The sequence below is a fragment of the Heliconius melpomene genome, chromosome 13 (assembly GCF_056956725.1).
Source record: "Heliconius melpomene rosina isolate 202511_hmr_F chromosome 13, ASM5695672v1, whole genome shotgun sequence".
Taxonomy (NCBI): Eukaryota; Metazoa; Arthropoda; class Insecta; order Lepidoptera; family Nymphalidae; genus Heliconius; species Heliconius melpomene.
Window position 1 is genome coordinate 3,375,667 of NC_140401.1, and position 144,179 is coordinate 3,519,845.

The following is a 144,179-nucleotide window of genomic DNA, read 5'->3' on the forward strand; positions in this document are numbered from 1 at the left end:
GTCAAATCAGAAACGTCGCACACGTATGTGTGCGTCACACGAAATACAGGTATGGATAAAAATCGTGAAATGAAAAAAAAATCCTACGTCCAAACTGTTGAGGTACCTTGATTAATTTCTTAGGTGTGGGTTTGAAATATATTACCCTATATGCAGTTTCAATAAAAGAAGCGCTGCCTCTTCCACCCTGTATATTAAGAACACAAAATAAATAAATCAGCTTCACGCTGTATTCCACACACAGCAGGGTAGGCAGAGGGAACCTAGTGTTAAAACACTCCGTTGCCCACTTGTGGCAAAACTCAACGCCGCACTTTTGCCTCGGCACCAGAGCGCAGAAATGGAAATATAAACGTAAATAAATATTTCACTTCCTCGAGTGAGGACCGAATCCACAATCCACAATAGAGGCAAAGAACACAAAATTCGGCGGAAAGTGGGCAATGAAAGTGTATTAGCACTAGGTTCCCAAGTTCCCTTCGCTTGCCTTGCTGTATGTGGTACACAGCGTGTACCTTAGAAGACAAGGGATATTTACAATGAAATTTAAGCGCCATTTAAGGCAAAATAATAAATTAAATTAGGTAAATTGAATAACTCATAGAACAGTTTAAAATATTTTTTCCACACAGTCAAAAAAATATATATGTGGCAACTGGCATGTCTTCACTTATATCAAATTTCAGTTATGTCACTGTCATTTTAAAACGTCATTTTATTTATGCATTACGCATTGTTTTGCAACTCTATTTATATTTGTTATTTATAATCAATAATATTGTCTTACCTTATCACAATGGGTGAGGAAGATGAATACGCATGTGTTAATAAAGCTCAACTAAAAATTAAAGATAATTCTGGTATAAAAAAGAAAAAGAAGAAGAAGAAGGCTAACAAGGAAACAGAGAAAGTTATTGAAAATGAAGTGAAACAACAGTTAATGCAACAACCAAACCCGAATGCTAAGACGAAAGCTGAATTAGCATTCCAAAAAATGCAAGTGAAGATGGTAAGCTTAATTTTATTCATTTACTTCAGTTTAGGGCTTTCGAACGTGCCAATTAGGCACGGTAATGTCTATTTGTTATTTTAACTATTGTGTGGTTTATACTTAAGCAAATAATAATGAACTCTATAAAAGGCTAACAATATTCAGTTTCATTCATTCAACTATTTACGCTTAACAACATAAATTTTAATTCTATATTCTAGACTTAGCAATAATTTATTGTTAGTATTTAAAACTATGTAAGATCAGTGGGGTTATTAAAACAAGTGAATGAAATTGTATATTTGGTTAGTATGTTTAATAAATGTGGAAGGTATAAAAGGATGTGGAAAGGCATATTGTTGCTGGTAGTAACGAATGCTGGAAATGAAGAACAATATTCATAGATGATTTGGCCATGTTAAGAGGATGAGTGACGAAAGAAGGATATTGAGTGGTTAGGCAAGATTGGATCTCAGTTGAATGTAAAGAAAAAAATATTGAGGTGCTCAAGCACTGCCACATAAAAAGCATAAGAGGGCACATCTAAAAGGGTATGGAAGATGTTGACAACATCAGACATGGCAAATGTAGTACAGAGAATGTAGTATTCGGTGTATAGCTATTCTCTCCTACTACCTTTTACGACAATGTATGACACTAAATAATCAAATATTTTTCCGTTTAGGATTAGTTATAGTTAAATATTATTTGACTATAAACTGTTTTATATAAATTAATAATTATTCATAATTATTCATATTATTAATTATTCATACTTTATTTTACAGCAAAAACAAAGAATTCTTCAAAAAGCTGAAATGACTCACAAGCAAAGAGTAGAAAAGTTCAATCAACATCTGGACAGTTTGACAGAGCACTTTGATATACCAAAGGTGTCATGGACTAAATGAATTTTCTACAATTGTATTACAATTATTATTTTAGGTACTATGAATAATGGTATAAAAAAAAGAAAACACAAATTTAATTTCTTGGCTGTTTATTCAAAATAATAATACATATTTGTAATGTAAAGACATAGATGTTCCATGGACGGACTTGTTAAATGAAACGTTAAAATAAAAATAGAATATAAGTAAAAAGTTCTTTTTTTATTTTACCTAATTATACAAAATTATACTAATTAAGGCACTCAAACATTGTCTTTATTTTTGAGATTCTTATTATGGATAATCGCTTGAATGTTTTTCTTATACTAAATTATTACTATCATAAGTACTTTATTTATTAGTATAATTCTGTACCTGTTTATTTATTGCAAAGCTTATAGTTATAAAACATAATACTAAAAATGCTTTAAACTAGTTTGCTTGTAAATAATTGAGTAAAGCTTAAAAGTAAAATACAATTTTTTTTTTAATATATTTGTGATGTCAATCATTAATCTATATTCTCAGTAACATAAATGTCACTACATAATATCATTTGGATGGATTTTCGTAAAGTTTTGTGGAGCTGTGTCTACCCAAGAAGTCTCAAGCCCACCCCAAAATGTTTAGTAACAAAAAGATCATGACTGAAAATTTAAAAAAACTGAACACAAAAATATTTTAGACTAAATTGCATTTTCTTATTGCAAAGTTTGTTCAAGTTGACTCTACTTTAGTGCTATGCTACAAAATCATCATAATTTCATAATTATTTAAGAGGATTATCATCATATCACTAAACTGAACTGGACATGCCTACCTGAAAATATATTTAGATACGCCTACACATATAATAATTGAACCACACTGAACACTAGAACTGGTGTGAATATTTCTAAAGCACTGGCACTATTACTTCTCCAAAAGGAATAACTAAATGAGAAAACTTTAATATAATTCTCTTTAGTGGACCATGGGTCACTGCCATCATCAAAATGCATGGGGCATTGATCCCTTTCTCGTTCATATTCTTCCATTTCTACAGCAACTGCAGCACCTTCAGTGTAATTCCATGAAGTAACATCTTGTTTTAAATCACAATATGGACCTAGTGCTTGAGACATTAGAACTCTGAAAAGTAAAGATGGATTTTTTTATTGTACAATGCAAATAATATTCATATTACATTATTATATATATTATCTACACTTGAGATTGAGCAAAAGAGAATGCTATTAACATTTTTTGGTTTTTTAAATATTAATCGCACATGGAAAGTATGCCAACAGCAAAATATATACATACTACTTATCATATAAATATAATGAAAATAATAATAAAAAAAACAAGCTACCTGTTCAAATCAGCTCTTTGATATACCCAACATCTGTACTTTGAGAAGGGATCCAATTCATCATATGTAATTAAATAAGATTTGAGATTCTCTTTCCAATATCCAATACATTTCATTTTATAATCAGGATCACTGTAGATATCTACCGGCCGTCCCAAATAGTCTACTGTGAGACAATAATTTTCTTTGATTTGTATTGTTTTTTGATCTACATCACATACAGAGAAGTCACTTATATTTAATTTGCAATACAAATTTGGTCTTGGACTTAATGTAACTCCTCCTAATATTCTTGTTTCAAATTTGACATCTCCTTTTTGTGTGAAATTAAATTTGCCAGCAACAGGACATCGAATAGGGGAAGGATCCTTTTTCAAAAATATATCATAACGCCATTGTTGCTTATTTTTAAACTGCACCCAAGAGCATACTGTGTGGAAGTTGCTTTGAATCATTGCCAATCCTTTACGATATCTGAAAAAATTACATAAAAAGATTTTAGAGCTTCAGTCTATTTTGTAGTAAAAAATTTAATAATTACAAATTATTATTCAATATTTTATCCATTATGACAATTTTGAACTTATATATAAAAACATACATGAATAACTTGATAAACACATTATCCTTCTTTGCACTTCACATTAAACAATAGTGTAACTCTAGCAATTAAGAACAATGAATATTTCTGTTGTATATCAATGTATGAAGTAAAAACTTACCTTATGACATTATGATGTTGTGGAACGAAGTCAAAGCAAACATAATCTTTCTGACATCCGTCGACTGTGAGACGCGCCATCATAACACGACTGTCACGTTGTTCTCTGAAAAAATATTTCAATGTGTAAAAAGTGTCTCTAAAATTTTTCTAATAAAAAACACAGTCATTTGACTCTTTTTTTACTTTTTTTACTTGTCATTAAAAATACATATTAAGGAAAATTAAGAATTGTTCTATTCATAAAAAAGTATTGTGCCTTTTTTATTTTTTATAGCAGCATGAGATTTTATTTTATAATAATTTTAAAACTTATCTACATAATTATACTACTAGTATACAATAATGATATTTTTTTTCAGCTCATTTTATCTAACATTAAGACACTTTGTTCCCCATTTTCTGGCATGTGATATATGATACTTTATGACAAATAATTTAATAAAATAAGGATAAAACATCATAAGGAAATTTATGTTATTTACCTGCAAACATAAATAGTTCTTCTAAATCTACCCTCATCTGGATAGTATGTTTCAATTATATGTGTTTCATTAATAAAAACATCTGCATCAATATTGGCTGTATTAATCCAATCTCCAGAGAAGTTTTGTGGTAAGCGGCAACCAGGTTCCACAACTTCTGACTTAAAATAATTAATTAGTAATATATTTAATAACCAATCCCAGTTGTAAGATATAAGGCAAAATAATATTTACAATGTATATTAGTTTGCTATGTTTTTCAATATTTTATACTCAAGAAACTTAAATATGAACATTTTTTTATTGATAGACTTGTCAAAAAATTTACCATAATCTGAGTTTTGATGTCTTGCCTAATAAACACACCCTACATATATGAAAATAAACAAACATAACCACAATAAGTAAAGGTTCAATAGAATTGGTTTCTAAATTTTCTATAAATCTCTTAATCAACAGTCAATAATAATTTAGAAGAGGATCCAGCTCCAATGAAATAATTTTAAATACATTAAATAATTTTATATATACAAAGACAAGGCTCTGAAGTGTGAATTGAGCCTGCCTGAATGTTCCTAAATTTCCCATTACATAAATTAAAAAAAAACTTACTTTTACAGGATTAATTCTATATCTCTCTGGTGATTTTTCAACTGTTTTCAAAGTATGACACTCAGGAGTTATGGAGGCACCAATATAGAGGTCATCATCCCTATTTTTCAAGAAACAACGGTATTTTTCATCTTTACGGGACTCCTTTGTGTTTGCCACAGCAAAGAAATGATTTTTATCTACAAACCAATGTCCTGAAATAAAGATTTTTTTTTTATGAATTCATCATTTTAAATATTGATATTTATTATAAGCTGAATATCAGATTTAAATTTGCATATATTGCATAGTACACAATTTATACTTCATAAAACGGTTCGGTTTACAAAAATATAAAATAAGTAATGAATATACAACTGCCAGGGCATAATGGCACAGCATCTCACTGTAATAGTTGTGGTTTTAATTGAGTTTCACCACTCAAGACACAGTGAGTTGAAAATTTTAGCAGTGGCGAGCAGAGTGCCTTAACACTAAGGTACTCTCTATGTATGATGCTAAATATCACATATTGTGATAGTTTTTTTGCATTTCCTACTGTTATAAAAACCTGTGTATGTACAAAACTTACGAGAAATGTTAATTCCTTGAGGAAAATGTCTTAAAAGTTATTCTATATTTTATAGATATTTTCCTCAAGGAATTAACATTTCTCCTAAGTTTTGTACATAACAGGTTTTTATAACAGTAAAGTTATTCTATATTTTATAGATATTTTCCTCAAGGAATTAACATTTCTCGTATGTTTTGTACATAACAGGTTTTTATTTCCTTATTGCCATAAGCTTGCAATGAATTTGATCTATAAGAACAGAAAAACTTTTATATTGAAAAATAAAACATCATACCTAAACAACTATATTCAACCACTCCATCAAATGTGCCAGACATTCCGGGACATTTTCTATATGTTATATTAAACTTTTGATTTGTTATCAGAAACTGTGTGCCAGCTGTTTGACACGATCTTATTTGGGCATCAGGATGTTTACATTCACCTGTGAATCTAAAACGATTTTGATATGCAAACTGCCACACACCTTCAAGAGATGACCTACAGTTTACCTGTTAAAAACAAAAAAAGTTTAGTTAACCAAACCATTACAAACAAATAAACATTGAAGTATTAATAATGTTCACATTATACCTTATGGTGTATATAAAAGCATTTTCTTTCTTGATTAGAGGATTTCAATGCAATGCTTTGTTTAACACAACAGGAAAATGAATAAAGAAATAGTCTATAATAGTCAATAATAATATAATAATTAATTGTAGTATTAAACTTAAAAAAATATATTGACACTTACTGGAACAGAATTTTCAGAAAACAATGTAATCAAATACTGGTCATTTTTAAGGCCTCTGCATACTGTTTCAACTGTTGGTTCTTCACCTGGTTTAAGATTTATGCATGGAGTTTCAATTTTCTCCAACACATTTACAGTTCTCACAATTAATTTAACACAGTAATAGCAATCGGTATGCTTGAAAACCATTGTGTAATTCACATGGTAGTCTGCTTTGATATCCACACAAACACCTCTAAAATAAAAAAATAACATAAATAACTGAGATATTTTTTTTTCACTTGTTTATAGCTAAATTAAATATGAGCAGCAGAAAACTCACCTTTCGGTCATTTCACTGGCATTTATATCGGTTATTGTTTGTTTTCCTTTTTCGAAAGAAAACCAAGTGTTTCTTAAAACTATTGGAATTGAGCATTCTGCTGATGCTAACGATACTGTAAGATAAAGTAATAAAAAAATATATTGGGATATGGGCGTAACCAGTTTGATATTTAATACGATTTTCATTTTAATATAATCACCTGAACATAACGCTATTGTAAGTGCAGAAGATAAAATAATAAATGAAATATTAGCCATCTTTATTTCATAATATAAATATAGAAATAAAAAATAGAATTCTTAAAATCTTAAAAGCATCACTACACAAGTACACATCACAATAAGAACTTAAGAAGCTTTAACCAGGCCCGGTCGACTTCCTAAGGAGCTTGGGCGACATACCTAACTTGGGACCCGTGGTATTGCTATATTAATGTAAAACTACTAATTAGTAGTTTTTCTAAGAGTATTTTTTTAAGAATTTAATTTTAATTCACGATTAAATTACTTAATATTTAATAAATAACTTTCTTTATAATATTTCATGTAAGCAAGGCACCGTGATAAAATGTTTTTCGATATGAGAAACAGTTTATGTAACCGGTATTTTAAGTACAATAGTAGGATTATGTTTTGATATGGCAATGGTAGCATTAGCATTTGCAAATGGCGAACATACTACTGCGACTTAAACAAGCAACCTGTTTTTAGCATTTCTGTTGTATTTTATATTTAGATTTCTATTGTTCTGATGAAGTGAACATTCTTTGAGTAAATGTGTTCTGTGGCTTTAACACAAGGAACATATACTAGCTTTAACCGACAATTTTGACAGGTGACAATTATTGTTAGTTGAAATTGTATCTATAGGATGAAAATAATCAATTACAGAATGGCATGAAATCAAATAAGTCGTCTAATAAGAATTGATTTTAACGAAATATAATTACAATATTGACTTTCTGGTACCCGGCTTTTGGTACTTCATATACAATTAGATATATTATTTAATAAAGTGGAATCAACGACGTAGACATAATTATAATATTCTTTTTTCTTTTACAATTATTAATTTTTATTTTTATTTCTATGTTCAATATCCACATTAGAAATGTAGTAATGTATGTTAATGTTTTTATTTTAATCAATAAAGCATTAACTAGTTCATTAACTAATATTTTATATATTTATGATTATGATTAATATTAGAAAATCGTTTCATTTATACTATAGATTTTTAGCAAAAATGTTACATCATAAATTATGACGTTGAAACTTAAAATAATGTTATTAACGTGTGGCAACTCAGAGAATTGTGTATTGATCGGCTGAACCAATCGTTTTCACCCAAAATATTTTACTGCAGTCCCTTGTGTCGCTATTCGTTGCATCAATGGGTGGTAAGAAATTTAAAGCAATCCATTGATTGTACGCTCTACGCTGACATCACGTCAATCAACGTGAATCATTATTGTCAAAACATCAAATTATAAATAAAATTTACAATTATTATTTAAAATGTCTTCAATGGTAAGTATTTAAAAAATTACGTCGTACTTTATTGCTAGCTTTTAAATTCAATTGTATTATAATTAACAAAATTTCCATAACATTTCAATATCATTGCCAAAATATACATAATTTAATTAAGCAGGTTTCTTTTTTAATTAGTGCTCTTGATTTTTAAAACTTATTTTAATTTAAATTGTACTTTAAAGTTACATCACCCGTCTGTAGTGTGTTGTCATTAAAATATTAAAATTTTCATAAATATTTTTGTAAAAATATGTTAATTTATAGCGAATGAAAGCAGCAAAATGTCCCTCGGACGAATTGGCTATCACTAACTGCGCCCTTATCAACCCGGATGATTTTCCCAGCGATGTGAAGTAAGTATCTCTTACTAATTAACACATCTATATGTTATATTAGTACCCAAGACTATAGAATATAAATTATTTACAAAATAAATTTATAAATAAGAAATATTTTTTTAATTTATATATTCTGTATATTTATAGAATTTAATTACTATGCAAATAAAATTATATGTTTTTTTTCTAAATTAATATTTCAATAAATAATCAAACATGTATTTTTTAAAAGGTGTGTAAATATAAAATATATATTCATATTTGTTTTCTGGCATCACATTATATTATACTTCTGATTTTCTATATATTTTTGATATATTTGTTTCAGACATATTGAAGTGTCCACTGGACCTTCACAGCACTTTGTATTCAGCATCAGGTTTTATAGTGGTGTGGACAGAGGAACTGTTGGTTTCTCAGCACCTCAAAGAAAATGGGCTACATTGTCTATTGGACAGGTATTTTATATTTTTTTATATTATATAAACCAAGGATACTTAGTGCTAAAACATTTCATTACTCATTTTGAGTTCAATTTTTAATACCCTGAGTGGCAGAACTCAATACCTCACTTCATACCAAAGTGATATCACCTCACTTTGGTAAGAAGTAAGTAAGAAGAGAAAACGGAACGCCAAATGCTACGGTCTCTATATACCCAAGTGAGGTGATGAAAATAATTAATTCTACCAAGTGGTAGTCAAACTAATAACCAGTGCATTTATCACACTTAAAAATAATTAGAACTCTCTATAGTTTTTGTATAAGAGAATTAGTTTTAAATGTAAATAAAATAACAATATAATTATAAATAATATTATTTTTTATATATTTATTAATTTCAATTTTTTGTGCAATTAAAAGACAATAGATGTGAGGCCATTCAAGCCTCAGAGTGCAGAGTGCTTGTGCAGCGTTACACTGGAAGCTGACTTCATGCTCAAAAAAACGTAAGTATATCTATATTACTATATGTAATAAATGTAATGTGTAATGTAACTGGTTTCTAAATGAATAATTACCACAATTGTTTGGCTTTTACAGTAAGGTACTTTTAGGGGTTAAAACACTTATCTCATACCTATTGAGAATATTTTTATGAATTTTAAACTGAATTTTACAATCTGTATTCTCATTACAAAATATTAGTAAATTGTATAAAAAAAGTAAAAGTAAATTCTTTTAAGATGCTTTTATATACCATCCTGTGAATTGGTACCTACCGAAATAATTCTCCCCATAACTCCTCACTGTAAGGATAATAGGTTAAAAATTGAGGTATTGTGACTGGATGAAAAGAAATAGAATTATGGCAAAAATGATTCATTAGAAGCCAGTGCTAGAGTTCACAATAGATTTGTGTCAAAATAAAATTATATACAGGTTGGAAGCTTCTTTTCCGGGAGCAGCATACAAGATAAAATATTTTATACCCATACTAAAAAAGTTAATCAAGATTCTTCAACAGTTTAGACGTAGCATTATTATTTTTATTTCATGATTTTTATCCATACTGTATTACGTGCGACGCAGTTCATCATCGTGCTCAAAAGGCATACAAACAACAAAGCTGAACAAAGAACTACACTGACATAAAAATGTACTCGTCAATTTTTAATTAAATTAAAAATTAAATGTAGAACTAGAAATAAATTTTGAAATACAAAAAATAAGATATTATTATCTTATGACATTTTCAGACTTTTTTTTCTGATCTCGCCTGAGTAATTAAATGGAAAGGACTAAAGTTAATGTGACACATGACTCAGTCAATTCAGAAACGATTAATATAATACAAAATAGCCTTCGTCAATAAATATACTGTTCAACACAAAAAAAATGAATTCGAGTCTGTAGTAGTTTTGCCCTTGGGCTCAACATAGTATGTAATATGAGTTTATATGGTTATTGTGGTATTAAGTATTATAAAACTTCAGTCTTTAAGTATCCATAACCTCAGAGTTTTCAAGATGCTATCAAGATTATAACAGATCGAGCTTACAGATTTAAATAGTAAAATGTGAAATACCTATTTTCTAAAAAAAAATATCACAACATTGGAAAACGCCATCTTACATCTTTCCAAATTTTACTTTTATTATAGTTTTGCCTTTTATTTTTACTCGACTTTGTAAAGGATGTTATGAATTCGACTGTATTTTTTACATATCAATTATAATTTCTATACCTAATTCAATGAGTAATACCTATATAAACATATTATGACGTTTTCCATTATAATACTAATCGAAAAAAAAAGTAAGCAGAATTTAGTATTTAATTCTTAGGTATTTAGAAACGATATTTTAAATTGAAAAATTATATCAAACATTTATATTTTTTTAATTTAATAATTTATTACTTTGTTTTCTTAGGACCTCTATGGAACCCTATGACTCTGAACAAATGGCGCGGGACTTTCTGATTCAGTTTTCAAACCAAGTGTTTACTGTTGGACAACAACTTGCTTTCTCGTTCCAAGAGAAGAAAGTTTTATCTTTGTTTGTTAAAAACTTAGAAGGTATTTATGTATTTTATTGCTTCGAGATTATATAGAAATAATAATTATTATTGTTGATTTGATTGATTGCAGAAGTTGTCTTACTTTGACTTTTTACATAAATCAGCAGTGCAACCTTATGATTCCGCATGATGTCATGTATTAGTCATATCGTCTTTAATATCACGAATGAATACAATGCAATGAATCAAGGGGGTGCATGCTGCCCGCTGTTCCGCAAAACTATTTAAATATTTGTATTTAATACATATTAAATTAAATGGATTCGTCTGGGGGGCGGTTTTGTCCCGGGCACGAGTTAGGCTCGCTACTCCACTTGCTAAAATTTATCATTGGTTTTCTTCCAAGTAACAATATTCTGGTTATCGGTATGACCAACAGACGTGACATGATAGACGAGGCTTTACTCAGGCCCGGTAGATTGGAAGTGCAGATGTCATTTTCTGTCGAGATCTGCCCTAATAAAAGTATTTAAGTATCATTTGTGTTCGTCTTAAAAACAAGCATCCCTTTTTTGTAATAAGGCTGGCAAAATTGAAAAGGCTAGGTTTAATGCTATTGCATTAACGAAGTCATATGATTCTGTCATTGTAAAATTTTGTCACGATTAAAAATTTCTCATTTTCTTGTGACGGATTGGAATTAAATATATTCTTTACCCTCTATACCACCTAGTTAGCATTGATCAGGCCGAAAGTTATACAGAAGTAGTCAGATATGTGTATAGGAGGATTGGCTTTGAAGGGTATATGGCTTCCTGTAATCACTTTCCATACAAATCGATTTACCTCTAGTTGGTTCCAAGTATCTGTATATTATATTCTTAGACAACCCCCATAAACGGTCATTTCCGACCAGCATTGTGCTCGTTCTGCCGAATCTCGAATATTTTCGTTTCTATAGAAATGATTCCTCAAGTACTTAACGGTTTTCCGTCGTAAAAATATTATGTGTATAAAGAAACACAATGTCGAACATATAGAAATTGCTACAAGTATTTAGAAGAGGAATGGGTTCAAATCCCGTTACGTTAAGATTTTTAATGGTTTTCTTAAAATAATATTTGTCTTTTCTAACTGTAGAATAAAACTCTGTAAACATAAAACAATAATATCTTTTAATAATTATAACAGCGGTAGACGTACAAGCCTTAGCGGCGGGTTCGAACGCGGTGCCCCGACGCGTAAGAATGGGGAGACTATTACCGGATGCCTGCATACAATTTGATAAAGCTGAAAACTCTTCACTTAACCTCGTGGGGAAAGCTAAAGGGTAATTTGTTTTTTTTTACCATTGCACCTTTAAGGGTTAACCTTTATATCATATATTTTAGTTATATTAAAATTGTATCTTATCTTAATATATTTATGTTATCTTTTATTTAAAGAAAACAGCCGCGTCAGTCCATCATCAATCCCGACTGGGACTTCGGTAAAATGGGCATTGGTGGTCTGGACAAGGAGTTCAATGCCATTTTCAGACGTGCTTTCGCATCGCGTGTGTTTCCACCGGAAGTTGTGGAACAACTGGGTAAGAAGGATTTTGGAATGAATCTAGTACAGTATTGAAAGATAGATTGAAACGTGGCCGCCCGGAAGTTAAGCTTTTTGAACTTTTGCGTATTGTTCATTCAGGAAATCTGTGTAGCTATCGACAGATAGTCACGGGGCGGCCACGACTCATCAGCCGTACCGTATTCCTTGAGCTTATTTTTATTAAGTGTTTTTCAGCTTAAAAAGTCTTCCGCATCTAGGATGCTTAAAAATAACCTAGTATGATATTGTTGATATAATTTGATACAGAACAGAAAAAGCGGTACGTCTGGTAGCCACCGTCATATTGCATAAAATTTAACTTATATTCTCAATACCATGACGCAAGTATGTTTGCACACTATTTATTTATAAATATAATTTTAGGCTGCAAGCACGTCAAGGGTATCCTCCTGTTCGGCCCACCCGGTACTGGTAAAACTTTGATGGCCAGACAGATCGGCAAGATGTTAAATGCCAGAGAACCCAAAATTGTTAATGGTCCACAAATTCTGGACAAATATGTCGGTGAAAGTGAAGCAAATATTAGGAGATTGTTTGCTGATGCCGAAGAAGAAGAGAAACGGGTGAGTTAACGAGCGATATAGCTAAGTATAGTATTAACTAAGTATGTAAAAATATATCTGCTGAATAAAGCGGAGTGTTAACACTAGATTTTCTGTGCCTTTTCTGCTGTATACGTTATAGAGCTGTAAAAAATACATTTATATGAGAGATACGTGATGATTATTATAAATATTATATTTGCTGAGTGTTAATTTTGATGTTGAAGTAATTACAAAGCTTTCTTTACGATATTATTACGAAAAAGTCATATATATACATATATATATTTATTTAAATTACATAATTGCAATTTCTATTACCAATTATTTTAGTGTGGACCAAACAGCGGTCTTCATATAATTATTTTCGACGAGATCGATGCCATTTGCAAAGCAAGAGGCTCCGTTGGAGGAAATACAGGAGTACATGACACTGTTGTTAACCAACTGCTATCTAAAATCGATGGTAATTATTTTTACTTTATATGGTGTCGTGGCGGCCCTGAAGTTGGCCGTAGATGGCTTACTTTTGATTATTTTCTTGCATTGTTTTGAATTTAAAAAAATCTAACTATTTAAATATTTACAGGTGTCGATCAATTAAACAATATTCTGGTTATCGGTATGACCAACAGACGTGACATGATAGACGAGGCTTTACTCAGGCCCGGTAGATTGGAAGTGCAGATGGAAATTGGTCTGCCAGACGAAACTGGTAGGGTTCAAATCCTTAATATACATACTAAGAGAATGAAGGAATATAAGAAGATATCTGAGGATGTCGATAGTAAGGTAGGTTTATATATTTTTTTTTTGTTATAATGTTTGAAGTTAAAAATAAGTACTGAAAAATAACCATAATTGTATTCGTTTATATGAAGCTAGCATTAGACTAATCTCTAGCTGTACTGAAACTAATGCTACGTTTATATAGGTGTGAGTTTAAGTGATCAATATATACAGAAAAAAATACGTTGAAACTACTAACTCATTTAAATGACATTACACTTATATATAAAAGTTGCAGGGGAGGCTATGCCCATGGCTACGACTAGCCTCCTTGTGAAAATACATATATTTATTTTTTACACACGTCCATCAGCTTCATGCTGCATCCCGCAAACGGCAGGGTAGGCAGAGGGAACTTAGAGTTAAGACACTCCGTTCCCCACTTTCCGCTGATTTCTGGAGGCATTGCGTGTTGAGTGGCGGAACTCAACGCAGCGCTTTGCCTCTACACCAGAGCGAAGAAATGGAAATATAAATAAATATTTCATTTTCTCGAGTGGGGATCGAACCAACAACCAGTCGCTTCTAAAGTCACACACATTGTGCTCCTGCGCCACTATTCCAAAAATTATAGTTAATATCATATTATTGTATTCTATCCTACAGCTAATTTAACAATTTACATTCTAGGAGTTAGCGGTGCTCACAAAGAACTTTTCTGGTGCTGAACTGGAGGGCTTGGTGCGAGCGGCGCAATCCACAGCTATGAACCGTCTCATTAAAGCATCATCAAAGGTGGAAGTGGATCCCGAAGCCATGGAGAAACTAATGGTGGAACGAGGTGACTTCTTGCACGCTTTGGAAAACGATATTAAGCCGGTAAATATGTATATCTTTAGTAATTATTATAGTATAACGCACTATTTGTAGTGCACTAGATTAGTTCAATACATATAGGGTGTTTATGTTTATACTGTTTCAGCAGAGTGTAACTTTTTTATACATTTATGTTTTTCTATATCTATTCCACCACATGATGCACAAAATACGAGTCGCACAATCTACAGCCATGAAGACTTTCGACATGTTTTGGAAAATTATATAGAGGAGATAACTTTACTTATAATATTACAAAGGTGATGAATTACTTTGGTTGAATGCGGTTATCTTAGGAACATCCAATTTTAATTAAAAATTATTTTTTGTTTTGTTTTTAATCTATTTATTTATACCTTCCGTGATAAATGGACGGCCTATACGGCACTTCTCAGTCGAAATGCCTGCGGAACTGCGGCACTTCTTAGCCGGTGGTAGCTTTATGTTCATCAAAGTGCTTGTAAAAGTCTATTTCAATAAAGAATATTTGGAATTTGAATACATCAGGTTAGCTTTATCGATGTAATCCCCATAGCTTAATCCAGTACCTGCAGTAGGAGGGAACTCGGGCACTACAATGTATCATACATAGTTTTTAACAAGAATTATTTAAAATAAATAAAAAGAAATGGCTTCTAATAAAATTTATTCAACCAGGCCTTTGGTACGGCGGCCGAAGCGTTAGAGCATTTCCTTGCTCGCGGCGTCATTAACTGGGGCAATCCGGTCTCCTCTATATTTGAAGATGGACAACTGTATATACAACAGGCGAGAGCTACTGAAGCTAGTGGTAAGATAATATGTATATTCGTTATTAATACAATCAATGAGTTTGCCGTTATGACGCAAAGGCACAGTGTCTGACTGTAAACGTGATGTTTATCGGTTCCTTTCCCACTTGCGGGACTTAAGAACGGAGAACTTTCTGCGGCTAGAATGGAGTGTCTTAACAATAATGTTCCCTGTACTTATTCTGCTATATGGGGAAAACAGCGTGAAGCTAACAAAAAATAACAAATATATTTATTCCTCCAGGTCTAGTATCAGTGTTACTAGAAGGTCCACCCAACAGTGGCAAGACAGCGTTGGCAGCGCAACTTGCCAAACTATCGGACTTCCCATTCGTCAAAGTCTGTTCTCCAGAAGACATGGTCGGCTTTACTGAATCTGCTAAATGCTTGCAGATACGTAAGGTACGTTTGTGTTTTTTTTAAGGTTTTTTTGTCGTCCAAAGTCTGTTTTCCCGAGGACGTGGTCGGCTTTACCGAGCCCGCTAAATGCTTGCAAATATGGATAGTTTTGGATGTGTTTGATTTTTTTAAATTATTTTAGGATTTTTTTCTTGTGGTTTATATTGATTTTTTATGTATAAATTGTGGGTAGATGAGAGGTAAAAAATTTAAGTATGCCTATTAAACAACATATATATGTAACTTAACTTGATTGAATGAAATTGATGATATATCTCTAAATCTTGGATAGAACTTAATACATTATATATTATATACGACAAATTTTATCAATATTGAATAAACTTTTATCGCTGTCGTTCTATAAACAAATTAAACAATTCATTTATCAGTTATTTGATGTAATATGATTTTGCTTAATTTTTTAATGGAAACTGAATTGTGTGATGTATACAAAGTTATGATTGCTTGAAAACTAATCGCAATACGTGTTCCAAAATTAAAAGTATTTATTGAGTTTACCAATAATTGTTACACAACAGTAGACAAAATATACAATAGCACAAGCACTTAAGACAAAACTTAACTTAAGGCATTTATTCACAGTATTTCGACGATGCCTACCGTTCAAGCTTATCCTGTATCCTAGTCGACAATATTGAAAGACTTCTCGACTACGGTCCCATTGGGCCAAGATACTCTAACCTCACGTTGCAAGCATTACTTGTGCTGCTGAAGAAACAACCTCCAAAGGGAAGAAAGCTTCTTATATTATGTACCAGCAGCCGTAGGTGAGTTGAGAATTATTATTTATATTACGGTGAACTAATCGTGCCCGCCGTGACAGTTTTATATACTTATGTGCATTGGTCACTCATTGAAGAAAATATTCAAAAGTAAGAATAATCCTAAAATTAAATTTTCGCAGCCGTCTGGAGGTAACTTCAGAGCGGCTACTATTCTATTGACCGTGCCTTATTTATATATTGATATATGCCTTTGATTTCATTTTTACATATATATGTAGGTGCAACTTATAAACATATATAAAAATTGTAATATTTTATATTTTTTCAAATTTTAAGGGTTTATTCCACACTTTTAAAACATTTTAATAAATATATATAAAAATCTCGAGGCCGCCCTAGCGCAGGGTAGGACTGTAAACGCGATGGTTATGGATTGGATTTCCAAGCGCGGCACTGAGTTCCACCACTCAACACGCAATGACTCAGGAATTCGTCGGAAAATAAGGAACGGAAGTATCTTAATGGGAAACAGAGTACCTATAAGAGTGGTATTACCAGAAAAGTGCTTCAAAACTGCTTGTTTTCCATATGGAAGTCTTGTAATCGGCGTGTTCCACGTGTCCACGTAACCAAAGCGGAGCACATTCTGCATTTATGTAATGATAAATGCCTTTTTGTATTTTCCTCGTATTTATTTAGTATTTAAATCTATTTTACTCTACCAGGCAAGTGCTAGATGACATGGAGGTGCTGTCAGCGTTCACGGGCGTGCTGCACGTGCCCAACCTGTCCCAGCCCGAGCACGTGCTCGCCGTGCTCGAGGAGAGCAACGTGTTCAGTAAGCGCGACTTGGCGACTATACAGCGTGATATGCGCGGTGCCAAGTAAGTACAGGCTTTTTCTCGTACGAATAGGCTATATAGATATAAGTGTTTGAAATTACTAAAGTAAAGTAAAATTATTTTTTGTTTCTTTTGTAATTTCATTATTGGTTTATTTTACTCTTTAAATGTGTTATTTTTAGTTAAAAATATTTACTTTCAGTAAGAACTACTATTAAATTATAGAGTTATAACTGTAATTAATGATAGTGTTTGTTTTCTTTTTGTAGAATATTCATTGGCATCAAAAAACTTTTGGCACTTGTCGACATGGTGAAGCAAACAGACGAGGATTCAAGGGTATTCAAATTTCTCACGAAGCTACAAGAAGAGGGCGGCCTCGACCTTGGCACTTCTGTACAATAAGATTTATTGCAACCTTAGGGGTTACATGCGCATACCACATACACGCCCTCACACACACACACATACAAGATACTCAACCGACCCACAGAGAGCTCCCCCTGTGCCTCCGACTTGAGGAGCTACGAAATCGACTATGACGACATCAGCGAATGCACTGAACCACCAGATTCGAGCCTTAAAATTGTTAGAACAGCAAAAGGCAACGAAATATCACCAGTAAAAATGCCCCTCATGAGAATCAGAAGCGTCGAAATTGTTTTTGAAGACGAAATATCGACATATACGGACACTAATTTATTGGATAGAAGTATTGAACTTGTGTTGAACTCCGACAGCGACGACTCCACCAAATGCATAGATGACCTAGAACACCACCATGAAAATGACGATGTCACACTTAACGCTGAAGCCGATTTGTCTGATGATAATTCAGTTTCTGACACTGATGTCCCAAAATTCACAGAAAACATCCCAATATACGAAGAATCGATTGTAGTCGATGAGACTATATCGATTAATGTGTCCGATTGGTTCGATTCGGGGCGCTTCACCGAGGAGGCTTCGTCATCTCACATCGAGGTTCCCATCCTGTATTCAGATGCTGTGCTTTCCAATTCTTTCGATGCTGTCAATGTTGACGAATCGATTATCAGCGTGTTCGAGGCCGAAATCGATAGACAGAAGTTGTACGAGTACATCGATAGCGACGACAGCTCCGATCACACGGCCGTGTGTGAGGACACCGACTACATCACGTCACGTCACATCACCTTGCCCGATGTCAATGCGGAGGACACACTGTGCGACGCTAATGATCTACAGTACGATTCGTTTGTTGATATTGGTAAATTTTAACTCTTAAAGCTTATTGTTTATACTTATGGCGCTTGTTTTACTTTGATCTGTTGCCCTATGACTTACTGGATTTTTTTGTGTGTACATTCCACGTATGACGTTAGCTTATGAGAGTCTCACAAGCTAGTTAGGCCCCTTAAACCTTTTTTGACAGCTTCAGCTCGACGGGCTAAGTGGTATGCGATATCCCGTAACCATGTCACGGTAGTACACTGTATCTGTTACTATAGTGTCTATGTAAATATAATACTTTCATAGAGTAGATTAGATTTGAAAGAGTTCTACTCACTGTGACATGGTTACAGAAATCCCAGGGTTGTAAGTGTAGGCAATAGCTCAATTCTTTTGTATAGTATAATATAGTTTTGAGATCAATATTATTTATTTTTGTTATGTAAATGTGATACAGCTTGATGCTGTTTTATTTAATTAGGTATATTTAATTGTTATAATATATTGATAGACATAGCTTTTTAAGAGAAAATGTCAATAAGAAGTATTCACTTGTAGTATTATATAACTTGCAATAGTTGTTAGTAGAGGTAGGACCTTTACAATTACGGCTTGAATCTTCAATTCATTAAAGAGTACAATTAATAGTTGATAAATTAGCTTTTGATGTTGTTCTTAGAATTAAAAATTTTACCTTTAAAGCACTTGAGATGGAATGGGGTCACTATCAATTGCCAAATAAAAATTATTATAGCATTTAAATGATAGCTTCAACGTTCTTGTTGTTTGTTCACATCTATACAACTATATGACACTCTGAAATAAGTGATATATTCAATTAATATTTTTGGAAAGTGTTGAAATCTAGATCCATATATAAAATGTTAATATTAGTTGCTAGCCTGGTTGTTGTTTGTTAATTGTGTACTCGCATTATATGCATAGGACATTCCATTTTGCATTCATGCTATGTCAAACGCAATACATTTTATTAGATATCAAAATTAAATGTATTTCTCTATTTAAAAAAGTAATATGCTTGTAGCATTAAAGTAGATAAATTCAAATATTAAAAAGATAATCTACTTGTTTGTGAGTGTTAAAGATGAAATAAAAATACTAGTACTGGCTCATATATTTTGGAAGGAATTGACTATAGAGATGCCTAATATTCAATATATTAAAATGCTGTAAAATTTTTCTGTAATGATACATTATTAAATTGTTGGAAAATATCAATAAAAAATTATGGTTACCTCTCGTTCTCATTTATCCCCAACCCTTAACATTCCTTAAATAATTTTTGTTAGTAATTTTTTATTTTCATTTTTATATATATATATAAGTATAAAAATTTAATAGAATAAATCCCTTATTATCTGTAAAGGCAAGTGAAAAATAAAAATATAAATTATAATTATTTTATTTACCATACTGAAGAACTACTATTGGAGATCACAAAATAGTAGTTTTATAAAAAATTACATGTTTGTTTAAGTCAAAATAATTAAAGATCAGTTTATATAATAATATGGACACTGCATACATAAAAAAAAATATTTCGTCACTCATCGTTTTTAACTTAAAATAACCTTAAATTAATTAGCTGTTTCACAGGCATCCACCCAGTCATTATAAACATCTATGGGCTCAGATAAAACATTAGTAGTTGTCTGAAAGTCTTCTAAACAGACTCGACATTGTATCCGGGCTGTATTTCTTGCCCTATCCCTGTGAACAGGAAAAAATATGCTTGTAAAATTTTGTATATACTATAAATAATCAAAATACCACGAATACAAACATTTTAACTTCGCAAGACTTTTCATGATTGCAAAATGGGCAATTAAATTGTTGATCGAGTGGCTCAATAGCTTTTCTTTTTGGTGGAGGCTTTCGCTTTGATTTGCGGCGACCCATATCTATAAAAGAATCATTACATTAGTATACATAAGTGTATCAAATGAATAATATAATATCAGAATATACAGTCGAATATAAAAATTAAAGGAAATAAGTCTTATTAGCCTGAAATTATCATACCGGTCCTTTGTTTATTTTTCAAAAAGTCTAAATACGATACAAACGTAGCACTCCAAAGTCAATCAAAAAATGTCAATTTGACTGCTCTTATGTCAAATTGACAAAAAATATTCAAAAAATTAAAATAATTTCAGTTTCAGTGAATTCCTGCATAATATACGATACTTGACAAAGTAAATACAGTACTGTATGATACTATTAATAAAGTTTTTATCTATAAATTTATTTAAAAAAATGATAAATATATTTAAAATTTAAATGCATAATAGTAATTATAAAATAATTCATATCTGTGCATCCTGTCTTATTTTTGAGAAACCATTTTAGTGTTTAGCTTTACTATATTTTTATGTCTAATACTTATAAATTATAATTATTTATGCAAATCAGCATTATACTAAATATTAATTAGTATGTTATTATATTACCGTACTGTACTGATATGTTTATTTCTTCGCTTATTCAACTTTATATTATCTGTTTTATACTTCGTAATATATTAGTGTGCTATGAAATGTTTAATGTAACAAATGGCCGACAATAAATGGCGTTTACTACATTTGTCACAGCTATAACTCAAATTATAGTTTGTGCGTAATGAGATTAAGTGAAATATTTTTAATGAAATAAATCAAGAAACACTTATATTTATTAGTTCTAATCTTATTGAGTAGCTTTGCTAACCTCAAAATTGATTCAAAATGGAGCTCCCACAACCACCACAGGGTATTGTGAATTTACTTATATTTGAATTTTTAAACTCGTGCGTTTGTATTTCTAATTTTGATTTATTCCGTAGATCAAGACCTGCGCAACATAATTGACAAACTCGCGCAGTTCGTCGCTAGAAATGGTCCCGAATTCGAGAAGATGACCAAGACAAAACAAAAAAACAACCCCAAGTTCAGTTTTCTCTACGGTGGGGAGTATTTCAACTACTACCAGTACAAAGTGACGACAGAGCAAGCAAGTAAGCATATTGACGAATGGTGGAAATAGAGTAATCGCGGTCGCGCGATCGCTGCTTGCGTGTTATAACCGTTTCAAGTGACCCTCCGCTGTTTATAGTTCTAAAGCAATCGGCCGGTGGCCAGGCGGCACCCGCTCCCGGGGCTTATATGGCACAGAACAGGCAATATGTAATGCCCCAACAGGCCAATACTCCGTCGCAGTTGGGCCTGGCGGCGTCGATGGCGGCGGCGCCGGCGCTGCAGCAGTGGCTCGCGGCCAACTCCACGCCGCAGCCTCCACACACGGCCGACATCGACAACGTCAATGCCCAGATCAACATGCTTAAGGAACAAATCACACAATCGGAAAACAATCTCAATGCCCAGCATACGGTGAGTTTTGACTGAAGGTTTAAAACCTTAAAAATGGTACATAATATTAATAAACATAATAGTACAGCTCATATTTATATTTAATATAGGAAGTAGTCATAAAAATGTATCAAACATTTTAGTTTGTATATTATTTAAAGTGTCTTATAATTCAATTTCAGTTTGTATCTGTTAAGCAGGCAGGTAGTCTTCAATCCTAATTGCATGTTTCTGACAACACTTTTACCTTTTACACTTTATTAAATCTGCATGACAATGTTTTCTTTCAGTACAACTACATACAAATGGAATTGATTATTGATTCAAATTAAATACACAACACTTAAATTCTTCAAAATAAAACAAACATATTACATAATTTAGTTTATTGTCATACACCTCCTTTCCTAAGTTTAATACTTACATTTTATATTCAAATTAAAATAATTTAGAATGTATGTTATAGGTGTTAATACAACAACAACAAGTCAAAATCAATGAGCTGGTGAGCAAGGCACAAGTGGAAACCATACAAATAATGGCAGACGAAAACAACATAAATCTTACAGAACTTGATACCATCTTACAGCCAATCATTGACACTTGCACTAAAGACAGCATTTCTACAGGTATGAAACCTTTTAAATTATTGTTATTAGTCCTCCTATAAGAATTTAAAAAAAAACCTCTGCAGTCATGTAATATTTTTTTGCTCCACACTAATCTTGCATAGCAGAGTAGTAAGAAAGAATCTAGTGTTAAGATACTCCATTTCTTAGTATTTACTTTCTTAATTGATTAAACTTAATACCACAATATCTACCCGAGCAGTGTAATGTAATTAATAATATAATAATAATAAATATTTAATTATATGGAATTTCTTATAAAACTATTATTTTATACAGGCAAAGGTTGGATCTTACAACATGCTACTTCAAATGATGCTGGCAAGGTGATATCTCAGCACCTGCTAAGAAAAGTCACACAACCTGGTGCTGCGTTTACTCAAAAACTGCACATCATTTACCTTGTCAATGATGTTTTACATCACTGGTTAGTATATAACGTACCTTTTAGGATTTAAAAGCTTATGGCAAACAAAAAACTCAGTAGGTTTGCATTGAAAGGGCCAACTCAATAACTTATATATTGTTTGTTGTTTTGTCTATCATGCTTATTGCAAAATGAAGCTGAAAAAAATTTATTGGTCCTTTTAGAGCAGGCTCGAAAAAAATGGGTGCACCATGTGTTAATTTATTCACAAAGTCATCAGTTTTAAGTTTGTGTTAACATATAACTTCACAATGTGGTGTCTTCAAACTAGAATTCAATTGGTTTCCTATTGGTTTGTCTACATATATTTTTTTAATATTCTATTATATATATACATATCTGGATGTCAACTAATTATTATTGTTTGAATATAATATTTTATGAAAGTTTATGTAGTTTATTGTTGTGTATGCACCTCTGCAATCACTGCTGTTTCGGTGTCTATGATACGATTATTCCTAATTACAGTGCACGCAAAAACGCAGAAGATCTCAAGAAAAATTTGGAAAATGTGGTGGTTCCAATGTTTTGCAATGCCAGTATAGGTAACATATTTATAATAATGTCAAAGATTTAGGTCTCTTGTCCGTTTTCGCACTAAAGCATCTAGAACGTATGTGGTCTAACCTTCAGGTAACTTGCTTGAGTCTTTTTAATTTGTACGACAACAGTTTAATCGTTTTGCTGTTTCAGCCGTGACTGAGGAACAGGAGGCTAAGTTGAATAAGCTGCTGCGGCTTTGGGAGTCCAAGTCAAATTACTTTGACTCCACTGTCATAGAGAAAATGAAGACGCCCACCACTTCCTATCAGGAGTATCAGAACAATCTGATAGCACAGCATTCCAATGCCATCGCTCACTTGACACAACAAACTAAGGCTACATTCGAAAAGTATGTAGAATCACTTTTTTTGCAATCATATAGTTGTCAATTATTATCTTTATATATATTTTTTCAGTTATCAATCCCAGCATCAAGCATTCGTGGCACACACAATGCAACAAATACAGCAGATGAAAATGCAGAAACATGCGCTAGAAATACAAGGTGGCCACGAACACAACAATGACAGTCAACCACCCTTGCCAAATCCTTTTCAGGGCAATTTCAATGAACCAAATTATCCACATTATGATCAAAACTTCAATCCAAATCAACAATATGGCAGTGAAAGTGGTGACAACTTTGCCTCAAATAACAGTATGAGCGGTAACGAAAATAGTTATGACAGTCAGATGTTTGATCAAATAACTAATCAGAAAAAGCAAGAAATCGAAGAGCCTGACTTGTCCAATCTGCCCAATGTGAATTTCTCGCAGCCCCCGCCAGGTTTTAAGCCGAATACATCGTTAGCATTCCAAAATGGCCTCCCTGACCTCAGTAAGCCCCCGCCAGGCTTCGTTCCCTTCCCAGAGTTCAATAGTGAGGATCTATTGCCTTCAGTACCATACTTTGAATTGCCTGCTGGTTTAATGGTGCCTCTTATAATGGTGAGTTTTTTAAATTAATCCTACACATAAGGTATGGTAGGAAGAGGGAAACGTAATGTAAAGACATGGATTGTCTCCCAATCTCTGCCGAAATGCTTGAGACATTATGTGTACAGTTAAGGAAGTCAATGCCATGCTTAAATGGAAATTATGTTAGACATAAATTTTTACAAAATCTTTTCGTAAATGTAAGTTCGATAATCTTTGTAGTATGTTACATACAACCTGATTGATTCAATATATCTTGTGAGTCTCAGAGTGTCTCAACAGTTGTTCTCTCTGCCTACCCTGATATATTAAAAAAAAAAACAATTCATATACCTTCCCTGTTAGAAGATGAATATATTCTAAAAAAAATACTAAAATCTATATGTGTTTCAGTTAGAGGATGACACATACAAGCCACTAGACCCGGCCAGTATCCGCCTGCCGCCGCCCGCGCCGCCCAACGACCGCCTGCTGGCCGCCGTGGACGCCTTCTACGCGTCGCCCAACCACGAACGACCGAGGGATAAGTGAGATATTTACACGTTATCTTTTAACTGACTTCCGTAAGGAGTCAATTTGACTGTATTTTATTTTTTATGTTTGTTATCTCAGAACTTTCGACTGGGTAAACCGATTTTGATGTTATTATTTGAAAGCTGGTGCTTCCCGTGCCGTCCTATTTTTTATTTCGTCCATTTCTGACAATGTTCTCCATGAGAAAATCACATGTCTTAAATTTGTATTAATAAATAACTCAATATTAGACCAACCGATTTCGATGATTCTTTTTTTATTAGAAAGAATATACTTCAAGAGTAGTGTGATGAGAGTTCGGTTCTGATTATGGGATCCGGTGTTGTCTGTCTTTTTTTTAAATCAGCTTCACACTGGTTTTTTTTTTTTTGGTAAAAAATATATTTATTATTTGCATTACTGTCGATACTTATCTTTGAAAGTGTTAATTAATAATTATAATATCAATATAAGATAAATAAAAGAGATCTGTGTTGTTGTCTGTGTGTTACCCAAACAAAATTAAGCTTTATAATATTAGTAAGGACAAGTATGTAATATTAAGCACATAATTATTGCAATAACATTTTTATTGTATTAAATATTTTCTTTATAATAAATCAATATTCTGTTTTTATAGTGAAGGATGGGAGAAGCTTGGTTTATACGAATACTATAAAGCAAAGAATTCAGCTCGGAAGAACAAGGAAGATGCCATTGCTCAAGGTGTGCGGCAAAAGTCAAAATCACCAAGTCCCATACCAAAAGATCTACAAAAACAACCTACACCCCCTGGAAGGAGATACAGGTATGATTGTCAAACTACATTCAAAATGTTGTTTTCTAAATCTAAGATATATGTATAGATAAAAAAAAACTAAGATATAATGTAATGATGGTTTAGAGTATCATGAAATTAGAAGTTTATAAATATAATATGAGGGTTTGTCTTTATAAGATTTTAACTTACTGATTACTCAAATTAAGTATTTTAAAATATGTATTCAACAAAATTAAGTCTGTTATGGAGCAGTGGGGCAGTGTCTGACTGTAAGTACAATGGTTATGGGTTTGAGCCATTGGAGGAAATTAATTTTATTTCCCGTCTTGTAAACAAAGTTCGCTATTCATTTCTGACAATCAACACGCGCTGTAAATGTGTATTATATATATTTTTTCTTTCAGCATTTAATATAAATATTTTTTTATTGTCCATTTGTTCAACTATATTTGTTTCAGGAGTTAATATAAAATACTTAAATGTCTTTTATTACTTACATCACACATTGATATACATTTTATAATTTTTATATGTATATATACATTAATAAATGTTAGTATTTTATTGTTTTTGTCATATATTACTGTATAATTAAATTTATTAACATAAAATTGAAACATATGTTTTCATCAGATCATTAAGTAGGACGCCAGAAAAGACATTATCACCACCCCCCAGAAAGTCAAAATCAAGGACGCCCTCACCAAAACGAAAAACAACATGGAGACGAGATAGGGAAAGAGACAGTATGTATAATAATGTTTTAAATTATTTATATGATGAAAAAAAAAATATTTACTAATAAAATTGTTTGATTCAATGTAGATATGTTGAAATTTCATTGAATTTTCCTATTACACTCTCTTGTTTGTTACTGACTTACAGTAACAAAAGAGTCACTTTACATACATGTAAAAATTGCAAAAACTATAAAGATATATATTTTAAGAATTTTAGATGTTGAAAAATAAAAAAGCAGTTAAGAACACATTATGTAATATAAATAAAAGTACGCATTTAAAGGTATTTTGTAAAAAATGTTTTTTTTAAATGTTCTGTTGAATTGAAAATGGGTTTTTTAATGTAATGATATATATAATATTAAAAGTTCATTCTTCATTTACATTGTGTATATTTCAGCTCTAAGTTAAATTATGTATAATACCTAAAGTTCTTAGTACGAGAAGTTCTTGAAATGAAAATTGAAGTTTGCATTTTAAATATTAAAGTATTTGTTATGTAGCAAATGCAAACGTTGGCTTTTGTTTCTAAATAATCTTGGCTGAAGTGCTTAAGAGGTTTTTCCTTTGTTTGCTATAATAGGACAATGTTCTTCCAACAATGCTACATTTTTTCTGTATATTTTTTGTACGTGTTTTTATTTCATGAGTTCTATACAAAGCATATATTAAAGGTATTACTTTTCTAAATTATTTTTTTAACTATATTTATGAAACAACATGTCATTACCGACAAATAGTTGCCATTAATTAGGCTTGTAGATTACGACAATTCGGGCATCTTTTCATACGTGATGTAACGTAGTGTAATCGCAGCTATATAGACCAGCAGTAGTTGCTGTGAGAGAAAGAGAGAGTAATGAAAGTATCAATGTGTGGAACGGTGTTTTTATGAACTAAAATTAAATTACAATTTTTGTCCAGCAAATCGGCGGAGGTCCCGTTCCCGGTCGCGGTCGCGCTCGCGCAGCAAGTCACGCGAGCGCGAACGGCACCGCGACTCGCCACGCTCGCGACGTGTGGAACGTTCCAGATCGCCCACGCCACCTAGCTTCCTGTTAGATTTGGTTTATTTAGTTTTATTTTCTTTTCAGCTTTCATGCTTTTATAGCTGGGTAAGGTAGAAAAGTCTTGAATCTAAGACATTCCGTTTTCACTTGAAGCCATTGTTGCGTAAGAGAGCTTCTTGCTGTAACCGCGGCGTTTGTAGATTCTTTACCTCACTGGGGAGTATAAAGTGTTTTCATTTCCTCGCTCTGGTAACAAGACAAAGCGTGGCGTTGAGATCTGCCACTAAAATGCACGGTGTCTACAATATTGGGTGGATAGGGAATAGAGAGCAACACACTAGTGTTACGTTATTTTAAACAAGAGAACCCTGCCATAACAAGTCTCACATAGGCTCCGCCCATATTCGGAAATTACCCAAATCTTTCTTCCATAGAGGATTCTATTATGGTTGCATAACATCCGTTATCTTTGTGTGCACAACACTAATATTATATAATTAACTTTTCTTAAATATGAATTATTATTTTTTGGAATATTAATAGATATTTAATTAAAATTATCATAATATTCTCATACTTATTAGGTTTTCTTGTATTTTTTTAAAATGAAACCAACCATTTCACATGACAATAAAATCAAATGAATAAAGTTTATGCATATTAAATTTATAACTTACTAGCGGACGCGCGCAGCTTCACTTGCGTATTTAGGGGTGAATTCTTATAACCCATGAAACATGTATTCGATGAAATATTTTTAACAGTCTAAATTTCAAATTTTATAAAAATCGGTGGCGATTTAAGAATTTGTCCATACAAACTTTCAACCCCTTATTTGCACCCTTAGGGGAAGAATTCTAGAAAAACCATGAAACACATGTTCAATTAAATATTTTTAAGAGTCTAAATATCAATTTTTATAAAAATCGGTGGCGATTTAAGAATTTGTCCATACAAACTTTCAACCCCTTATTTGCACCCTTAGGGGAAGAATTCTAGAAAACTATGAAATACGTATTCAATTAAATACTTTTAACAATCTAAATTTCAAATTTTATAAGAATCGGTGCCGATTTAAATTTTTTTCCATACAAACTTTGAGCCCCTATTTTACCCCTTTAGGGTTAATATTTTTCAAAATCCCTTCTTAGTGGATGTCCAGATTACGAAAGTAAACATCTGTCCAAATTTAACGTTTCTACGCACAGCGGTTACGGCTGTGCGTGCGTCTTACCTCAGTCAGTGAGGACAAGTCCTTTTATATATATAGATTAACGTTACAGTAGTGCGAATTCCTTCGCGAGCACATCAGGCGGTATAGACTCAACAAACAAAGGACACCAGTTGCTACAGAAAATGGGGTGGAGTCAAGGGGGACTGGGGGCGGCGGGGCAGGGCATTGCGGAGCCCATCAGTGGGGGTCCGGTGCGGGACAGACACGATCAGTATAAAGGTTTGTATTTATTTAGTCTATTTATTGAAGGTAAGCACCACCTCAGAGTAAGCACCTCGTAGGACAGAGTATTAGAAAACTTATTTTGAGTGCATTTGTTGCCTCAGTTTATTTAGAGTTGCGATATTTAAAAAATACATTATATATCTACAAATGAAATGTAACGCTGTGGTTTGTCTTAATTTTTGACGTAATAATTAACGTCCCATTTAACTTTAATTTCTTTTTTGTTTGAAATTATTATTAATTATAAATCTTTTTTCGTCCACAGGTGTAGGAGTAAATTTAAATGACCCATATGAGAACTTTAGAAAGAACAAAGGTGCAGCATTTATAACGCGGATGAAGGAAAGAGCGCTGGAGCGGTCATCGTGATCGCCAAACCTTAATATTAGATGTAAATGTGTACAATTGCGATTGTGTGAATGAGATATGATTTATTTTATGTAAATCATCTGAAATAAAATTATATTAATTTTCTAATTTATTTTTATTTTCCTTGTTTGACAATGGACTTTCAATTCCTTTAAATTAACGGACAACAACGCCGCGCTTTGCCTCGACACCAATGCGCAGAAATGGAAATATAAACGGAAATATTTCTCTACCTTGAGTGGAGACCGAACCCACGGCGGCCTCCAGGAATTGAAATATCTTTTATTAAAGAGTTAATTATAATAAAGGAAAAATGTCATTGTATATCTAAGATTAACAGTCTTCAAAGTTCAAAATCATCTTCATAGTTGTCCTTAAACTCTGCCAACCTATCTAAACTTTCTTTGAAATCCGCATATTCTAACCCTTCTTGTTGAAATTTGTGCAGTTTAGCAAATTTAATTCTGCTTACATCTCTATGGAGCCTTTCAATCATATCTGCCATGAAATTGCCATTATGTAAGCCAGCAATTACAGAACAGCTCTCTACTTTTTCTGGTTCATTCTCTTTCCTTACAAACCCATATTTATTCAGGCTGTCGGAAAAGAATTGTGGAAATGGAGTTTTTAACTCCAATGGTTTTTCACAAACAGTGACATTTGTTGCAGAAAGGAAGTTATTTGCTTGAAAATATAATTCAAACATTTCTTTAACATTGCTACATCTATATGCCGGAAGATTCATCTGTTCCTTTGCTTCTTTTAATGAAGCTTTCAAATAAGATTCTGGTATACCTCTGACAGTAATTAGTTGGAATAGCTTATCTGTAGCTATCTTGCAATTTGGTGTTATAGACTTATACAATGGTTTTGTTGTATTATTTAAATATTCAATAAGATATTCAGACTCATTTATAGCAAAAGGCATTCCTAGTGAAGCGGCAGCCATCTTCCTCCCATATCCAGTCATATCGGCACAAATATCAGACATTGTGTAAGTATTACTCTTGTGCCTATATTTCTGTCCCAATGTATCAATAGCAGAGGCTAGTAAAGCAGAAGAATGGTAATACAAATCTGGCTTATAAGTTATATAATCAAATAATCTAGAGTTGCCTGGCTTTCTCCATCCTTTCTCACCAGTGCATAGAGGCACATATAGATTAACATTCTGAGACAATTCTTCAATTGACAGAGCAATATTAACTAATCTTATGGAATCTCTTAAGGTAGATTTTTCTCTTTCTTCGTCTGTTGAAGGATTGTTGTCAGGAAAATGTGATGGTATTATAGGGTATGCTAATATACTTTTTGTATATTCATCAGACAGATGCTCAATACAACCTAAGGCTAATCCTGCAAATCCATCAATGCAGTCAAAGTTAATTTGAAATCCTTGCATACTATCACATTCTTCCACATATTTCCTGACCTTATCAGCAAAAGATTCTCCAAAATCAGATTTCCAAATTGATCGACCAGACATGTTAATATCAAACCTTTCCTGTAAAACAAAATATTAAAATGATGTTAAAAATTTGAAAAGCAAGATGGTACCTATTATAAGTTTTTTCTTTTAAAAAACAAGTGATTGAATTGAATATTGAACATACATTTTCATTTCCATGTTGATATTCTCTGATCACATTAACAGTGCGAGGATGAAATCTGGGATACAGGTAGTCTGTCCATGTATTAACTTCCTGATCTAGATTATATTCTTTATTTTCTACTTCTGCACCTTCAGAATCAATATCTCTTAAGAAATTGTTTCTTTTGGATTCAGGTTCAACAATTTTCTCAACAGCATTCCATGGTAGGTCTTCTTCTAAATTCAACTCTTCCAAGCCTCCACTTTCTGCAAGAGTCTTAAGAGATCCTTTTAGATCAGCTAGTAGTAAGCGAGGAGTGTATGTAACTTCCCCGTTGGCTGTCTGACCTTCTCGATATAAAACATCGTGGTTGCATTCAGTTTTAACAGTTCCAGTATAATCAAAACTGAGTTCTTGTATATTCCAAAAGTGTGCTCCTATGTAATTGGAATAATGTCCAAATTGCAACGTGACTATTTCTCGTGTAGTCATTGTAAACAAATATTATACTCTTTTCTATTTGAGAAAACCATGTGTAATTACTTAATGATTTATATTAGTATTTGGTTCTGTTTCTCTATCTTCCAATATGAACAGCACCTAACAAAAAACTGAATGAAAACTATGTATTTTAAAAATAATTCAGCCAAATGTTTGTTTCTTTGCTTGAACAATTTATATGTCAGTAATTTTTTACTTGCAAACATAAAGTATTTAAATGATGGGTATATCTTAACAATTTATTTCGAATAATTAACAAAAATTGTAAACTTAAAAAGAAAATAAAAATCGGATATATACGATAGCCGATATGGACAATGGAATAGATTGTTTGATTTGTTTGACATGTGACAACTGATAGTGTTGCCGATCGTTAGTCGACTATGGGATAGGCTATCGATATTCTATCGATAGTTGTCCGATAGTAAGACTATCGATATTTTAATCGATAGTATTGATATTTTCGATAGTATCGAAACTATCGATAGTTCAAAAGAGTACAATACTATCGGACAAATGCAATACTATCGATAGTATCGTATCTCCCAGTCAGAAAGATATCGATACTATTGAATTTCTTGGAAACGATAGTATCGATAGTATCGATACTATCGATTATTGTGAACCAAAGACGGCATGCTAAGTTGCGATAGTATCGTTTACTATTTTCATTTACACTAACCAATCATCATAGTATTAGAAACGAAGTTGAAGTACCTAACTATACTTCGGTATTAAGTAATCTTTCTTTTCACCAAAATATGAAAAAACAAAAGAAATCTAACAAAAGTGTTTCTTGTTCTTTTCATTTCATCTTGTAGCTATGCTTAAGAATCATATTCAATACTATCGCGAATTAGCATAAAATTGATAGTAAAACAATCGGTAGTATCGATACTATCGATTGTCCTATCGATCGCATAGGCTTTTTTTAGATTAAAACCAAACTATCGATTGCGAAACAATCGATAGTTTGGCAACGCTAACAACTGAATACTGATAGACGAGAGAGAGTTAACTAAACATTACAGATAATAAATTAATAATACACTTCTAATCAATTATTTCATAATATAGTGATGGTTGGGGGTTTCATTGCTACTCAGTAGAATATTTAAAAAGGAAAATAAATATATAAAGACAAACGCAGTCCGTTCTAATACTTTGATACGTCTATTTTCCTACCCATTGTATTTGGGACGAGAATGAAATAAATAAAAAACCCAACGCATTAGCTTTAAGATGGCCACGCCAGACTGTAATGAGTAATTTGGTGACATAAGAAGTCAATTTTTTTTAAAATTATAATGTAATTTAATTTTGTTTAGTAATATAATGTATATTTTTTAAGATATAAAAAAATATTTATTATTATATTTTAATCATAAATTAAAATCTTTATACCATTAGGATAATTTCATTAAATTTTAGCGGTAACAATAAATTGGTTAACAATAAACACAACATATATTCATTTAATTTTTATTACCAAAAAATTATTAAAAATCATTCAACTTAGCTTGTCTAATTCTACAAAACTAAATTATCCTCTACCCTTATTTTCTAAACTTACACATTAAATATGGATGTTGAAATACTGGCAGTGGAAAAATACATTTTTTTGTTTTATGGTACAAAGCAATTAAGACTACTTGGCTATTGTGAACATTATGGGCGTTAAGTTACTTTATTACCTTATAAATGGTAAGAAATCTATTACTACTTATATGTATCTTAGTACTTAACTTGATATTAAAGCGTTAGTAAATTATAAGCAAGGTCTTCTAATTAGATAACTAAAATAAGAAAATATTTACAGAATTGCACACTAAATCGAAGTCTATTATAAAGTACCTAAAATGTGTATAAGACTAAGTCGTGCACTTAAATAGTACTGCTCTTTTACAATTTCTTCAAACTATTTATTCTACTGACAGTCAACTTCAACATTCCATTCATTCCACACTTAAGAATGTTTCACAGTAATTTATTATTCTGAGAATTTCAAACTTTTTTCAGTAAATATGAAATAAGTTTAACTGTTTTCTATTACAGTTAGCAATAACATGGACGCACACAAAATTTTATTTTTTCTCTACAATAAAGGTTCCTAGTTTAAAGTTGATTTATTTCAATTCATTTTTTTATAAACCTATGTTTTTGAAGTGCGTATTTAAAGAAATATATAGACATTCTTTATTGCTGTGACATGGAAGGAGCTATTTATTAGTTTACTTTTTATTTTGACAACAAAAAAGAATGCGTACATATTTCTTACTACAAATTCGAATTAACAAATTATTGTGAACAATAATGATATCACAGTTAAATCTAATCTATATTTTAGGACTGCACTCATTTTACACATTTCATTAATATTTTAACATTGATTTTTGATCTATGAACACTTTTAATAATTTACATGTTTAAACCTTTTGCATATTGCTTATAGTTCCAAGGTAATAAAAAAATATAACACAAAACCGTCTCCTCAGGTACCTATCTTACTTAGGACCGAACTAAGTCACAACCGATTCTACTAACTTTACCGAATGTTCGTATCTAGAAGTTGACGTTTATTATATTACCCAATCATTCTAATTGCAAGGTAAAGTTCACAATTAAAATCTAAATTATCCGAGCACAAAGAAAAATCCTTAAAAACAAAAATAGCAGGATCACATAATATTACAAATTACAATTCGAAAAAAATGTTTCTACTTATCAATATATTCAGAAAATTCGTTTCCTTTTTAAGTATTTTCAGTTACAAAAACAAACTGATTATATACTAAAATATGTAATAGATTTACAATATAAATTTATTGAGAAACTTGCATATTAAATTATACAAAAGGATAATTTTATAATTATTAACTAAATAGCTCTCCCGTCTATGTCTATCACATAACTAATGAACCGAAAAACGAACTACTTCTAATATTATAATTATCTTACAAGAACTAAAGTATGGGAAAGCTTACTAAATACATACAAGAATTCAAATTAAATCTAAGCCCTTCATTTGAATTTGTGAACCACAAAATATTTTAATTATTCATATAATTTGATTGAGATCTATTTATAATAAATTGAAATACATATATATTATATATAATTTATATTTTTATTTTTACTTTTAACAGTGTTCGTCACTGACTTGACTTATGATAGGCTCAGAATCAATTTGTGCATACATACTGAGAGAAAGCTGCCAGCGTCAACATATAAAATAAAAATGCACACAATAAAATAAATATGTACAAGCGGTGGGAACTTTAGTTAATATACCCGCTATGGCTCTTGCTACTGTATTCATATTTTTTTATAAAAAAACATATGAGTAGAGCAGCAAAATACACGTTTTGTACTGAAAATGGTCTCAACCATTTTAACTATAAAACACGAAAGAAAAATTATAATAATAATTATACTGTGCGGTGCTTAATAGTAAAATGTACAGTGTACGATATGTAACGAGTGTTTCGTCGTAAATACACTTATCTGGTACTTATCACGCATTGTCTAACACTACCAATATCCTTAAAAGTATAGTCCGCTTTATGTAAGTGTGTAGCTTAACAAACTATAGTATTTTTTGGCAACAGCAATTGAAATTGTATAAAAAAAAATCTACTTCATGATTGTTATATTTTTTTGTTAATGATGAACAAAAATTTATAATAAGACATGATTTAGATCAAGTCATTGACACATTGACAATTAAAACTACATATTTTTCAAAAGTAACAAATCACAAAGGGTTCCTGTAATTTCTTTTAGAATGGTACACTTAAACAAGGTGGACATACATACCTAACTATGATGCTAACTTCAGTTACAGACTTTGAAATTAAATGAGTTGACGACCCATTTCAATAATACGAAATAGTTGAGTGTTGAGTGGCGGAACTCAACGCCGTTGGATCAACTTTGATGTTTTATAAGAATATAGTAACTAAATGCCTTAGTGTATAGTTAAAAAAAATGCTACTGTTATAAAAATAACAATATAAGGCATTTCGTCAGCATATTATTACTATAATATAAAGTATAAGTAGAGGATGTTATGGATGTAATATTTCTGATCTAGATACGTATATAAGAAGAATTTTATATCGGTTTCGATTACAGATATAAAATTACTTCTAATAATCCGTTAGTTTAGTATAATTTCGTATACTATTCCATACTGAGCTCTAGTGCAGAAAAACTTTGCCATAACAAGTCTCACGTAGAAGTTGCTTATATCCGAAATCATATGTAACTTTTATAATGGATACAAATGTTTTTTTTTTATTTCAGATATCCGATAGTTACGTTACGGAGCTCCATAACATCTCTACATATTATATATTTATTGTTTTCCACATACAAATTTGAAGTTAGCAACAAAGTTAAAAAGAAAAGATACAATTATGAATTAATTATTAGCCCATACATTTGATATTGATTATAATCGTATTTTATATTAAACTAGAGCTATTCGGTTGACGAGTGGAGTTTTCCGCCTGCTTGTGTGTGTTTGTGTGGTCACTGGTTGATATATGAAACTGGTTTTCGCTCTTTTCGCCGGATGGACTGAAACAAAAGATTGAATATAAATATAAGCAAAATAAAAGTAAATAATTTTATAAGCGATAGTATTTTTCTACAGTTTACGAGTAAACGATATATACGTTTATATTTTATTGTATAATAAGATGAGGACTCAATTATTATTTTAATCTGTAAGATGGATAAATCAAATTAAAAACAAAAAAAAACCAATAATACCTGAAAGTACTTTAATGACAAGAACTAATTTCAGTGATATAAAATATATAAAAAGAGCCACGTTAGTTAGTAGTTACCTAATACTAAAATTTTATAAATAATGGGATACTTACTTCTGTAATTTTCTGCGAGGGACAAATCAAATTTGACGGGTTTCGTTACATCTATGTCGATCTCTTCGTACGACTGATCCAATACCTGTAAAGAAGAAATTTTAATTAATAAATTACATTTTAAGCGGAGTTAATTTTAGAAATAAAAAATTAAAGAAAAAAAAACTTCTCCGTATTCCTCTAGCATTTTTACACCTTTTCTCAATAGTCTAAACTTACAAATCCACATTCAAATGTAATTATAATAGACATTAAACCAGCGATTTAAATCATATTGTATACTAAACCAAGACGGAGTTTATTTATAATCAAGTTAACACACTTCATATAAAAATCTCGCATAACAAATTAAGGTTTAATATAAACCTTAAGTTTTAAATTTTGTAATAACATTTAAAAAACAATACCTCAACATCACTAATATCGTCTCCCGACTCTTCGTTCATATAAGACGTGAGTGTTGATGAACCGGTGGCCAACAACCGGTATGTTCCTCCAACCATGCCCGTACCTTCAACCTCTTCTACTTCTAACTCTTGATCTGATATTTCCTGGGAAAAAGATGTTATATAAGAAACTAGTATGGTTGTCGTGGCACAGCTTGTGATTGTGAACGTGACAACTGAGAGTTCGATTCCTAATCGGGTGAAATAATTATTTTCATTTCCTAGCACTGGTAATAAGACAACAAGGCGCGTCGTTGAGTTCCGCCGCAATGTATCGAAAATTTGGCAAAAAGTGAGGAATGGAACGCCGGAATGCTGGGTTCCCCTGACTCGTCTCCTGTATGTGTTATAACAGCAACAGCGAATTAGAGTAAAAAAAATATAGTTTCAAAAAATTGTTTATATTGCTCATATTTATGTAATAATATTTATGAAATTTATTTTTTATTAAAGCTCTTATTTAAATAACGTTTTTAAATGTTGTCATACTATATTCTAAAGTAATTTCATGTTATCGCAAAATTCACAGTGAATTGATGATATGGGATTTATAAAATTAACAAAAACAAACATGACTGACGTAATCTCCTGATTTGGTTTCACAGATGCATGTAAATAATAAATAAGAACGTCTTCATATTTTTACGATAGAGAAAATTTTGTATCAATATTCTGCTATTGATTATAAAGTACTTATTGAAAATTACGTTCAATATTTTTTAGAATCAATAAATAGTAACTATAAATAAATCCATATAAAAAATATACGTATATGAAAAATAAAAGTAAAGTTTGGGATATAATTATTTTTCATTGCACTCATAATTTGATTACTGAAGGCATATGTTATTTACTCAAGTAATATATCTAAATTTGGACGAAAGGTGCAGACAACAATTTTGTATTATTGTACACACCTTTTGTAAGGCAGATGTATAAAGTAAGAACCAGTTATAGCTGTTAACTTCCTGCTCATTCGGTCAATTGAATTTTATTAAGTATATTAAAAAATATAGAAAAAAAGTGATTTTATTGTCTCTTTTTTAATACAGAACCCAAGTAAAAAAAAACGTTAAGTTGACATTATGCCTTGACATTGAATATTAGCTATCATCTTATTTGCATTCTGCAGAGGTCACTCACTGAGGATGTAATGCAAGCTCAATGTCAACCACTTATCCCACATATTGCAGTATAATCAAAAAACATATATTTTCGCTTTTTTTTAACTTCACGCCGTATCCATCATCTTGAAGGGTGGTAGGTGAAAAACTAGTGTTAAGACGCACCACGCACCGCCTAATGAAAATAATCCATTCTCCCGAATGAATGGGAATGACGCCCGAACGAAGAACTCATTATTATTACAAATTAACATTCGTAAAAATGTTTTTTAACGTCTTTACTTTCACTGTAGTCGAGCAAATGGCATCCCAAATATTTTTAAACCTTCGTACATTTATTTAATATTGTTTACTTATAGTTTTATGTTTATTTATTTTACGCATGCGGAGAAGCAAATGCTATGTGAATCATTTTATTTAAATTTATATTGTTTATTTTGCTAACTTAAATCATTATTTGAATATAATAAGCAATTTGACACTGCATTTATATAGCATTAAATGAAAGTTTGATGAATAAGTACTTTTATTAGAAAGAAATCTCTTTATCTAATCTGAATGAACAGAATATTCTAAATGACTAAGAATGAGTGAGTCGTTACAGGTAGTCTCGTAAATAAGTCAGTAAGTTGTGTATGAATGGCCAAATGAACTACGGGCGCATGAGCGACTGAACATATGAGTAGTTATCTCGCTCGCAGAGGCCGCGAGTAGTGAAAAATATAGAGATATTCAATTTATAGATGATCTACGTGGTCACCAAATATTCTTGAATTTATATTGGATTTATAAATACACAGGATTAGAAGCAACGACTTAGCTGTGATCTACCTTTCGCTACTACTAGAGCTAATTCACTAAAATTATTAGGAACTATTAAGAAACTAACTAATTTTCCTTGAAGCATAAACGACAAAAGTTTTGTAGATTATATTTTCTTATGATATTTATGACAAATGCAATTCAAAATAGCTTCAGTAAGCAAAAATCAAAGAAACAATCCATCAGATTCATGAAATTTCGATATTATTAAAACTCTATAAGTAAATAATTACCTGTTCAATAACCGTGTCCTCGTCCGCCTCCTTCACCTCGGGGTCTATCTCCACGTCGTCCATCTCGACGTCCGCGTCCACCTCTGCTTCAGTTTCGTCGTCCACCTCGTTGTCGCTGCCGAAGCCGCTATATTTCATCTCACCGCGTTCCAATGCTTCTAGACTCTCTGGAATGTTTCGTGGGATTTTAGTTGGTGGGTCATCGTTTTGTTTATTTGTTGTTATGGGATAGATGTTGGAATTATAATCACTGTCAACTTTCAAATTTATTTTAAATTGTAAATGGAATACTATTAAAAAATTGTCTTTGAAACTATCATATAATATTTTTTATATAAATCATAATTTAGCCTGCTTGTAGTCTGCAAATAGCAGTGTCGGCAGAGAGAACCTAGTACCTTTCCGAAACATTGTATGTCGAGTGGCAAAACATAGCGAGGAAATAAAAATAATTCATTAGTATCGAATCCAATACCGTCGTCGTCGTGTTTATGTCGGGTCAGGCTGTGCCGCTGCATCACGAGAACCTTAATTCGTATATTTCTTGGCAATTTTCTTTTATATATGATTTTTTTTATTGTCAAATATTTCTATATAATACATACTCGTGATTATGTTATTCAGTTACAAAAACGACTTCATAAACTATATTATTCAAGTAAGAATTGAAACTTATATGAGTATTAAGATTCCTTACTAAAATCGACATGTAATCCTTGACTCAGTCATTGGCTGCGAATGGTGGTAAGCAAATACGGAGTATTATATTTCAATTACTTATAAATATTTTTAGAGCTAACACAAAAAAATTTTTCTTTTAAATAAAAAAATGCAGACGCTGTGCCGCTGCACCATAAGGGCAACTTATTAATTTGTACTATATTTAGTTTATTTAATTACCTGGATAAATCATAGCTTTCTTGATAGCTTGCGGATCTTTCCTCGACCATTTTTGCACTTCTTCATCCATTTTACCAACTTTTGATGGATTCATGGCCCATAAACAACCTGTAATAGATAACATGTTATTTCTGACGTGTAATAAGTTATGTTTTATTTCGATTAAGACTAGGTTCATTAGGTTCCCTCTACCTACCTTGTGTTATGTGGGATACAGCGTGAAGTGAAAACAAAGTAGTATATACTATTTATGCACAGTTATTATTGTTTATAGTTAATATAGTTGGCTTACCCTTTCTTTGACTTCCATTTGTCGAGGGTTTTTCTATTTTTTCAAAACATTTATTTAGACTAAGATTGTGTCGTACAGAATTTTTCCATCCATTTGGCGCTGTTTTAAAATATGGGAAATGTTGACTGAAAAAATAAATCAAATGTTATATAAATTTAGACATCTTAAGACTTTATCATCGTGGCGGAGAATTGTGTGACAAAATATGACAGATGCAGGTTGTATTTCCAATTTTAACTATCATATATAACATTCAATATTCGTGATCTGTCTTCAAAAAATATCGGAACTTAGAGATCCATCTCTAATTGGAAATCGTCCAATTTTACACTGAGATTTTTTGTCTACTTACATGTATGTAAATTTGTAAATTCTGGTTTTCACGAATGTTAAATGTATTAAGCATTTTAAAATTACTATTTTGATTTAGTGGTCATAGTTTATCAATAAAAAAATTAGTTACTTATGTTATAAAAGTTTCCATTTTCTACTTTGCGTAACATATGTTATTTACTTATTTCATGCTAATCATTAATTTATATAAATATGATATTTTAAAAATACAAATATTTTCTTAATGGAAAACTACTTACCACATGAAATTATAAATTTCTGAGACTGGTAAACTTCCCGTCCTAGAGTTTTTCAGTGCCATGGCTATTAAGCAGGAGTACGAATACGCTGGTTTAGGGAACTCCCCCGGCACTGCCTTGCTATTCACGTACTTCCCTTGACTCGTATCGACTGTGAACGCTCCGTTTACAGCAGTCTTTATTATTTGTCTATTACTGTTCAAAGAGGCATTATCTAACAAAATCGTTGCCTGATTTTTGTTCCCATTACCTAAAATTGTTCTAGATTGCTGAGCGTCCAATATGTGTATATTCCCCGATATGATAGTTTTCGTTCCTAAAGACTGTATAATTTTTTGGCTACTATTTAAAATTGAACAGTTTTTGTTGTTCACTTTCAATATCTCAGGCTGACTCGCTTTTATTCGGACTGTTGGTGTTATTGTTGGCGCTGTACTCTTGGCTTTACTACTGTCTAAATCTTTTAACAAGTCTTTTACTACAGTTTTGTCTTGCTTTCTAACGTATATGACCATTTGTGTGAGTTCTTCTGGTTTCTTAGGCGGCGGTTCTTCAGGTTCTTGTACTTTTGAAACTTTTATTGCATTGGGGGAAAATGTTAAGTGACTTTTTTCCTCTTTTGGACTGGCTAGCGACGTACTACTGTTGAGATCATTATTTGCAGCTGAAGTTAGTAAAAGGTTGGACGCTTCTTCCTTGACAATACTTTTAACTGGTGTTTCTGCAAAGGACGAAGGCATAACGGAGTTTGGATTTACCATAACCGCGTTAGCTTCTGATCCATATAAATCGAGGTTGTGTACAAAACTCGACGAAGAGTTATTGAGCCACGTGACTGAATTGTCTGTATCCATATCCAACAATGGTGGCATTTCTGAAAAGTTTAAGCCTAACGAGTCCTGTAAAGGAAAAATATTATTCAAATGTGTATTTTTTAAATATCATTTTAATTATGAATTTATTCAAGAAATACTAACGGAAAAATCTGTGATGCTGCTTAAATCTGTCGCTATTTCATTTTTGATGTCCATGTCCAGCATGTCCTGGAGTGAATCGGTTATGTACAAATCCATGTCTAAGCACGCCTATAACAGAAATAAATAACATTTAGTGACATTTGTCCAATGAAAAAATAAAAGTCGAACTTTGGCGCCATTTTTTAATTCAAAAATAGCAAGCATTTTTTCGTGATGAAAAGAAGATGGGAATGAATTCCTATACTCTATAGTGAAACCTGTTTTCTTGGTATGTGCGCCTTAGTTGTGAAAGAGTAAGTCTATATTTATATTGCCGTCTCGTTTGTTCTCATTTAAAGGACACGAAAAGTAAGCTTCGTAAATGGATTAATATAACTTTGATACAACTGCAAAGGAGGCGTGGTGTTGTAATTCATAGTATCATAAGCATAAATTTTATTGAATTTATTATGTTAACAAGACGAATGAGTAATTTTAAATTAATTATATTTTTACAGACCTACATCAACAAATTATTTGTTGGACCGAAATGCATGGCTCGTAGTGATGCCTAGTGAGCGAGTATACAAAAAAACATTCATCGAGTTGTACATCGGAAGGCTTCCAACTTTCGGGACCACATTTTTTATCCGAGCTATTTAAGCTATAAATAACCTTCCGTTACCGAGTGTTCTTGTTAAGACATCTATATATGGATGGTGTTTTATCTACTATCAGAAGCTAATTTTAACCACTATTCGACTCAGAAAGTAAACAGGTACTGTTTAGTAACGGACTATTTAGGTCCGTATGGGATGTAAAGATTACATTAGTTTTTGGAATTTTCGTCTTTACATTTAAAAACCACAACGTCTTTGTTCATAACTTATATTGTCAACAAAACAAATGTATCTTGAAAGTCGTTACAGTGTCATTATGTTTTTTTTATAAAGACGCAGACAATACAAGCCAAGGGACTATCCAAGGAATAAAGGTAGCGGACCATGAAATAAAATTCATGGGAAAGGCACGGTATCAGCAGATGGTATGTTATCGTCACTATTCCATCGTAGTTCACACTACGATTGAATTGACTTCAATAAACGATGTGCTGCTCTTATTCAATAAATTAACTCTCGTTACTTCTGTCGTCTGATGATCTAATAATACATTCTACTTGCTGACTTTTTAATGTTGAAATTATATCAGTCATATAAATAAATAACTATATTTTTGTATTGTGAAATAAGTTAATGATCTTGTTCAATGTGTTTTTTTTTATTTCTTCTTTCATTCCTCTTTGTTGATGCTAAATGTGTAGCGTGAGTTTTTCAAGTTATGCAGCCTTTTGTTGAGTGTATCGCAGAGTTCACGGTTGTTATTGGTTTCAAATTAAATAATAAAAAAAACCGCGCTCGGGCAGTTGTGTGCAGATTAATGTATAGCAAATTCTTGCAAAGTCAAACTAAAAGAGTTCTTAAAAAATATTGCGACTTGATTTACATAAAAATAAACTGCGTTCTCATTGTATAATAAACATAATACATATACCTACAAAATATTATTCTGAATGCGAAACGAGTGCGGAAGCAAAGTCTACAGCTGAGTTTTTTAATCATTTACCTTTTCTACTGATCGCTATCATACATTTGGTCTATAATTAATTAAATAATTTTAGTAAGCAAAATTTCATCTGCTGAGATATTCCGCATCACATGTAATTTCGGTGAATATATTTTATCAAATCGGCAAAAGAGAAACTCAAATTGGGGTGGCAGACAGAGATGGCTATAGGAGATCGAAAGAGGGTGAATCGACCCCTAATGACATCGCAGCCGCCATACCGCGCCCTTTGAGCTAACGAAAGCAAGCTGCTGGTATTTTGTTTGGGATCCCCGAGTTATATTATAAATATATTTTGAGATAGTTTTATTTTATAATAATAATATGAATAGTTAGAACTTGAAATTTAGGTATATTTATTTTAAAAAAGGAAATGAATAAAGCATAGAATACGTGTCATGAATACTTTATTCATTCACTTTTTTTGTTATAATGTTTCACGGGCCGAAAATGTCTGTAGATCCGTCTCGGCAGTACAGAGTAGAGCCATGCCGCAGAGGGCCATGAACTCGCTCTTTATTACTTAGAGTTCATCTCGCTTACGTGCGATATGAAATAGGAACTATTAAAAGATATTTCTGAACTGCTTTTCATCTTACGAGCACTTAGATAACCCGGTTGACTGTGTGTAATAGATCTATATTATTTTTTAAGTTCATACGAAGTGTGTATTCGTTTCTGTTCGTAGTATGAGCAGTAGGTTAATTGAAGCACCTGCTTAATACTTGCTTACAAGTAGGTTGTCAGTTTAAAAATATAACAAAAAACAGACAAGGAAACACCGTCTGAAGTCTACAACTCTCAATAAACGTGTCTTGCGTGGTATGAATGAATATTATCAGCCAAATTATAATAATACTTATTAAAAAAAACTAAAACTGAATTAATCTATTACTTCAATCAAAATAATTAAGCAGAAAATTCGTAAAGTTTAAATGACAAAAAAAATTAAACACGTCCTAGTTTCAAAATTAGTTTGAAATATAAAATGCTGTTTTCAACAGAGCAAATGCCTGGTAAAGGAGCAGGTAGTCGGCAACGGCAAAATTCGACCGTCAGTTTTTTTAGAGCACGCCTTTATTATTTACCTTCTAACAAAAACGAATCAAGTTACATAAGTCGGTAAAATATGTCTTTTTTATGTTTTAGAGTTAAGTTGCTTTCGTTCAGTTTCTTATTCTTTTATTAGGCAAAAGTTCTTGAGATATATTTTCAGCAAAGGATAGTGGGGGCCATAGAGGCGCCGTGAGGGGCCGCCTAGTGTCCTCGAACCTGACCGCGCGCTATCGCCTTGAACTCGCTGTAGTCTGCTCGTACAAATTACCTTATGTCTACGCTGGCGAAGAATTACCGCGAAAAAATGAAAAATACACACATACATAATATATTGCGAATTAAAAAAAAAACTTCCTAAATGATTTATAGACTAGCTACGGCCTCTAACGACTTCTTTTTCTTATTCCCTTCTAAATAACCTTGTCATATTATGATTAGTTTAAATTTTATTACATTCTCTATGGACTAGTTATGTATTTAGAGTATACATGTAGGAAGTTAATAATTAATACATTAAGGTAAAAATTATACAAAGTTGGTTGGCGCGAAAATAATTTAGACGTATTTTCCTTCTGCGCGCGCATCGCTAGGATGAAATAGGAGGGGTTCCGTATTGATTATATGTGCGGCGCAGTCCCCCTGTCCCCCCCCCCCTGTCTACTTCCCTGTTAAAAGGGAGGGAAACTGAAATATTATCTGTATAAACTTTCATATATTTTATTATGTCTGGACTTCAGGATGAGAGTTTAGTATAACTTTGGAAGAGTATAAAAGTTGTTTTTAATATAAATTATGATTTATAATTTACTTGTGTTTACATTAAAAAGCGTTTAGAATATTTTTACATAGTATTATAATGAAATGAAACAAGTACCCAAATATTTTTTATATTTGCCTTCAATTTGAATATTCAGTTGTTTGTTCGCGATTTACAGAATGATGACACCTGCCGGGTCAATGCTCTCTTCGTAATAAGTATTTGACTCAGCCTTGGTAATAAGCAAGATTCATCAGCTACATTTTACTTTAATAAGAATGATGTTATTTATAATAAAAATTAAAATTTGTCAACAGCTTAAACATAAATACAATATATTATGAATGTACTTAAAGAAGTCATTTCTTAAATTAAAAATTAATTTCCGTTTTAGACATCAATATAGATTGTACTAAGAATGTCATATATAAATAAAATATTCATATATTATATCGAAACCAGATACGTCAACAAATGTTTAAGAAGCCATTTAACAACGGAACTAGGTACCTATGAGCCTTCAAGTTGAGTACCCTACTGCAGAGGTCTTGCTTCCGGTGTAAAACTTACACCCGTTTTTAATTATTATTGTAAGTTAATGTTTCATTGTTAAATAGAATAGAAGTTAATAAGGAAATAAATACTATAGAAATTTTATAGGTAAACTAAATTCATAGTTGAAAACAGAAAATTATCAAATGTATTAATAATTAACCAAGTAGTAGTTTGTAACGATCTAATTAAGATAATAATTTAGCTAGTATCAAAAATATTAATAAAGAATAAAAACTTTTATTTCCCTTAGGCCTTAGGTGTAAGTTCATAATAATACAAAACAATTTCGCATTGTCTTGTAAATGCAATCAAAGGGCTTTCATGAAAATGAGTAAAATGGTAAGGAAGTTTTTGTTTTCGCTTATCCGACTAACACCAACCGTTAACATTAGGGGAGAGTGTAACGGCTGACGGAACAACCACAGGTGTGTGCATGCTATAACCACATACAAAAACTACTACATTGACACTAACGCACACTAAAACAGGTTGCAGCCAGTCCCTTTTTCGTTGAGTGCACTCACCACAGACTAGCATTATCAGTTGTTTACATAACATAATAACATGATAACTGTCATTTCCAAATTGTTTCAGCCGTGACCTTAATTATTTATATTATACTGCATAATTAATTATAATTTTCATTATAAATATACTATATGATTAACAATATCTATTTTTCAATTTATCAATAAACTTGTTCAATGTTAATTAATCTAAAAACTGTTTGTTAAGTCATTAATATTGTGATACAAATTTCCTTGTATTACTGTAATTTATAGGCTATGGTGTACGACACACGAGTTTGTTCGTTCGATAAAACACAAACACATAGACGTGGTGCACTCATTGTTAAACGTTTTGAAATTCTCGCTCGAAACCGGCCGTGGGAACCGCATTACTACCTCGTAGACAGAATCAATCTATATAAAATACTTTAATAATATTAAAACAATGTACAAATTTTATTGATTATATGGTTTTGTAATATAAAACACGGTAGGTGTGTTAATAATAACAAATTTAAAACTTATTATAATTGAATTCCTATAGCCTAGGTATACAGAATACGTTAAAAGTACCTAACTATTGGGTCATGTAGTTACATAGCTAGCATATTTAGAAGTAAGTATGCACAACCACACACATCTAATGTTGTTACAACTCACGTTAAGTTCATTGACGGCGAATTGGCGCCGTTTTAACACGTACAATTGATATTAACTTTTATTTCTTAATTAAATAATATTTTATGTAAATGATAATTCAAATCCGCTTTGCATAAATGATATTAAAAAGGAAAAACACGATCAAATTATTCTTTACTAATTACTAAAATAACTTGTTAAATAATAATAGTAATAATACTACACATTCCATCCTTATCAAACGTCAAGTCAATGAATGTGCGAGACAGAGACAAAACACGAAACAATTTCGTCCGTTACAAATATTTATACACCGCGTGTTTAGAAATTAGTTTAGAATTAAGTACTACTTAAACAGTAATGAAGGGAATAATAAGTATGTAAATAATATTCACTAATAAAATATTACATACCAGCCATAACACATAATGATTTTGACGAGACTACGTAACTAAGTGGAATGATTTCCCGCCACTTTGACACTATAAAAATATCAACAGTAATTCTTGGAATCTTCACAAAATACAAACATTACATGTTTGCAACTCAAAATATACTAATATTATACCAAATAACCATGCATTATGAATGAATGACATTAAAAAGAGCGGGACACGGGTCTATCACTTTCTCACTGCCAAAAACATTACTTATACAAATGAAAACATCATTATTTACGTAAAATACGACTTACCGAATATTTATCCAAATAAATATCCTTATGCTCAATAGAATAATCCTGAATTTCACACATTTACGTTTTTAGCGTCATGAAATTGACAAATATAACACCACTCACTCCATAGACTATGTATTCTGTTTTGCTATTATGTGAAAAAGTACACAAAGAATGGCTTGAGTTTCTATTGGCGGGTTTCTACCACGTGACCGGCGGCAAGGGAATGTAATTGGTCCAAAATATTCAATACATTGACGTCATGTTCGTTTTAATACTTTTTAAAATAAAAGTAATCCTTTTTTAATTCAAATTAATGTAATATTATATAATAAAAAATGTTGGAATATTTTGCGATATGTTACTCATATATATTGTTCAAATAAATGCTAACACTACTTACCAGTTACGGTGACTCGTCCATTTTCAACAACATGGCGGTTTGTTTACACCGGCATGGCGATAAGGCGGGAAGTAATTTTATGGATTATGTGCATATTTTTTAAAGAACATCTAACCAAAAATAACCGTTTTCAAATAAAGAACATGTTTATTAAAGGAAATAATGCCATTTTTAATATGTTATTAATATAGAATGGAAAACAAGGCACATGGGCGATACTAATTTCTGACACCAGCGCCATCTTTTATTATAGCTAAGCAAGAAACGGCGGGAAATACAAATCATTTTTCCCAGTCTATACATTACAAACAATTTAAAAATAATAATAAAAAAACAAACAAACAACACATTAAACAAGAAACAATAACTAGCAAAGCTCAGATTATATTAAAAATCTATTTGATGGCAAACGTCATATTATGTTACTTGTAAGAATTACATTACATTTTTAGAATTATTTGATTGATTTGATTTTGTGAAACAATTCACAAAATGGAATGTGAAGTTAAATATAAAATTACATTATAGTTGAAAATCTCTTAAGACTCAATCATAACTATTTGCTAATAACGATATAATAGTAATCTTATACAAAGCAATGAGTTATTTCAACAGGCATTATTTATAATTAAGGCGGAACAGTCTTGTCAATATGGCTGCATATCAAAATCACAAGTGCTAAAACTTGGATATTTTCATATTTCTATTTCTCTTGTACAATTCATATGTTCCTTGTCTTTTAATTTTTTTGTTTAAAATATAATCTTCTTTGAAATTAGATACATTGCTTGTTTGGGCAATGAACTTAGTTTCTCTAGGTATAATGTTAACTTTGAAGTCAGTTGTATAGCCACTTCCAGATGTTGACGCTGTTGGAACAAATGGTAGAACTTTTGGTTTTTGTAGACGTTTCTTCGTTTTTCGGCTTTCAGTTTCTTCGTCATTGAGATAAACACTTTCTTCTAAATAATTAGATGGCTTGTTTTTAGGTTTCTTAGCTTCTTCTACTAAAAATTGAGATGTGGATACTGCTTTGGCTTTCTTTGGTTTACGGATTTCCTTTTTGGGATTATCATCCAATTGATTTAAAATGCTAGCCGGTAAGCGAGGAACTTTTTTGTCAAATGAATTTTGCTTCATAACCTAAAATAAAGGATGCCCATTTATATGCAATACTTTGATTATAAAATAAAATAAATATTTTAAATTTCATTTATAAGTCTTTTAATTACCTTTGAGGCTGTATTTTCATCATCATCACCCTCTCGTTGTTTACGTTTATTTCTATTTGCTTTTACCATGTCTGTAAAAAAAATATGTAAATTAGGATTTTATCTAAAAATTAAATTGCTACAATATATAACTTTTAATGTATTCAACCTTTACCTGGGATTTCAATTTCAGAATTAACAACGAAAGTGTCCTGTTTTTTCATTTTCTTTTTATCTCTAGAAGATTGTAAATTATTTTCCTTTTCCTGGTCTTCTACAAATAAATATAAAAAAACATATTTGTATTGGTCATGTAAATTTACAGTAATTTTTAAAATTATTTATTACTTTATTATAATAAAGCATAAAGCAATCTACATTCAGTTCATCTGGAAAATGTTGATATTTGGAAAATTAAATAAAACATATATTTGTAAGTAGTAGTTGCTCTAACTCTTGAATAAACTATACCTAAATTAGATTATAACCGAGATAATATAGCACATGAAAATTATTATAAAATAAAATACCTTATATTTGCTATTATAATAGAGAGAGATGGGTATTAATTGCAAGTATGTAAATAATATTTATTGCTCACCTTTAATATTTTCTTGACTATTTTGTGAAACCTTTAATTTCTTCTTCTGACTACCAACTATCGATTCATTTAGCGTTTTAGAATCATTGTTTTCGCCATCTGACAGAATATATTTCAAATATAAAAAATATATTTTATAATGTTATGCACATCATTAAAATCAGCCTCACGCTTGTATTTCGAACACAGGTAGGCAGAGGGTATCTAGTATTAAATCACTCCGATCCCCACTTTGCGCCTTAACACTAGGTTCTCTCTACCTACCCTGCTGTGTGCGGGATAATAGCGTGAAGCTGATTTATTTATTTGTAGGATTAATAATAAAACAACCATGGACAGATAGTTCAAGGGATATGAGTTCAAGTAATCTGGTATTTATACTTTTCACATTCAATTAAAATATTGATTATTATTAAAAATTTACGTATAACGATGCATTTTTACCTTCACAATTGAGTTCTTCTACAGTCTTATTAAGAGATGCTTTTCTTTTACGTTTATTTGAACTGGTTTCTTTCACCTCAGGAATATCCACTGTGACAAAAATGGGAAGAAATATATTTATTAGTTTCATGATGTATTCCGCATATAGCAGGGTAGTTAGAGGGAACCTAGTACTTATATGGTCTCTTCCCACGCACTTTTCGAATTCAAAGTTTGAAAGTATTCATCGCATCACATTCTTGTAACAGAGCCGGGAAATGAAAATTATCCATTATCCTCATTGGGAATCGATCTCACAACCGTCGCGTTTACACGTCATCTAATATGCCACGATGGAACATTGTTCATGGAGACGGTTTTATAGAAAGTTGAGTGCATTTAATTTCATATTTTTTACATAAGATTTAAAACTACATATTTTATAAATAGTAATAGCACTGATATTCGGAAATTAATTAAAAAATATATTTTAATATTCCAAATAGCTACAAGACTATGCAGTTTAAGTTAATGAGACAAAGCAAATTTTATATAACAGCTTAATTAGTAATTTTAATAGGATAATACTTTAAAAAAAATAGTTAAATAAACAGAAATAAACAAACCTTGTGCTTCATTTTCTCGAAATTCCGATATGATTTTCTTCTGACTTCCTGGAGTTTTTATTTTCGATGTATCAAGTGATACTAAAACAAAAAGGTAGTAAAATGATAATTATAGAATGAAAACATATATAACACATATATAATGTATATGGATTTGTGGAATTAGTTATAACAATTATATTGATAAAATTCTTGAGAAAATAGTTTGGAAAATGTTTTATTTATTTTCTATTTATTATTCATTTTTGTATAATCTATATAAATAAAAGGACTTGTCATTTATAATATAACATTATTCTCACTATAATGTACACCATATTGTATTTTATTCTTCTTACTCATTTATATATAAACTAGGTCTCCATGTGCAACTTCGGCAGTGTGTTCTATAAGTTTCTAACTTTTTTTTATTTCAAATTTTTGTGAGCGAGCAGATTAAATATCTTTTTATATAACATTACATATACTTCATATTCTTGGATGTATTATATATAATATATACATAATCTGTTGCAAAGTTTAAAACATTTCATTTAACACTTCATTTAGTACCCCCCGTGGGACATGGCACTGTTACTCTTCACTAAGGGTTACTTTGTAATCTATCTAAGAGGACAGTACCTTAACCAATTATTGTATCTAATAAGTGTTTAAATAAAGATTATTATTATTATTTAAATGCACATGTGGTGTGTATAAAAATAAAAGGCCATCGTGATACAGCCGCACTATGTTCGACTACAAACGTTAGTTTTAGGTTATATTTTAGGTAACAAAACAAGGTATGGTAAGTACAAGGTCGGGTTTGTCACTCAAAACAACCTATGATGGAATATGACGCAAAAAAGTGTACATTTGTTTTTTATGCTATGTTGATACACACTGTAAAGTATATATATTAATATAATAAATAAATATAAAGTACCTTGAACGATTTCTTGTCGTGACTGCGATGATTTTTTCTTTTGACTGCCTGGTGTTTTTATTTTAGATACATCTAGGAGATCTTCCAGTGCAAGTTCTATAAAATAAAAGTCAATGGTTAGCTAGTGGGTGTAGTAAAACCATTTATATTTTCAATTAATATAAAAAACGTGAAGGTTGATAAATGGCTTTAACTATGAATATGTTTTATTATTAATATGTGTCACAGACTACAAGTCTGGCTGACTACAACTCCAAAACAAACTGTTTTTTTTGGGATTGAACCTACAACTATTACATTTGTGTTTAGACACTGTTTTGCTGTAGTAAACTGATTGAAACTGTAGTAAAACAGTGTCTAAACGAACTTAGAATGCCTCAGCCTTAGAATGAAATAATTAATATCAAAATACATATATATTTATTTACCTTGATCTTCGTTGATAGACTTTGAGTGTTTCTTCTTTTTTTTTCCACTATTTGGTGTGTTGGTTACGGACTTATTTACTAGGGCTTCATCTTCATCTGTAAAAACAAAAAAAATAATACTTATACTAATTGTTGAACATGTAAAAAGTGTTAAATATATTAAATAAGTTTAAGAAATTCAGAAGTACTTCTATAATCAGACATTAACTAAATTGAATTTTTACTTGCATAAATAGATAAATAGGTATCAATAAAAACTTATTCATTTGATAAATGCTCGTATCTACTCATCACATATACTCGCTCAGCCTATTGATTTCGTAATAAAGGTATGTGGACAGTTTCCAAGAGGCGCAAGTTTGATTCCCACTATGTTAATTTTTTTATACTTTTTCTGTCTTTACTGTGCAATATCATTTTGAAATGCTAAACATAAAAGTCAATACCATTTACTGCATTTTGTGATTCAGAAGAGTGCTTCTTTTTCTTTTGACTGCCAGGAGTTTTAACTACAGATGTGTTAACGACCGATGGTACTGGAATATCTATAACAAATGTTATTAAATATAGATAATTATTAATATTAAAATAATTCATATTATTTCTTTAGATTTACGCTAAGGCAGGGTACGTAAAGTTATCCTAGTGATAAAACACTCTTAAAATTGATTTTACTGTGCAATATCATTTTGAAATGTTAAACATAAAATTCAATACCATTTACTGCATTTTGTGATTCAGAAGAGTGCTCTTTTTTCTTTTGACTGCCAGGAGTTTTAACTACAGATGTGTTAACGACCGATAATACTGGAATATCTATAACAAATGTTTTTAAATATAGATAATTATTAATACTACAATAATTAATATTATTTCTTTAGATTTACGCTAAGGTAGGGTACGTAAAGTTATCCTAGTGATAAAACACTGGTAAAACTTAATTTTACGAGATATAAGAGGGCATGTTCCTTTGTTGCAGACCGAGGAAATGAAAGGTTCTCCAGAGTTTAATTGAACCCACAACCGTCGTGTTTATTAGACGCGGCGACAAATAATTTGATTAGATGCAGTGCCGCTGCGTCACGACAGCTTAATAGTGAAGCTGTTTTTCTTTGATTTCAATTATGTGTATGAAAAAATGTTTAACAGAGTTAAAATTTCAGTTGTATAATTGTTGAACTATTGAAATTAAGATAATATTAATTACCTTCTTTATTTATCTCATTTTGTTCTTCTGCATTTAATGATTTATTCAACTTTTTGCCGAATGAATTGTTCATGATTATACCACTATCATTTTCTGAAAATAAAAAAAAACATATTTTTTCATACATGTTATCTATACTAAACTCTACTGAAATCACAAAGCAGAAGAGTTTGTTTAGTTGTTGTTGTTAAAATATAACAGATTTTTATTTGAACACAAGAGCGAAGCTATCACTAAAAGCTAACATGAGTAAGTAGTTTAAAATTAAAAATTTAAATGTAATTAATAATTTAAAATATATACATATGTAGTAGTAAAATAGTTAAAAAAAAATACCATCCAGTGTGTTGTGATTTTCTGAAATGCGACTCTTTTTCTTTTGACTGCCTGGCGTTTTAATTAGTGTAACATTAGTGGCTTGCACTTCAGAATCTAGAAGAAATTACAAAAAACAACATTAATATTTTAGTGTTTTTTTATTAATTAAAAAAAAACACTAACATATTAATTGGCCATTGTATTATCTACTGCACATTGAATTCCTCCATAAAATACAAATTGGCTCAGATTCGAGCGGGGAGCAATAACTTCAAAAAAATCTCTACAATATATTATTTATTTACCTTTTTCACTTGTTCCATTGTCTTGGTCTTCTATTAAAGTTTTGCTCTTATTTTTACTTACAGAAGCATTCAATGATTTATTTTTAACATTTTCACATTCTGCAAAGAATTAAAAATATTGTTTAGGAATATTTGAATATCATATTAAGTAAGAAGTATTTATTTTGAATGAATATGTTGACAATTCAAGTGGAACGGTGTTAGACTGAAAACGCAATGAGTGTGGGTTTGATTCTCACTTAGGAATAAACAATTATGTTAATTTCCTCGTTCTGGTATGTATGCTAAGCGCAGCGTTGATTTTCTCCATTTCCTCATCAACACAATCAAATGTGCTTTGCCATGAGGTGTTCTTAACACTAGGTTTTCTTTACAAACCTGTCTCAACTGGCTGTACTTCACATATAGATTTATTTTTCTTATTCCCACTCAAAGATATATTTAAAGATTTATCAGCAATATTTCCATCATCTGCAATTAAATGCAAAATATATATATAAAAGTACAGAAGATGAATGAAGAAGTGCCTACCCTGCTATATGCAGGATAGGCACGAAGATTAAAATTATCCGTAGTTATAAAATTATAATAATACATCATTTAGAACCGTTATGTTCATTTATTTTGAAGTACAAATAAAAATAACATGAAATACTACTACATACCTATATATACTACTAATACCTGAGGTATTACGATTAGTTAACATTATATAAATTAAAATATGATTATATTTTGATATGAAACTGCAAAAATGTATTACCAATCTGTTCAGCTTGTAATTTTTTATTTTTCTTCTTTTTTTTCTCACTGCCTGGTGTTTTCGCAATTGATTTATTGATTGATTTTTCCAAAACAAAATCTAAAAATATTATTTACAAAATATAAATTTAATATTTTATTATACTATTCTAAGAAAATATTTTTTTATAATATTCTAGGATGTGTTTGACGTGTCGTAGCGTAGTGGAGGTAGCGTCCTTATGTAAACGCGAACAGTCGTAAGTTTGTTTGCCATTCGGGTGAAAAAAATATTTTCACTTCCCCACTGACAAGTTAAAGCGATGTGTTGAATTCCACTGCTGGATATGCAATATTTCGAAATATAATTTGGGTGAAAAGTGGGTAACGGATTGTTTGTATTTTCGGAATGAATATTCACCTGTTTCATCTTCTCCATTGGTATCTACGTCAATATTTTTCTTTGCTTTCTGGAATGAAACCTCTATTGGAGCTTCGTCTGAATTATTTCCATCTAGAATAAAAATAAAATGAGGTTTCTTTGTTTTATACAAGAACAATATGGCCATATTTAAACTACAAACAAAATATGTCAGATACAATATAATAAAATGCGTTTTACAGATTATCTACAATATGCAGAAAGATATAAAATGTTGAAAACCTTACACACTTGTTACAATTTATCTGTATTGTTAGCATCTCTGTAGGGTGTTTTTTACATTAAAATGTAATTACTAAAATTACTAAAGTAATGTTAAAAAAAGTACTTATGTTATTGAAGTTTAATTAGGACTTACCATTGTCTTGTACATAATTTTTTTCTTCAGTCTTTATATTTTTATTAACAGATACGTTTTGAGATGTATGTGTGCCTTCTGTATCAATGAAAAAGCTGACATTAGTTTCTTCTGTCAGTGAAGTGTTGTTAGCCTGAATGCTTGTATCTGAAAACACATTTCATTAACAATACTTATTACATAACAATATATCATTTTGATACAAATAGTGCAATAATAGAATAATATTATAAATAGAAGAAATATAGTGAAAAATAATCATTAAGAAAGTCTTGTTTTATTTATACTGCAGAAATTTTATAATGAGATTTTATTTTTAATAATACTGCTCAAATATTATTTGATAAATAACTCACCATTATCAATATCTCTTATATCCATTTTGCCATCTATCCGTTTTAATTTTATTATCTGTTCTTTATCATCCTTTTGCTTTACATCTTCACTATTGTTACTGTCTTCAGAGAAAAGCAAATGTAAATCAATTGAATCAGAAGAACCATCGTCTTCTAGATCTTTGACTTTAGATTCAACAATTTCTTTTTGTTTCTTAATTTTCTTAGTAGTTTTGACTTGAGTGAGATTTAATTCATCAACTATAGGCATTTTTTGTTTCTTCGTTTTCTTATCAAGATTTAGCGATATGTCAACAGTTTTTGTTTTCTTTTTGTTTTTGTTTAGACCTTCCAACATTGAGTCATAATTTTGCATAATTTCAGTGTCACTGCTCAATGAAATATTTTCATCGTCATCTTCTTCAGAAGCATCCAAAGGATCGATTTCTGTTTGAGTCTTTGTTATTTCATTTGTATCCACATCCATATCCATTTCCTCAGAATTAATAAAAGCAATGGATGCATTTTCTTTTTTAGGTGTCTTTGGTTCTTCTTTTACTTGGATGGTGGCTAGTGGATCTGTCTCTTTTATGCTCTGATTAGCAATTGTTATTTCCTTTTCATTTACAATACTATCCTCACATACGCTAGCAGACAGGCGTTTAGTTTTCTTAGATTTCTTATCGACATCATCTTCAAGCATATTGCCTTCGTTTGTTGAATCAAGTCTCATTCTATTATTTTTACGCAGATTCGGTTCTGATTCAGAATCAGATTCAGATGAACTCAATTGTTGTTTTTTGTTCCTCTTAGTTTTACCCAATTCGGAACTTTTATTTAGAGTATTTAATTTGTGTCTCGATTCAAACATTTCTTTGGATGCCTTCTTTTGTTCTTTTTTTTTCCGTTCGTTATATTTTTTCTTAGATTTCTCGGTCATTTTAAGTTCATTATCGCTCATGGTTAAGTCATCTTCAGTCCCATCCAGTAACTCATTATCTTCTTCAGCTGAACTCACAACAAAGGAATCTTTTTCATAGTCTGAATCCTCAGAAAAATCATCTTCAGAAGTAAGGGTTTCTCCTTTCTCTAGTATTTCATTCTCTCTCACATATTCCCGTTCGTCTTCATTTTGACTGTCACCAGATTGATAATCGTCTCCAGCATCACTCGCTTTATCATCTAATAAGTTGCTATTGTCCTCTGATTCATCATTTTCATTGTCAACTGACTCATTATTTCCATTGTCATCTGATTCATCAGTTTCGGCAGACGTTTGAAATTTAGGTTTTGATAGTTTAATTTTTCTTTTAATGTTTAAGTATTCTTCATCGGATTCTGAATCTGTATTTAAATCATTCTGTTCTTGAGACACATTTTTTTTAGACGAATTTAAACTTTTGTTTTTAGTACTGTTTTTTTCATCAGCTACTTTGGTTTCAGCATTCAATTCTTTACCTCTTGAGACATTAAGTTTAGATTGATTTCGTTTCTCAGATTTTATGCTAATTTCTTTGATATTTAGATTATCTTCTTTATCTGAATCATTTTCATCTGAAGAAATTAGGTTTTGACTTTTTTTAGATAAATTGACGCTTTCTTTAAGATTTTTACTGTCATTAGCTGAAATTATTGATGTGTTAGCATTGAGAGCTAGTTTTTGTAAATTCTTTTGCTGTAGAGGTGTGCTTGTTGTAACACAATTAAGTGAGATATTCTTTTTGTTAATTTCATTTTCTTGTGTAACATTTAGATTTTCAATTGGTTCTGAAATAATTTCATTTTTAAATTGAGGAGATTTTAATACATTACTAATTTCGTTGGATGAAGCATCTTTTAATTGTGACAATATAAGAGTACTTTTGTTCTCATTACCACTTTTTTCTAAATTGTTTAAAATGGACGATTTTCTCTTTGATTTATTTAATTTTTCTTTATTATTACTTTTGTCTAATACTGGAAAAGGTGAAACTGAATTTCTTTTAGATGAACTTTTTTCATTATTTTCCGTTTCTACTATTAAGCTCTCTTGTATGGTTTCATCAACATCCATTGGTTCACAACTTAAATTGACTCCAGATTTATCTTTGTTATCATTTAGAACACTTTGATTTTTTGAAAGTAATGTGAACTGCTCTTTTTCTTGAATTGAATGTTCTACTACTGGGACACATTGATCACCACTTTCACACATGTTTTGCATATTTTTACCATGATTTGTATCAGAGTCCTCATCCACCAATACTAAAGTTTGCACATTAGTACTTGCTCCTTTTTTAAATAGCTCAAAAATATCATTATTTGATTTATTGTTAATGGTAACAGAGACTTCCTCGTTTATTTCAGATTTATTTTGACTTTTATTTGCAGATACATCATGTTCTTTTACTATAAAATTGCCACTGTTGCTATTTTTTCTTTTAGATAATGATTTGTCTTGCATGCTTTTATTAATTAATGCATCACCTGAATCACTAATTAACTGTTCAGGATCCTTATTCATAATTTTTCTTTTAGAACTTTCGTTATCACTATAGAAATTACTTTCATTTTCTAGAGTTAATGTAGTCCAAGATTTAGTTCTTTTCCTTGTATCTAAGTTATTTTTATCATTAATGCTGGATATAGTTTTACTAAGATTATCTGTTTTTATCTTAGAAACTTTCACTTCCAAATCTTTGATTAAATTTGCACTTGATATTGATAACCTGCCTTTTGTCTCATTATTATCTGTGGGTGGCTCTTTATGACTATTATTTGATTCTTGAGAGTTTGGTAAAGAATTGTCAATGGATTTCCTGGATGGCATATTTTCATTTTGTTTTTCAGGTGAGGATTCATTTTGATCATCTTTCTTCACTGGACTATTCTTTTTACTTTTTTCTACTAGCCTTGGGCTTTTCCGCACACTATTTGGAGAAATAGTGTCTAAATGGGAGTCTTTGCCAGCACTGGTTATTGATTTTCTTTCATTGTTTTCAGGTTCTTCCACTATTATTTCTGTTATTTGTATGGCTGGTTTAGAAGCTGGTATTTCAGCTGTAAGTATTAAAGAAAATAAATGTTATTGTAAATATGTAAAATATTAGAAATAAAAAAACATTAATATATTGTTAGCGAACTAAAAGACTATAAAAGCAGTGGAATTGTGTCAATCAGGGGCAGTTACTTTTTGGCAATGGTCCTAATTGGAAGGAAACTCGTGTGAAGTGTTGTTATTAGGTACATATCACTTATTACAATTACATAGTACCTCTTTCTGAATAATTTAGAAAAAAAACAGTTGAACTGATAACCTCCTTTTCTTTCAGAAGTTGGTTAAAAAATAGACAATATGTTTTTATCTTGTTTTTTAAAAAAATAACCACTTCCTATTTTTAACAATATAATATAGATCAATTTCTACATTACCTTTATCAACACTGGAGGCAGAATCTTTGCGAATCCTTCGTGTTTGTCTTACAGGTGTTAATGGAGTTTCAGAGTCACTTCCTGAAATAACATGGACAAAGCTTTAATTTTTTCCTATTATTTATTTTTTCAATAAAATCCATAGTAAATTAACAGTATTTTAGTAACCTGTCTTTACTGAATTTCTATAACTAAAATATGTATAATACATAAATAGATAAAAAGTTATCTATAATTTATATTAATCTCCATTATTGCATGTGGTATTCACTTGTAGGTAATGAATTTAATTATAAGGAATACAAATTTAAGACAATCATTATTCTGTAAAATATGTTTAATCTAATTACCACTGGTGCTTCTTAATAAATAAATAAGAAAAAAGTTGAAGCCATTGTGGCTCATTTGGGTAGTCTGATTGAAAATAAAATGGCTATAGGTTTAACTCCCTAGGGATTTTTTTTTTATTTTTTTTAACAGCAATGAAACCTGCAACTGCCTCATCTGGGCATTAAGCTGGTGGTTAGGAGCTTACAGACATTGGTGGTATACACCCATTGGCATAAACACATAATGTAACGGTCTCCTGAGAGATCCTATTTTATGACGGCAGAAGATTCTGTGGGGTCCTCATTTTGAGTCTTTTAAATGAGCTAGCTGGATTGATTAATTTGCAGGTTAGCACGATGGGGTGTGTTTTTATGCGAGGAGAGTATGACTTAAGTTTGTTGGTAATTTCTACTCTCACTGTGGGTATCCTTAGATCTCGGTGTAGCTGAGAGTTAGTGATAAACCAAGGGGCATTCGTTATTATGCGAAGAGTTTTTGATTGAAAGCAACTCCCTAGGGATAGTGTACTTTTATTTATCTGCTTTGGTAAAAAGAATTCAGTTGATTTCTTCTACTCAAATACAGCCTGTAAATGGAGTATGGATTGGTTTGCCACTAAGTTTTCTCTGTCTACTATCACAATAAAAAATAATAATAAAAAAGCATAAAGCAAAATATTATAAAATACATACCAACTGCAGAAGTTCTTCTTGAAGCCCTTTTGGCTCTTGGAGAGTCAACATTTACTGCAGTCTCTGATACAATGCTTGTGTTAGATTTAATCCTTGTGCTACGTCTTGAAGGAGTTACTGTTTTCTCTTCAACAGCATCTTTTATTTCTTTTGTAGTGGTTTTCTTGGTTGTTTTAGTTGTGTTTTGTGGAGCTTTAGAGTAAAATTTTAAAATTATTATGTATAAAAATTAATTTAGAATTTATTAATTATTACACTTGTAATTAAACTAATAATTAATTGTAATTAATTGTATTTTCTTTGTGCAATAAAGTGTTTATAAATAAATAAAATAAGCTAGCCTTTGATGTGATATTATATTACTCACAGAAAAGTCTATATTACATTTGTAATTGTAACTAAATAATTAAAAGACGCTAACTATTTTCGTCAATAAGTTCCAACTCTGGCTTGGCTCTCCTACCACCTCTTTTTTTTGTGGGAGTGTTTAGTGCAGGTGATTTGTTCTCCTCTGATTGTTCAACAGATAATCTTCTTCTCAAACGAGTCACTGGAGCTGAAAACGTAATTTAAAGACTTATAAATACGCGACACTATATTTTAATATTTATTAGTGGTGATTCTATACCATTATTAAATACAAAGGTTTTTTAAAATTTATTACAAACCAAGTCACTTTAGTAATATTACAATATAAACGAATAATTTCTTATAAAGAAGATTGTAATAAGTATAGCCTGATAATTCTAAGTAATTTGAAAGCATGAGGTACCGGACAAAAATTGATAACGCGTAATACGAAGGAAATTCCGATATTTCGCAATATATATTAAGTAATATCTACAAACCTTTGACGCCTGCGTCTTCTTCCATAATTAGTCAAATATTAATAATAAGTATAATCGGTTTTAAATAAATTAGAAAAACACGTGCAATACACCGACAAATTCAAACTCGCGTTTGAGGTTGAGACTTGAGATAATGGTCGAACAGCTGTTGAGACGCCGCGAACTGTCAATTCAAAACCGACGCGTGCTGGAGTACGGCAACACTATCAACTTCCGCTGAATTATCATAGACAAAATTAATATAAGGCCATTCTTATTTTTTTTTATATATAGTATCAATAATTCGAACAAGGTAGTTTTATACAAAAAAACATATGTAATAATATATAATTCAATCTACATTATAATTTATTAAAAATTCTGATAGATCTGTATTCTGTACGTATGATACATAATAAAAGTATGAATTTTTTACCCTGTACTATTAGATATAATTTTAATAATTAATCATTCAGCGTTAGCGTTAAGGTTTTGAGCTTGCTTATAATTGGTCTTTATTGTGATATATGTTAATGATGTCTCTCTGGTAAATTCGAAAAAATAAAGTTACCTATGCAGCTTTTTATTCAGCAGAATTGAAAGTTTCAATATATTAGTACAATAAATGTCATATTTTTACAATTGGTAAAAATATGACATTGTTATGAACGTCATAATTTTTTACCAATTTATATAGAAAACTTGGCCTTTTGTAAAGAATTTAAGAATCGCCCTTTGAATAGATATTATAGATATTACTATATAGATGTCTGTATATCATCTTAGAAAATAAATATTTTATCTCTTTAGTTTTTGTTCATTTTTATTCCTTTTGACAGTCATTGGAAAGAATAGTGAAACCAATAGTCCAGTCGTTAGGGTCAAGTGGGTCCGCACTTAAAAGGACATCAAGGACATAGAAATAGCATTATACCCTCAGGATTACCGTAACAAGGTTTATCCGTTCCGTTTAGTTTAATAGATATAAATCCCTTGAAATAATAAGTAAAAGGTACAAATATGTAGGCAGGACGCGTTTTTTGATTTTATAATTTACAAACAACCGTACAGATTATTAAATATTTAAGTACTTTATTTGAGGACTACTACAAAGATTGTTGTACAAAAAAATGTTACAAATAAAATACATAGTACACCAATGGCTGTAAAGTTTCATATGAATCCGTTCAGTCATTTTAACATAAAAGTGCAACAAACTTCCATCCTCACAAATTTTTACATTTATAATATATAGTAGGACTATAACTAGGTATAATAAGTATTAGTAGGATAGGATGCAATTAATCTGTTTTTCTGGCTTCTTGCTTATCTTGCAATACATAATCCTTAGCAGTAAAAACAGAGTGTTTTGTGGAATAAGCGTGAAGCTAAAAAAAATATGGAACCTAGAATGCAGACCATGTGTGATAAGGGGCGAAACTAAGATATAGTTATTCCACCTAGAACAGATATTTCTTTTGTTATGCTTAATAAATTCCCGCTGTATCACTAGCGGGGTAGCCAGATCTCCGTTCCGAGCGCCAGTCGCTTAATAAATCGATTATTTTTAACCGACATTAAAAAAAGGAGGTTCTCAATTCGTCGGAATGTTTTTTATGTATGTCCACCGATTAATCGGGAATGCCTGAATCGATTTGGATAATTATTTTTTTGTTTGAAAGGGTATTATACCCACCTCACAGGTGGTTCAATCTGCTTAGTGTAAAAGTTAGAGAATTAAATCACTATTATCCATCACCAAGTCATTTCTGCCTACCATATGCAACGTTGAAAAAAATATGAAATTAAAAAAAGTGTCTACAACTTGCACATACGATATCAACGGACTAAATATGAAAGAGTCGACGCGCTACGTCGCGATAGGAAATAGGTTCATAGCAGATTGATGGGGATTTTCCCTGTCGCAACAGTTAGACTACACTCGAGTGTTTTTGATTTTTCGAATCTATCCAGTCGTTATTTGAAACTCGAAGAGGATTGAGTGTTTTAGAATTTCACGATTCTTTTTATTTATAGTTTCATATTGCAGCGTATTGTGAGTCAATATTCCAAATATGTTCCATCATATACTCGTACGTTGTATAAATCTGCATTCTGCAAACGGTACCTATATTGGAATTTTGGTTCATTTAATATTGTTTCAATGAAATTAATTGAAACTTTGTTTAACATACAACAGTATTAATAAGTAGTAATTGAAATTCCCTGCAAATAGAAATTAAAAATAAATAAAGAAAATGTAAACAAATTGCATAATTTATTTATTAATTTTAGTTGTATACTCAATATATCAGTCACTGTCTATTATCATACTATTTGTATTTTATTACATACAAAATAATAAGCATTTAAATTATCGTATTTTGACTTTACGATACATTATTTCAAGAACATCGCGGGCTGTAGGAACTCGTAACAGAAATGAACCTGATTTATCTATAACCTGATATATCCGCGAACACAACGGCCTGAATGAACCCGAAGTTATGAAATAATACGTAGTCTTGTTCACACAACAATGCTAGCCGCTTAATATTGCCTCCGCGCAAAGACCTTCTGAAAAAAACATTCCTTTCATTCGAGAAATATGAGAAAGAAATTGTGATCACTGCAATATTAACTATTGTTCGTTACTGAATGCTTCCACACGATATTGATTCTCTTTATTTGTAATTATTCTACAATGAAATGAAATTCCTTCATTATTGTTTTTTTCTATACTATTATTACACTATTTTCATTCTGTTTTCCATTTTGTTCTTAAGTATCAGAGATCAGAACGTTGTATCAAAATGTTCTCTATATCTACAAGTACGATATAAAATGAATATCAGTTTATATTAAAGATTTGTATTACAAAATTTTATTTTTCGGAAACAAAGTATACTCATTAAATTACAAATGTATGTCATGTGATTTTTTTTTTCAAAAACCATTATTTATTTCTTAATTATTTATATATTTTAGTTTAATACGTAGTAACTAGCTTAGTTTTTGCATTTATCTAGAATAGCGTAAATGATACCGTTTCTGTGATTTGTTTAGAATATCCATTCAAATACATTCACTAAGAATTTAATCTAAACTGTATTGAACATTTTACGTTCTCTTACCGTTTTTTTATTTTTATTTTGGTCAATCGCCAGACGAAATCTTATTAAAGACGCTGCGCTACAACTTGCAATAATTGAATTGTCTTTAGATCACCGTTCTCTGCCGTTACTTCGACATCACCTTAATACTTTTCCAATGATTTTCTTTTATCTAAAATCTTATTTCTTATTTATGGAATATATCATTTATAGTTAACGCTATGATGGCGAAGTTGAGAATAATACGTAAGAGTTCGTTAAGAGGTCGATTCTCATTAGGGTATGATTCTTATATAGCTTGTATTAAGAATATTATAGATAACTAGATTTTTGTGTGTATCATAATCACATTTTCATTTTAAATTCAGTATGAACCTTAAAACCTAGCATTTGTTATCTTGGCTTAGCGCCAGTGCGCTTTAAAAGCCCTTTGTGGGTCAACGGTATCATACTGGTTGGCATATCTTATCTGCTGTAGAAACATGGGTTTATTATAAAAAAATACACATTACCTCTTAACTTATGTTTCTATGTGTTCACAGATACTATTCCGCACGGTGTTAAGCTTAGTGTTAAATTTCGCACCGTATCTTGCTGGCCTTGGTTTATTTAGGTACTTGATGCATAGAGTGTGAACAGAGGCTCAGCGTGTGACTATAAGCGCGACGGTTGTGGGTTCGATAATTATTTAATATTTTCATTCACTTTTGGTAATAAGAAAACCATTTAACACGCTAAATTCACCTAGAAATTTCGGCGAAACGTCTTAACACTTTGTTACTCCTGCTTATCCTGTTACATGCGGGAAACAGCGTGAATCATATAGATACATAAGTTAAAATAAGATCATTAAAATTAAGGTATATAAGTATAGAGTACAGCCACTAAAGCATTAAGCCTAGGAAAAAGCTTAAAAATAGATAAAATACTTTTTTCTACGGTATTCTTTTATTTAATAAAATGTGCGCATTCGTATATAGGCTACAATTACTTTGTAGTATAACTATGTATAAGAGGGAGATATTAACGAGTAAAAATTGTAGGTCGCGAAGAAATCTCTTTTGTACTCGTACATATATAGAGAATACTTCATAAGGAATCGTACGCTTTATACTAGAAGCAAAGTAATGACCCATTAAGAAAAAAAAATTAAGTGGCACATCTATGTAAAACTCAATCATTGATTGAGAATGTGAGAATGATGATGTAAATCTTAACCAATATTAAATTTATTTGCAGCTGGGATCCGCTGACCTTTAAGCTTTTGATGGCAAATTCCAATTTTCGTTTACCACCTGTATTGCAGTACGGTTTCGTAGAAATTTCCTTCAACGCGCCACCGAACTGTGGAATGGCCTACCCGCGGCAGTGTTTCCAGTTCGGTACGATAAGGGTACCTTCAAAAAGCGCGTCTATCTCCACCTCAAAGGCCGGCAACGCACCTATAGCTCCTCTGGTGTTGCACGGGGTCGTGGGCGGCGGTGATCACCATCAGGTGACCCGAACGCTTGTTTGCCTTGTCCTTTTTTCCATAAAAAAATATATTGGTTCAGTTATAATTTTGTTTAAAAATCACTCATTATGATTACAGTAGGCATTGAGAAAAATATTTATTGTAATTATTTTCATCATCATTCATCACTTCACTTTTTTTTTTGCCTGGATTATAAATATTAAATTCAGGAAAAAAAATAACGAGAAAAAGTAACAGAATAGGTATCTACTAGATTAGTTCATATAGTTTAGAGATCCACTAGTCGTTAGTTACAAAAGTCAAAGTTCACGAGCGTCGCCTAATGCATTTAATTATCTCCCGCTAAGAATTCCTCACGTCGAAATTCCTAAAGGTTAACTAATGAGGTATAAATTCGAGATGGTTTCGGCCAGCCGTACACAACTAGCTGACTACTTCTCTAACTTGGATCTCAACGTCAAGTTCTTTGTATAAAATTAGAAACTTGGCAATCGGCTTTGAAAGTTCTACATTTTAGAAATATTAAAGAAAATTTAACAATGTCTTTCTACTATAAAACAATATGATAGTTTGTAAATTTGAAATATAATACACATATTTAATTGTAATTAGCATTACAGTTTCAATTAAGCTAATTAAGTATCTGATATTAAAAGCTGTAAAGAATTTTTTGTTTGCATAAATAAACTCTGAATATTTAAATGTATACAATATAACTTTACTGACTTTGTTTTTATTTCGTGTTTTGGTAATTTAACGTAGCCTTCGAATCCATAACATTTGTTAACCTAAAAAGAAAGAAGATATTAGCATAATGAGACCTTCCTATAAACGTTTTATTTCTTTTTTTATGTACTTTGCTAACTTTTGAAACGGTTGTCCTTAGAACAACTCCAAGATAATTACTAAGAAGCGAAAGAAATAAAATGGAAAACGACATTATCCTCAACATATTTTTTAACGATAGTACATAAATTTGAAAAGTTAAGAAAGAAATAAATATGAATGCACGTTTTGGTGCGTAAGAAAAATGATTCTGTAAAAGTTGGGGAAAGAAACCTTTGAGTCTACCTTTTACAGTTTCCCCGTAGGAAGGCAAATTGCAGGCTTTTAAACTTTGAAGCAGCCTCGAAGAAGCAATAATCGACGAAACATTACTGCTTGGAAGTCCAATATGTGGGCTCAAAGCAATCCACATTGAACAGGTATTTTCCTCATCTATATATATAAAAGGACTTGTCCTCACTGACTGAGGTAAGACGCACGCACAGCCGTAACCGCTGGTGGTAGAAACGTTAAATTTGGACAAAAGTTTACCTTCGTAATCTGGACATCCACTAAGAAGGGATTTTAAAAAATTTTAATCCTAAAGGGGTGAAATAGGGGTTCAAAGTTTGTATGGAAAAAAATTTAAATCGGCACCGATTTTTATAAAATTTGAAATTTAGATTTTTAAAAGTATTTAATTGAACACGTGTTTTATAGTTTTCTAGAATTCTCCCCCTAAGAGTGCAAATAAGGGGTTGAAAGTTTGTTTAGGTTTTTTTTAAATCGTCACCAATTTTTATAAAATTTGAAATTCAGACTCTTAAACGAATATAATTAAACACATGTTTCATGGTTTTCTAGAATTCACCCCCTAAGGGTGCAAATAAGGGGTTGAAAGTTTGTATAGGAAAATTCTTATATCGCCACCGATTTTTTAAAATTTGAAATTTATACTCTTAAAAATATTTCTTTGAACACATGTTTCATGGGTTATTAGAATTCCCCCTAAATACGCAAGCGAAGCTGCGCGCGTCCGCTAGTACATATATAACAGATAGATGCATGACATAATTTTTTTGAAAACAATTTATAATAGAATGTGTATGTATTAAAAATTATATCAGAGCCTTTTTTAATAAAATATAATATTCTGTTGTATATATTTAACATGATTCATTTCAATGTTTTTATATAAACTATATTATTAAATAAAGAGGACAATTTTATTTCAATTTAGCGTATGAATAATATACGTTTAAATTTTAATTTGTAGACGTTATCGAAGTTATCTAATTAAAACTTGAAAGTAAGTTTCGAGGTCATTTCTCTCACCTTCCATTTTAATGTTGGCGGAGCGCCAACTCGCTTTGTAGCTCCATTGTGGATCAGCTGCATCAAGCACCGTGCCTATTGGCTTACTTTTGTATAAACAAAGTGGTGGCCATTAAGTGCGAGCCCTACAGTTTTATAGTTTTTAGACGTAAATATAAAAGCTAAGGTAGGTACATGTTATGTCTAAATTTAAAAAATCGCCAAATTTGCGAGTTAAAATCGGCCGCCGCCCACAGAATTTTTGATATTAGTTAATAATTTCATGATACCTCCATGAGATCTCAAGATAAAAATGGTCTTGACAGACGGACACAAAAGTGGTCCGATATAAGATCCGTTTTTTCCTTTCAAGGTACGGAACCAACAAATAAACCATTTACGGTCTCTTGCATACAATTACAAGTAAAATGCAAAGTAAGCACAATACAGTTTTTGCAAACAATATTTTGACTTGGATAGTCTTATAGATTTACATATTCTTATATTTATTTGTTAACAATAAAAAATATAAATAGATATAATTAGAATATATGATAGTAAGATAGTGAAGTTGTAGTGGCTCGCTGACACAAGGGTGTGACTGTAGAAGCGATTTTGGGTTCGATTTCCACATGAGAAAATAAAAATATATATATTTTCCTCGCTCTGGTAAGGAGAGGCCTCTGGTAAGAGGCAAAGCGCGGCGTTGAGTTCTGCAACTCAACTCATACAAAAATGGGGAACGGAAGTGTCTTAATGGGAAATAAGTGTCTAGGTTTCCAGGTCTGGTTACCATTTTATGTGCAGGATACAGCGTAGAGTTAAAAAAAGAATAAATTATACATTTCAGATATTTAATATCTATAAATGTTATCTATAATGTTTTAAAATATTATCCTATAAGCCATATTGTACCAAGTTAACTATGGCTCTCCATTATTATTCGATGAAAGAGATGAGAATGAAATTGAATTTGAAGAAAATGGAACTACTATTTACTTGACAAAAGGTTTTGTTCTTTCCCAGTTATTACTGAAGTTCTGATTCATTATTAATTCTTACATTTATTGCTAATAGAGCTAATTAAAATGTGGACAATGTTGGATATTTCTGATATTTAAATTATATTTTAAGTAAAGGAAAATAATTTTAAGAATATTTTCATTTTGACATCGATATTGGCCAAATAATACAATTGTTGTTAATTTAGACTATAGATCCTGTAATTAAAATATACGAGGAAAAAATTATTGGCACTACAGCTTTCCGTAGTCTATGGGAGCGAGGCCGCATGTAAAAGCTAGCGAATTATAAAAAAAAATTAAAGTCCAAATTTATTACTACAGTTTCAGGTTAACTATAAATAATTTTGTTCTAAAATGAATACTTTTCCGTATTACCCTACCATGCTCCATAAATGATTAGAGCAACCTATTACATTCCTGTTGCATATGAGATGTGATGCAAAAGAGAATTGTATATTGACGAAAGCTTCAGAGGCATTCCAGCATAGTGCAATTTGCATTTCACCAGTTTGCAGCCAAACTATGTATAATATATGAATATATATAAACAGAATTTTAAAGTAAATTTTATACGTACTCGTATGTACTTTAATATTTGTTAAAAGCTATATAAATGAGTATATTAGCTGTAATATCTACGAATTCTCATGCATTTTCTGTTAGGTAACCATGAATGTAGATTCCACTTTTGATTTTTTTAATATAACTCAAGTTTACTAGAAGAATTGAAACAAACAGCAAATTTTAAGCTTTGGTTTAGATAAAAAAATATTTTAAGCAGATTATACGGGATCGATATGGTTTTTTGTTTTTTAATGGTATGTTTTTTTTTTCAAATTCGAGTGATATGTACCACTCGTTAGGCTTTCCACCAGGATCTACCAAAACGGGCCCGACTTTCAGTAATGAAGAAAACGATGAAGAAGAATAAGTTTTAATTAGCTATTAAACGTGTCCGATGTATTAGTTTTACTTAAAAAACGCCATAAGTCGATATACAATGATTTCCCTTCAATTTTGTAAGCAAACTCCGAATTAGCTTTTCAAGTGCTCGAGTACCAAGCAAATTGCTAGCTATAAAAGCTTAAAAGAAGCAATAATTGAAGAAACATTACCGTTTGGAAGTTCAATATCTTGGCAGAAAGCGTTTCTCGTCGCATTGAGAATTTTACCTTAATGTAGATACACTGGTATGTCAAATGACATTTGGAAAGCTTTTAGTTCTTAGCTATCATTTCGTAAGCATCGAGGGTACTTTAAATAAATTAATTAAAAAATAGATTTCTCTATGTATTGCAGACTTCAAAAGAAAAAACAGAACTCCCATAGATCATTTTGTAGACCGTCTGCCCATTTGTCAATAGCATTTATTTCTAGATCGCGTGGAGGTATCAAACTGTTATGTGCCGGAGGGCCGGGTTTTATATATATAAAAAAACTTACATTATATATATATATATATATATATATATATATATATATATATATATATATATATATATATATACATAATATAATTCATTTAATATTATATTTTTTTTTTATATAATTTTTTTTTTCACTTTAATTAACTTATAATAATTATTTTAATACTAATATTATTTTTATAATAATAATTTTATTCAAATTTATTTAAGCGTATTTGATTTCAATTTGAGTTGTGAATATGATTATAAATTTGCTGGTGATTATTATAATAGCAATTTAATGAGGTATCTAACCCACTATATAATATAATATTTAATTATTTATATTTTTTTTCACGCGAAAATGGAAATATTTTTATTATTTAAATTTTCTTTGTTCGCTACAGCGATTCTGTCTATTCTTAATACTTGCAATGCATAGTGTTCACAGATGCTGAGAACGTGTAGGGTCCATATTGTATTATTCTATTTCACGAAACTCCCGAGCTCTTATTGAACTTTATTGAACACTCAGAACATATGCTTATTTTATTAAGAAAAATGTTTTACGTAATACTCTTTCAAAAGTTACTTTATTAACAGCAGTTATTATAAAATTTTAAAAGATATTTTAGTTGTTTTTTGTTAGTTTCACTTTCATTGTGTATTTATAATTAGTGGATATGATAGATTTAGTTAAATATTATAAGTAACACTAATTATTCTTCCTGGCAAATAAAGTACGCCGTTTTATAGAAAATTCATTTTTCCTTAAGCCTTTAGCAAGACGAAGAAAATTTATTTAATTTCAATTATAACGCAGCAGTACTTGTTAACTTTAAAAGTTGTATCTTCGGGCGACTTGTCTTGTGCTTAAGTTGGAATAAGTTTTTAACCCTTAATCAAACAAACTTTATTTTTCGAGTAATTTGAAATCTGGTCACGGCTTTTAGGTAAGTGGGTGCCGTAGATTTCGAAAAACAACTCCTTTTTTTTATAAAAAGGGGGGAAATGGGGGTTTTGCAGTGGGAAATTATTTCCCAGTATCCGGTATTTCAAAGCAAAATATAATTAAGTGGGAAATTATTTCCCATTATCCGGAATAGCTCTCAACTTTTGATATATTTTTACTACAAGTTCTATACATGTAAGTTGCTCCTACTTTACTTGTTTCTTTTTTGTCTTATATAATAAAATTGAAAAAAATACTGTAATATGAGTGAATAAAGTTATAAAATGAAACAACAACGTTAGGAATGATATATAGTTTTAATATAAACTGAAACTTAATTACTAAGAAAAATAATATTATTGAGGTGGAACAGTGTGAAAGGTTTTGAAGCAATTTTTAGCACACAAAGCTACTCCACAGGCGGAACATTGTATTTTTGTTCTCTGTTCTTTCTGTTTGGTACTGCAAAAGCGACACCTTTTGTAAGTATTAGTCTCTTCTGGCAAGTGTATGCCCACATTCAATAAACGAATTTCGTCTGGCACGCCAAACCTACCCCCTTTCTTATCTTTTTTAAAAAGTACACCTGTTTGTGCTTTACCTTTCCGTGTTGTGTGATTATCTATTAGGGCACGTGCTAAGCGTAACCTAAATTCTCGGTGTCCGTGAAGGGTCGCAACATGTGTATAGTTGTAGGTAATATATGCATTTATTATGGATGCATCGAACAAAAAAAAGAAAAGTCTCATCCAGTATTTTCGTGATTTACGGCTTATTGGATACGATGATCTAAAATGATCGAATAGATCAACTCCACCCATGCTAAGTGTATACGAAGCAATTGCTTTCGGGCAAAGAATGTCTGCTCTAGAACCATCCTTTTGGGTCCTCTTTACAAGCATTGTATCTAGTGGCTGATGGGCTGTCGTAAGTATAGCGACTTCTTTCGTATCAAGCCATTTAATGGCTGTGATTGGCTCTGCAGTAACAGCTGCAAACTGATGTTTTTCCAATCGCAATGGTTTTGGTTGCTTTTTCTTTATTATATCAGGTAGATCTTTTCTATTGCATCTGACTGTCCCTACTGCATAAATCTTTTTATCATAAAGATCTTCCATAAGATTACAACTTGTAAAAAAGTTATCAAATGCGACTAAAGTATTTTTTGGTACACTACTGCAGAGTTTCATGACAACATTGTATCCTAATCCTTCATTTTCCGTGCTGTCGCCTTTTCCAGTATAAACTTCAAATTGGTAGAAGTACCCGGTTTTTGCATCGCACCTTGCCCAGACTTTAAATCCTCTCTTGATGGGCTTTTTCGGCATATATTGCTTTAACGAACTTCGACCTTTAAACTTCACCATACATTCATCAATTGATTGTACTTCAGAATTAAATGCTTCTCTCTGATAAACCTTGTTCAGTTCTGTGAGGAGGGGTCTCAGTTTATATAATTTGTCGTATTCAGAAGAGCCTCTTGGTGGTTCCATTTCATTATCATTTAAGTGGAGATTTTCCGTAATTTTTTTAAATCTTGTGATTGGGAAAACCTGGGCAATTTCCTTGTTGTAATAAAAAGGATCTGAAGACCAGTACAGTTCCATGTCCGGCAGAGGATTTAAGCCCATGAGGATTAAAACTCCTAGATACGCCTTAATATCTTGTTGAGTTACTGGTTGCCAATTGTTGCTATTTTTCTGATATGCGTATCTATTTGTTTGTTCCACAATTATAACAATCAGTTCATCAGGAAAAAGCCGTTCAAAAATACTTAGTGGTGAAGTTTTGTGCGTGTCATTCGCCTTGGGTTTAAAACGTTTTTCAAAAACGGGAATATCATGGGTTTCGGATTTTGTCTCCCATACTCTTGGCTTAGAACGATCTCTGCGTATTTCGTTGTTAGTTTCAGTCTGTTCATCATCTGCCAAAAACTCTTCCATGGGAACGTCAATGACATTTATTAAGTCTTGCTGAACTTCAAATGCGTGAATGTCTTGAAGTTGTATATTACATTCGTCATTTTCTGTATCTAAGTAAGTTAGCAAAGGACTGTCTGTTGTTGGTGAGTTTGTGATATGAGATGTTTCTCCTAAGGCTGTCAGTAAGGCATCCGTTGAAATCTGTTGGGCTTGTATAGTAGGCGTTTCTTGTTTATCTTCATTCGATTCGAAGCCGAAGATATATTCAAGACGTTGTTCAATTAGGTTATCGTCAAGCTGATTGAGGTAAGTATCGGATGGAGAATGAATGCTATTGACATAGCATGAGTCATCTTCAGAATCTGAGGCTGATAAATCAGACAAGTTGTCTAAATTTTGCACCACCTCTTCCAATTTTTTCTTTGTTAGAACTTTTTGTAACTTTTTAGCGTCCATATTTAAATATCTAAAACAAATAAAAGGAAGTCTAAACTAACTTGGTAGTCTGAGCAGTACAAATAGTTCTAAAATATAATAGTTATAAAAATCAAGTGAGAAATCACTCAATCGCAGTCATAACTCTCGAGAAAGCTCCATATATGAGTTACTCGCTGACAATGTTGTGTAAGTTAGATAAAATTATAAGTAACTATACCTGTTTAGGTACTTATATAGTGCAACAGACAAATTATTTATTGTATATATAGAAATTGGTATTTTTCAAATGCAGGAACAAACAATGGGAAATAATTTCCCACATAATTAAACCTAAGAAAATACAACAAATATCAATGCTGCGAGCCCAAAAACCGTAAGAAACATTCAGAAAACAAATCTAGTTTACAATATTATTGTGTTTATGCACTTACCAGATTTTTTTTCTTCAAAAACTTTTAAATCTTCCGTTTGAACCGGTTTTTTCACAAAATATTTCAAACTGTGTTTTTGACATTGACATACAATGACAGTTCGCGCCTTAAGACAAAATGTTGCAAATTAATAAAATTAAAAAATTCTGTACGATTATTTTTCCCTAAGGTTGGTACTGATTAGAGTTGCCAAAAACGAAATAAAACAAAAAAATTACAGTAGTGGCATGTGGGAAATAATTTCCCAATATTTGATTAAGGGTTAATAGACCTCTTTGTTTCTTTTATATTTTACGTAATATTTTATAATTTTTATTTCAAAAGGTTTTATTAGTATTTTAATTTAAGAAAGGTAATAGAAAAATGGTATATTTTTTCATGTGTGTATATTATAATGTTATGATTTAAGATGAGTATTTTTTTTCAGCTTCACGCTGCATCCTACATATAGCAGGGTAGGCACAGGAAACCTAGTACGTACCCTGCTATAAGCGTGATAAGTTAGGTTACTTTACCCCGTTCCCCACTTACGGCCGAATTGTGGCGTGGCGGAAAAATATTAATAAATAATAATTCATATCACCGAGTGCGAAACGAACCCACAACCATCACGTTACAGTTACGCGCTAGTGTCCTTGCAGCGCCACAACCTCCTCTACATATGAGTAATTCTTACATGGAAATAAAATTAAACCACCACATAAACAATTGATATTGCGGTTTAAAATAAAAGCCCTAGGATATCGTCGGCTCGAGTGTCAGCCGAACAAACGGTGACGCGAGGGAACCTTTTCATTTCCTTTCGCACATATTCAAGAGATGATGAACAATATCTCAGTAACAATGGCTATGTAATTTGGACGAGGTGGCGCCTACGGGACAATACGTCAAGTGACTCATTATCGTGGAAAAACGCTTTAGGCAGAAAAATATTCTCATCACTTAATTTATCTTTATATGGGATATATGGGAACGTGAATGAGAAAAACGTGTCATTAAATAAAAATTTAATTATATCGGATTCATGCCGTATCTCGCACATAGGAGGGTAGGCAGAGGGAACCTAGTGTTAAGACACTCTGTTCTCCACTTTCCACCAAAATTTTCGAATCATTGCGTGTTGGAAAGTGGAACATCATCACACAACAGCCTCAACATGTCGTTATATTGGTCATAATAAAAATAATAATACATTAAAATTTTTGCCGTACCGATTATGTTTCTTTCTTTCGTATTTTCTCTTAATTATTCTTGTTTCCTTTCTTAATTTTCTTTTTTTTCTCTCGTATTTTTTTAATATTAGTATTTTCTATAATAATCTCGCATCGATCATCATATTGTCACTATTTTTAATTAGACTAAGAATTAATATATATAAATTTGTTTTGATTGATGAGCTATATGTCCATATGTAAGTATAGTTCATAGAAACAGTCACCTGTGATTAGTGGTCTCACGTCGCCGCTGATGTAGAAAATTGAGCTTTTTGCTTTGAGCTGCCGGAACAGGCGCTCGCAGCCATGCGTAACTTTAGTTCTTTGTGCGAACAGTTTACACGCAAACAATATATCTAACTATACGTGTGTAAACTACAATGGGTTAAGGATTTTTAAATGTTTACTGCTTCGGGAAAAACTGTTTTATATGATGATTTTTTTTTCAGCTTCATGCCGTATCCTCATATAGCAGGGTAGGCCGAGGAAATTTGCCTTTCTGTCGAATATTTTAGGCATTGCGTGTTGGTGGAACTCCACTACGCGCTCTTGCCATGGTACCAGAGCAAATAAATGAAAATATTCATAAGTGTATCAATATTTCGCTTCACCGAGTGGGAATCGAACCCACAACCTGTCTCGTATACAGTGCCCCTTGTGCCCCTGCGCCACAACAGCCTTAATATAATATTCCGTTATTTTTTAAATCCCGAAATAACCGATATTATTCTTTTAAATTCAATGATTCGTAAACTTGAAACAGAAAAACAAATATTTTTATTTATTTTTCTGCCAACACGTCGTCTTAATAATGACACATTTTATACATATACAAGTATATATTATTTATTTACTGTAACGTGATTGTGTGTACCCACTTGTCTTTGAGACTGGGATTTTCAAAAGAGGGCGCATCTGCCACCATTAAGTACCGAGATCCAAAGTAAACATTATTATTCAAAGCCTTATATGGATGGGCCTACGACTAGGGAAGTAAAATAAAACATTTTCCCACTAACTATATGTTGAAGGGAACATATAGTTAATGGGTTATTCTTTGCTTATATGTTCCGAATTTATTTTAAAAAAATGAAAAAATTAAATCAGCTTCACGCTGTATCCCGCACACAGCAGGGTAGACAGATGGAACCTAGTGTGAAGACACTCCTTTCCCCACTTTCTGCCGAATTCTGGAGGCATTGCGTGTTGAGTGGCAAAAAAATTATATACCTATGCCTTTTCTATGAATATAAATTGTGCTTAAATACCGTGATTTTTATGGTTTATAGTTATTAGATTTTATATTACTGTTATAGTTTAAATTTCTAAGCATAAAATCGGTGTATGTAGGTTTTACACACATTGAAGTACGCAATACCACCATACAAGTATCAAAAACAGCTATTTTTCGACGAATTGTACCATACATACATACATACGTACCTTTACTAGAATATTTTTATTTTTTCATTGATCATTTGCGTTTCAAAGTGATATGCTATTTCGTTCTTTTGCCCCTCTTTACATATATGTATATCACTTTTGTATTGTAAATCAGTCTCTTTTGGATAAATTTTGTCGCTAATATTTTTTGTACGGAATTCTTATTTATTATTTGTCTAAGAGACTTTCAGTATTTTTCTCAGCATTTTTATACGCTCAATAAGAATTTTCTTTGAGTAAGAATTTCTTTTAGGTAATTAAGTATACTCATGTTTTAAACATAGGTACTTGTTATACGTTTACAAAAAAGATTGATATTAAGATATTTTTGTTTTCGGATATCTGTGTTAGATTTTCTAGAATTTTCTTAATTTCTTTTTTCAAATGTTTGAATGAAGTAGAAAAATGCGTTAAAATGTAACAATAGTTAAGTACTTCGTTGTTGTTGGGTTCAAAGTAAAATCATATTTAAAATTAAGCCTAACTTTGAAGCAAGTTAACGATGTTCTTCCCCGTAACGGAAGTTGTTATTAGATGTTTGTAATGTGTTACAATTTTTACATAACAATGCTCACCCCGCGGCTACGAAAGTTTGCGAACAATTTTATTAACGAGAGACGATCTCTCTCCTCTTTTTGTTTAAATTCTAACGATCTTTGAATTAAACTCTTTGCATATCGATAAAGATTTTTTAGAAAGTTTAGACTTATTATTTGAACATATTAAAATTACCCTATCTTTTATTCTCTTATATGTATTGAATAAGTTGAGAAAATGCGTGTAGAAATAAATTTAAATCCATATTAGTGCGTCACTGCATGTTTTCCTTATACAAGTTTTACTTACACAAATATATTTTAATAAGCATTTTTAGGTTAAAGCTTTAGGCAGGGAGAATTTAGTGTCAAGACGGAGCTCAACGTCGCACTTTGGTTTCCAGAGCGGTAAAAGAAAAGTAATTCATTCCATCAAGTAGGGCTCGAACCCACGACCATCACATTTACAGTCAGGTCTCTTGCGCTAATGAATATTTTACAATTGAACGTTTGTGTAAGTACGTTTAGAAACAAATTTAATTTAAACATTCCTCGCAAACTCCTCGGATTCAAGCACATATATATACATATATACATAATTTTCTACCTTTATCCGAAAAATTTCAATTTGAATGTTTGCCGAAACATTAAAGTCAACTTGGTCGAATGAGAGGGCTCGTGGGATTGCTTTGTAAAGTAGGCGATTGAAGATGCTGAATGGATGGAAACGTATTACAACTTAAACGAGTAGCAATCACAACAATGTCTGACAACGGTGCTATTGTGTAAAATGTTAAATTGACGACGTAGGAGAACAAGCTGTATTCAGCTCTGGTGCCAATGCCTCCATACTTCAGTGACCCCATAATTCGGTGGAAATTGGAGAGCGGAGTATCTTAACACTGCTATATTCTTCTGCTTACACTGCTACATGCGGGATACAGCGTGAAATTTTGCAAATTATTTGTTAATTATTTGTACTTTTAAAAGTATACATATATTATTAATATAATGATAGAAAGAAGAAGCAAATTCATTTTCATAGAAATGTATACAAATAACTATTTTCTTCATTATTCAGGTGCATTTGGTGAAAGGTTTCGTTGCTGAAATGTTTTTCCAAAGCTAAATTCTCAATGTGGATATAAAACATCGGTCGCCATTATGTGGTTTCAGTCCACGTAAGAATAGAACCAGTCTACATCTAAGGCTAAATAACAGGAACTAGCCCTATTTAAAACATTTACATAAATTAAGGAAGCATAGTTAGAAGAATTTGCACGTTTCTACTTGTAAATTCCTGTCACAAAATCCGGCTAATTTAGACTTCAAAAGCTTCCTGCTTTTTAAATAATTTTATGTAAAATTTGAAATATTTAGAATATTGTTATTATTAAGGAATTTAAACAGGAAAATATAATTTAAGGTTGTATTTTTACATTTTTAAAGTGTTATACAATATTTCTAAAAAATAATTTAAGATTGTATTTTTTATAAGTATTATTAATGGATTAAAATTATGAGAAGTAGCTATTTGTAGTTTTTTTTATTAATAGTAATATTAATATATTCCGTTTAATCTATATATATAAAATCGAAAGGTCACTCACTGATCACCAAATTTCAGAAACTACATGTGCTAGGAATTTGAAATTTTGCATATAGTTACTTATAGGACGTGGTGCACGCTAAGACGGGAATTTGTAATATTCGACTTCTAAGGAGTTGTTTTTGAGGTTGAAAGTTTGTATGAAACTTCGTTACTACAAATGCTAGGAGTCTCAAATTTTGCATGGACGTCACTTATAGGACTTAGGGACTCATGGAGACAGAAATTAATAATAAAGTAGATCACGCAGGCGAAGCCGCGAGCGGGCCGCTAGTTAAGTATATAAATTCCTTATAAAACCACCTTATGGAACAAAAACAAATTCGTCGATCCTCCCCACCACGAGGAAAACGCACGTACTTCCCGACCAAACAAACTTTTTCACTTAGCAGCTTTTTAGAATCCGTAAATCTTACCTTCAAGAAAATTCCCGTTTGTTTATACCCATAATTATTTTGCAATTTATTTTTCGGACAATTTCGATGGTAATTGTAAACTGGATCGGGAATTTAGGATGTTGTACTACTCTCGCTGACAATGATATCATTGTTTCTATTATAGAAATAATATAATAGAAACAATGATATATATTCATATATTAAATATATGTACTTGGGATACTCGGGATTCTTAATCGGAAAGATGATATTTGGCTCTATTTTACTGCGATTTTTTACCTGTTTTGTGGAAGTTCACAATTCTTTATTATTTCAGTCGGTCTAGAAAAGGTTTTCTTGACTTTATCGTCGGGTCCAGAACTGTTGACCATTAAAATATTTCCCCAACTTGTAGATATAAGGAGATAATCATCGAGTTTATTATCGAAAATGATGTTTACTTTAGCACTTAAAAATTTCACAATTCACAATTTAAAAAAGTTAAATTTGTTAATTACTCTTTCTAATCCAAATATATAGAAGTAGCAACTTACATTTCAACAAACTTACAGCTATACCTAATTGTAGTACGACTCTAATTAAATATTTAAACTTGGTATGCAGATAGTTATTACGAAGTAAAAGCTAGGGAAGAATTCTTGAAAATTAGTTCTGTAAACGGAGTTACTTTATAAATGAGCAGCTTTATCCTTTGTTCCGCATAGAGGGGTAGGCAGTGAATGATAGTGTCAAGACACTCTGTTCTCCTTTCAATGTTATGAGAAATAATTACTTTTCTATAAATGGGGATTGAACCTACAACCATCGCGTTATCAATCAGTCGCTGACATAATGCGTCGCGATTACATTTACAATTCATTTCTTAGCTTGTTATATCTATATCTTGTTTATTTTTAGGAATCATGTTCTTTCGTGTGTAGCGAATTTTATTAAAAATATTTTATTATACTCTAACAAATCAAAAGGATATTTTACGGTATAATTGTATTAATAAAAGTTTCTAAGTTACGACGTTGAAGAAGCAACTTCTAAAAATTATAATTATATAATATTTAGGGATATTTCTGGATGCAGCATAGTCATTAATTATAGTTAAGTCATCTTTCGATAAGCTTAATATACTGAGTAACTTAATTTCACCAGAACTTAAGCTAAGAAGTTTGTTTTCTCAAAATGTAATCAAGAGGACCAACAGCAGCGTGAGAGAAACTTCCTAACTCATTTGCCTGAGTTACAGGAAGCATCTTGTAAGCTTTATTAAAAAGATTATTGTATTATAAAATTTTCTTAAAAACATATTTATTATACACTAACGGACCCGGACGCGGCTACGCTTGCTTGAAATATAAGAATATAATTTCTATAGAAATATAATTTCAATCTATATGAAATGCTAAAAGTGACTATTATATTTATTTTCATAAGGATGAATATCAAAATGACGCGGTAACGAACGCGGTCGCGTAGCGACGCGACGGTTGTTATTAACATGGCAGAATAAATTGCATGTCAAATTAGAAAATATTTTAATTTATTAGTATATATATGTAGTGTAATATTATATAGCCTATAGCACTTCTGAAGAATGCAGCTTTCATACAAAACAAAAACAAAGTAAATCGATCCAGTAGATCCAGAGATCTTAGCGTTCAAACAAACAAACAAACAAACAAACTCTTCCGCTTTATTATATTAGTATAGATAGAAGTATAGATTTTAAATTTGAATTATTCTATTAAATTCAGATTTTATATTATTACTAGTGGACCCGGACGCGGCTACGCCTGCTTCAACTATAAGAAAGAATATTTATTAAATATATTCATGAAATTATTTTCAATTTTCATTAGAATTAGTAAGGAAATATAGGACTAAATAATCAAAAAGAATAATAAGTAGATACATATTATTAGAAAAAAATATCTGAGTTATTGAAATAAACCAACAAAAGGATTAAAAGTAACTAAAGGATAGGTATTTCTTAATATTAGGAAAAGTACCTAAAGTATTCCGTGCGTGCGTACATAGATATCGACTCTACGAAATAACTAAACATTTCTCTCTATTAAATAGGATAATTTTAGCGGGCAATATCAAATAAAATAAGAAGAGAACCAAAGTGTAGTTTAAATTAATTATAAACAGCAAATAATTACATAAAAATTAACAATAGTTCGAAAATGTATGAAAATTTTTAAAACCGTCAACGACATCTGCCCGTTCGCGTCGGTCATACTGTGCCGCCCGTAGGCTAGGTCATTTGGAATCAGTGACATCTCCTCAATTATTTATTAGAATATTATACAGTAATCTATAATTTCAATCTAGATAAAATGGTAAAAGTGACTATTATATTTATTTTCATAAGGATCAATATCAATATGTCGCGGTAACGGTTGCGTAGCGACGCGACGGTTGTTATTAACATGGCAGAATAAATAGCTTGTCAAATTAGAAAGTACTTTAAAATATATTAGTGTATATGTGTAATGTAATGTTATATAGCCTATAGCACTTCTGAAGAATGCAGCTTTTATACAAAACAAAAACAATGTAAATCGGACCAGTAGATCCAGAGATCTTAGCGTTCAAACAAACAAACAAACAAACAAACTCTTCCGCTTTATTATATTAGTATAGATGCAGTATCATCTACTATATAATTAAAGTAAAACGATACGAGAAGAAAAGTAAGTGGCGTAAAAAAGATAAAGAAAAAAAAGTAAAAACATACCATACTTTTATGTTATTATTTAAAAATATTTTTAAATCAGAGGTCAATTTCAGACCAGGTCAATTTTCGTTTTAATCGAATTGTAAGAAATCTTTTTATAATTTTATACCAAATGTATGGCATTTGCTAAGTAGATAGAACGCTCGGATACTGGAGACTAGCGTCAATACCAATTTCAAACGGGCTCCTTAAGCCTATACTGGATTGCAAGTCCCAGGCACTGGATTGCAAGTCCCAGGCACTGCTCTGACACCCGCACGGTGAATACATGGAATGCTAAGTTATTTCTTCACCATATAGACCATTAACGATCAACACTTTTTTAGTAGGAATGCTGACTTTTCCAAATAACAATAAAGAATCCTTTCTTTGAGATCTTCCTTTCAAAAACAAATTTTTTTACGATTGACTTACAAAAAATATTTAAATACGTGTTCCAATGTAAATGAAATATAAATAATCGTAGAACCCAATTTCCATTTAATTTATTTGAAAGATAAATTATCTACTTCGTCGAGAAAATGTAGGGTTATAAAGATAATTATAATAATTTATATTTTAAATTTCATGAAAATTATGAACTATTGAATAAAATTGGGTTAACTTCATGGTCATATTATATATTTTCAATAATTAAATTAAAAATCCAAATAATATTTAATTTATACATATACTCTAACTACATATTATACTCTAACAACAACTCTAATTACATTTAAATTTCCGAGTATTATTAAATATATTATTTTTAATGAAGAAAATAAATTAAATACAAGCAATAGACAAAAACCTTGAAGCCGTCGTGACGCAGCGGCACAAAGGTGTGACTGTATCGCGATGGATGTGGGTTCGAACCTCATTCGACTTTTACATTTATATTTTCATTTCTTCGCTCTGGTTTCAAGGCAAAGAGCAGAGAGAGAAAGTGGGGAATGGAGTGACGTAACTCTAGATTCTCTCTGCCTACCCTGCTGTGTGCGGGATACAGCGTGAAGCTAACAAACAATAAGTAATATATATAATAAGTAATATTATTATACTATTGATAGACTAATGAATTTCCTGCTTCTACAAAAGAGATCATCGCATCGCTCGCTCGCGTATCGAGGCTTGTTGTTTGAGGATTTACATAGTTTACTCGCGATGCCCTTTGTGTCCTATTCGGCTTTCAGCTGTACACTGTACCGGGTATTTGTATAAAAACAAAGAGAAACGCCGGAAGCTATATTGTTCGCCTAGCATATTCTATAGTTGTAGTGTTAAATGAAATTTAAAAACTAAATTAATAGAGTTATCATTTTTCATAAAAAATATTAAATTTATTTGCTAAAATTTTTGGTAGTAGATATTGCAATTTGTTGTTTGTTGGAATTATTTGTTGGAAAGTGTATAAATAAAAATGACGGTTATTGATTGATTCGGTCGGGAGGCATTTTTTCAAATGAAAAAATTATGGAACTTGTTATTTCATAATCCTTTATTATATAACAGATATTTATTTTTTATATTTTAAAGGGTTCGTTTAATAAAATACTTTTAATCTCTCTAATCTCAAATTATTTACATATACATAATTTAGCAAAAAATATATATATAAAAATATAAAAATACTAAATTCTAACATGCACTTAAAAATAGTTTTATTAACCTTACCGTAGGTACCTAACATGCTAGCAACAAATAGCCTCCCATCCAGATATAATTCCGCCACATACACTCTCATTTGCAGGTAACATGTATTCTAAGTTTTATGAGATTGCTCGCGAAGTCGCTGAAGCTGTAGGTGGTTAAGAGATCGGATGTGCGACACGTATGCATGAGAGTATCATACCACGAGCATCTATATAACATTTAAATTACTTTGCAATAAATGCAACTTCAACTTATTTATATGCATTTGTTTCTATATTCTTATAATTATTTTATAAGTGTGATTTCCTTCTTTTTTCAGGTTCATGCTGTATTCCACATGGTGCAGGGTAGGTAGAGGGAGCCGTATTCACAATTTTTGACTTTCTGTTGAAGGCGTGTTGAGTGGCGTAACTCAACGTCTCGGTTTTGCCTCGACACCAGATCGAAGAAACGAGAATATTAAATATTTAATTTTCTCGAGTTGGAATCGAATTAACAACCTGTCACGTTTACAGTCAAACGCTTCTGTCCTTGTGCCACGACTGGCCTGGTTTTCTTGTTTTAGATATATTATCACTAATTAAATTAACTAACTTTTAACAGTTTTTATTTACAAAACTTTTAATGAAACATTATTTAGCTTTCAACTATTTTTATTTATATAATTTTTATATATAACTTTTATCTCTTTCGACTTCATCTGTATATTGAAAGCTTAAATCAAAACCTAACACCTTCAGAGGTACCCTAAAACAAATACATTTTCATCATATCCAATGCTTTGGGAGACATAAAAAGGCCGTGATAAATGTGATGCACGATTACTGTACGACACAGCCCGTATAGGCCTGATTCCCGCATATGAGGGAATCGTTTTATTCATAAATCATATCGATACGAGCGCCGCGCGAACAAATCGAGAAATATGCTCGATAGAGATTTCCCGACATTAGAATACCGCAGGCAATCTCTCTTCGGTTTTTCTGATGGGACTGTTATTGAATATTCATTTTTTGTTGTTTTTTTTTAATGTTAACGTAAAAACAGACGTATTATTTACTTTCCTGTATCTATATCAAGTAAAATTTTTCTTTTAATATCTGTTTCTTTCTTTATATTTTTTACAATAAATAACATCTTACAGGTAATTTTTTTTTTGTAAACAGGCAAGCATTTGTCTGCTATCTCACCTGATGTCAAGTGACGGGAACGATGGTGGAGCATGCTTGCCTAGGTAGTGCCTATTCACTCGTTTTTTAAAGAAGGCCAGGTTATACTTGTGTCGGGGAACAGTTCAGCAAGCAGGGAGTCCCACTCCTTAGCCGTTCGCAAATAAAAAAAAAATAATAAAATTTAAAAATCACATTTTGTAAGTGTAAAACGAACATAAGTGGTTCAATACGACTAGATAGTTCGGGGCCCATCAGTTTATGTTTTTATGAGATGATGTTAAGCGACGCACGCTCTGGAGCACCGCCAAGCGCCTGGAGGCAGCGACGCCGTGCCAAGAGCTAAATGATCGATGGCTTCAGGAATTTGCAACTGGATTGCGGAATATAGATTTGATATCATATAATGAATTGTCGTTGCTATTATATGTTTATATTATAAATTATCTTTGGAATGTCTAAATTATATTAATATTTTAATTTATGCTTGCATCGAATTTATTTATATTTAGGTTCTTAATATGACATTAAAATTGTTAATAAACTTTCTTGTCATTTTTTCTTTTTTATAGTATTTATTTCTATTAGTTTTTGATTCAATATATTTTTAATACTTTCACCCTGTATCCCGTATACAGTAGGGTAGGTAGAGGGAACCTGGGAACCTAGTGTTAAGGCTGTTCCTAATAAGATATTTTCGTTCCCCACTTCCCACTGAATTCTTGAAGCATTGTGTGTGTGGCGGATCTCAACACGCAATGCCTCGAATTATTCGGCGGAAATTGGGAAACGACGTGTCTTAACACTAGGTTCCCTCTACCTAGCCTGCTGTATGCGTGATACAGCGTGAAGCAGAACTTAAGCTTGTATACATATATGTTATAAGATTAAATATTCTATCAACAGACAAAATATAATCTCGCAGCCTACAATGTCATAGGGTTACGGTATCATAACGTAAAGCTAGTATCATTTCAGCTCAGAGCAGTAGTATTAGTTCGTTTAATAGACGCGATTAGATCGTCCGCTCATGCTGGACAGATCACAGCGCGATTACTTTGCGAGACATGCTCGTGAGGAGGATTTCCATAGTTTATCTGGGAGTAGGTTGCCCTTTGTGCATGGATTTGAAATGGATGGACATGCATGTGGTTGAAATTGGATTGAGTAATATTAGCTGTAATCTAATACAACATTCAATTAAGTAAGTTAAGTTCTTAATAAGGTTTTATAATTTCAATATTGTACGTCGAGGCCGTAGTGGCGCAGTGGTACCGTAGACGCTACGGTTGTGGGATCGATTCTCACTAACGTCACGTGTACGAGTGATAAATCTACGTTTCTTACATAATTTAAAATGTTTATAATAAATAATGTATATACCTGCTAATGTATGATATGAAAAAGAATTAAAATTTAAAAATAACAAATAAGTGCAATACAAGTTCAGAATAATAAGCCTTAACCAGTAACAACATAGTTAAAAATATCTAATTAATATTGAGATATAATAGTAAAAAAGTTTAACAGTGAAACTTTTAATAAGCTCGTGGTAAGACGGTTGCAACAGGCTTTCATAGCCTTGTTATATCTTCGTCTCAGTTGTATCTACATCTAAAATTGGCATGTTTAAAGAGTTTTTACTATCACCCCATGTAGTTTAAAAATTTACTTTTTCTTCTTCTTCATGTTTTATTCCGCATATGCAAAGAGAACCTAGTTTCAAGATATTCTTCGACCAATTCGGACTTCGATATTGCGGATTGTTTTACTAGAAATGAAAATGAATTACAGCCGCGTTCAAAATATATTACATTTATATGGTTAAAGATTTTTTTTAAAATTAAATTTTTATTTTAATTAAAATATATTTATCTATTATACTTGTAAGTAACTATAAGCTGCAGTACATTTTTATAAAGTGGAAGTGGATCAATTAACATGAAGCTAATGGAATTACGAGTAGATGAAAGCCTCGTGATCGAGAGGTGAATTAGGTGCTAATATAATAAGCTGCGATGCAAGCTCGTACTTCCACGCTCGTAATTGCTCCCGGGACGCGTTACCTGCGCCTATTTTGTTTTAGTTCCCCCCATTATGGAAGAATCGATAGTATACTATTATGTATAGTAGAAGATAGTAAGTTATTTTAAGTATAGTTATAATATCTGAAATGTTATTTTATTATATATTAAGCGTGAAGACTTCAAAATGAAAACAAATATGCTAAGGTGAAATAAATTATTTTTAATTTATTAGGTATATTATTATTTGTTTTTGAAATTTTGTTTGGAACTCTGAGACAAACGCCATTTAAAATATAGGATAATTACGCATAGAAATTACCCTAGTAAAATAATAATAAAACCCCAAATATTTTTTTCAATTTCAATATGGAATTTGTGAAAACTATCACGTCCATTAATAATCGAGTCCATTCAAGTATGTATGGATTACATATCTAATGATTACTTTCCATTGTGTAAAATAAAAATAAAATAAGCTATGAAGTTAAATATCTTGGTTAATAAATGTAATATTAATATTTATTTTACTTTAGTTACATTATATAAGATTCGCCAAGTCATGCGTCGCCCAGCGTCCCAGATGTTTCCACGTAAAGTTTAAACTAATTAAAGAAGCTCTTTGAGCCTCTGATTGCATTAGGCTTGTCAGGCATCTCCTCACTTCCGTTAATAGCATCGTAAGGAGGGGAAGAACCCTTAAATATATAAAAATGTAACATACATTTTATATTATACTTTGGAATCAAGATATTTTTTTTGATCAAAATTGCAAGTAGTTATATATAAGTACGTATTGTATTTTGTATGAAGTAACGTCAAGTATAGCCGCAAACTTAATGGAAGCTGTAAGTATACCGTAGTCACAGAATGTTCATAGTTAATTAGTGCGCATGTAACGAGTCAACTTGTATGATAACTCAGTTTAGTGTATCTATGTCGTAAGGTTTTAGGTAGACTGGAGCGTTGAGATATTATACCGTTAGTTAGAACATTGTTTTAAGAATAATTTCTCAATATTAACATAGGAAAACGTGAAAAAAGCCATACTGTGTAGCACAGTGTATGCACTTCAGTCATATTAAAATTAGATTATTTCATTGTTGATGTTTCTTTTGCATGTAGCTGGGTAGGCAGAGATGTAATGATACTGTGCCTCTCATGATCATTATCATCATCATCAGCCTGTCCTCGTCCCTTCCTGGACATAGGCCTCTCCAATGGCACGCTACTGAGCTTGATCTTCAGCTCTTCGCATCCAGCCATTGCTCGCCACTTTGTGAGTATCGTCACCCCATCTAGCTGGAAGACCTCTGCCTCTCACTTTCCTCAAATTCTGGCGGCCTTATGTGTTGAGTGGCGGAAATGAACGTCGCGCTTTGCCTCGACAGCAGACCGAAAAAATGGAAATATCAAATATTTCATTTCTTCGAAGGTGGATCGAACTCACAACCTGTAGTGGTTACAGTCACACGCTTGTGCCTTTGCGCTATGACTTGTCTTTACTGTACTATTCTTCTCTTCTTCTCTCTTCTGTTTACTACACATTTATATTATTATTTTAATATAACTCTAATTACATTAGTCTAATTAAATATATTTTTTAAAAATCGCTGTTTTAATTATTAAAAAAATATTGTTCGTCTAAAATGTCGGGAATTTTCAAGTTGGCGCTCTCACAAATAAACGGAACACGGCTTAAATTAGCTCTCTATAACGCGTTGATGAGAGGGTGAAAGGGGCGAATTTGGTTTTAAAATTGCTTCAACTCTTTTGACCTTTTGGAGTTTTATTACTTTTTGAGGTGCATAGGTACTTTTGATTTATACTTTTTAGTATTGGAATTGCAGGAATAGTTTGTTCCACAGTTGTGCCATTGGGTGTTGTGTGGTGGAGTTTAACGCAGAGCTGAAATATTGATAAAGCTGTTACAATTGTTTTTAATCGTTTTCTATACCATATTCTTTGTTTATGGTTATCAACTTGCTTTATGTAAATAATAAATATAAAACAATATGCATTTCGTTATGAAAAATCCTGAATTTATAAGAATTCTTATAAGAAATGTTAAGGCTATATATAGAGCTCACATTATAAAGGCCAATAAATAATCGTTGATAAATAAAAAAAAAGAAAAATATTTCTTTGACTACAGGCACATATTTTCATAATATACGAGTAAATAAATATTTTCCACAATATAAATGATAAAATTTTATACTACAAGAACAATCAGAATAATTTGGTACAAAATAAATAATTGTGCTGGCAATTATTCCCTTAGCGACACTTGCCAAACCAACATTAACGAGGTTCCTGAATATATTGCTGGAACCTTTATTTGGGTATTGTATTCATTAACTACGGCTTATTGTTAACTATTAACAATATGTATTATTATTTATTCCAGATGCATTTGTCCACTGAATATGATGATGCAATCTTTCAGATTTTTTTAAAAGACAATCTAAGTGAGTGGAACGAGAGAACGTAGTGTTAAAATATTCTATTCTTCGCTTTCCACTCGAATTCAAGACACTGCTTCTATGAAATGGGAAATCCGGAAATCTCCTATGTAATGGGAATCGAACCCACAACCAATCGCTGTTCAGTCACACGCTTGTGCTCCTGCGCTATTGCCCTTATTGTCTTTGTTGGCCCAATATCTTTTGCAATTCAATTTGTGTTACGTGGAATTATTATTATATATCGTTAAAAGACTTTATAATTCAGTATTAAGATTCTGGAAGCGTATAGATTTGGGTGAAATGCAAATATTATGAACTAGAACATGGGGAGATAGAAATCCCTAGAAAAAAAGTTGGGACGGAAAAACAAATTACATGGACGAAACTGTGGTCAGACACTGCAAGAATATTAAGCGGGTCCTTTAAAAATATTTATAAAGGGATGTCTTTTCTTGTTTTATTTTATGCTTAGAGAGTATTAAAAATGTTGATAACTTAATTTTGAAGAGAACTTAATTTTTAAAAATTTCTGGAACTAATGAAATTTATACAAGATAAGAGTTCGATAATAGATTATTTATAAACTGTGATTTACTCAGTCATTATAGCCCACCTCCAGGAAATCGTCAAATAATTAGAAGTATGTAAAGTAAATATATATACAAAGTAAAACAAAAGAAAATTGTACGTTTTAGATAGTAAGATATAGAGACAAAATAAATAAATAACAGATTTATGTATAATTAGATTTTTTTTTGTCTATCTATTTGTCTATATTTATAATATAAATATAGATATATAATTGAGGCCAGGCACAGGCGTCCGGCGTTTCTGAATTCGAATTTTTGAGTTTGTGGGTTTGATTCCCATTCGAGGAAATGAAATATTTAATAATTTCGTTCTTTAATAAATAATAATATTTCACTCAACACGTAATGCCTCTAGAATTCGATGAAAAGTGGGAAATGGTGTTTTAATGAAAACAGAGTGTCTTAACATTAGGTTCCCAGGTTCTCTCTACCTATCCTGCTAAGTGCAAGATATAGCGTGAATCTAAAAAAAAATTTATTATTAATAAGTAAAATGCAATAGGCATATAGCTTGCAATTAATTGTACAGCTCAACAGCACATTGTGTATTATTGTATGCCATTCGATTTGCATAATTATACAAGGAGTGTTATGTTAATAATTATTGAATTATAATCTATGTAATATTAACTAGTTGATCAAACAGCTACTTAATAAATAATATCTAATACAATAATAATTCTAATTTTGGTATTAACTAACATAAAGCTTTACTAATTTCTGAATACCTACTGGTTTTTAGAGCTATAGAAATTATAATGACTTTAGTTTTTTGTACCCACATCAATTAATGTAATCAACATAATATCATCAATCAATCTGTTAATATATATATATATATATATATATATATTTTTAAATGTATCTTTTTTATAATAATTTATATTTAAAAATGTAAAATTGATTAACTAATTTAATAAAAGTATATCAAAACAAACCTTGGGAAGGTTCTTAATGTCAATTAATAATAATCAAAACAGTCCTTATGATGTTCCTGTTCCTATGTTCCTCAGGATAATTTGCATAGGTTAGCATGGAATTATATTTGACTCACATAAATGTCCATCTTAGGTAGGGGCTGTTGGGCTTTAAATTCAAATTCTGAATATTCTATATTTCAGTTGCCTCTTAGCAAATACGTGTATCGTCAAATGAACATAAAGCTTAAACATCAGTCCAATTGACTAAAACTATATTTAAAGTCACTAAATTTACATGAGTGATTGGAAAATCCAATTTAATCTAAGAGTTATTTTCAAAATACCTTAATTCTAAACTTTTCACATCAGATCTCAAGACAGTGTCAGCATCATTCTGCAAAAATCCAGGGCAGTACGTGAGGCAACTTCAAAATCGATTTTAACAGCCCACAAATTTCACTTGAGTTTACCTAGGACCGTGGGTCGCTTTGAAATATTTCCAGGTTAGCTCTGCATATCCTACTATGTGCGGGATACAGAGTAAAAAGAAAAAAAATAAAGAGAAGTTGGTGATGATAACGCGTGCACGATAAAAGAAGACAGTAAAAGAAAACTTTTATGAGTTATTTCTCCAATTCAAATACCGACACGATTTTTAACTATATAATATCTAAATTGAACTTGTAAACATTGTGTTTAGCTATTAAATAATTTGATCTTAAAGAAATTATTTTCCTTTACTATTAATATATATAGGTATATTATAATTAACCTCATTACTCAAAAAAAGTACCTACGTGATAAACTAAAGTTCTTTGAAATAGCTTTTGCTTCTTAAGTAGGTACCGCATTATGTAGGCCATCGAAAAGTTATTATTCATACAAAATTTTACGAAACTTGTAACATTTTTAGATAAGTATCTATAATATTCTTAATACACGCTATGTAGATACATATCCTAGTGAAAATCGATCTCTTAACGACGTCTTACGTATTATTCTCAACTTCGCCATTATAGCGTTAACTATAAATGATATATTCCATAAATAAGAAATAAGATTTCAGATAAAAGAAAATCATTGGAAAAGTATTAAGGTCATGTTGAAGTAACGGCAGAGAACGGTGATCTAAAGACAATTCAATTATTGCAAGTTGTAGCGCAGCGTCTTTAATAAGATTTCGTCTGGCGATTGACCAAAGTAAAAAAAAGACATTAAGAGAACGAAAAATGTTCAATACAGTTTAGATTAAATTCTTAGTGAATGTATTTGAATGGATATTCTAAACAAATCACAGAAACAATATCACTTACGCTATTCTAGATAAGTAAATGGTAATCTAAGCTTTTTAGTACATACGAGTACAAATTTTTAATTGATGTTTATTTAATATCCTATATCTTATAAAACAAAGTCGCTTTTTGTGTGTCTGAACTTTCTAACTCTTCTTCTTCTAAACCACCCAACGGATTTTTATGCGGTTTTCACCATTAGGTCGAGTATTTTTCAGGGAAGGTTTATATATAGTTTATTATTCGTACATTCTTATGTAAATTAACATAAATACGATAAATGTGTATAAAGTCCTACCCGTTGAGACACTTTCGCGCATGCGCTGCTTTAATGGTAAGTACTGAAATGTATGAACTAGCATGAAAATAATGTACTGGAGTATTGTTCCTCTTAATAAGATCTACAAAAAAGTCTGCGACAGCATATTTTTATCTTTTAAGGATAACGTGTAGTGATCATATTTCTGTCGAAAAATAGTAATTTCAATATATTTTTTATTGTGAGGGATATTTTTCCATAATGGTATTAATCCTTATCCTTTAAAATACTTTATTAATTTTCTACGTTAAACGAAGATAAAATTTGCTGTTTACACTATTTCGAAATTGCGAATAGTTTTACAGAAAAACGCATTTAATTGTTGACACATCACGCCGTTGACTCAGTCATCGGTGGTTCAGTGGTAGAATGCTCGCCTGCCACGCGGGCGGACCGGGTTTGATTCCCGGCCAATGCATTCTATTTAATTTTCCTCACAGGCAGCCACGTAGTGCTTGCTTTTCATCAGGGACAGAATACCCTCTTAAGCATTAACCACAAGCTCGAAAAAAAAAACCCACCTGCCTCTATAGCAACGAAGATTTAGATGCGTTTGCACGTATTGGATAATCGGAGTTGAATGTATTATTTCAGCGCAATATATTTGGTTTCATATTTTTTGTAGTAGTTATTAGTAGGTAGGTTTTTGTTTATAATTTCTTCCGTTTAAAAATAGTCATTTAACTATCTAAAAATAGTCATTTAAATATATTTTAATAAGTACTTGAAAAGATTAGTAGCACAGATTTAAAATTACGGTACCTACTAAAAAATCCTTGCCGAGTAAAACAATTGGAAAATCCTTATTGAAACTACGAAAATGCGGGTTGCATTAGAGTTTAATTAATTTTCACATTATCTTAAGTGCTTTGCAAACATACATTATATGAATAATCCAGTAGTAAAAGCGGGCGAAGCCGCAAGGGGGTCGCTAGTTGTAGATATAGAGGACATTTTGATACAACGTCCTGATGTCTGATACTTAAATAAGAAGAAAATGGAAAACAGAACTGAAAATAGTGTAATAATAGTATAGAAAAAAACTATAATGAAGGAAGTTCATTTCATTGTAGAATAATTACGAATAAAGAGAATCAATATCGTGCAGAAGCATTCAGTAACGAACAATAGTTCATATTGCAGTGATCACAATTTCTTTCTCATATTTCTCGAATGAAAGGAATGTTTTTTTCAGAAGGTCTTTGCGCGGAGGCAATATTAAGCGGCTAGCGTTGTTGTGTGAACAAGACTACGTATTATTTCATAACTTCGGGTTCATTCAGGCCGTTGTTTTCGCGGAGGAAAGCGGATAAATCAGGTTCATTTCTGTTACGAGGAGTTCCTACAGCCGGCGATGTTTTTGAAATAATGTATGTATATAATTTAAATGCTTATTATTACATACAAATAGTATGATGATAGACAGTGACTGGTATATTGAGTATACCACTAAAATTAATTACTATGTATCCATTTCATAAATTATACAATTTGTTTACCTTTTCTTTATTTATTTTTAATTTCTATTAGCAGGGAATTTCAATAATTACTTATTAATACTGTTGTATGTTAAACAAAATTTCAATTAATTTAATTGAAACAATATTAAATGAAACAAAATTCCAATATAGGTACCGTTTGCAGAATGCAGATTTATACAACGTACGAGTATATGATGGAACATATTTGGAATATTGACTCACAATACGCTGCAATATGAAAGTATAAATAAAAAGAATCGAGAAATTCTAAAACACTCAATCCTCTTCGAGTTTTAAATAACGACTAGATAGATTCGAAAAATCAAAAACACTCGAGTGCAGTCTAACTGTTGCGACAGGGAAAATCCCCATCAATCTGCCATGAACCTATTTCCTATCGCGACGTCGCGCGTCGTCTCTGTCATATTTAGTCCGTTGATATCGTATGTGCAGGTTGTAGACATATTTTTTTAATTCACTTTTTTTAAACATTGTACATGAAATGGAGAAATGACTTAGTGATGGATAATAGTGATTTAATTCTCTAACTTTTACACTAAGCAGATTGCGTGCTGGCTCAATTTAATACTGTGATTATTTAACCTGAGATAAATGAATAATTTTCAAATTGATATATTTATATATCATCAGAATCTGTTTCTCATTTCCTTGAATATAGATAACAAAGCTGGATAATTGAAATACTCAACTATAAAGTAGCTGCCGGGTTAAGTGTAGAGTGATGCACGCGTTAGTCCCAGCTGTCTCCGCGTTAACTAATTAGCGCGGTCTTTGCTCGGATCGCTGACGCGTGGACGCCTTCCGCACATCTTACCTCGTAGTACATTTAATAAATTAGATTCATTTGTCTCATACGATACTGTAAGTGTAGTAGGTACGAATGAAAATACTTGCAACAGTATTCTTTGCATATTTATGTATTTAATACTGTAAGTGATTTTTTCTCAGCTTTACGCGGACAGTTACGCAGACAGTAGGGAGTTTAGTTTTAGTACACTCCGTTCCACACTTTTCACTGAGTTTTCGAGTAATTGCGTGGTTAGTGGTGGAAGTCAACGCCGCCATTTGCCTCATTTGATTTCAACACCAGCCAAGAAATGAAAATAAATTTACATAAATATTAAATTTCCTCGAGTGGGGATCGAACCCACATCCATAACTAGTCGCGTTTACACACTTGTGCCCCTGCGTCACGACTGACTTCAAATACAAAGTAAATATATAATTTTGTTTATATAATTAAAGAATATACTGTATACACAGGAACTCTTATATACATATTAATAAGCTAACAAGTTGTAAGGAAACGCGTCATCTCCACGCGAAGTGCCTTTATTTGGGAATAAATTTCTTTGAAGAAAGTGTATACTGTAACGATTAGAAAAGGCTTTGCTTGTTGCCATCACTTTTCATTTGTCTTTTGTTGACTGTACCCAAACAAATAATTATAGGACTTTAGTACAATGTATTAGGAACAATATACCAGTATACCCTTTTGATATTAAACGTAAAATACAATCTCTACGGGTCTATGTAAGTAACACTAGATATATGTCAACTTAAATAATTGTTATTTAGTAAACTTATTTTAGTTTAGCTTAAAATTTTTCCTAAATTATTACTTATCTGTTGTCTTTTAAAGTGTAAATATATCTTTATAGAATAAATCGGAGCCTTTAAGTGTCCATGACTCCATGATTTCTGCCTTTTAGTGTTATAATAATAAAAAAGAAAATCAAATATATAAAAATAAAATTCATATATTTAGGATCATTAAATAAATGTGCATAACTTACAATATGTATAAAGTATGTATTATCTTAAAAGTAAATAAGATAAAAAGGATTCCTCTGTTACGCAAATAGAACGGCCAGCTTTATTTACTTGTATAAAATTTAATTTGGCGGTCGAACCGTAAATCTGTACTAACGAACAATTAAGGGATCATTTCGGATTAAACGAATGTTGAACTCTAACTGCGGTCCTTTTATGAAACTTTAGTTTACGGATGAGCTCGGAAATGAATATGAATTTTGTCTATTAATTCAAATGGAAATTTTACTATGATGCATACTATTTGGTAGAAAAATAGACTTATTATGGATATTAGACGAATGTAGAGTTAGGAAGGAACGCTTGAGTCGGAATCGTCGATCACAGGTTATTTATAGGGAAGAGGCGTGGGTTCAAATCCTGATCAAAGATTTAAAATATTGTTTTTGGGAATTTGTTATTAGTAGGAATGGGAATCGAACTCATAAGCATCACCTTTATTTAGACGCTAATCCATTATGTCTATCAATAGGCTAAAAATTTAATAATTTCTAATTATTTTCTTTGTCTAGCCAGGGGCAGGTAGTTCACAAAAAATATGCCTCATATACTGCAAAGTATTTAACTATCACAAACTCGAATTATTTTCATTACAATGAATCCACTTCACCTCATGTTTCTACGCCCATATGATATTAAGTGCTAAAGTTGCGAAGTAAATGGTCAATAAATACAGCGGCTTTCTCTCCCTCAGGCGCTTTGTAAAAACATGTCTTGAGTTAGGGGAAAAGGTAACGAGCCTAACGGCAGTTGATAACTTGTATGTTCATTGTAGATGAGTTTCTCAAGTACTATTAGAATATACTTATTACGTTATTTAAGATGAAAATTTTAAAAAAAGGTAAATATTGAACGATTCTGAGAGGTTTTTTTATATTTTTATTGTTAGTGATTAAATGTTTTGCTGGCTTTTTAATGGCCGGTGTTAATGGTTAAAAAAAAAATTACAGTTCTTTTTTATGAAAATTAAGTATAAAAGTTGTATACGTATATTGACCTTAAATTACATTGAAGAATAGTATTTTTTTAGAGAAAATTAAAAAAATACAAGAAATAATAATGTGCGACTACTATTATGAATTCGATTGCTTTTGGTTTTTAGAAAACAATAAAATATATAGCACAATAGCAATAGAAAATGTATCAAACAATAAAAAAAAACTAAAAACAAATTCAATACATAAAAACAAATAAAAACTATTTCAAAATATAACAAACTAAAAGAAAAATACTTAAAAAAATTGTTTGTTAAAAAACGCATATATAACTAACGAGTATATTTTAATAAAATACGAGGGTCGTTTAACGTAGGTATGTTTGTTTTGTTATCGTATTTCCCTACCTGTGTATGGGTGAGGCAAAGTTACGGCTTTTATGTTTTACAGTTGAAAAGATTTTTATATATAAAATCTATATTGGAACATGATCTTTAAGACTATCTAAAATTTATCTAATTTTAATTCTTCATCTAATTTTAAGCGATAACGATGTACCTACATTTTTTATTACTTTCGACTTCTACTACTTCCCACTACTTCCCTCATCTATGATAATCTTAATTCCATATAGGTATATAAGTTATATATTTCAAATAGATATGAATTCAAATAGATACGTGCCGCGTGGAATGACCATGTTCAATAGAAACAATGTGTGGAAATGTATGGAAATTTAATAAAATGTTATGTTAATAGGTACTTAAATAATTTAATTACCCTATATATATGCATAGTTGAGAATATGTTGGTTTAATATATGAAAATATTCTCCACATACACGCTATAACAACGTTTTACGATCACTAAAGATTTGATACTCTTTTATATTTCGGCCGGTATTTACGAGGAGATGATATGGACAGTTTACGGAAGGATTGATGTTTATAAAAGAAGGTTCCCGGGAGGATAAATACGCTATCCAATCTCCTTTCCCAGCCTCTTGAAATAAAGTAACACGTACAATTTGCTTACGTTATATATGGCGTCAACTCAACTTCTTACTTTATCGATTTTCGATCTAGGAGACATTTGTCACTTTTATTTAGATTTAGACACTCTTTAAATATGTTGATTAGTGAATCATAACAGTAAAAATTAAATTAAATATTATATTTTTTGTTAATCATCTCTCCAAGTGCCGCTAATGCACACAACCATTGCATCAAAATCGTAGTAGTAATGGATATACTCTTGAAATAATCATCAATTATGTTTCATATTATGACAAACTTTGACAGAATATTGCTTCACGTTTAGTGGAACAGTCGACAACAATAACAAATTACATAAGATTGTTGTTGAAGTTAAAAGTCATTCTATAACCATGTCAAGCTATTCGATATCTGAGATAAGAATAGGTCAAATATTTTTATTTCATTTCTCTGGTAACGGCTACTACAATACGCAATATCCCCAGAATTCAGCTATAAGCAGGGAAAGGAGTCTCTTAACTAAAAAATTAGGTTCCAAGGTTCCTTCCACCTATTCTGCTGCGTGCAATGAAACAAAAAAGATAGCTTAATAGTTTCACAAAAGTTTCAATTAATGTTTCTTTTGTATATAGCAACACTAAACGTTTCACACTTAATTGTAATAAAATTTATTATCTGTTACAACGAAATTAAAGTCAAAATAGTAAACAGGAAAGTTGGGCGCGAACTCGTCATCCGACTTTCCGCCCAATAAACGTTCGCAACTCGCAGGCTGCTCCGGCCGCATCACGCCGCCCAACGCCCGCCCTGGCTGCCGGCTAACTTTCATCGCCGCACTTTTATACTCCATTCAGGATTTACTGATATTGTACTTCAATATTAATATTTTTAATATTAAAAAAGTATCTTTTGTTGAAATTTGATTTAATATTTTTAAAATATATTTAATTAAATAAAATTTTAGACACAAATTAACATTTACGAATTTTCACGAATCGAAATAATAAATGAAAATGCTGATAAAGAATAGATTGATTTGATATAGTTATTGGTTTTAATGAGTTATTTTAGTTTATCTACATAATTAGAGAAGCCAATAATACCATCGAGGTACAGTTAGGTCATATACAGCTAAATATATGCATGTGTTTATAAAATCTCAATTTAATTAATTTATTTAGCGCGCGACATTACTGTTAGAGAATGACTAGATATAATTATTGTAGTAAATTCTCTACGACTATATTATTTATTATATAAGTTTTTTATTATATAAGTATTTTAATATATAATTTTATAGTATAGTAGATTTGTATGTCACGAAATTCAAAACTTTTCAATACAAAAAGCTGTCCAGTTTGGAGCAAGCTTGCCAAAAAGTTATATGGGGGGAGCGAATCGAGATGGAGCTCTCGAATTACAAACGTTTATTGGACGGAAAGCTAGCGCCAAACGAGTTCGTCCAACTTTAGTTTTTGAGTCGACTTTATTCAGCGGCGACAGGTAATCACTCTAATTGTGTTAATATACTCTGGGATTGCTCTCGTATGCTATTTTTGTTATTCTTTTATAAATAGAAAATAAAGTTATTTAGAAAAGGGCAACTTTCCTTACTTTAACTGAATTAACGAATAATTACAGAGTTGGTTTTGGTACTGTGTAGTATAAAAATATCAAGTTGGATCTGTAATGGGATTGCTTAATTAACTTTGGAAAACTGAAAATCAATGTTATTTTTAAGTCTATAATCAGATTAGTTGCGGATGTTTATTTTATATGGTTCCGTACCTCAAAAGAAAATAAAGAACAAATGTAAATCTTATAGGACCACTTTGTTTGTCAGCCTGTCGGAATGTCTGTGTGTCTGTCAAGAACGTCTATCTCACGATCGCGTGCAGGTATCAATTTGAAATATTAATTAACCTTATATTAATAATTATATTAATTAACCAAACATAAAATAATTATATTAATTAACCAGGTCTATGGAGCCAAATAAAGTACGAGAATTAAGTTAACCCAATCAAAAGTTACGAGCGTCTATGCATCGTTTTTGCTGCCAGGGTTCTTTCTATGAAAGTCACAATACTATTTATTTTTCACTTTATGAAATATATTTCATAATTTAATAATATTTTGCATGTACAATATATGGTACGTCAAACAAAAGCCTTCATCAAGTAATATTTTCGTCTCGCTCCACCATTCCGCTTGGACAATCCACTAATGAACTATACGACCGTCCAATCAATTACGTTAAATGCAACATCGAATATTTAATAAGGCATTATTACGCCGAGTTACTTTCAATATCGAGATATCAATCTAAATCAACACAATAAAAAGATACGAGCGTGTAGGCATCCTTTTAGCTACCTATAGCGTACTTTTCGTGGATCTAAAATTATTAAAGGCAACGAAAAATTATTATACGTCGAAAAATTAATTTGTATGTAGGTATATCATAGAAAAAAACTATTAAAAACTTAAATTTGTAGCACTCACTGCATTCAAAATGAGTGTATATGCCACCAAACTTACGCACTCATTTTGTATGTATGCGTATATTCAGTATATGGGCGAAAATAAGAAAATTAAAAACATTATATTTCCGTTTTCTTTGTATGTAATACAAAATATTTACCATGCTTAATATTGAGCGCAAAAGATTACACCTTGTATAGTAAAAGCTTAAAGTAAATTTATAGCCTCCATAAATTATTAGCGTCTTAACGTGTTTTATCGTGTCGGGATATTATTATAGATTTAAATGAATCGAATATTAAAGCTTTATCAAATTAACTAAAATATGGACAATGGATAGATAAGTACATACATAAGGAATAATTAAGTGCGACTTTAGACATAGTACGAGTATAATCAACTTCACGCTGTATCCCGCACGCAGTAGGGTGCACGCAGTAGGCAGAGGGAACCTAGTGTTAAGACATTCCGTTACCCACTTTTCGCCGAATTCTGGAGGTATTGTGTGTTGAGTGGCGGTATTTATTTTTGAAGGCAGTATTTTAACTAGATCTATTTTTGATATGCATTCTCCTATTGTGTACCATCTCTCCCAACTCTTTAAAGTTTAGCGATAATTTTAAAGTATTTGTAGAAAGCTATAATAAAAAATTATTAAACGACCAGTTCATTATTTTTTTTAATAAAACCTTTATATAAACGTTAATTATTTATTTATTTTTAACATTTTGGTCACAGTTTTGGTCACTATATCAGAGATATTTGCCGTTAAATTCAACAAGTAAGGTTTAAGGGAAAAGACAAATTTTATATATACGACGGCGCGGACGGTATCGCGCGTCCCCAAAAAAGGCTTTTACAAACATCGGCCTCTCCGTAAACTGTTAGCGTCTCACCCTAAATATTTCATAAACATGTACATTGTATATAGAAACTTATGTATGTAAATATTTTTATATCATATGTAAATATAATATTACATATTTATACTTCTACAAGTTTTCTTCGTAGCGCGTTCGTAGCGTAGTCGTAGCTTCAAATCTCCTACTCACAATAGAGTAAAACAACCATTCATTGATATGCAGTGTTTCAATAACATGTAATATTTTAAAATAGATTATACAATAAAATATTCTGATACTTGAAAGTCGTGGCGCTCTAGTAACAAGACAGAGAGCGGCGTTTATTTCCACCGCCGACCATCCAATGTCTCGAATTAGTCTGTGTGTGGGGAACAAATATTCCTGTTATTACATATATATATTTTAAAACCTATACTTATGCACAAGTATATGCAGGTAAAATACCATCGATCTACGGGAGTTTTATAAGAAAATCCCTTATTATGCGTTTGTTTAGGATAATCTAAAAAGTGTCGTTCAATTTTTCTTCTTGACATAGAAAATAGTGTTTACTATTCTATCTTACATTTTCATATATTTTGAGAGTAATTTTAGTTATTTTGAATTTATATAAGTATTTTTTTATTAATAGCTAACAATTAATTATATTTATTAGTAAACAGTAAATTTAAATGTTTTATAAGATTTACGACTACTAATTAATTCGTTATATTGTTTTTGTTTGCAATAATAAAAACTGTTGATAAACATTTTACTTTATTTCAATAAAAGTGTAAATATCAGCATTTTCTGTGTCATCAATCGCCTACTTCAGAAGCAGTCCCCAGTGCCCGCAAGAGTCGAGTCAATCGGGAAAGCATTAATGTTTAATTTCACAGAAAACATTTAAATTAAAATGTATTTTTTTTGTGCATGTGAATTATCGAGTGTCCCTACTTGCTCCTGTTTGATATAAAACACCAACAAAGTTACTTGACTTATAAAATTTGTTTATTCCTTATTATAAATATCTTACTTAATCTGTGCCATAGATTGTTAATAATGTATAACTTTTTAAAAAATAAAATATTTCAGCTTTACGTGTAAAGACACTCTATTCCCCATTTTCCTTCGAGGCATTGCATGTTGAATGGTGGAACTTAACGCTGGGCTTTTTATTTGGTGCCAGAGCGAAAAATTAAAATATTAATTAATAATTCTCCCGAGTGGGGATCGAACCCACAACCGTCGCGTTACAGTCACATCCTTGTGCCTCTACGCCACAGCGGCCACAATTTTTCTAGTTATTTTTCTCTCAACGTATTAAATTATTATAAATATATTTCTAGAAAACTCAACTTTACAAGAAAAGTACGAATTTGAATTCTGCATACAATACACAATATTTTTAAGAAGCGAAACTATACTAAAAGCTTTTCTTTGTTTCCTCACTTAAATAAAGATTTACTGAATAACGACTGGAGCTGGACTATAATTATGTAATTCCGCATAGCTTCGTGGATCGACAGTAAATTAAGCATTAGCTGTTGCATGTTACAGCTCGTGTTATTGGACGTGAAGCTGAATTATAATGTAAGATAATAGTCTTGGACCTAATTGACAGTTGATGATATGACCTTTGATGATCGTTTGATTATTGTTAAATAATCAAACATCAAATTTGTTGGAGATATAAAATTTTAACGAAATTTCTTTCTTTTTTTAAATGCATTCTAATGTTGTGTTTAAACTCTATCTTTTATCGTACGATTTCCTACGTGTGTTTTTAAGTCAATGTGACATTGGTGAAGAGGTCAATATTTAACAGACATGCTCGAAGCACTATTACTTAAGATCTGAGTTGTACTTAAGAGCACAGTTTTAAGTAAAAATATTTATAAAGGTATTTTTTGTAAAATGTGATTATAAAAAAAGGTTCGTAAAAGTTCTCATTATATGTTAATTACGTTGAATATCTGTCTTAGTAATCTTACAAAAAATAAATATGTTATAAAAATTAACTGGTTATATAGGTGGATTGCATGGTTTGGAGTTACGCCAACACACCTCGAGGCAACAACGGGCGGCTGCCAAGAGCAGACTTGGTAATAAATGGAATCAGGTACTTGCAACTGGGCTTTGGAATTATCCTTTATTGTCCAAATTATACTAATTACTATGCTTTTTTTTCAGATTACTCTTTTTAATGAAATATTTTTTTGGTTGTCATAATTATCGTAGGTACATGTCTATTACATGAATTACAATAAATTATTTTCATTTTCCCGCTCTTGTAATGAGACACTATTTATGACTGATACAATTTACAACTACCACGCTGATATACGTTATTAAATATAGCTTAGAAAAAATAGGCTTAAATTACAGAAAAAATCTTGTGAAAATGTAATAGATACAATATGGTTTTATGAGTAAAACTATTATCATTCTATTCTAATATTTTCTTTATTACGAGTGATCAATTGCATACAAATCGAATAATATGGTCTATTGAGGTTTGCTCGGCATTAGTAAAGCAGCCGCATTTCTGCATTATTTTTTTCATATTGGAATTCGAATAAAGGTTGTATTCTCATATTCTTTTCAAGCGTGCTTCTTCCAACGAGTAGGTAAGTACCAAATATTAAATATTTTCAATATCAAAGGAGACATTTTTCATTACTAAGGTTCATGTAGTGCACGTAGAAAATGCTGCTAAAAGCTAACTGAAGTCTAGATACTATCTAGGAACATCTAGCTGTGCAGTTGTACAATATTACCTTACCTTTTGTAATCTTTTTATATATTAAATCATTTATATTAAATATAAATCTCTTAACTCTTAACAATGCATCTGTTATGATGTAGAGACAAATATGCCTTTATTAGGGCGACGAGTGCTGTGATATGACAACAAGAGGTGCTTTGTTTGAAACAAACAAAATCAATTCACCTATCACCTCGAGACCCCCCAGTCTCAATGGCTGAACGCAGTAGGTCCTCCTAGACCTCTAGGGTAAGAGGAGTTGCTAATGCCCCTCAATCCACCTCAATGTACTTCCAATCAATATGACATCACAGCAATGCGTAGACAGTTCTGTATTCATAGTTCGATTTGTTCGTAGTGATAGAATCGAAGTTTTTTTCGTAGTCCAGTACCACCATACACACCGGTCGATTGTAGTCGTCAGTGATATGTCAATCTTGTCAATGAATTTAATTATATTATGATGAAAATAACGTTATATTCAAAATTTTCAAAGTTCTGATCAAATTGAAAGCGAGCTATATCTCCGTGGGGTGTCTTCATTGTCCCGTTTGAACAAGTATTTTTTCAAGAACAGAACAAGAGAATATTTTTGTATAGCCAGTATTGTTTTGTAAACAACAGTTTGTAGGAACTTTTATATGGCGTATTCTGTCTGTGTACTACAAGCACTAGTTTTGGTGAATTTTATATTTATAGCATTCGTTTTTTAATGAAAAAATAGAATAGGGCATATATTTTTATACTTTTAAGTTATAGTTTATTATGTGTGGTTTTTTTAAGAAAAAAGAGTATAGCCGATATACATACATACGAGTATATAGCCTCGCGCGAAGTAACCAGTAAGTTACCTTCCTTTACTACTATTTAGATTTTTTTTATATAATCACTTAAACAATTTTTGTAACATTTACAAAATTTGGACAAACCACACACAATACCCTTTGTTAAACGGTTTTATTATTATATTAGTTATATTATCGTATATAATAATTTATTTTAATAATATCGAATTAACAAACACGTACCTGTGTGTAAAACAGCGCTGGAGCTAGATAACGTTGTCCAAATTCCAAATTTACGTAAAATATGAATAAAAAGATGTTTATTTTCTATGCTCAGGAATTTTTGTTAAACGTTATGTGAAGCACTCACAAAAGGAGGGCGAGGACTCGTAATTAATTCTGTTTTTTCGCTCCGTTTTCCGTGTTAACCTTTTTCCACGAATTTTTGAAAAATATACCACATTTCTCATTTATGTAATTATGAAATATTTTAAGGTTCTTTAGAAATAATAATTTCTTTATAATATATTCATTTACCTTAAGGCAACTGAACATTTTAAAGTTTCAAATTTCATAACATTTAAAATACATCACTAATTTAAACCACAAAACTGACATTGAAAATAAAATAAATATATTCAATTCATGAACTATTCTGTTTTTTATCTTAATGTTCTAACTTATATGTTATTTTTGTCGTCTCTTTTGTTATTTATATATATATATAGTTTTTTATATTTATGTAAATGGATATTAACGTTTAGTAATGTTAAAATGTATAAATATAATGGAATATTATATAGATAAAAAATGATAAAGTTTAAACCTAATAATGTTTGAAATATAAAAAAATATAAAGATGGTCGTTGAGCTTCTCTAGCGAGTTTTGATCACGTCTGGCTTTTTGTTAGGATTTAGAGTCAGGGCATTCAGTCAACAATTGTAAAATTTTCATACTGTGTTATTGAAAAAAGATTTATTGAATTAAATTGAAATATTTCTATTTGCAATAACAATATCGTTTTCTTGAAACGCTAAAGCTAAGAAAAATATGCGAAAAAGTTACTTGAATATATTATTATATATTAAACTAGCGGCCCGCCCGCGGCTTCGCCTGCATGAACTACGTTATTATTAATTTTTCTCTACATAAGCACCTACGTCCTATAAGTGACGTTCATGCAAAATTTGAGATTCCTAGCATTTGTAGTAACGAAGTTTCATACAAACTTTCAACGCCAAAAACAACTCCTTAGAAGTCGAATATTGTAAATTCCCGTCTTAGCGAGCACCTACGTCCTATGAATAACTCCTATGCAAAATTTGAGATTCCTAGCATTTGTAGTTTCTGAGATTTAGTGATGAGTGAGTGACCTTTCGATTTTATATATATAGATATGTATCATTGAGATGGATTAATGCTTAATATTCTGCAAAACTATGATAACTAGGGTTTCCAGTGAATTCTAGCGTGAGCTTGCCGTCTCTGATTTGTACGACGCCGGTAACGTGATTTTGATGAGCTCGCACTCGCATCACGATCTCCGATACTCGTTCGATCGGAAATTTATGATGAAACGGGATCTCTCTTTAATAAGCTATCTACTATAGTTAACGCTTATTATATTTTTATTTGAAAGTTCGTTTCATTTTTTGCATTTTATTGTTTACTGAGAAAGGGCGATTTTTTAAATAATATTTATTTTGAAAATATAAAATAGTTTATCGATTTTTTTTCACGTTAATCTCATTTTATATGTTCTACGTTTTGTTCTTATATCTTAAAAAAGTGATTTGCTGTAAAAAGAATTGGTATGATTTTCACACATTATATTCAGGTTCTGTTATTTTTCTAACAAAAAACATATAATTTATTCAAAATAAGTAAAATATACTTTTTTAAACTTATTTTTTAGTTTTTTACTATAACAATTAACCTAACCCCAAAAAAAAAACATATATATTTAATCAAACGTAATCACACGTTTGATTAAATATATGTATGAATATCTGCGAATTAGACTCAAACGACGCTCGCCGGCATATTGGATTCGATACATTCCGTCGAATATCATAGTGGAGGTAGAGAGGCAGAGACCGTCGTTTAGCAAATATTCCCCGACAGCGGGTGCCGGGTGCCGGGTGCCGGGTGCCGGGTGCCGGGCGCCGGGCTCCGGGCTCGCCCGACTGACTCTATTAATTAAAGGGCCATCTAATTAGTCGCCCGACAATCAGTCCACCTGACCCGCAGTGACCCGCTGGTGTTCGATCTATTGAACATTAATGTCGATTACGTACGTCATTTAACCGGAATAATGTAAGAGCTATGTATGTCTTAATATAATATAATTGTATATCATTCTTATTTTATATATTTTTATATCAGATTTAAGCTGTATCCTGCACACAACAGGGTACGCAGAGGGTACCTAGTGTTAAGATACTCTGTTCCCCGAATTTTCCGCTGAATTCTGGAGTTGCCGTTGTCACAAAAGACTAGACTAGGTAAAAACCGAATAAATAGAACAATCATGATTTATATGCTAACTGACTTTTAGCTGACAATTGTCGGACATGCTGTTATACTTGCGCGAGGTAGAACGGCTCATGAGCCGTGCTTCATAGATAGAGGTAGAGGTAGAGTTAGAGGTAGAGGTAGAGGTAGAATTAATCAATTCTCTTTGTGAGATTACGAACTGTCGAATACGTCGCTGCTTTAACTGGTTAATGCGCTTAATTATCATTGTATTGTACACCACGACGATACGATACGAGGGATATTACTATTAAAAGCAAGTTGTTAACACCGAAAAATTGCATTTTAAATGTATATTTTTATTTCTTTAATTTTCTACTTTCTGTTTCTTAATTTTTCTCTTTTTGTAATAGATTACGAACTTGGGGTGGCTTTTAAATATTGTTAATACTGGTCTATATAGTTCAACGGTCGCATTGTAGCGGGCTCACATTTAGAAAGCCGTCCTTTGTATTACCATAGTCTGACTAAATGAGAATCCTAATGGCCTTTATAAATTACTTTCAGAAGTACGAATTAATTGCCTGTGATACGAAACTATAGAAAACGAATAGAAAAGTGTTCATTGTATGGAGCAAAGCGAAAGGTCATTAAAATCACGTTACCGATCTGAACGAAAGAAAACACTATTCTGTATTAATAACATAGTTCAGTTTGTTAGTACTCGTAGTAGCGATGTTAAAGCAATTTTATTGTAATATCATAGACTCAGTAGACTCTGTAGAAGTATTGTGTTATAGGTTACAAGTTCGGTATAGTTAAGTAAAAATTATGAAATAACTAGATTTTTTTTATTTAACATATATTGAATTTTTAGCGCAAAGATGAAGAAAAAAGATTCGTAGGATGTAAAAGCCATACATCAAAAAAAAACTCCTACTTTAAACGTTCACTCGTTCCTTATTTTCTTCTTAAACATAACTTACAAGTCTCAGTAAATTCTATGAATCAACGTTTCGTGCATAAAACTTTTGCGGTGCAAAAAGAATATAAAATAGCTCTCCACTGAATACTATTCAATTTTCTAGAATATAGCGGCGCGACCTTAATGTACTGACCTGAATGTACATTTCTGACGAGTCCTCGTTATCAGTACACGTTGCAAATGGCAATAGCAATGAAAATATTTCTATGTCATAAAACTAACAAGGTATTATTGTACTCTTGCATATTGTAAATTGGGGGTAACGTCACTAATGGGTAAGTAAAAGCTATCATTAAATGATTAATATTGTACAAAATATAAAACAAAGTACAAAAATTTAACATTTTCAATATTTTTAAATAATTTATGTGTAGGCGTAAGCAGACAAATTTATTCATCTATCCACCATCGCCCATTGATCCATCCTAATATTAAACTTGGAAAAGGCATTTAGAATGCTCCTAAAAATATAAACAATTATTTATTTATGATATAGAAAAATAACACTAGGGAATAGCTATTATCTAAATAATTCGTATGCAACGTGATTCGATGAACTTTTTTGACGGATGACTTTTTAGGGGGAAATATTATGAAATTGGGTCTGTCGGAGACTAATGAAATTGAATTGATGAACCAGTATATACTCGTACATAAAAACAACAATATTGTGTGAAATTTATTCTGCTAAAATTTCGTAGCTACGAACGGTTTATTAATATTTTATTATAGAGGTATAATTCAAAAGAACTGTAGGCGTTTTACAACGTTGTTGTTACAACTGATAAAAGCAATTATCCCGTTGAATAGCTTTTCATGACATGTGTCACTTTCAGCTTAAAAATAATGATTCTGTGTTTTTTACCTATATCTCACATACAATAGGAAAGGAAGAAAAGGTTTAATGAAAATAAAAAAGAAATGAAACGATAAATTCAATAAAAGAAACGAAAAAGAAGTAAAAGTATCTCGTGCAAAATTACCATAATTGCTAGGGAAGTAATCTTTCTTACTTTTCATTAAGTACGTTTAATTTAGTTATCGTCCGGAACCAGTTACAATCAATCAATTCCAATAAAATGTCTCAAAGTGACATTACCTGCTTCCTATCCGTCCATCACCGATACTGTAGGATAATTAATTGCCCGAGGGACTTCTTTTGTATGAAAGAGAAATGTTTCCTAAATTTATATTCAAACCTTGTTTAGGCATATTTAGCTATCATTATGTTTGGCATGCAATCTAAAAGGACTTGATTTATATTTAAGTATACTGTTCCTTTCCATTTCCATGTCCGATTGTAATATTTTTTATATAAGTTTTACTATTTAAAAAATCAAAGGAAATTATGTGATTCTGAAAGAAGCTTTTAATTGTTTTAGACAATAATGATGTTGATATAGTCCATATAACAAACATATGTATGTATATATGCATTTTTTTCAGCTTCATGTATTTTGTACATAACAGAGTAGGCAATAAGAAACCTAGTGTTACGAGACCCCATTGTCCATTTACCGCGGAATTTTCGAGATATGTTGAGTGACGGAACTCAACACCGCGATTTCCCTTGCGAAGCGAAGAGACGAAAATATTAATAAATAATATTAAATTTTCCCGAGTGGGAATCAAACCCTCAACCGTCGGGCTTACAGACACCTGCTTGTGCCATTGCGCTACAACGACGGCCATACATATGCATAAAGAGTAAGCACTACAAAACCATAAGTAAAAATATTTTTTAGGAAAATCTTATTTACATAAAAACCAATTTTGAGGGATCTGTAGCACCCTGTAACACTTTGTTGTCCAGATCTGCCATATGTTTTGATTTTATTAAATTAATTTTTATGACCAGTACAGAAATACTACATACCTACACGTTTTTGTTTTTCGTTACAAACATTTTGTATAATGTAGATCATTAATAATATTTTGATATTGAAAAATGCCTTATATTACTTAGCACTTGCTGAAAACTGGAAAGATTTACGGAATAACTATCTGTAGTAATAACGTAGGAAGATATTTAAACAACAACCATTTTAAATACACTTCTGTTAATAAATCTTTAAACATTACAGCCAAAGCAAATTCGAAGAAGCTATAAATCAAGGGTAAATGGCGTAACTAAAACAAAACCCAGCACAAATCGCAAAGAACATTCGAGATTCATTAAATACTCGTCTACTCGTAGCACTCCCGGAAGTATTACGAGGTCTACGAGTATACAGCGGTTTATTGTTGTCATTCCGTTTGTAGGCGACGGCGTGGATCGATGACGGACGTTTAAATGGTACCAGTGTCACCAGGTTCCCTGCACTAGTGCCGACCGCCCACTCCGTCCCTGCCGCGGGGACTCCGCAGACAGATGTTTTACTTTGTCATTCCAGTTCCTTAGCTAATGAGATCCGTTTAGTACTAAATAGCGACTGTTCTGTATACGCGTTCAGGTTGAAGTCGTAATAATAATTGTGAATTTAAATCACAGATATCTAGATTTATATTTATAATGGTTTCTTTACGTCACAGTACTTGTACGTGTACTTTACAGTTAGTGGTAAACAACTATTTCTCGTATATTCACATTTTGGCAAAAAATTGTCAAAATTATCAACATATACAACATTATATGATTAAAAGAAAAATTAGAAAAAATACTTTAAAATGAGCATAAAAGTATATGAAAAGATGTTATTCTTTATTTATGACTTTATAGTAAGCTTGCACGTAACTCCAGCTATTTATCTTTATTATATGCAGAAAAATGGCAAAGACCTGAGCGAAATGCGAAGCACGTCGGCACGTATAGCATTAAAGATGCCAAAATGCCAAGCAAATTTTAGGTAACCCCACAACTTTTAACTTTTACGAAACAGTTATATTTCTTTACCTAATATGCATATAATATACAGATACTCAAATTCTTGCAGAGATCCACCTGTCTGATTAAGTTATTCAATGTCGACGTATTTTCATAAAACCTTTGTGGTAAGGATCATTCATTTAGTAGCTTATTTACGTTTTTGAGGCCAGTCAGATCATGGGTTCGATTCCCACTAGAGGAAATATTTAATATTTTCATCTCTTCGCTCTGGGATTGAAGCAAAGCGCGGGGTAGAGTTCCGCCGTTCTCATATACGCAATGTCTCAACAGTAGGCTCCCTTTGCCTATCCTGCTGTGTATAGGATACAGGTGAAGCCGGAAAAAAATTACGTTTTTAATGTCAATCGTTCATAACCAAACAAGGTATAAAATACAGAGGAATTAATTAAACCTAGACCCTCGTTACCTTACTTTATCGCGTCGCTTGTCGATAAAAGGATTACCCTGCTAACTGGTGGCTCTGCTAATAACATAAATTGTATAATTTAATACGAGTTCCGAGGATTTTTAATAAATATAAATTATGGTTTATTGCTATTTTACATTAATACAATATATAATTTTATTTACAAATTCTAAGATATAATGCATAGATTAATTTACAATTATTATGAGGCACGTAAATCTAAATATAATATCTATAATATCTAAATGTACACTAAAATATTATGATATGTTTCTACTAAATCAGCCCAAAAAGCCACAAATGTATTATGATGAATGAATGTAATGGATGTTCATTATTTCTGTGTTCCTTTTATATCTTTATAGTGGAATTATATTAATGTTAGAACTATAATCGATCATTTACTACAAATAATAGAAGTAGGTAATTGTTATTAGTCTAGTTTTTATCTTATTAGACATTTAGTTGTTTTATTTAATTTCAATTTATGTCTCACTTAACGTATAATATATTTACATATACATATAATGCTAAAAATATCCAAAAAGCCATCAAATTTTCATTAAACCTGTACAGAAAATCAAGTTAAGCAAGGTCGGGTTACTAGTTAAATATATTTCAAATATTTCATATTGAGCAGTAAAGATATCGGAAATATTAATTAAATTCCGCTTTTAAAGCTATAAGATGGCTTATCCCACGAAGCGAAATCAGGAAAAAAAGCCAGAGCGAAGTAATGTAAATATTAATAACTCATAACTCATATCCCCGAGTGGAAATAGAACCTTTCACCGTCACTTTTACGGTCACATTCATGTGAGGCCGTCCTGGTGCAAGACACCAGGACGGCCTCAATGATGGATGGTATAATGCTTATATTTAAGATTAAACTATTTACTAGATAATTTTGTGGTAGCAAACGGTTAAATAGACCAATCGCCAAGTGTCAATAACACGAAAATAAAGGTAAAAAGTTAAGTAAAAAGTTTGACACACAACTAGTAAATACTATTTTATAAATTGGCAAAAAAGTATTCGGCAATTTATAAAATACGTGATGGGTGAAGGTCCCCAATGAATTTTAAATTGAATTCAATTTATTTGTTGGGAAAAATGTAGTCTTTTTTGGGGCTGGATATATTAGACTAGTTGACTGTCGCGGCTTCGCCCGCTTGAATCATACGAATATTTATTATATATATTTGAAATCGAAATATTTTTAAGAGTCTGAATTTCGAATTTTATAAAAATCGGTGCTGATTGATAAGCGGATCAACACTGAATGCCTCCAGAACTCGGCGGGAAATGGGGGATGGACTGTCTGAACAATAGGTTCCCTCTGCCTACCCTGCTTTATGTGGAATACAGCGTGAACCTAAAAAAAACACTCATATACCCGTCAATACAAAACGTATAAGACCAACTAATAGTTTGAAACTTAGCAAATATAGGAATAGCAACAGCTGCAATAGCAACTTTGAATATATCTCCCGCAACTCGATATAGGAAGTCATAAACAAGTTCCGTATGTACCAATGCTCTATCAATTTAATATTTGTGCTATAGATATCAAAATAACTTACAATTGACTCATATTGTTCACTTGTTAATATAAAAGATGTCTCTATATTTTTGTTTAAAATAAATTGTCAATTCTGTGACAATCGTGTGTAACGAACGCTGAAATAGTTAAAATTGAACACGAGGAATTGCTTACGTTAAGCATATATACATATATGTTTTATTCAAGCCTTATTATTTCGAATTGCTATGATGGCTTTCAGTCATACCAATATAACAGAAAAATTGTCCCACAGTTCCTTATGCTTGACCCACCAACTTTATGTGAAAGTAATGAAAAACTTCTGAAATATCCACATACCAATTATTTATTGATGGTCAGCATGTCTGTTACAAATTTCCACAAATATTTATTTAAAAAAACGGACATTATGAATGTTGAAAAAAACGTGTGATATTTTCTGTTGTGTTTTACCATGACCTTTCTTTTTCCTTTTAATTTTGGCTCTTTTACTGTACAAATGATGAACAAGTCGACCAGTTCAGTCATTCAACAAGCAGCATATGTCACATTATAAGCAAAAGATTGAAAATAATATATTTTTAACATATTTTATATAGAAAGACAAACAAATAGCCACCAAAGCAAGAGAGATATATCTCTCTATGTCTCACGCTAGGGTGCATAAGTGCAATTGACATTACCCACCGTACTTGATATAATTGACTTAGCGAGCTGAAACTTCAATGGAGTAGACTGATTGGAGCTGCTCGAGATACCAGCCGTAATTGCTTCATGCTAATCCTAAGCCTGTAAAATACCACAGATATTGACAGTCGGACGTTTATTACAGAGCCAAACACAAATAATAATATGTATAATATATTTATTAACACAAAAAACTGACTTCATATTTCTGACTTCAATTTTATAGTCCTGAAAGGCACGGTGCAACAAGTACGATAGGAATTCTAATCAGCTTCACGCTGTATCCCGCACGTAGCACGGTAGACAGGGGGAACTTAGTGTTAAGACACTCCAATTCCCATTTCCGCATTTTCATTTGTTTCCAAATTCTGGAAATATTGCGTGTTGAGTGGCGAAAATCAACGCCGCGCCTTGCCTCAACGCCAGACCGAAGAAATAAAAATATGAATTTAAATAAATATTTCATATTCTCAAGTGGAGATTGAATCCACAACCAGTCGCGTTTACAATCACACTTGCGCCCCGTGCTATGACTGGCCTTGATTTTTTGTTAAATTTAATAATGTAAAATGATTATACATATTTTTATTTTCCCTGATATTTGTTAACTTGAAACCGTTAAGTAATTAAAACAAGCTTGCCCCATTAACTTTTATATGAAATAGGTTTGGAAAACGTTGGCAAAATTTGTCTTTGTGTATTGAAAACCCAAACTTTTTGCAGACAAAAGCGTCGCAGATAACAATATGTGGAGGCAGGGATCAACCAGCCTCCAGCCTCTGAACAAAAGTTACTACAGATGTACCAGAGCCCCATGTCGCTGACTATTGGGAAAAAATTCTATTCTACAAATATGCTTTGAAAGGAAAACATATTCAATTAAGTGGATTTTTTTATAAACCTTTTCTTTACATTCCCTATAATGATGTCGATGTTAAAAGATATTAGTGAAATCGGCTTAAATTTTTGATGGTTTCTGTATATTTTTTACTAGCATGACACCCGTGACTACGCTCGCTAAAATTACGCCATTATTTATTATTTTTTTAGCTTCTCGTCGTTTCCCGCATATAACAGGTTAGGGAGAGAGAACCTAGTGTTAAGACATTCTGCTTCCCTTATGACAGTTCCGCCCCCCACATGTTGAGTGGCGGAACACAATGCCATGCTTTGTTATGGCTGGCCCCGCTGGTAAGGAAATATACGAGTATAAGACTTTTTAACGAAATATTTCATCACTAACTCCTTGTTAGTAAGTAGTAGTAATGTACGAGCCATTTTGAGCCACTTAAGAGCGTCTTGTACTTGTTGAGATTGATGAGCTCTACGTAAAGAATTAGGAAACTGCTCCTTTATATTGTCCATCTCCGGTCAGCAAACATTGAACAAAAGACTGTCGATTTTAAACCTTCAGGTAAAAAAAAACGTCTTTTCATTACTTTCCATTTTCCATAAGGTAAATAGAACATTACGAAATAATCCAACTGCTGATCTTATAAGTAAACGAGTAGGAGACCCTATCATTTTACCTCTTACAATTAGAGTTGATAAATTTAGAATATCCAATATTACAAATAAATAGACAGACAGCTTGCTAGGTTTATTATTTAATTATAATAGCTGAGGCAAAGGCCGAAATGTCTCCAAACCAAAATCTTAATCTCCAGATGCAGTAGAGCAGTGGTGGAAATGTATGACCCCATTTCAGACGTATCTTTGGCCGACGATATTAGACTAGACGCCAAAGCAATGTCTAGTACTTGCATTGCTCCGTACCCACAAAAGCGTTGTCACTACAATGCGGAATGTCTTAGAAACACATTCTCGATCTTCATGCTCATATATTTGTGGTGGTATACTATGGTAAAATGTAGGATTACGTAAATAAACAATATAAAATTTCTATTATCAAATGGTAAAAGATTTCTGTGGCTTAAACTAGTCTAATTAAATATTTATTGGGCAAGATAAGCCTTTTCGTGAAAACTTGATGCGAAGAAAAAACCTGCCAAGTGCTAGTCAGACTCGCACACCGATACCATACCTTATAAATAGTAGCTTATAAAAATTAACACACTTAAAATTGCAGTTGAAAGCGTTCATTTTGTTTGAAATTAACTACAGTTATAAGTTTGTAATGATATTTTTCTTTAAAATAGCTATAAATTTTCACTTTTCACATTTTTTCGACATATAACTCATTTTATTTAAAACAATCGTTTCTCGAAAAGAATTAAACATAACTTATGCTGTGCCTTCCAATTAAGTACACAGTATTAACTATAATACTATAAATATCTACCATAAATAACTACTATAAATATCTATCTATACAATGCTAGCATAAAACAACAGAATCAACTTACATTAAATATATTCTACGTATATAAATTTAAAATACATTTGCCCTTTAGCCGCCATTTTAAAAATGATATTGAAGCGGACACGAATACTTGAAAATAAATAAGGATATGTGGTTGTTCCCGGAAAGGAAACGTTCAGAGGCATTCTCGGCACGGAAGTCGGCGACACTATCGCGACACGAGTATACCGCTGTACGCAAGTATTTATGTTGTGAATGAAAATAAATATAGCTGTTAATGTACTTAAGAGTACTTTAAATAATTGAAATAATTCTTGGGGTGATTTGTTAAATCAGGGAATTCAATTCATTATAAAAAATGACTTTAGAGGCCATCAGACCAGAAGACAGTATGTGGAAAGTCGGAAACGGAAGTGGTTTAATGGGAACGGAGTATCCTAACATTAGGTGCCCTCTAGCAACCTTGCACATTGCAACGGAATGAGCAGGGTAGCTAGAGGGAACCTAATGTTAGGATACTAAATCGTATCATTACATATTATGTACACCAAACAATTTTAATATAAAGATATAAGAATAAGCTATTAAAAATAAAATAAAAACTACAAAATTATATGGTAAAACAAACAAATGACGAGAGTGCGGGGACCCGAGGAGTGCAGCGCGACGGATGTAGCGTCTATAAATTATTCGTATCGAGTGAACGTTAGCGGCAAAATGTGAGCATTCTTCCTCCGAGATAGCAAATAATAGTTCAAACGTTACTAAGCGAAAACCATGTACCTACGCTATACATATTAAATATATTGTTTTACTTTTTATTTAGGTTCACGGTGTATCCCGCAGGGTTGCCTAACCTTACTTAGTTTTAAAGCACTTGCCGCTGATTTTTCAAGATTTTGCGTTGAGTGCCTGCGTTGAGTGTCAGTACTCAACGCCGCGCTACATAAAAGTCCTAGTAGGTATCTTCTTATACATATATTATAAGTCTTAATATAAAATAAAAGAAAAAGGAGAGATCTCCTGGGCGCAATGGGGAAGTGTCTGTAAGCACGGTTGTGGGTTCAAACCCCACTTTGGTAGATAAAGTGTGACATTAAGTCTCAGAACACGTTTAAAAATTAAAACATTCAGAAATTGAAGTCCATCTGCTTACCAAGCTATGTCGGAAAAAACATGAAACTGAAAAAAACTATAAATAAACAATAATGAATTGCTTGAAATAATTCATTGTTGTAAAATGTTCTTTATTATAATTATTTAATGTAAATTAATAAAAAAATCCAATAATACAAAATACAGAACTCAATTAAGTCATTGTAAAATAAACATTAAAATATATGAGGATACATTGATAGCTCCGTCGGGATATCAAGCAAGGAATGCCATTGCTACGTAAGAGTAGCAGGCCCAGTCTCCCGTGAAATTGCACCATTGAACCACCAATAGACGTGATAATTTAACGACTGTGGAACACTAAGGCAAGGTAAAGGATATGTTTTTTTATTTTTTATGTTCATACATAATCCGCGCTCGCAAGTGTTGCCACAAATAGTGCAAAATGAAGCCGGAAATTCCAATTTCATGGAACTAATTTTGAAAGAATATTTCTTGAGTATTTATTTAGTTTGAGTACATATTTTTCTTTTGAAGTTTGTTAAATTATTTTCATACCTTTAAAAGTGATATAATATTTTTTTTTAAAAATTAGCTTCACGCTGTATCCCGCACAAAGCAGAGTAGGCAGGGGTAACTTAGTGTTAATACACTCCGTTCCTCACTTTCCGCCAATTTCTGGAGGCATTGCGTGTTGAGACCGCAACGGAGCAGAATACAAGACAAAATCAACAAAATATTACATAAAATCTATATACAATACATTTTAATAAAATCAACACTCAGTTATTTTGTATATTTATTATAATGTACCGAAAAATATATTATACATGTATATTGGAACGTCCATTGTAGTAACGTTGCTACCAATTAAATATTGATGGCTGCCTGGTGCTCCTTTGTAGCTTAGGTTTACACAGATAGCTTCACATAGCTTGTTAATCCACGACGGTAGCTGATGCCATATCAACAACAGTCTAATGGACAGACAGTCGAAAGTGGGTATAATTCTAATAGGGGGTCTAACTATAGGACATGGGTAGTTTCACTAGATTACATCTCGGACTTCCGAAGATTGGATGGTGGCTTCTTGTAAATATAAACTTGTAAACAGACAGACAGATGATGAAGTTTGTGGAAAATGAATTAAAAAATCGAAATAAAATACTTCAGCTACAGGGTAATTCAATTTTCAGTATAAGAACAAAGCTAAGTAAAACAACATTAAAATATTTATCATTTAATAACATTTCAAATGTAATTACAAAAATACACATAAGTTTTCCCATTACAATGTTTGTATGAGGGTGGAGGGTACGATAAGAGAGTGTGAGAGTTTGAAGTATAAATTCTAGATGACACCTCAAGCCGCAAAGTAAATATTATAAAGTTGAAAGGAAACGCTTTAGAGAAACAGAGCAAAATCTGATATATTAAAGGCTGTTCAGCAATAAATCTTAACTCGGGCCGCTTCTTACATGTTATATTATATTTTTAATATATAATTTTGTTATTTTAATTTTCTCTTTGGAAACCGTCCAAAGAGGTACGGGTTCAAATCCCGCTACGTTCAAATTTCCTAAGTGTGTTTTATACGCAATCCTCTTGAATAACTCGGTCTATTAGTAAAAATCGTATCCATTATGCGCTCGCTTGTAAAACGATACCACATATTAAAAGATATTTTAAAATGGTGCTATTTTCAAGTAGATCAATATTGACATTAAAATTCTTTGGAAACAATATCTGTTCTGGACAGCCAGTTTTTGCTAAGTTATAGAACTTAGTGCCCCACGCCGCACCGGTGCGACTTGAGCGATGCGAAAACACTAATCCTTTATGATTTATGGCCCACTCGTATTTCAATGTAATTTTTGTTTTTTATTTATTATGATATTTAAAAGCATATTAAAAATTAAACAAATTTATACATACTTGTACATATTACCTTATTGCCTTAAAAATTGCTGCTGTGAAACATATACAACACTAGCGTCCCGCTCGCGGTTTCACCCGCGTGAACTATGTTATTATTAATTTCTGTCTCCATGGCTACGTCCTAGTGACGTCTATGCAAAATTTGAGACTCCTAGCATTTGTAGTAACGAAGTTTCATACAAATTTTCGACCCCAAAAACAACCCCTTAGAAGTCGAATATTGCAAATTCCCGTCTTAGCGAGCACCTACGTCCTATAAGTAACTCCTATGCAAAATTTGAGATTCCTAGCACATGTAGTTTCTGAGATTTCGTGATGAGTTAGTGACCTTTCGATTTTATATATATAGATGAAGATTTTTTGTCAGAAAAAAAAATTACACAAAATGGCAGAGTTAAAATTGCTAAGTAAAGTAATAAAGGATAAGACAGAGAATCAAAGTTATCTTTATAAACCAAAGGAGGCGAGACCATTGCAGAACCGACTACCGTTATTTTAAAAGTATTCTGGGTTGGAGGCTATACGAGATGGAAACTGAAAAGCTGAAGATTGAACCCAGATAATTATATTATGGCCTAGATATAACAATTATTAATAAATTAATGACCTAAATACGATATGTGGACTGCACTGTACATAAAAGATACATAAAAAGTCCACTGGATATTTACTATCGAGAGGATTTTAGTCTCTAATATGATGGAGCTAATGTTTATCAGTCTAGGTAACGTCAATATTTTTAAAAATTAAATTTGCCTTTATAATATAACACAAGAATATCAAAGTAAATATTTAAAATATCACTTTGCTTTATAAGCTGAGAAACCAAGACACCATTAGGAAATTCGCTTGGTCCTCAGTTTGTTTGTCAACTTCGACCGCACTAAGATGAAACGAGTTTCAAACGACTTCCTGGACGTAATGAAACCTCTTTCGTCTTTTGATTCGCAAGATTAATGCTTTACCTTAAAGAGTTAAAAGAAAACTGTGGATGCTGTAAATGATCATAAAAAATAAAAATCAGCTTCACGCTTTATCCCGCGTAAAGCAGGGTAGGCAGAGGGAACCTAATGTTAAGATGCTTCGTTCCCCACTTTCCGTCGAACTTAGGAAGCATAGCGTGTTAAGTTGTGGAACTCAACGCCGCGCTTTCCTCGACACCAAAGCGAAGAAAACGAGATATAATGCAATGCCTAACAACTTTTGCATTAGAAGTACCTAATGCAAAAGTTTCATACGGTATGTTCTAACTTAAATTCTAAGGTAAAAATCAAAATCAACTATTTAAAACTTTTTTATTCCCATTTATTTATAATTAATTATATTTGGTTATTTAATAAGGGTAATTAATTTTGACTATATAAAAAACTGTATAATTCATTACCTCTAAATATTTTTATTATGAACGTATAAACATAGCTCAAGAAGTAGAAACAGATAATAAGAGTGAAAAAGATAACAAAGTCAATATCTTCTTTATATAAAAGGAGATGTTCCCGCTGACTGAGGTATGAGTATGAAAATTGGACAAATGATTATTTTCATAATGTGAGCATCCATTAAAGGATTCCGAAAAAGTTTGTATGGAATAATCTTTAAAAAAACGAATTCTAAATTTATAAAATTTAGACTCTTAAAAATATTTCATTCAGCACGTTTTTCGTGGTTTTTTAGAATTCACCCCCTAAAATAAAAATATTTTCATAAATATATTTAATAAATATTCCTATATTTCAAGCGGGCGAAATCACCCAAGTCCGCTAGTATATTATAATTTTATTTCATTACAATAAAAAAGCAAAAAATAGTTTTACTGTAAGTACGGAGAGCATAATATTTAAATTGTGAAAGTTAAGGAGAATAAGAACTACTTAAGTTGCATATCTAGGATACAAGTGATGAATGCCATATTTGACATCAGCTTGAAATCTGAAATAAACACATAGGTAAATTATCAAATTATTAGATTTAATTAAAATTAAATCAAAACTAAATCAGCTTCACGCTGTGTCCCGTACAGAGCAGGGTAGGCAGAGGGAATCTAGTATTTACACTTTCCACTGAATTCTGGAGGTGTTGCGTGTTGATTGGCGGAATTTAACGCCGCCCTTCGCCTGGATACCAGAGCGAAGAAATGGAAATATAAGTTGTAGGAGATCTCTCTCTCGAGTAGGGATCGAACCCACAATCAGTCACGTTTACAGACACGTTATTTTATTTTGTCTCCGTCCTTATACTTAACAAAAACAATAAATATATTACACTTCTTATACTCGCGTGGTTACTCAAGGTGCAGATTTTCACTGTCTGCAATATTATATGGGTCATAATCAGAAAAAGTGTACATTTTGTGTCTTTTCTTGTCCCGCTACTTTGAATGCGTTTTAAAAATACAATTTTAAAGATAATTTAAATATTTTGCCATTTACGATAAATTTACTTATTAACTTAAAGATTTTTGTCATATTTTAAATGTATTATGGCAAATAATAGTATTTTTTGTTAGTTGCAAAAAACCTTTCAAAATGCTTCCATACAATTTTACGTGTCCCATTCACCACTTTATTTTTTAAGAATTGATTTGTTACGAATGTTTATGGTTTTATTTGATTTCAGATATGTTTATATTACTTTACTTTATGTATAATATTAAATAGAAGTACTTTTATTGATACATTATTTAATAAATAAAATATATTAGTTAAGTAAATTTGTCCCAAAATATTGTCTTTTCGTTACTCAGGGCTAGTAACGTACAATTAAATTATGAACGCAATTATTTTGAATGGTGTTTAATATTATTCTTTATTGTGGCACCATAATTGTAAAAGTCAATGCTGTCGTAGCTACAACCAGTAGTGTTCTCGCAGCAGTTGAGGGGTTCAAATGTTTTAGAGGGAATGCGTGAAATTACATCTCAGGGTTATAAACGGCTTTTATTTTGGTAAGTATTCTATAATTTCGTTTTCTTGTTTATGTTATTTGCTTCTTTTTACAAAATCTCAAAAAAGAACTTCAGTGCTTGCAAATGCAACACGTGGCTTATGAGCAAATATTTAAAAAGCTTAGAATTTCTCAGAATTTATTCTCAATTTAGTTATATTTCGTTACGTAACGAAACTGAGAAAATATGAAGCCTAGTTCACAATTACGTTACTAATGTTTTCTTATATATGTTTATAATAAAGTTGTAACGAACCGGTGCTTGTATATGGAAGATATGTATATAAGAAAAAAAATTGCTGGCATATGAAAAAAACTATTAGTGACTTTTCATAATGTAAAGTAACCAAAAATAAAGATTTTTAAGTTTTTTGCTTGTTTGCGTGTTTGTCTATGTGTTTGTGCACGCTAATCTCAGAAACAGCTTAACCGATTTAGTTAAAAACATTTTTTTATTCTTCCTGAAATTAGTTGTGATTTCATGATTACTATTTTTTGATAAATATTTTTATTTTCAGTAAGCGTCATGGCTCCTATGTCAAATGCTGAAAAACATAAAAGATATAGAGAACGTCTTAAAAAGACCAATCCTATTAAATATGGAGATATGCGGAATAAACCCTTACGAAGAATTAAACTTAATTCCAGTGATAACGACTCAAATTTTGATATATTTTAAAGTGGATTTAATTTTATCATTAACTTTGTGATATCTAACTAGAAATATAAGTTTGTTACGTCACGAACTAGCATTATTATATTGTTAATATTGTCAGTTTGTTATGTTTTCTTCTTACATTTGTAATCTGTTAATACAACGATTGAATCTTTAAAATTTTAATCTGTGTCTCATTAAGTAAAAAAAAAACAATAGTTTTATTCATATAATATTTTTATTTTGTTGTGTATAATGCCTTATGACATCAGTTTCGTAACAAACATTATCAGTGTTGTTACTTATCAGTTACGTTACGAATTCGAAAATGTCCACTTTTCTGATTATGACCCATATATGGTTATAAGTTCCAATACCATTAGAAATTGTTTAAATTTAATTTATTTTTATTTCTCTAATTGGTCAAGCTGAAGTGCGTTTTAGCAGCAGATTTTTTCGAGCCACCCTCGTTATTAGAGATGACGAGTGAAAATAAGAAAATAAATCTTACCCAACGTGGTCGTCGGCATAATAACGGACTGTCCTCTCAGCGCCATCGGGCTGATGTAGTGCGTAGTATCCCCTGACCACGTCACCGTCGCGGTGTTCCTGTTGTTCCTTGATGTCACCAGTGTGGTGGTCCACTACTTTGTACCCAAAGTTATATCTAGGATAAGCCTGCAAATGAACAACACAACTTTTATATTTTATATCTCTCATGCATCTTTACATAAAAAAAAAACCCTATTTCAGTAAGCGATGGAAATAGTGAGAATAATGTGGCATATTTATCCTTAATACTATATTTTATTTAATTTTTCGATAAATACTTTCAGATCTACAACCAATAAATACATATGCAACTCTTTATTCTCGTTAGACCCCAATCGCATTACAAAGGTTTCCAATAGGATGTTTTTAATAACATATATACATAATAATCAACGTGTCTGTGTCCGTTTCCGTATCCGTATCCGGGTCCGTATCTGTGTTCATATCCGTGTCCGTATCCGTATCCGTCTCCGTATCCATGTCCGTGTCCGTGTCCGTATCCGTGTCCGTATCCGGGACCATATACGGGACCATATCTAGGACCGTATCCATAGCCATATTGTCCTGAGTATCCATGCTCAGGTACGGGTTCAGGATGCGCGATAGAGTAGGCAAGGTGATTCCTGTATCTCTGTTCATATAAATGACCGTGTCCGAATCCGTAACCGTAACCTAATCCTGGACCATATATAGGTCTGTATCCATAGCCATATCGTTTTGCGTATCCATGCTTACGTACGACTTCAGGGTCATTCTTTTGGACGTCGTCGCAAACTGCAATTGTCACAACCGCGAGGAAACACAGCACCTGGAATTGAAGAATATTATGTGTCATTATATCTGACGTCATAATGTTTTAAAATAAACTATATTATTTTTATATTTTTTATAACTCATTTTCGCGTTCGAAATCGAACTCGCAACTATCGTATTTATTAATAGTCACTGTATGTCGTGTGCCAGTAATGTGTATTTTTATCAAAAAAATATATATGAACATTTACTATAACTAATTCTATAACTTACTATATTTACCAATATACTAAATTATCTTAGCTCAGCTCTTTCAATTTTTGTCATCAGGGTTAATAAAAACTGTATTAATTAGCTATATTAATAAAATAATTAAAATTAAACAGTAATATCATTTTAAAGACTTACCTTAGCCAACATTGTGTTGATAAAGATTTTAACTGTTTTAGTAACAAATACAAAAACTCAACTGATACTATTAAAATTAATTACCACGTTTTATATAATTATCATTCACAAGGGTAAATATTAGAGATTTATTGATTTCACGTAATTATATTGCTAACTAAACGTCCGACGGCATCATTAGTACCTAATATGCTATAATAGTTGTTATACGTTACACACGTATTGCTTAATAAACGTTCCTGTACAAATTTTAATTAATTAGAATTTCAATGAACCAATCGAAGTTCCTTCGAGTAAACTGAAGATATATTTATATATATAAACTAGCGACCCTCTTGCGGCTTCGCCCGCTTTTACTACTGTATTATTCATATAATGTATGTTTGCAAAGCACTTAAGATAATGTGAAAATTAATTAAACCCTAATTAATGCAACCCGCATTTTCGTAGTTTCAATAAGGATTTTCCAATTATTTTACACAGCAAGGATTTTTTAGTAGGTACCGTAATTTTAAATCTGTGCTACTAATCTTTTCAAGTACTTATTAAAATATATTTAAATGACTATTTTTAGATAGTTAAATGACTATTTTTAAACGGAAGAAATTATAAACAAAAACCTACCTACTAATAAGTACTACAAAAAATATGAAGCCAAATATATCGCGCTGAAATAATACAATCAACTCCAATTATCCAATACGTGCAAACGCATCTAAATCTTCGTTGCTATAAAGGCAGGCGGTTTTTTTTTTCGAGCTTGTGGTTAATGCTGAAGAGGGTATTCTGTCCCTGATGAAAAGCAAGCACTACGTGGCTGCCTGTGAGGAAAATTAAATAGAATACATCGGCCGGGAATCGAACCCGGGCCGTCCGCGTGGCAGGCGAGTATTCTACCACTGAACCACCGATGCGTGTAAGGCAGGCGGGCGCGGCGGATGCATGGCGAGCGGCGAGCCGTTCGCAGCGAGGATTTTTTGATATTAAAATGAAAAACAGTAAAAGACAGCTTTGATCTACATTAAATGGCCAACGTAATTAATATACTTACTTATATGCTGAGAGTAAGGGATAAGTGAAACTTGAGTAACATACAGCTGATGTGTCAACGGCGGGATGTGTCAACAATTAAATGCGTTTTTCTGTAAAACTATTCGCAATTTCGAAATATTGTAAAAAACAAATTTCATCTTCGTTTAACGTACAAAATTAATTAAGTATTTTAAAGGATAAGGATTAATATCATTATGGAAAAATATGACTCACAATAAAAAAATATATTGAAATTATTATTTTTAGACAGAAAAATGATCACTACACGTTATTCTTAAAAAATACGAATATGCCGTCGCGGACTTTTTTGTAGATCTTATTAAGAGGAACAATACTTCAGTACATTTTTTTCATGTAGTACTTACCATTAAAGCAGCGCATGCGCGAAAGTGTCTCAACGGGTAGGACTTTATACATATTTAACGTATTTATGTTAATTTACAGAAGAATGTACAAATAATAAACTGTATATAAACCTTCTATGGAAAATACACGACCTAATGGTGAAAAACGCATCAAAATCCGTTGGGTGGTTTAGAAGAAGAAGAGTTAGAAACAACAGACAGACACGAAAAGCGACTTTGTTTTATAAGATATAGGATAGGATAGGATAAAAAAGTCGTTTTGTTTGAGAGTTTAATATATTTAAGATATTTGGGTAAATAAGATTTTTTAATAAGTACTCCAGGAACCTAGTGTTAAGACACTCCGTTCCCCAGTAGGTTATTACCAAATCAATGCTTTTATAAATGATATTGATAACACAACTTAGGAATGAAATGCTCGCTCCAGTCTTTTTCAAAAGTATCATTGTCACAAATTATTAAAAGTGTATTTGTAAATTATTGAATAAAAAAAAAGTTTCTTGCGCCGGTTCTTCTTAGGCCTGATGTAAATTATTTGTTCAAAAAAATAAGCCTGTAACTTACCAGTATTAATCATAGTACATTATTACACGCAGAGAAGTAGAGTATACAAATTGGGCATATATTACTGAATATTACAGACAAGGTGGCGAAATAAGCAATAGCTGATACGACGTAGCTATCCGTAACGTTGGCTCGATTGCCTGGTTAGATTACACACACATTTATTTTACAGCTTTATCTTTCCAAATTTATACAAAAATAAACGTTTTAACATAAAAAAATATTATTCAATATTAATATTTTTATCTCCGGAAATAGAATCTACAAGAGAACCTAAGAAGATAACGATAACACCTCCTTCGTACACTTTTCATTAAAGTATTAATGAATGTACCAAGCACATTCGCACGTCCGTGCGGTTTTAACAAATCTTGCAGCGGATCTGAAACTTTCCGCGTGAAACCTCATCTAACTTAAACATTCTGATTAAAAGCACTGTGAATGTTTTATTATTTTACATATATATATATATAGAGACAGATATATTCAGAGAAATATATATTCCTAGGTTGATTTTGTTTAAGTAAAGTATTTAATATACCTACCAATATTATATAGAAAGAATACACGAAACAGATAGGTAGCTAAAAATTCTGTTTTACGAAGCCTTTTACAAAGGAAAATTAAACTTAATGATCCAAACAAATTCGAATGAAAAATACAAAAATAATAATTAGAAAGACATTAAAAACAAAAAAAAACAATAAGAAATATGACTATAAGAACAATAACAGTTACGGCTCGTACTCCATTACGGCTATAAAATGATTACAGTGACCACATTTTCCTTCAGCGCATTTTACCATACCGCTGCAAGAGACAGAGCACACATTTTGTACATGACTTATTGTGCTCTCTGGATTATTCAGAAAATAAAAGTGCAGAGAAAAGGCATAAAGCCGCCGTTTTTTATCCCTCGCGGCGACCACGTAGGAATGTGTAAGTTTTTACTCGCTGACCAAAATGGAACTAAAATTAAAGCAATAAATGTTTTTCATATTATGAAGAATGATAAACGTTCGTTTTACTTTTACGTGTTTACAAATGTACGTATTATAAAATTTTATGAGTGTTTTAAAGTAATGTTTATGCATATTTAAATCTTCGTAGCCCTCCATATACATACCCCTAATACCTAATATCACACTACAATACGAGTTAGGTATGCTGACAATTGCCTATTATACGTGTTAGTCCTAGGTATCTCCAGGAAACTGCAGCGTTACAAAACAAAGGGCACTCGAACCCACCCCGATAAGCTAAGAGGCTTCTCAAATTCATTGTGCCACCCCCTCCCCCCACGTTCCAGTACTGGAAGGCTGGAACAACGAGTTGTGGCTTTGATCAAGTTAACGTGCAAAACATCTCAATCGCCACAACTACTTAAGACGACTATTTAGACGATTTAGTCGATTTGTATTAGCCCTCGTATGTTCATGGCAAGATTTAGTACAATAATAATAATTATATATTAAGACAAAGATATCAGCTTCACGCTGTATCCCGCACGCAGCAGAGTAGGCAGAGGGAACCTAGAATTAACACACTCCGTTCCCTACTTTTCGCCAAAGGCATTGTGTGTTGAGTGGAGCAAATCAAGGGCGTCTGGACACCAGAGCGAAGAAATGGAAGTATAAATTTAAATAAATATTTTAATAATAATTTTTAAAGAATCTTATCTATATATATAAAAGGACTTGTCCTCACTGACTGAGGTAAGACGCGCGCACAGCCGTAACTGCTGTGCGTAGAAACGTGGAATTTGGACAGATGTTTACTTTCGTAATCTGGACATCCACTAAGAAGGGATTTTGAAAAATTTTAACCTTAAAGGGGTGAAATAGGGGTTGAAAGTTAGTATGGAAAAAAGTTTAAATCGGCACCGATTCTCATAAAATTTGAAATTCAGACTCTTGAAAGTATTTCATTGAACACATGTTTAATGGTTTATTAGAATTCACCCCTAAATACGCAAGCGAAGCTGCGCGCGTCCGCTAGTTATTAATATACTTATTATTACAGAAAGGTAGCTAGGAAAGTTTAAAACTATTTCGTATTTTCATAACAAGCTCCACGGAAAGCCTACAGCAGTCAGTAGCCTGAAGGCATAACTTTTAAAGGTACAAGCATAAAGTATATTTTCGTATATTTAGTGAATACTTAATTTAATATATACCTAAGCTGTAATTGGGTTAGAGATTTAAAATTTACAATTCTTGAGTTAATACGTGTGAATAGCAGAACTCAACGTTGTGCTTCATTTTTTAGAATGAGGGGGGGGGGGGGGGGTCGATGAGGAAACAATTTGGGGGGCGATGAGGAGAACAAATGAAGATCAAACCCACAACCGTTGCATTTAACCTTAAATATCATTTAAGTAAAGAAATTGAAAATTAAAATGGGAAGTCTATTTTGTTATTTCGTAATTAAGAGAAACAAAATATATTTATAATATACCTACATACCTGGTTTTAATAAAATAAAAATATTTATTAATTTTAATAATGGATATGAAGCCGGCCCGGAATATTTATATTTGCTATTTATTTCTCAAGAAGTTAAGACAGAGTTGATCATATTTTTACAGAACCAAGAAAAATAAATATTTAAAAAGATATGTTTAAATTTAAAGGAAAACACAATATCCATACATATTTTAAGTATAAAATAACATAAGCTCAGGTAGCTATTAGCGAGTAAAGGCCATAAGCTTCAGAGGTGCCGCTTTTATATCATTTTAATGATACACAATGTGCATATCGAGTTCAATGATAAAAATGCTTAGTGAAAAGAAATACGCAATTTGTCTAATGAGGACATTTTTTATCATCTTTCAAAGTTACTATAGAATAATTTACTATATATAAAATAAGCTTCACGCTGCATCCCGCACACAGCAGGGTAAGCAGAGGGAACCTAATGTTAAGACACTCCGCTCTCCACTTTCCGCCGAATTCTGATGGCATTACGTGTTGACTGGAGAGTGAGTGTCTTAACATTAGGTTCCCTCTACCTACCCTGCTGTGTGCGGGATACAGCGTGAAGCTAAAAAAAATATACATATTTAGTTCACGATACATGAAATTGATGCAAAAAAAAAAATGACATAGCCACCTCGCCATATAAACAAAACCAGATCTCCATACATTTCGGCAGTGATATAAAAGTGTTATTACAAGTAGAACACAAATCGAAACGTAACCTGAAGCTACGGCGTCCCATATCCTCATAAATATGTACGCGGTACGTTACAGCGGCGTCTACCTACATACGAGCATACCTGCTCTCATCATTGTTTCACTGCAACGAGTGCAAGCTGGTGCGATTTTTGTCATATAGCCTAGGAGGTAGGTCACAGCTAGAAGAAGTATAAACCATACTAAAGTCGTTTCACGTTCTACTTAAATAAATTGGATGAAATGATTTGTTTCTGCAGAACCTGCATCGTTTTTTTTCTCCTTGCGTCTGCTGCGTTTTTAATACACTTAAGATTACAAAAAGTGAGTCTTTGTAGACAGCGAAGTAGAACTTTAGAGGTAGGCAAATGGAAGACCTAATTCATCCTTTCCTTGTTTCCAGCCAGTTTTTGATATATTTTCAGTTTTTGATCAAGCAGTGTGTAGCGGAGTTTACCAACGCACTTTATCTAGACCGGGGAAATAAAAATAATTAATTTCAACCATCGGGGATCAAACCCACCACCTACCAATTCCACTGCAGTACGATTACCTGTTTATTATACAAGAAAAATTAAGAAAATTTAAAAAATTACAATGAACAAACAGATGTGACCTATTTACTAAATAGCACTTCTGTGTAAAACGAACACTTCAAATCAGTACACACCTACCAATGATAGAATAAATGAAATTAACATAGAACTAGTTATTATTCCATGTTCAGCACAGATAAGGCAATAAACAACAGGTATTTGAAAATCTAATAAGGTTATCTCTCATTCACATGCATTATAAATTTCTATGGTGCTATGAATAGACAACACCGTTGTTTACGATTACGCAGATTTACGCTGTGGTTATGGCATACAATGCTTATATAGAAATTTATTACGTCCCTTATATAAAATAACATATAATATGTATGAGAAATTTAATTTGTTCAAAATTAACAACAAAAGCTATAGCTATATTTTAATTATTATCTTAAATGGATAATTTTACATGGGATAAGAAATTTATTTTCCGATTATTTTAGGGGTCACAATGCCCTCCAATGTTGTAAGGCAAAACTAAATATTAGTATAGATAGAACAAGGATATCTTTTTTATATGAGTTTCAAGAATATGATGTAAGTTTTTTTTTGTTTCACACTATATTTCGTTCCCCACTTCCCGACAAATTGTCGAAACACTATTGAGTGGCGAAATTTAACACCGCGCTTTGCCTCTACACTGACACTATAGCGAATTAATTTAATCAAGTGGGTATCGAACCCACAACCTGTGGTTCTTACAGTCACATACTAGCGCCCCTTGCTGACTGACAATCAAGATAGCATCGAAAACTACTTGTAAACACCTAGATATACGAATCTCAACAAGAGAACCTTTTCTTTAACAGTAAGTCCCTAGTTGTTGCGCTAAATTAATATTTGTAATTTCGGATATAAAGAGAACTTTCCTTGGAGATCTTTGCGCGAGGCAATATTTACGTGGTTTGCATTGTTGTATAAACAAGAAGGTATATTATTTCATAACTTCGGTTTCATTTCGGTTGTTGTTTTTGCGAAAAAATACCAAAAATTCGGTCTTATTTCTGTTCTGAGGACCTCGTACAATGCTCGCCGTTTCTGAAATTAAGTATTAAAGAAGGCTTTCGGATAAGCTTTCTGAAATAACCGTCTTAAGCAAAAAGATAATGTGTTTTTTGATGATAATGACAAACAATATCATATAAAATTTCATTATATAGATTTTTTTGTCGTTCATATTTATGATTAGTATTATTATTCTTTAAATGTCATGTCGAAAACAGATGCTTATTATTATTTTGCATTGAAACATATGAAAATAATAGTAAAATATTATCATTTATTTTTCAATACAACAGAATACAAAAGTATTCTCAGATTAAAATTTAAATACAAAGATTTTTCGTATTACTTTAACTTCGCTAAGTACCCAGAGCACGTACAGAACTTATAAGGAAGGAACGGACGGATGCATCAGGCGTTTCCGAAAGTTAGACAGAGTGCCATATGTCTTCTTATAGTTAAGTTTCAAATCCTGTAACAGACTTGTACTTGTTATATTATATTCTTATGGAAATTTGTGATATTGTTTTCTACAGTTTCTTAATTAAATTAAAAATATTTAAAAGTAGGTAATTTTTGTAAATTATAAGTCTAAATCATGAGTAGATTTGTTGAATAGTAACGATAGCAATCATAGGTCTCTGAAAGGACGATAAAAATCTATTTAATATATTTCTTTTGCTTATTTTGTAATGTACTTTAAATAGACCTCCCACTTTATTGTACAAAAAGGAAAATTATAAGAATTCTGTGATTTTAAAATAACTGTATTTTACCAAGTGCCCATAGTTATTTACACGATACTAAAGCTAACGTTTTTACAGTTTTTGTCTGTCTGTCTTGTCTGTTGGTCCCGGCTAATCTTCGGAACTGCTGAATTGATTTTTATGACACTTTCATTGGAAGATGGAGGATGTTGTGGAGCACTATATTACTTTTTATCCGGGATTTAAATCTATTTAAATACATAATTATGTAGTTAGGTGTGCGAAGCCGCGGGCCGGTTGCTAGTTTAAAATAAATTTATTAAAGAAACGAAATGACTTATAAGATATATTATTACCTTCGTGAGTTATTTATGAATACAAAATATGTATTTTATATTTTAATATTATATCCACGTTCCATATTATTTTATATTCATTCTTATTCAAAAGTTTCTCATTTATTTATTACACATTTCTCAGCGTCTCGTTTAATATTTTCCAATATTTTAATTTTAAATATTTTTTGTTGAGGCCAGTTATGACGAAGTGGCACATGCGTGTGCTGTGAACCTGGTCGAGGACCCGATTCCCACTCGAGAAAATGAAATATTTAATGTTTGCTCTGGTGTCGAGATAAAGCGCGGCTTTGATTTTCGCCACTCTACACCAATGCCATGGAATACGGCGGAAAATGGGAAACAGTTTTTTTTTAATACCTAGGTTCCCTTTGCCTACTCTGCTGTATAGGGGATATATATAGTGAAACTGAAAAACAATTCTTAAGCATTATTTCTTTTTACCTAAATCTACTTACTACAATTTCTATTGCAATCGTTCGTAAACCTAAACACGTAGTATGTTAAGGAAGTGAACTCGGACCGTGGAAGTTTTCAGTTATTTGTCAGCGCTTCCCCGAATCGCGAGCGTGACTAGCGGCGCCAAGTCCAAGCTCTACGACTGCTTTATAAAATCAAATTATCCAAACCAACATTTTTAGAAAAACTTTATGTTATTGGTCATTATTGTAAAATTAAGTTCGGTAAACAATCTGCCTTACATACCTGCTTCACTTTTAAAAAAACGATAATATATATTATTGTAAATACAATATAATAAAAATCTATGTATATATTTAAATCTATATCTATATTTCTATCTATCTATATTTTTCATTTCTTATCTTAAGAATATAAATGTTAGTAAATATCGAATATTAAAATATTAAATTCAGCGCCGGCTTCCATCTTTGTTCCTCCATAGTCCATACTATTTGATTAAAATTATGATGGACAGATGGTATTATATTATGAAAATATATTTTCCTCTTTGTTCAACACAGGCTTGTTATTTTATTAAGATCAAGTTCTCGTAATACGATCCATTTAGTTATTACTTTGCAAATACAATTAAGAAAGAGCGTTCTTGAGAAAATACTTGTTCTGTTTAATAATGATTGTATATAATATACAAAAGTAAAAAAACAGACGCAAAAATGTAATAGGAAGTGTAGTTTTTATTTTTATTACAATGTTTTTCTTTAGAAAGTGCATCACCTAGATTCACCCTGTTGTGAGGTGGTTATACAAACCTAGTAATATAAATAGATACGTTTAATCTTTTTGTTGTGTAGATAAGTCTTAGTATGGAAGAGAATTGTCAAAGAATAAATCTTCTCTTTTTCTCTCTCTCTTTCTATTTCTGTGGTGGAGTAAATTTTCCAGTAAAATTCTACTTCAAAACTAACTAACTAGGCATTTGAGGCACAGATCAAAGCGGCAGTAAACACGAAGATTGGTTCCCCATTCACAAGAATAAACCTTTTCTGTTTCTCTGCCGTAGTGAGACGCAATATGGTGATGAATTTAGGCACTTAACACCGGGGAGCAGAGTGTCACATTAGATTAGGAAAGTATTACATTAGGTTCTCTTGACACTTTTCGAAACAAATATCTAAACAAATTCTGAAAATATTTCAATATTTATGCTTTCCTATATACCTAATATTGACTTACAAAATCAGAAACGTTCTAGAGTAGTCGTGTTGTCCCGACAGGAAAAATCCGTCATCAATCTGCCGAGAACCTATTTCCTTACATTCGATCCCTCCCGTCTCTCGTCTCCCGCCGCATCCGAGTTATAGTCAACTTTTATCAGAATATTTTCTATTTATTATAATAGAAACATATTTTATAGTAGATAAGTATTATTTGATATATATCAGATCAATGTTCGAATAGTGTATTTTTTATATCGAAATTCGGACGATTTTTTGAATTTAATATGTTAAACGTTTTTTATAGACTTTATTCATTTTTTAAGTTCAGACATAGAACTTTAACATTATTATTTCTACCACTCTTTAATGATTAAACCATCCGAATAACTCATCATATTGTGCCGTCCTGGCACAGGGGCAGTGTGTGACTGTGAACGCGACGGTCGTTGGTTCCATTCCCACTCGGGATTGTTGTTATTTGTATGAAACATAAGAAAAATATAATAAATAGATTAATATTGCATTTAAGATAATGTTAATATAAGGTATAGTAAATTTCTACAAGTTTAAGTGAGAGATTATATGGCTCAATGATGGGTCTGGAGGAGCGCCAAAGCATCTCGAGGTAACAATGCGACCCTGCCAAGAGCTCACTGATAGATGGCTATAGGAATTTGTGACATATCTGAATGTAGGCTGCTTGATTAGGTATCGAATGTCGGAGAGTTTATGCACCATTAAATATGATATATGCATACACTTATAATACGTGTTTAATGTTAACCTATTATCATTAATACATATTTATATTTGTATTTTTTTATTTGTAATATTTTTCTTTATGTAAACTATTTAAATTACAGTTTTATTTAAAAATATATTCAAAGCATCCTTTTCGGAATATTATTTGAGACTGTCGTTATATTGCAGTGGGCTTACGAAATCAGGTCAAATTCTTTCACCTTGCAACAAATTGTAGGTAAACTAAGAAAATCTTGACGTTTTAATTCTAAGGAAAAGTCCGCATCCTGACATTCAGACAGAGATATAACAGTGCTATTATAATAGAGAACAAGACCAGATATCCTGTGTTATTGGATACACTTTGTACGAGTATATCGTCCTGAATCGATGCAAGGAGAAAAAAGTCGACTACATTTATACGAATGTAGTTCAGGTAATTTATTTATCGTTTGCCATATACAATGAAAAATGACTAAAACAATAAAAGGGCAATGATTTTGATTATTTTTTTTATAAAAAAAGTATAATTTCTCAATTAAAAAGTACAAAATATATAATTATACTGTTTAGTTCTTTAATTATGGCGTTCCGGATATATAAACGTATGAACGAATTGGCAGAAAAGTAATTATCAAAGTTCATTTCTATTTGACATGGCCTTCACATTTTCGCTTTACGTATTACAATTCATTGGAGCTATTGTGATTTCAACAAAGCACTTTCAATAACCAGAAGGGTATTGCCGCGTTCAGTGGGTGAGGCAGTATGCACCTCACGTAGCGAACTTTCAGTGTACAATCTCGACCCTCGAAGTTAGCCAAAGTGCCTCAGCCTTTCTGACAATGCATCTAGAAATCTATGCTGTCACTCTTTCGATTTATACATATTCTGTAAAACTTTAATAAAATGGTGATATTAGTAAGTTATATCTATTATTATGGGTATTTACACATTTTTTTAAATAATACTAAGTAAAGAGCTATTTTATTTTCGTATTCTAGCAACTACTTATTGTTGCTAGCAGCTCTGTAAGAAGATTTTTATAAATTTCCACTACCCAAAGATAATTGCTAAGAATTATCATTTGGCGATTTTGGCGGTATCTATTAAAATCCCGATACGTTTAAATTTTCATATGTGTTAAAAAAGTATTTTCCTAAGAGTAGGTATACACATATAAAAAAAATCACAACATATACAAATTACGTATTTTATTAATATGTAACGCTTTAAAAATGTACGATCATATTGTAAATTTGTATATAAGTATTATATTATTTTTGTATCATAATATTTAGACACTTTTGATAATTTATAAATAATAAACTTCTCAAAAAGATATTTTAATTTTCTTGACAGTTGAGATAATAAAACTGACGCTATTGAAAATAGCGAAAGGGTGGGCTTTGTTCCGAAATCAATGATACTGCTATCTATTAAAGGTTCACTTTGAAACCTTTCAAATTGTGTGTTAGTTCAGTTCGGAAAATGTCATGTGTCAAGTTGATTTTACACAACAAAAAATATTTATTTAAGGTTAATTTTATAGTATTCTATTTCAGCACCATTCGTTAAAATTCATGTTTTTAGGGTTCCGTATCTCAAAAGGTAAAAAACAAAACTCTTATAGGATCACTTTGTTGTCCGTCTGTCAAGACCAAGGTATAAAACTTAAAATAATATGGAAATATACCTGAAAACTTGGGTATTTTATTAAAAAGAGTATTACAAACTTATATTTGTATGTCATTCAATACAAAATGAGAGCATATGCCCGAAAACTTAAATTTGTCAACTTTTATAAGTTGTACGTTGACCTGCAATCCTGAAATCGGTACAGAACCCTCGGTGGGCGAGACCGACTCGCACTTAACCGGTTTCTTTTTTAAAAAAGCCGGGTTTATATTTAATTCAGATCTTTCCTCTTAAATCACGTGTTCTCTACTTAGTAAAATCTCAAATTCTTGTATTTCCAAGTCAACTTGATACATAAATAAAATAACAGCTATAGCTTGCCTTATTTCCTTTGTTAGCTCTACTGACGAACGAGCTCGTTACTGGTGGCGATGAAATTGGGTCTTATACCGCTACATTCTTCATTAAATTTTTATTGTTTCCTCTCTCGGGTCCTCTTTATGTGTTTCTTCTTTACTAACTTTGATATGAACGGATTACAAAGTCCATATCAGTGAAGTGCCTGTCGTGTATACGTTTATTATGGCAGATATGACACTAAAACTAATTTTACTTATTACTTACATAAACTTAATTATTATTTATCACTTTTCATATAAACTTAATTACTGACTGACTTTGAAAAGCAATTTCTCTGAAATTAAATTCAGCAATAGTATAATATACTTATTTTAATATATTTAGAAAAAATAGATAACAGAACAGGAAATTCTAATTATTTTAAGGCTGATCGAATTAGTAAAAAAAAAATCATTTAATACTAACATTTTCTAAAAATATATACGACAGAAATATTATAAGCTAACATAAAATAAAAATATAGTGACGTTTTATATTCACGCAATAAATAATGCTTTTGCCATTTAAATTTATGTAGAAGCTTTTTGACTACGCCTAAGCTCATGTTATACTGAATGATTTATTATACCAACAAGTAAATTTAATATGTACATTTATTTCACGTCTCTCCAAATACAGTGCATTAAGACGATTCAAATTTATTCATTAGACTATATGTTTATCTCATTTAATTTTGTCAATGAAAATTTCTGTTGTTGATAGATATTATTATATTAATACTAGCGGACCCGTGCGGCTTCGCCCGTGTCAATCATACGTAATTCGTTAATTAATAAATATTAAATGTATTTGTAAAATTATTTTTCAGTTTTCAATAGGATTAATACTTATTAATTACTACAACTTTTTGTAATAATGATATAACATTTACGACCTCGTTTATGAAATGAAAATAAATCATAAATATTTCGCTACAACCTGACGTGTTTACAGTCGTGTACCCCTGCACTATTACCTCCAAATCCTTTTACTTCGTATATTAAAATTCTTCTGAATCCAGGTCTGAGAAATATCCGACACCTAAACAACAGTTTTTTGCCAAAATAGAGAACTGCCTGTATTTTGTGTAAAAAATATTATAAAGTTCTTTAGAAGTGAAATAATGAGATGGCCGCTTTTATATAACGATTATTTCAACATTCAAATTCCCAGACGACGTTTTTAAAAGTTAATATACATATTACCAAGGTTGGCTTAACTGAGATAATTGCGGAGTGATTTAAAAATAAACTTAATTCAAAATATGAAGGCATTTTTTATACTCGTATAAGTAATTTCTTTTTTATAAAATATAGTATAACAATAAATAATACAATTGGGAAATGAAATATTTATTTAAATTTATATTTTTGTTTCTTCGCGCTGGTGTCTAGGCAAAGCGCGGCGTTAAGTTCCGCCACTCAACACGTTATGCCTCAAGATTTCGGCGGAATGGGAATGGGAAAAGTCTGTTAATACTAGATTCCCTTTATCTAACCTGTTGTATGCGGGATAGAGCGTGAAACTGAAAAAAATATATAAAAAAATAATTTAATTTGTCTCTATTAAGATAAGCCTTTCACCCAATAAGTACTACCAGAGTCAATAGGCATTAAGATTATCACTGATGACTCAAGATGTATGATATGATAGAATGTAACGAACCTACTACCACTAGAACAGCATTTGAAAAGGTAAATTACCTGGTAATATAATAAACTGTGCTCAGAGCTGTAGGCTATTTGAGTTGGGAGTCTCGAGGCGGCGTAATTACTCCCACGGCACTTTATCTTAAGGTTACTCTTTTAAGAATCAACTTTTATTGTATTTCAGGGGAATCATGTTTGTTAATTAAATTGTATTTATAGTTGCCTACTTTAGTACCTGTCTACTATGTGATTTAATGCGATTTTTATTAAAATCTTAAGATTTTATTATTAAGGCAGATAAGAAGTTTTGGAAAAAAATATAACCTATGTTTATATAAATAATGTAACTTTAGTAAGTTTTTGTGTTATATATTATTTTTCTCAATATATTAGAATTTCTTTAGTTAGTTCTATTACCTGTCTAGTATGCGTGGTCTGATTGTCAACACGCAGTGACTCAAGGCTAAAATGAAAATACTATGAGATATCACTAGAATCTTTCTTGCTACCTCAATGTGGAAATAAAGCTTGAAGTTAAGGAAATATATCATGCAATAATTTGGTGCCGCCGCCGTTGGGAAAGTTGGAATTTACCAGGCTAAATTAAATTATCAAAATCAAGACGCTACGGTTCATATTATATCTTAAAATGTCTCCTCTAATATTTACCCAACAGAGTAAATTTAAGGAAGTCAGTGTCCTCATTCCTTCAAGAAATATGATACTATGCATTCGTTAATATATAAAAGATGTAATCTTTCAACTCTACTCCAAATAAAATGAAACTGAAAATCTTTACAAAACTTTTATTGTAACGCTACAGCCATCAATTTGTCTAAAACGGCTCACAATGTACCTGGGACTCGCTGCTGCTTCTATTTGCTAAAGCAAAAACCAGCTCTGTGAATACTGGGATTATGCAGAAAAAATATCTCTTGTACACTACAAAATGTAGAATTGAAAATGAAGTAAAAGAATATTTTACTTTTGGCTTCCTTTATGGAATACCTAGTCAGCTAATACTGGGATTACGTGTTTTGAGTATAACCTGCACCCATCTATAAAAGATGGTTAGGTAAAATGTGTAACTTTTAACTTATTAGATAAAGATAAGATACTTTTGTCTTAATTAGAATTCTAAATTGGATTCGCGTGGCCCTCACAATTACAATTAATTGGTATAAATTATAGTACTATATCAATTACAGTTATTTCAATTTCGATTAATATTATTATGTAAATTTCTCATTTTAATAATACCATCCAAGCCGATGAGTAGTTGATAAATGAGCAAGTAGGTATATTTAATCACATTACTGAAGGCAACAATTTTCCCAAAATGAAATTGCTTCCACAGATTTTTATCGTACATTCCCCGATAAATAAATCTAAATTAATGTACGACGATCCTATGATATTACAGTATAAGTCTATTTAATGTATAATATAGTATTAGCATACCGTTGTGTTAGAAATCCCTAGACAGTAAATGTTTTTTGTGACCTCAGATAATTTTTCCATTTGGTTTTATTCTAATTGTACTCTTATATAAATGCAATTTTGCAAACTAACAGATTGATCCCAATTATTTGTAAAAACATAGAGTAGATTTTGATTTACAACGTATATAAATCTTACTTAATCTTGAAAACACGTGCCACCCAGTCTCTTACGAGCTCTTCAATTATTCGATAGGCATTGTTTTTTTTTGGTTTTGCTTAAAAATGGAGTAGTGGGTATAGAAGTCTCTCAACGGAGAACGGAGTGTCTCATGTGCGGGCTACATCGTCAAGCTTAAAGAAACTAAAAAATTATATCAGTGAGTTCCAAGTGGTAAGTGACTTCAATATCTGACAATAGTAACTATAAAAAAAATGAGATAAATGAGATATTTCAACTAAACTACTGTACCTTATCTTGTAGACCTTTAGAGTCGACTAAGCTCAGAGTCGAGCCTCACAAAACCTAAACGCCAGCAAAGCTTTACTTACGTCTTAAGCTTTACGATACGACTCTGTCTTTTATAAGTTTCATTAAAACTTTAACCGACTTGAATACTAATTTGTAGCATGTTCTAACCGAGTAAGTTCCTTTAGTTACGTATTGTAAATATCAGCTTTAATTATTGCTATTATGATATCAATATATAGAAGAATAAATATATAAAATCATACAAAAAAATATAGTGTTTTAACAATAATAAAGGTTGGTATAGATATATGAAATATAAAAATAGAATTAATAAAATTGTGAATAGTCTTATACTGAAGTTAAATAAAAAAATGAATTATGAAACGGCTTATTTGTGGATTGATATTTAAATGTTAATTGTTTAAATAAAAATCTTTATCATTTATTCTAAATTCTAAATTAAAAAAAAATATTCTCTCTTCAGCCATTATTAGGTTATACAGTTTGTTGATAGTTTCAAAAATAACATTATATACCTACTCAACTCGAAAATATTTACTGTATAATAAAACGAGTACCTACACTCTACAAATAAGTACTTGTAATACCATAAGCATACGTAACACATGACTGTGGTATACTTTAATTCCCGTTTTCAATATTGTGCTCGAAGTAATCCGCCTTAAGTGACAAAATAGAAGTTTCTTACTCAAATAGTAATAAGCTTATGAGCGCTAAAACTTCGCAACAGTAGTTCTGGAGTTTCGCCGAATATTAGGAACTAGGAGACAAACTTAGATAGTTTATGTTGGATACTCGTCTAACGTACATTTCTCTTGTTGACTGCTACTGGTATGTTGACAAGAGTTGAAATTGTGGGTGTTTGTGGTAAAAAACATTTATATACACGCTATAGTAATTTTCTAACAAAAAAAATAATTAAAATGACAGAAAAGTCGTAGTTTATGTTATTTCTTTCAACATAGTATATAAAAGTAGTTTATAAAGGTCCATATTTCTCTACGAAAAATGTATCCTCTTAAAATCATCAATCCTTAGTATGAAACATAAAAAAACATACTAAATTGGGCAATTTCACTAACGAATGAAAGCTGAAAATAAAAAAAAACATGTTATTGACGATACCAAATCCCTCAAAAATCCAAGCCACTTCTTCTAATGATCACTAACAACATGTGCCGTTGGCTCTATCTCGATGTCCATTTTTTTTTTATTCTTTTACTTTCTTTATGTTTCATTTTAAAAGTTCAACGAGTAAACTATAATTAGCTATTTTTACATGTTTAAAGTGTTATTCCACACTTAGGAATGAAAAATACTTACATTTATAGCCATAAAAAAGTGTTTTTTTATTACTTTTCGTAAAATTATTTTTGGTTTTTTTATAAATATTTATTAACTCTAATTTATTAAAAGAGCTAATAATACTTAATTATTAAGACCAAAAAGTATTGTATATTATGAATTATGATGGTATAGGTACAACGTATCAAAAACAGACCAGTTGTAACTTTTTAGAAGAGTTTCTAAGGCACAAATCATTTTTTTATATATAAGACTTCCTACTAATACCATTTACAAAATAATCGAGTCCAAATAAATAACGACATTTTATCATTTTATAATGAAAATACTTAAATTTAAAAGCTATGAATGTTTTTTATCTTTCAATATAGAAATCGTAAAGCAATATATCAAAATTTGCTGTAACAATATGATTTTATAAACCGATTCATAAGTCAATTACAATCGTATAACATTCCCAACATTCCGGGCAGAGGTTACCAAATCATAAAATGGGGAATCGCTCCTCGCTCTGTAATTTCCGGTGCAGTCTGAGATCCACTCGATCGGAACAGGAAGATATTGATAATGTAAAATGTTTCCCAGCGTGAAATCCATATGTGAAAAAAAAATTGTCACGTATAGATTTTAAAATAACCTAATCATATTCTGTGTATTAATTTCTTTAGGTTTGTTTATTTAGTTAAATATGCTAAGTGGAAATATATGTTTTTATGTATTAAGATCGATAGAATATGATAAGTTAATTCGTATGTTAATAACATGTTTATATAGTAACTAAGATAAACTAAAAAAACTTAAAAATATTCTTACGAATCTCGTCTAGACTCAGTTATAGTAAATATCTTATCTGATCTATAATACGACCAAACCCTCTCGAGAACCGAATCAATATTTTGTTGTGCTTTAGTTAGAAGTAAATACATTGTTGTCGCTGCCCAAAATTCCTATATTTTCCATATTTCTATATGTTAACTATAGAATAAACCTGCATCATTGATGAGGTGTTTTAAATAGTTATTTTTTTACTTATATCGTGCAGTCGGTATACGAGTATATATACATAGCTGTGAACTATGTTTGGTGGCTTGAAACATATGTACATATTTAGTTAGTTGTCATTATACTGGGATGATGAAACGAAATATGCTTAAATGTCTCTATATTTCCCAACGCAATCTCCGCCTAAAATTCTTCTTATCTCTATCTCCCAAGAAAAATTGAAAACAAGACTTATTTAGATTAGATCTTTTATTATTTTTTGGTCATTTTAAAAAAATCAGGATATGTTCAAATTGTGATTTTTCATCTTATTCAAGTTATATTCAATATTATTCAGAACTAAGTTATCGCTGTAACATTCCAACGCAAAAGTGTTATATTAATACAGAATTGAAGTTACCAAAAAGTTGGGAGGGAGGCGAATCGAGATGAAACTCGAGTTACGGACGTTTATTGGTCAAAATACCAGCTACAAAGGAGTTCTGTTCAACTTTCCAGTTCCAAATGTCAGTTTAGCGGCGACAGGTATCTAATGAATTTAATTACTTTCATCTGAGACCCTAGGATCAATTTAATTAAAATAGCCATGCGAATAGTCGAAATAGTTTTGGATATATTGTTTTGAATCTTTTAATAACATTAAGTTTTCAAACGACTGTTTTGCTAATTTTATTATAGCTTAAATACTGATAACAGATAACTCTAAGCTGTTTAAATAGAGTAACTCTAGGAGATATTTGAATTTTATATAAATAACTTCACACTAAATTAAAATATTAAAATTTTAAATGTTAATTTAATCTAATAATTTAAAAATTGTAGTATGGCTTGTCATACGTCTCATAGTTGGATTTCTCATTAGTTGTGATCGTAAGTAATCCAAGATCTTTTAGAGATCTAGAGTATTAAGATTATATATACAATAAATTTTATATAAATACAAATAAACGATATAATGATAAAATGTCATAGTCTGTCCGTTTCAATCTCCTGTGACATTTGTTAAGAATATCGTAGACGTCCTACTTCCTATCTGTTATATTATCTACTACTTGTATAATATACCTATTTATGTATATTTACCCTATTTTACCTTTAGATATAAATAATTACCCACTAAAGTATAACATATTGTAATGTTATAAAATTTTAATATTATATACAAAGAAATTTGAAAATTAAAAATATCGCACGACTGTAATTAATTAAATTTAATAGGTACATCTTGATGGTGTAAATTTCAATCTGTTTTATTAAAATTTTTGCCTTAATGGATATTGTGTTTCAACAGCATTAAGTATATAAATTATTATAATGAAATACGCGTACTGAAGAGTAATAAATTAGAAAGTAACTGACGCTGAAACAACTTAAATAAATTTATTAAGCAGACGTCTTAGATTTAGCGAATTAATATACTTTATATATATTCAATTACATTTATATAATATTGTATGATATATAACATATTATTCTCCTTTACATATACTTTAGTTTCTTTTTTCCCCTATGTGGATGGATAGATGAGGAACAGAGGTTGAGGGAGAAACTTAATGTAAAGACATTTCGTTCTTCATATTTCACATGAATTTGAGACATTGTACAATAGGTAGCGGAACTCAACGCCTCGTTTTGTCTTACCAGGGCTGGCAAAAGAAAATAATATTATTTCAAAAAAATATTACATCGAGGGGAGAAGGCACGATGGTCAAAAATATGATATTTTTTGGCAAGAAGTACTTGACGATTGGGAAT

General features: G+C 31.4%; 10 protein-coding genes across 17 annotated transcripts; 4 read left to right on the forward strand and 6 right to left on the reverse strand.

Moving 5' to 3' along the window:
- The first annotated feature begins 721 nt into the window (after positions 1 to 721).
- Positions 722 to 2,007, forward strand: LOC146532483 (protein FAM32A-like). The gene is made up of 2 exons (XM_085196526.1): positions 722 to 1,009; positions 1,780 to 2,007. The coding sequence occupies exons 1-2, from the start codon at positions 797 to 799 to the stop codon at positions 1,900 to 1,902; spliced, it is 336 nt and encodes a 111-aa protein (XP_085052652.1). The 5' UTR covers positions 722 to 796; the 3' UTR covers positions 1,903 to 2,007.
- udt (protein undicht) lies at positions 1,975 to 7,060 on the reverse strand. Its single transcript, XM_085196523.1, has 9 exons — positions 6,888 to 7,060; positions 6,686 to 6,800; positions 6,364 to 6,598; positions 5,902 to 6,118; positions 5,054 to 5,247; positions 4,442 to 4,602; positions 3,958 to 4,062; positions 3,236 to 3,709; positions 1,975 to 3,012 (listed from the first exon to the last, which is right to left on the reverse strand). The coding sequence occupies exons 1-9, from the start codon at positions 6,943 to 6,945 to the stop codon at positions 2,724 to 2,726; spliced, it is 1,848 nt and encodes a 615-aa protein (XP_085052649.1). The 5' UTR covers positions 6,946 to 7,060; the 3' UTR covers positions 1,975 to 2,723.
- Positions 7,061 to 7,500: 440 nt separating this feature from the next.
- LOC146532485 (vesicle-fusing ATPase 1-like) lies at positions 7,501 to 20,033 on the forward strand. Of its 2 annotated transcripts, none has more exons than XM_085196522.1 (16): positions 7,501 to 7,522; positions 8,488 to 8,576; positions 8,890 to 9,019; positions 9,426 to 9,511; positions 10,937 to 11,082; positions 12,216 to 12,354; positions 12,470 to 12,612; positions 13,002 to 13,201; positions 13,514 to 13,646; positions 13,770 to 13,972; positions 14,600 to 14,788; positions 15,443 to 15,575; positions 15,821 to 15,978; positions 16,582 to 16,766; positions 17,450 to 17,608; positions 17,836 to 20,033. In XM_085196522.1, exons 2-16 carry the CDS (start codon positions 8,491 to 8,493, stop codon positions 17,969 to 17,971), a joined length of 2,226 nt encoding a protein of 741 aa, XP_085052648.1. In that variant the 5' UTR covers positions 7,501 to 7,522; positions 8,488 to 8,490; the 3' UTR covers positions 17,972 to 20,033. The 2 variants fall into 2 exon arrangements, with proteins under 2 accessions (XP_085052648.1, XP_085052647.1); XM_085196521.1 differs by lacking the exon at positions 7,501 to 7,522 and adding an exon at positions 8,062 to 8,217.
- Positions 18,194 to 20,033, forward strand: LOC146532486 (uncharacterized). Its single transcript, XM_085196525.1, has one exon. The coding sequence runs from the start codon at positions 18,194 to 18,196 to the stop codon at positions 18,824 to 18,826; it is 633 nt and encodes a 210-aa protein (XP_085052651.1). The 3' UTR covers positions 18,827 to 20,033.
- A 152-nt stretch (positions 20,034 to 20,185) lies between these two features.
- LOC146532487 (transcription elongation factor 1 homolog) lies at positions 20,186 to 20,963 on the reverse strand. Its single transcript, XM_085196527.1, has 3 exons — positions 20,822 to 20,963; positions 20,583 to 20,700; positions 20,186 to 20,509 (listed from the first exon to the last, which is right to left on the reverse strand). The coding sequence occupies exons 2-3, from the start codon at positions 20,696 to 20,698 to the stop codon at positions 20,377 to 20,379; spliced, it is 249 nt and encodes an 82-aa protein (XP_085052653.1). The 5' UTR covers positions 20,699 to 20,700; positions 20,822 to 20,963; the 3' UTR covers positions 20,186 to 20,376.
- Positions 20,964 to 21,324: 361 nt separating this feature from the next.
- Positions 21,325 to 29,658, forward strand: scaf6 (SR-related CTD associated factor 6). Of its 2 annotated transcripts, XM_085196001.1 has the most exons (14): positions 21,325 to 21,547; positions 21,621 to 21,791; positions 21,890 to 22,164; positions 22,610 to 22,772; positions 23,052 to 23,199; positions 23,668 to 23,744; positions 23,893 to 24,091; positions 24,159 to 24,690; positions 25,072 to 25,205; positions 25,832 to 25,999; positions 26,606 to 26,718; positions 27,637 to 27,769; positions 29,006 to 29,175; positions 29,447 to 29,658. In XM_085196001.1, the coding sequence occupies exons 1-14, from the start codon at positions 21,523 to 21,525 to the stop codon at positions 29,548 to 29,550; spliced, it is 2,412 nt and encodes an 803-aa protein (XP_085052127.1). In that variant the 5' UTR covers positions 21,325 to 21,522; the 3' UTR covers positions 29,551 to 29,658. The 2 variants fall into 2 exon arrangements, with proteins under 2 accessions (XP_085052127.1, XP_085052128.1); XM_085196002.1 differs by lacking the exon at positions 21,325 to 21,547 and having other exon boundaries at positions 21,651 to 21,791; positions 21,976 to 22,164.
- Positions 29,642 to 31,767, reverse strand: mst (misato mitochondrial distribution and morphology regulator). The gene is made up of 2 exons (XM_085196003.1): positions 31,164 to 31,767; positions 29,642 to 31,054 (listed from the first exon to the last, which is right to left on the reverse strand). Exons 1-2 carry the CDS (start codon positions 31,632 to 31,634, stop codon positions 29,894 to 29,896), a joined length of 1,632 nt encoding a protein of 543 aa, XP_085052129.1. The 5' UTR covers positions 31,635 to 31,767; the 3' UTR covers positions 29,642 to 29,893.
- A 1,342-nt stretch (positions 31,768 to 33,109) lies between these two features.
- jumu (Forkhead box protein N4 jumeau) lies at positions 33,110 to 48,256 on the reverse strand. 3 transcript variants are annotated; one of them, XM_085196535.1, is made up of 9 exons: positions 48,117 to 48,256; positions 41,920 to 42,027; positions 40,943 to 41,841; positions 40,350 to 40,474; positions 40,058 to 40,165; positions 39,158 to 39,324; positions 36,940 to 37,083; positions 36,533 to 36,617; positions 33,110 to 36,224 (listed from the first exon to the last, which is right to left on the reverse strand). In XM_085196535.1, the coding sequence occupies exons 2-9, from the start codon at positions 42,013 to 42,015 to the stop codon at positions 36,115 to 36,117; spliced, it is 1,734 nt and encodes a 577-aa protein (XP_085052661.1). In that variant the 5' UTR covers positions 42,016 to 42,027; positions 48,117 to 48,256; the 3' UTR covers positions 33,110 to 36,114. The 3 variants fall into 3 exon arrangements, with proteins under 3 accessions (XP_085052661.1, XP_085052659.1, XP_085052662.1); XM_085196533.1 differs by lacking the exon at positions 48,117 to 48,256 and adding an exon at positions 47,732 to 47,922; XM_085196536.1 differs by lacking the exon at positions 48,117 to 48,256 and adding an exon at positions 47,451 to 47,590.
- On the reverse strand, positions 48,244 to 61,496 carry LOC146532491 (uncharacterized). Of its 4 annotated transcripts, none has more exons than XM_085196530.1 (22): positions 61,318 to 61,496; positions 60,891 to 61,025; positions 60,470 to 60,661; positions 59,448 to 59,528; positions 56,058 to 59,075; positions 55,702 to 55,848; positions 55,323 to 55,415; positions 54,924 to 55,022; positions 54,539 to 54,631; positions 54,161 to 54,259; positions 53,874 to 53,969; positions 53,538 to 53,630; positions 53,048 to 53,146; positions 52,777 to 52,875; positions 52,331 to 52,420; positions 51,903 to 51,998; positions 50,978 to 51,058; positions 50,373 to 50,462; positions 49,929 to 50,027; positions 49,503 to 49,601; positions 49,349 to 49,419; positions 48,244 to 49,259 (listed from the first exon to the last, which is right to left on the reverse strand). In XM_085196530.1, the coding sequence occupies exons 1-22, from the start codon at positions 61,340 to 61,342 to the stop codon at positions 48,795 to 48,797; spliced, it is 5,460 nt and encodes a 1,819-aa protein (XP_085052656.1). In that variant the 5' UTR covers positions 61,343 to 61,496; the 3' UTR covers positions 48,244 to 48,794. The 4 variants fall into 4 exon arrangements, with proteins under 4 accessions (XP_085052656.1, XP_085052655.1, XP_085052657.1 ...); XM_085196529.1 differs by having other exon boundaries at positions 52,331 to 52,426; XM_085196531.1 differs by lacking the exon at positions 53,048 to 53,146 and having other exon boundaries at positions 52,331 to 52,426.
- Positions 61,497 to 120,264: 58,768 nt separating this feature from the next.
- Positions 120,265 to 124,430, reverse strand: LOC146532492 (uncharacterized). Its single transcript, XM_085196669.1, has 4 exons — positions 124,300 to 124,430; positions 123,521 to 123,946; positions 123,098 to 123,264; positions 120,265 to 120,917 (listed from the first exon to the last, which is right to left on the reverse strand). The coding sequence occupies exons 1-4, from the start codon at positions 124,309 to 124,311 to the stop codon at positions 120,860 to 120,862; spliced, it is 663 nt and encodes a 220-aa protein (XP_085052795.1). The 5' UTR covers positions 124,312 to 124,430; the 3' UTR covers positions 120,265 to 120,859.
- Positions 124,431 to 144,179: the final 19,749 nt, after the last annotated feature.

Excerpts from the sequence above, each read along its gene's own strand:
- mst (XM_085196003.1), bottom strand. The coding sequence starts at position 31,634 with ATGACTACACGAGAAATAGTCACGTTGCAATTTGGACATTATTCCAAT. Across the intron at positions 31,055-31,163 it reads ATCAACATGGAAATGAAAAT|GAAAGGTTTGATATTAACAT; the intron begins GTATGTTCAATA and ends TTTGTTTTACAG.
- scaf6 (XM_085196001.1), top strand. The coding sequence starts at position 21,523 with ATGGAGCTCCCACAACCACCACAGG. Across the intron at positions 22,773-23,051 it reads TAAAGACAGCATTTCTACAG|GCAAAGGTTGGATCTTACAA; the intron begins GTATGAAACCTT and ends TATTTTATACAG. Across the intron at positions 29,176-29,446 it reads CAGACACGATCAGTATAAAG|GTGTAGGAGTAAATTTAAAT; the intron begins GTTTGTATTTAT and ends TTTCGTCCACAG.
- LOC146532485 (XM_085196521.1), top strand. Across the intron at positions 13,973-14,599 it reads CTGAGGATGTCGATAGTAAG|GAGTTAGCGGTGCTCACAAA; the intron begins GTAGGTTTATAT and ends TTTACATTCTAG. Across the intron at positions 16,767-17,449 it reads TTATGTACCAGCAGCCGTAG|GCAAGTGCTAGATGACATGG; the intron begins GTGAGTTGAGAA and ends TTACTCTACCAG.
- LOC146532491 (XM_085196529.1), bottom strand. The coding sequence starts at position 61,342 with ATGGAAGAAGACGCAGGCGTCAAAG. Across the intron at positions 52,876-53,047 it reads ATCACAAAATGCAGTAAATG|ATATTCCAGTACCATCGGTC; the intron begins GTATTGAATTTT and ends CATTTGTTATAG. Across the intron at positions 49,260-49,348 it reads ATGAAAATACAGCCTCAAAG|GTTATGAAGCAAAATTCATT; the intron begins GTAATTAAAAGA and ends CCTTTATTTTAG.
- LOC146532487 (XM_085196527.1), bottom strand. The coding sequence starts at position 20,698 with ATGGGTCGCCGCAAATCAAAGCGAAAGCCTCCACCAAAAAGAAAAGCT. Across the intron at positions 20,510-20,582 it reads AAGTCTTGCGAAGTTAAAAT|GGATAGGGCAAGAAATACAG; the intron begins GTTTGTATTCGT and ends TCCTGTTCACAG.
- jumu (XM_085196533.1), bottom strand. The coding sequence starts at position 47,791 with ATGTGTGAAATTCAGGATTATTCTATTGAGCATAAGGATATTTATTTG. Across the intron at positions 42,028-47,731 it reads TTTATTTGGATAAATATTCG|GCGTGCTTAGACATGGATTT; the intron begins GTAAGTCGTATT and ends TTTCTGTTATAG. Across the intron at positions 37,084-39,157 it reads AGGACACGGTTATTGAACAG|GAAATATCAGATCAAGAGTT; the intron begins GTAATTATTTAC and ends TCTTTTTCCCAG.
- LOC146532483 (XM_085196526.1), top strand. The coding sequence starts at position 797 with ATGGGTGAGGAAGATGAATACGCATGTGTTAATAAAGCTCAACTAAAA. Across the intron at positions 1,010-1,779 it reads AAAAAATGCAAGTGAAGATG|CAAAAACAAAGAATTCTTCA; the intron begins GTAAGCTTAATT and ends TTTATTTTACAG.
- udt (XM_085196523.1), bottom strand. The coding sequence starts at position 6,945 with ATGGCTAATATTTCATTTATTATTTTATCTTCTGCACTTACAATAGCG. Across the intron at positions 6,801-6,887 it reads TACAATAGCGTTATGTTCAG|TATCGTTAGCATCAGCAGAA; the intron begins GTGATTATATTA and ends TTTATCTTACAG. Across the intron at positions 5,248-5,901 it reads GGTTGAATATAGTTGTTTAG|GACATTGGTTTGTAGATAAA; the intron begins GTATGATGTTTT and ends TCTTTATTTCAG.
- LOC146532492 (XM_085196669.1), bottom strand. Across the intron at positions 123,265-123,520 it reads ACAGACACGTTGATTATTAT|GCTTATCCTAGATATAACTT; the intron begins GTATATATGTTA and ends GTTCATTTGCAG. Across the intron at positions 120,918-123,097 it reads TATGCCGACGACCACGTTGG|ATTTCAAGCTGATGTCAAAT; the intron begins GTAAGATTTATT and ends TGTTTATTTCAG.
- LOC146532486 (XM_085196525.1), top strand. The coding sequence starts at position 18,194 with ATGCCCCTCATGAGAATCAGAAGCGTCGAAATTGTTTTTGAAGACGAA.